Source organism: Mesoplodon densirostris, chromosome 12 (genome assembly GCF_025265405.1).
Source record: "Mesoplodon densirostris isolate mMesDen1 chromosome 12, mMesDen1 primary haplotype, whole genome shotgun sequence".
In the NCBI taxonomy this organism is placed as follows: domain Eukaryota; kingdom Metazoa; phylum Chordata; class Mammalia; order Artiodactyla; family Ziphiidae; genus Mesoplodon; species Mesoplodon densirostris.
In genome coordinates this window covers 83,454,934-83,599,112 of record NC_082672.1, presented here as the reverse complement: position 1 = coordinate 83,599,112, position 144,179 = coordinate 83,454,934, and the positions used below count along the sequence as shown (strand labels likewise).

The 144,179-nt window shown below is 40.5% G+C and overlaps 1 protein-coding gene across 4 annotated transcripts; it reads left to right on the top strand.

Moving 5' to 3' along the window:
• The first annotated feature begins 27,185 nt into the window (after nt 1–27,185).
• On the top strand, nt 27,186–142,595 carry COL12A1 (collagen type XII alpha 1 chain). 4 transcript variants are annotated; one of them, XM_060114359.1, is made up of 66 exons: nt 27,186–27,548; nt 30,480–30,587; nt 37,732–37,848; nt 39,665–39,808; nt 40,239–40,298; nt 42,237–42,500; nt 42,675–42,839; nt 43,700–43,873; nt 45,663–45,953; nt 46,368–46,970; nt 48,140–48,412; nt 51,421–51,693; nt 53,339–53,611; nt 62,185–62,457; nt 68,858–69,124; nt 69,588–69,780; nt 70,861–70,982; nt 72,791–72,940; nt 73,022–73,141; nt 73,242–73,406; nt 73,979–74,125; nt 76,367–76,506; nt 77,022–77,151; nt 78,826–78,968; nt 79,279–79,408; nt 81,229–81,369; nt 82,454–82,579; nt 85,114–85,253; nt 85,505–85,637; nt 85,737–85,763; nt 86,459–86,601; nt 88,949–89,078; nt 89,476–89,615; nt 90,043–90,172; nt 91,379–91,521; nt 92,636–92,765; nt 93,397–93,539; nt 95,413–95,542; nt 97,300–97,419; nt 98,525–98,671; nt 99,900–100,016; nt 100,166–100,312; nt 100,841–100,915; nt 105,556–105,695; nt 107,631–107,754; nt 107,920–108,063; nt 109,814–109,978; nt 112,211–112,249; nt 112,344–112,482; nt 115,675–115,817; nt 116,132–116,241; nt 120,046–120,195; nt 121,609–121,686; nt 123,005–123,091; nt 124,613–124,666; nt 125,700–125,795; nt 126,910–126,963; nt 127,329–127,382; nt 131,777–131,830; nt 133,154–133,225; nt 136,402–136,437; nt 136,547–136,613; nt 137,734–137,922; nt 138,875–138,943; nt 139,933–140,103; nt 142,317–142,595. In XM_060114359.1, exons 2-66 carry the CDS (start codon nt 30,515–30,517, stop codon nt 142,490–142,492), a joined length of 9,363 nt encoding a protein of 3,120 aa, XP_059970342.1. In that variant the 5' UTR covers nt 27,186–27,548; nt 30,480–30,514; the 3' UTR covers nt 142,493–142,595. The 4 variants fall into 4 exon arrangements, with proteins under 4 accessions (XP_059970342.1, XP_059970344.1, XP_059970343.1 ...); XM_060114361.1 differs by lacking the exon at nt 142,317–142,595 and adding an exon at nt 141,144–141,560; XM_060114360.1 differs by lacking the exon at nt 85,737–85,763.
• The last annotated feature ends 1,584 nt before the right edge of the window (nt 142,596–144,179 follow it).

The window sequence follows — 144,179 nt, the reverse complement described above, 5'->3', positions numbered from 1 at the left end:
TACCAATTTACATTTCCAGACACAACCTCGCCAACACTTGCTATTTCTTGCCTTTTTGATGCTAGCCGTTCTGACAGGTGTGGGTGATATTGTAGTTTTGATTTGCATTTCCCTGATGATTAGCGATGTTGAGCATCTTTTCATGTGCCTGTTGGCTGCCTGTATGTCTTCTTTGGAAAAATGCCTATTTAGGTCCTCTGCTTATTTTTTTTTAATTGGATTGCTTTTTTTGATATTGAGTTGTATGAATTTTTAAAAACATATTTTGAATATTAACCCCTTATCAGACATAATGTTTGCAAATATCTTCTCCCATTTAGTAGGTTGCCTTTTCATTTTGTTCATGGTTTCCTTTGCTGTTCAAAAGCTTTTAAATTTGATTAGATCCCCTTTGTTTATTTTTGCTTTTGATTCCCTTGCCTGAGGAGGAGACATGCAAAAAAAATATTGCTGAGACTGATGTCAAAGAGTGTACGGTTAATGTTTTCTTCTATGAGTTTTCTGCTAGCAGAACTTACATTTAAGTCTTTAATCAATGTTGCATTTATTTTTGTATATGGTGTAAGAAAGTGGTCCAGTTTAATTCTTTTGCATGTAGTTGTCTAGTTTTCCCAACACTGTTTATTGAAGAGACTGTCTTTTCCCCATTGTATATTCTTGCCTCCTTATCATAAATTAATTGACCATATAAGCATGGGTTTATTTCTAGGCTCTCTATTCTGTCTGAAATTAGGGAGCATGATATCTCCAGCTTTGTTCTTTTTTCTCAAGAATATTTTGACTATTCAGGGTCTCATGTATTTCTATACACATTTTAAAATTATTTGTTCTGGTTCTATGAATAATGCCATTGGTATTTTGATAGTGATTGCATTATATCTATAGATTGCTTTGGGTAGTATGGACATTATAACAATATTAATTATTACAATCCATTTCTTTGAGCCATTTTCAACTTCTTTCTTTCTGGGAAGTCCAAGACCAAGGTGATGGCCTATTTGCTTCCTGGTGAGAGCTTTGTTCCTGGCTTGCAGATGGTCACCTCACTGCGTCCTCACATGGTCCTTCCACTGTGGTGTGGGGAGAGAGTGCTCTGGTGTCTCTTCTTTTTATAAGTGGCACTGATCTTATTGGATTAAAGCCCAACTCTTATGATCTCATTTAACCTTAATTACTGCCATAAAGACCCCATCTCCAAATACAGTCACCTTGAGGTGACTTCAAATATGAATTTTGAGGGGACACACCTGAAAGAAAATAAGGGTTATTTCTGGTCTTTTGTTCATAAATTTCAAGCAAGGGCTCTGGCCCAGGATCCATCAATGGAAAGGTACCATAAATTGGTCCCCTTTGTTTTGGGGCCAACTCCTTGCCAACCAATGGCTTCTTCTATTTAAGGAGCTAATGCTCTGAAGAATTTCTCACAGATTAAACCCATGATAAACATTGGATTGTAGATTTAATACTGTATGCACTTGATGTGTTCAATCAAGTGCAGGTATGCACTTTAATCAAGGAGGTACGGGCCTCCCTGGTGGCGCAGTGGTTGAGAGTCCGCCTGCCGATGCAGGGGATACGGGTTCGTGCCCCGGTCTGGGAGGATCCCATATGCCGCGGAGCGGCTGGGCCCGTGAGCCATGGCCGCTGGGCCTGCGCGTCCGGAGCCTGTGCTCCGCAACGGGAGAGGCCACAACAGTGAGAGGCCCGCATACAGCAAAAAGAAAAAAAAAAAAAAAAAAAAGGAGGTACACATATTAAGGATATGGTTCTTTTTTTCAAGAGTAACAAATGATGGAAAATATCTTGGTAGAAGAGAAAAACTAGTTAATTCTAGAAATGCGGAATAAATCTTCTGCTCAAGATTTTAGTGCAGGAGAAAGAGAAATTCTGAAATGTATGGGATCTGAAATTTGTCATATTTTGGCATCCAAAGATCCATTGCAGCATTTCTTGACTTTTTGATGGGGCTCTACCGAGGGCAGGAGGAGGTATGATTGGAGAAATTCAGAAGATTTAGGCAATAGGCATTTAAGATGGAGCAGTGTAGAGACAAAATAGCTAGTGAGGAGGATATTATAATAGACTAAGCAAGATTTAAAATACTGAGGGAAGTGAATCGTCACCTTGGGTGAGAGGAAGGTAAGGGTGGCAGGAGGTGTCAGGAAAGATGTTAACAGTAACCTAATGTCTTATGTGTTGTGTGAGAAGCAGAATAACTGCCCTGAAGAGAGCAGAATTAAGAGAAGTACAGGTAAATGTGTAAAGAGGGTCAGCTACATCATTCTTAGCTTTCCACCTTCAATACTCAGAGGGGAAAAAGAAGTTGCCAGAGGAGGTGGTCTAGGACTGGAAGTTATAACTTAACAGTTGCAGTATTTTCCTTCAGGAGGGGACCCACCCTCCAAGGCCCTTGAATGTAAGAATACGGGGAGGGTAGATCAGAGAGGAGCTGCTCGCAGACAGGAGGGGTGATGCTGTGTTACTTACGCTGAAGGTCACACCAGCTTGGGAGCCAGTCGGGGTCACATGTACACTCGTGTCCAGATAACCCCGTTTCTGAGCTCCATGTGCCCACCTGGGGGCTCTGCCACCCTTCAAGGTGTCCTAGTTCATTTCTGTGAGTCATCAGCACATCACATATAGCCAGGAACATGATTTTCCGTGTTCTTCCCTTTTCTCCTTCTTGTCCAGCTGCTGCGCCAACGCCACAGCCAGGCACTGCTCTGCCCGGTGCAGCCCTGTGTTGTATGGAGAAATGGGGAGCGCTTCTCCCATCATGTATTCATTCAACAAACATTGAAATGCCATCTATGCACCTGGCAGGCTTCTAGGCCCTGGGTTATATACCTCCATGAACGAGACAGACAAAATCCCCGCTCTCAGTGAGTTATACCCCGAGCCGCTTCCCCAGCGAGGCCTTGAGTCTGGCAAAATTTCTCGTGATGATGACCGTCCCGGCTTTAGGCTCCTGTTAGCACCTCTCCAACAAAACCCTCACGTGCCACAAAAAGAAGCAACTGTTTTTAGGCACACCCCACCCCACCCATATTTAGAGAGCGATCATTTCTTTCTGTTGATGGAACAAAAGCATTCAAGGCTGTAACTCCGCGTGCCGCACTGACAGCCCTTCCCACGACTCTGGAGCCTCACCCTTGACCTTGAAGAGTCACGTGACCCATCCGGGTCTTCCCAGAAGAAGGTAAGAGCCTGCCCTGAAGGAGTGCCGAAATCCTCACCTCTTCCAAAGCAAAACAGCCTCACTTTTGACACGACAGGAGTTTGGGCTTTTGGTACAGGCCTCAAGATGTCAGTGTTCTCAGGACCCTGTTTCCGTGAGACGAAGGCCCAGGGAAAGAGCGGTGCGCTCCCCGCCCTTGGCCGGCTCCGCGGGGGCCGCTCTCTACAGCGGCCTGCGAGGGGGAATCGGCTCTTCCCTGAAGGCCGCGGAAGGTCAGCTTTTCCCTTTTATATCGTTTTTTGGGCGGCATTGCCTTCTCCCGGGGCACCCTGTGATAAAAGGCTAGGACCCAGGGCTTCCCTGGTGGCGCAGTGGTTGGGAGTCCGCCTGCCAATTCAGGGGACACGGGTTCGTGCCCCGGTCCGGGAGGATCCCACGTGCCGCAGAGCGGCTGGGCCCGTGAGCCATGGCCGCTGAGCCTGTGCGTCCGGAGCCTGTGCTCCGCAACGGGAGAGGCCACAACAGTGAGAGGCCCGCGTATCGCAAAAAACAAACAAACAAACAAAAAACCCGCTAGGACCCAAAGGACAGGATACTTTTATGGTAGGACACGGTTTTCCTGGAAGGGGAAAACAAGGGAAATAAGGGCTTCACTTAAAACGGCTCAACTGGAAACGAATACTCACACATCCATCTAGACTCGGTAGTGATTTGACCCAGCGTTTCCATTGCCTGTTCTGTACCCCGTCGGGGCGTTGGGAGGCGCTGCAAGGGGGCCACGTCACCACTAGGGGGCAGTGTTGTATAGAGACAGAAAAACTTCGCCTCCATCCTATTACCAAAGAATTAAATATGTCAATAAACCTGAATTTAAAATATCAGGCTTTTGCCCGACAGAAGTTATCTCCTCTGAACTCCTGCAGCACTGCTTACACGAACCCCTAACAGCAAGCCTGCTTCGCATTTGTTACTTCCTCCATTCAATTGTAAAGTTCCTTGAAGTCGACTGATGCTTCTTTAGCCTATAATATTTGCTGAATAAGTGAATATTTTATGAGTACCCTCTGAATATATGTTAAGTTTTTAATGGTTGAGGACATTTTTATAAAAATACAATTTCGATGTTTAATGTGGAGTAGAAAGTATTAAATAAGGGAGACAAAACTAAGCCGACATTGGTTTATATAACAACGAACATACGGTTCTTCCTTTGTTAAGTGTTACCACCTCTGTTAGGTCGTTTGATCCTCATAATAACCCTGTGGAGTGAGTTGAATACTGAGTCCAGGTGGCCCCGAGGAACCACAGCCCCCAGAGACTGAGCTTGTTCTTGGATGGGGAGGTCAGGCTGATGACACCCTCGCTCTTCAGTCAGTGTGCATTCCTTCTTTTCCTGAGCACTCTGGCACAGAGGAAGTTCCCAGAGGGAAGACACAGTGTCTCTGGCTACTCAGGCAGGCGGGGGCAGGAGGCCCAAGTTGAAACATTGGTAGAGATATGAAAAAATAATGAATAAGATATCACAATGTTAATGGTGGTTAGTTTTCTCCAGTGGTGAGATTTGGGATGATTTTTTTTTACTTTTCTCTTTATCTCTTTCTGCATTGTCTAATTGTTTTCACACTGACTACTTGTTACTTTGAAAATAAAAATGGCTCTTACCATTTTGAAAAAAAAACATGAATAGAAATGAGACGATATTGGTCCCGAACCGTGTGGAACAGGTGGACAGGTTACAGGTGACGCTGAGGGTGAGGACTGGAGCGAGGGCGCGTGCAGGCCGCCGGGGCCAGCTGCAGTGGAGGGGGTTCTCCTGGACACAGTAAGTTGGACGCAGGTCAGGCCGGAGTCAGGGGAGCGGGGTACACATGGACAGAGGGGTGTCCCAGCCCACGGAGCCCCTCTACTGCTGCCTCTAGTGCTTGACTGTGAGAGTCCGTCCACGTGGACACTAGGAAAGACTTCATAAGTTTCTGTTGGCCACCCGGCTGAAGGGAAGACTCGCCATCATGCCCACACGCCTTATCTGTCCTTAATATCCACGTGTCATCTTGACTGTGCCTTTATCAGGCCTTTTACTGAGGCGTTATTATCTGCTGATAGCGCGCCTCATTGTCACTGCTGACATATCATGCCACGGAGGCCGATTCTGACCGGTTGTCTTATTGAGTTTGGGAGACAGAAACAGTGAAACCAACAGACAGCCCAACACTTTTCACCACTGGTGACCTGGCAGCTCCTAGGACCTTCCAGGCTGCCACACATGAGGGGAGCACTGTTGGCGGAACGGTGTCCAGCCCCGAAAGCTAAGGGCGAGCCAAGATTTCTTGTTTTGTTTTGTTCTGATGACGAGGCCTTAACGTCTGAGGGAGAGCACTTTACTGTACTCGCCAGCTCTTTTTGGAAGTGACAGGTCCCATCTTCTTAGGCCAACTTCAACATGCCTTTCTTCTTATTTTAAGAATTAAAAAACTGGGGGACAGGAATACTATCCATGTATTTAAAAAACTTCTAGTTTGAAAATTTTCAGACACAAAGAAAAATAGAAAAAAGTGCAATCAGTACTTGTATACTTGCCATCTATATCTGACAATTGTTATCTTGCTGCATATACTTCATGTATATATTTTTTACTAAATCATTAAAAATTGTAGAGTATATGAAATTTCACACCAAAATGCTTCACAATATCATGCTACGTAACATAGTAGCAAATTCACTCCTAGTGAATGAAATATTATTTCTTATTATACTGGCTGTGTTCATTTGTCTCAACCCCCAAATGTCTTTTATATCATTTTATATATCACAAAATACAGAAGTATAGATTTTATATAGTTGATGGTAACTGGTGTGTATATATGCTCAATTCTATGTTATCCAAACGAAGCTATTTGTAAGTCTTGTGCTTTGCATTCTCAAATGTACTTGTAAAAATAACTTCCTAGAATTTCCTTCAACGTTTCCTGCTTAAAACAAAGAAAAATAAACAAATGAACAGAGTAATATAAATAATATAATATAATTTAATGTAAATTAAGACTGAATTGACAATATTTGGGTATTGAATAATTTATTTCCACATAGTGGACTCTGTCTTAGTTGGAGCATCGTTGAATTCCTTCCCTTTCCTCCTACCAATATGTGCAAAATATATCAGGTTCTCTTTCTTTCTGAATGGTTGAGCTGTCCCTAGGGATTTTATTTGATTTTTCTTTTTTTTTTGAAAATACATTTTAAAAATTAATTAATTAATTAATTTTTTGGCTGCTTTGGGTCTTCATTGCTGCGCGTGGGATTTCTCTAGTTGTGGTGAGCGGGGGCTACTCTTTGTTGCTGTGCGTGGGCTTCTCATTGTGGTGGCTTCTCTTGTTGCAGATCACAGGCTCTAGGCGTGCAGACTTCAGTAGTTGTGGCACACGGGCTCAGTAGTTGTGGCTCACGGGCTCTAGAGCGCAGGCTCGGTAGTTGTGGTGCACAGGCTTAGTTGCTCTGCGGCATGTGGGATCTTCCCTGACCAGGTCTCAAACCTGTGTCCTCTGCACTGGCAGGCGGATTCTTAACCACTGCACCATCAGGGAAGTCCCTATTTGATTTTTCTTGTGACATTGTTCTGAGGAATACTCATTACTCCAGGCTCTCACTTGAATCTCTTATTCAAGAAAAAGTTGGTCAGCTTGATCAATACTGAGCGAGAGATGTCCAGAGGAGAAAGGGATGAGATTCCAGATGCTTGTCCGCTTTGCTAGGTGGGCAAACCAATATGAAACCAGCCCTCCACCTTCAGAGGGGAGGACAGGCAGGCCCAGAATGGTCCACCAAGTGGACGTTCCTTTCACACTGGGCTGCTTGCCTTTTTTTCTCTGCTCATGTCTGTTGGAGGGATGGACGAACCTGACAGCCAGGTATTCATGGGTTTAGGTGTAGGAGAACCTCTCCCACTGCTAGTTGGCTGTCTTTGCATTTTCTTTTCCTTTGGAGACCACAAAGTGTGAGAGAAAATAAGCCTCCAAGTTTACTAGTTTGAAATTCTGGCTATGAGTGTCTTTGTCTTAGTGGAGTTGATTTTGACCTTGTCAAAAAAATAACCTGGGGTTGACCAGAAGTCCTGGTCCCTTTTCACAAAAACCATGACTTCTCCCTTGAAATAGTCCATGCTGGGGGAAGAGGTACATGACGCTAAAGTGGGATTACTCACAGGGAGAGTAACGGGGGCTGAGGGTCTGGAGGTGACCGTGGAAAGTAGGCTCTGTGGACTCAGGTCAGTTAAGGTGGTTTAATCGAGTAGGTGACAGGAGGGCCAGTCTTGAAGGGGTGTGTGGTGGTCCTTAATTATGCCCACCAGTCCTGTGACACTCCTCCTGTCAAGAGGCAGAATCTCTGTTCCCTCTCCTTGACCTGGAGCAGTCTTGTGGCCGCCTTGAGGAATGCATATAGCTGAAGTGATGCTCTGTGACTTCCCAGGCTGGGGTGGGAAGTCACACAGCATCTGACACTTTCTCTCGGGACACTCGCTCATGGAGCCTCAGCTGCCCTGTAAACGGCTCACCAGAGGTCAGCACGTGGGGGGCCCTCCCAGAGAGGAAGAGAGAGAAGCGTCTAGGGAGCCCCAGCTGTTGGGCTGCTCCAGCCCAGGTGCAGAGATGAGTGGAGAAGCTTCAGGATGACCTCAGCCCAGCCATTGCCCGACTGCAGCCACATAGGGACTACAGTCATGGAGCAAAAGAAATGAATATTATTGTTCTGAGCCATGATTTGGGGTAACTTTTTACACATCAATAGACAATTGGAACACGGTACTAAAACACTGCTGAACACATTGAAAGAATGATGCTGATACACTTAAGTTCCCTCATGAAAATTCCGATGAAATGTGCATTGATTTGCCTCCACTGAAGTGAATGGTGATTCGTTTAAAAGCACTTCAGTTCAGCACGTGTCCATCTCTGCTGTGTATCTGTGTGAAAAGCAATGGAATAAATCCCATCTCCTTTTACCAGGATGGACCTGGGGAGGTTGGGACGGAAGGAGGGGAAAATAACTTTCCCTCCACCCTTCTGAGACCCCTGTAAGAAAAGACAGGTTAACAGAGAAAAACAAGCAGCAGTTTATTAGCGTGTAGACCTCATGTGTGCATGGGAGACCTCTGGGGGAAAATGAGTGACTCCTGGTGGTGGTTTAGAGATCAGGACTAAACACCATCTTACTAGGGAAAGGGGAGGGATGCAGGTCTCTTAGAAGAGGGCAAATGATTCTTAGGGGAGATGAGTGGGCCCTTAGAAGAACAGGTAGTGGTGTGATGGTTGGTGACAAGAGTTTATCTCGATGTGCTATGACTTTCAGTCCCCTTTCCTGTGATAAGCATCAGTCTTCCCAGGTTGAGGAAACTCCCGTGAGGGGATTTAGGGCATTTGAGTTCCTTCTGGAGGATCTATCTTTAGACACACGAGGGGAGTTCACAGAAAGCCTCTTCCTGCATTTGTGATTTTTCAAGTGCCTACGGTTCAAAACAGTCAATATATCAGAGCAGCATATGTTGGGGTGCATGTCCTCAACTCCTACTGTCATGCTTTGGGGTGGCAGATTCTGCTCCCTTCAGAACCATGAGGTAGAAGAGGCTGACTTCTGGGCAAAGCTTTGCTCCCTGATACAAAGGTGCAGGAGGATAAGGGCTTCCCTCCAGCCTCTGGGTGTGACGAGGTGATGCCTGGCGCCTACCTGGCAACGCTGAGGTGACAGGAACCAACTCCTGCCCTGGCGGAGGGGACAGGCAGGAAACCACTGGCTCCTTCTTCACTTGGCTGCTGAATTCACCAGCCTGGAACTGCGGGCCACTGGGCTTCTTGTTAGATAATCAGTGTCCTTAATGCTTAAACCTCTTTTAGCAAGATTTCCAATTATTTGTAGCCAAAACCATAATTGATGCAGTTGACATTTGTGGCTTCTAAGGAATGAGTGATTTAAAAATTGCTTTCTAAATTTAAAATCCTTTAGTGTATCTCCCAAGAGGTCGCCTTGTTCCAAAAGTCACAAAAGAAAACTGAAGGGAGAACTAGCACTTAATAAAAACAGGGCCTATTTTGCTGTTTTTTCCCTCTCAGGATACTGACTCTGCTTTAGCAAGTCAAAGCAAATTAGTAATAAATCTATTTTTGTTCCTTCAGTTTCTGCAGATTTTCTTGTGCAGAAAATAATTTGAAATCCAAAAGTGAAGTGTGAAATGCTATGTCAGATTGTTACTTCTAGGATTTTGTAGTCAAAAGCTGTCAGGGGCTGAAATTAAGTCCTTCCCTGTCTGATTTTAGCATTCGAGGATAGCCAGCTGTTGCACGCTGAATTGTGTCGCCCTCAATTCATATGTTGAAGCTCTAACCCCTGGCTCCTTAGAATGTGACTGTATTTTGGGAATAGAGCCTTCAAGAGCTTATTAAGTTAAAGTGGGGTAGTTAGGGTGAACCCTAATCCAATATGACTGGTGTCCTTATAAGAAGAGGAGATCGGGACACAAACACACACAGAGAATGACCATGTGGCCACACAGTGAGGAGGCAGCCATCTGCAAGCCAGGCAGAGAGGCCTCAGGAGAAATCAGACTTGTCTACGCTTTGATCTCGGGCTTCCAGCCTCTAGAACTGTGAGGAAATAAATTTCTGTTATTTCAGTCACCTAGGCTGTGGTATTTTCTTATGAAAGCCCCAGCAAACTAATACGACTGATAAGTGACATTTGACATATGGTAATTGGGTTATAGTTTCTTTATCCCTTCTTTTCATTACTCATAAAAGGAGGGGTGGAAACATTGCAACTTGAGACATTTCCACATGAGTTAAAACACCATATACCATATACCATATATACCACGGTATATCCAGTGCCACTTGTTTTGAAGGGCATACTTTTTTTATTAATAGGTAATCAGTTTCATCTCACCTGCACTGTATGTCAAATAGATGTCTACAGAGTATGGTTTGAAGGTGGCATCACATTACTAGGCTGCCAGCTTTGCCCACAGGTCTCAATCTAATTTGGGAAAGAATAAGAGACTTGGAAAAGCGGAGAGTGTGCTGAGAGAGGGATTTTTCATGGAAGATTTTGGAGCCACTTCTTGGATAATGAGGTCTTTGTGAAGGAGAAGAGACAATAAAGTCTGAGTCATTGATTTTTCTTTTTTTTTTGGCTGCGTTTGGTCTTTGTTGCTGCACTCGGGCTTTCTCTAGTTGCGGCGAGCAGGGGCTACTCTTCGTTGTGGTGCGCGGGCTTCTCATTGCAGTGGCTTCTCTTTGTTGTGGAGCACGGGCTCTAGGCACGTGGACTTCAGTATTTGTGCCCCTGGGACTCTAAGCACGTGGGCTCAGTAGTTGTGGTGCATGGGGTTAGTTGATCTGTGGCATGTGGTATTTTCCTGGACCAGCGCTTGAACCCGTGTCCCCTGCATTGGCAGGCAGATTCTTAACCACTGCGCCACCAGGGAAGTCCCTGAATCACTGATTTTAGACTGTGCATAGCTGTGAGGCAAAGATGTTAGAAATATTGCTAATGCTTTACATTTACTAGTGAATAAGGAAACACTCAAAAGATTTTATTTTTGCTCTGTGTTCCCAGAAGATAAATTAGTTTCCTAAAGAATATGATCCAAGATCTGTTGGACTGACTCCTTTTTAAGGTTGTTTGGAGGCAAATTTGTTTCCTTTGTATAATAATTCATGTGCTTAGTCTTTGGCCTAATTATACATTCAGTTCTCAAAACAGTTAGTCTTTAAGTAAATGGCAATGCTGTTTTCTATTTAATTTCCTAAAAAAAGAAAAATAATGGAAATGTCCTTGCTAGTTTTTGTTATTACATCGCAATTAATGGAAACATGTAGTTATTCCTCTCCCCCCACCCACCCCCGCGCCAGGTCATTTGATTCTATGGAAATTACCCAGGATGCTTTCTAATAAAATAAAAATAATAGATCAACAATCTTATCTAGGTTTTCTCAGGTCTATCTTGTAAAATTAGCCATCAGGAAATATTTGCCAAAATAGAACATGAGCATATACAACAAAATGTCATTTTTGAGCTTGGTTCCCAGGAAAAGATATACAGAAAGCTGAATATTTTTTGTATTTTCTTGCCCAGTTTTCAGTGACATTCTTGGAAATGAAAGCCTGAATTTATAAGAAGAAAGCCAATTCTCTTTGATATATTTACGTGCAAATTTGGGAAAGGCCTTCAATGGCTACCAGATAACTGGAAAAGGCAACTGTAATTTTTTTTTTTTTGTGGCCCCCTTGCTGTGTTGGGAGTACAGAGTCTCAATCACTGGACCAACAGGGAAGTCCCTCAGTTCTGTTTTGTTACAAAGAATGTAGCCAATTTATTAGCAAATGTGCCTGATTATAATAAATTAATAATTAGAAAATATATATAAGAACTTTTTTTCAAAAAAAGGGAACAAACTGTTTTTAAAAAAATATTTATTTATTTATTATTTATTTATTTAGGCCGCGTGGGTCTTAGTTGCGGCATGCATGCAGAATCTACAGAATCTAGTTCCCTGACCGGGGGTTGAACCCGGGCCCCCTGCACTGGGATCACAGAGTCTTGCCCACTGGACCACCAGGGAAGTCCCAAGAAGAACTTTTTATTTGGAGAGTTTTGGCACTATCTTGTACAGGAATACAAATTTTAACCTTTGCAAATGCAGTAAGAATTCACACACAAAGTTGCAGTTGATAGAGGCAGAACCAGTCAGCTGTATTTGACAACCAACCTGCCATGGAAGCTTTAAGGAAGGCCTATGAGGTGGAATTTAATGGAAAATAAAATATTTTTAAAGGAAAACAGAACTCTGCAAAAGACATTTTTCTCATTTTATAAATACATTTTTAAGTGCTATTTGCTTTTGTGGAGCACTGTTCTACCAAATCCGCCTCTTTTTTTTAACTAGGTTACCAGGACTGTAAGGGAACATCTGCGTGAGGGGTGAGGGAGGGGAGAGGATTAGACTAAATTCTCCCTTTTGTGGCCCTAAGATTCTATGACCTCCTGACGAAGAGACCATGGCTGTAATAGCTAATATTTGTCTAGCACCTACTCTGTGCCAGGCACTGTCCTTAGAGCTTCATAAAGTAATCTGTGAAGCTTCAGGGTAATACTAGGTGAAAAAACATATAGCTCCCAATCAGAGGAAAATTTTGACAATTAAATTGTAGAGTTCATGTTTTAACTAGAAAATGCATTATCTTGAAGACCCCAGTATTCTGAGGGATAAAGGGAATCTCATCTTTGATTCAGGGACTACTGGTTATCCTATACTACCCATCCTTTCCATTACCAGCAGCTGGCTCACGACTTCTTGGAAAAAAGACTACATTTCCCATCATCCCTTCCTGCTAGGCATGGCCATGTGACTAAGTTCTGGCCAGTGGAATAGATATGGAAGTATTGTGGGGTAACATGCAGTAACCTGCTTTGTGAGACTATGTATATGCTTTACTTAGATCATCAGATTGTACTGTGTTTGTTGCCTCTTTGGGAAGGGACTTTGGTACCGTGAAGTAACACACCATGCTAAATGATTCCTGCATGTCCCACAATGATGCAGTATGACAGTCAACCAGATTTTCTGTGCGCTTAACTTTTTTTAAAAGTCAAGCTATTAAATCAACGAACTGAAGTAAACAGGACATGAAGTAGTAAAATAGTAGATATTAGAAATGGAATGATCCATGAAGCCTGTGTTGATCCTTGAGTCACTGAGGAATTGACAGATCACGATGCTAAAGCCAAGGATTCTGGTTCTTACTATGTAACAGCCCTGTTTATTTATGAACTTGGTTTTCTGGATTCTCAAGATCATCTACCACTTCCTTGGAAAGAACAAGTCACGTTTTAATATGTCTCACTGACATGCTCTGCATGTCTCCACCAATGCACTTGTTACTCAGTGTCATGGTTCACTCCCCTCTTTTCTCCATTGATTATAAAGTCGTTAAAGTCATGGACCAGGTCTTTCATCTCTGTATTCCTAGATCCCAGCAAAGTGCATGACTTATGGCAAATATGCAATAAATTCTTTTTTTAAACATATTTTTCTCAGATCTGAGATTCAAAAAATCTCCAACACCCCACCACCATTATGATACAGAACACTTCCTTCACCCCCAAAAAGATCCATTTGCTCCTTTGCAGTCAATCCTCCACCCCTACCCCCAGCCCCTGGAAATCACTGTTCTGATTTCTGTCTCTATAGTTTGCTAGCTATACTGTCATATACATGAAATCATATGTAGTTTGTATCCCTTTGTGTCTGACTTTTTTCCACTGGGTCTAATCTAATGAGTTTGAGATCCATCCATTTTGCCAATTTCAGTAGTTTATTTGTTTTTGTATCTAAGTAATATCCTTTGTATGCATGGTCTAAATGTGTTTATCCACTAGATGATATTATAGTTGTTTTCATTTTTTTACTGTTATGGGTAAGGCTGCTATAAACATTCACACATAGGTCTTTATATGGACATATATTTTCATTTCTCTTGGCTAAATACATAGGATAGGGATTTCTGGGTCATACAGTAAGTGTGTGTTTATAATAATAAAATGCTAACTTTCCCCAAGGCAATTGTACCAATTTACATTTCTACTGGCAGTGTATGCAGTTTTCAGTTCACTAGGGCTTTGAAACTAGATATCATAACCATACTTGTACTAGATTTTCGGTTTTATAGTTGTAAGATACTACTAAGTTATGGGAAAAAAAAAACCCAACAATGTGTCAAAGTAGATGGATAGATGTGCTGAGGTCTAGCTTTTTTGGTTGCCAGAGTAGAAAGAGATTGAATCAGACCGATTCCTCCCCAAATAACTCCTCCACTGTTTTAGTGAGCAATACTTGAAATTCCTTCTTTTCAGCGTCATGTTTCCTGCCAAATTTGTTCGAATTCAGAGTCCTCAGGAAGCTGATCTGACAGGATCTCTCCATCAGGGTTTATCAGGATCATTTTCCAAAGGTCTAGCTAAGAGTGGGGTGGTGAGAGCCCTTCCGAGAATGGAGAGTCTGAGTCCACGGACGAGGGAAAGATGGGAAGTGGGATGCCACCATGAGGGAGAGACAGGACAAACCACCAACAGCCAGGCACGAAGGAGGCTGGGGCAGGAACTGGCAGTAGAACTGGGTTTGAGAACTAGCGGTACCACTTTCTAGTCATGTGGCTTTAAGCAAATCATGTAGCCTGTAGCCTCCTATTTAAACATCAGATTTCTTTGTTTTCATCTGGGGTGCTGAGGAAATAACATTAGCTCCATCTGCACTGAATGACTGTTGCTGTGGACATGGCATGGAGATGCACGGGAACCCTAACCCTAAGTGCACTTTCTGCTCCATGAGTGTCTTTTATTTGGTCAGTTTTTTAAACGGCTTTCCCTCCGTTAATGCTCTTCTGTTGAACCTTCTTTGGACTTTTACCCCCTACCTACCATATCAGTGGTATCTCCTCGCAGATTAATCTCTTTTCCTGCCCCTTTGAAACATCCTACACACTTTATAGTAGGCACCTGGTGGCACTTTCATAAATTTCTCTCCACTCCAGCCCATCTCAGAGCCAGAAAACAAAACCGTGAGGTTTGAGATACCACTGGGCCACGCCCTTCAGTTTCGGGTTCTGTGATCCGTCAGAGAACACTCCAATTACATTTCAATCACCCTGCAGTGGGATGCAGACTGATCTGAGATGCTAGAAGGAGCCTCCTTAATTTCTGAGGGATACAAGCATCCTTCTGTGCCTTTTCTCTTGTCTCTAAGACAAGCACAGCATCTTTTTACAGGAGAAGCTAAGCCATAGTCATTTATAAAATGCCTACATTTTCCTGGAAATTTTCCTATATTCCCTTTCTATTTATAACTGCATTTTGTTTTGCCTTTTTTTTGTGTTCCAGAATAATGTTTGTAAAAACAATGTCATGTAATCCTTTCAATGCCCTCTATGAGAGGAAAGATGAAATGAAGTTTTAATGGAGTAAATGACTCGCTGGGGAAAACACATGTCTGTGCAGTGATGTCACCAGTGATGATTCCATGGCCTCATTGTTCTCTGGAGACCTGCTGTTTCCATAGACTGTCTAGCTCACAGGATGGTTTTGCTTTCAAGTAAAGCCAGTCTCCAAATTATGCTAAGTGTGCGGGCCAGGACTTAGCAGGAGTTAAGGAATTTCTGAAGACAATAGTGCAAAGGGGATTCCTCTGTACTTTGCAGCTAGTTCTCCAGACTGAGTGGCATGAGCCCAAAATTTGAATATGGTCTTGTTAAATCTGGTATCAGTAACCAGGACTTTATGACACCTTGGCTAGGGCTTGGCCTAGCTGACTTATTAGCTCCCAAGTGCCCACTTTCTGTGGACATGGAATGTCCACAGAAAGTGGATGTTTACCACTGGATTGCTGTCTATCAGTAGTCACCCCCCGTTCTCTCCTCTCCTTCTTCTATAATAATAGAACCTTAGAGGTTTTTGTTTGTTTGTTTGTTTGTTTTGTTTTTTTGCGGTACGCGAGCCTCTCACTGTTGTGGCCTCTCCCGTTGCGGAGCACAGGCTCCGGATGCACAGGCTCAGTGGCCATGGCTCACGGGCCCAGCTGCTCCGCGGCATGTGGGATCTTCCCGGACCGGGGCACGAACCCGTGTCCCCTGCATCGGCAGGCGGACTCTCAACCACTGCGCCACCAGGGAAGCCGGAACCTTAGCGTTTTAGATGGGCACCTGGACGGCCAGAATAAGCTACATTGTCAAGCTCCTTTGCAGCTAGATATGACCGCATGACTAAGTTCTGGCCAATGAGATATAATCACAGTCATCAAAGAGCCGCTTGTGGGAAGCTTCCTCAGAAGACCACACAGATCACCATGTGACCAGCCCACACCTTACTTTGCCCTTTGCTTTTTCCTTCTTGCTAAAATTGTATGTCATGTCTTGTAGGTATATACCTTGAAACAGACGACTCATCCGTGGAGCCGTAAGATGGAAAGAGCCCGGGTATCTGAAGAGTTCATGGAGCAAATCCACTGTATCATCTGGGGACTGCCTCCCTCTTGCTTTCATGAGTGTTTTAGTCCCTGCTTTTTCTGTTTTCTGCTGCCAGCAGTGGAGCCCTTCCGATGCAATAGAATGCCAATTGTAAAGAGACTCACAGACATAGAAAACAAACTTATGATTACCAAACGGGAAAGGGGTGTGGAGGAGGGATAAATGAGGAGCTTTGGATTAACATCTACAGACTACTCTACATCAAATATAGACTACTGTATGTAAAATACGGACTACTCTACATCAAATACAGACTACTGTATGTAAAATACGGACTACTCTACGTAAAATACAGACTACTCTACATCAAATACAGACTACTCTACATCAAATAGATAAGCAACAAGGACCTACTGTAGAGCATGGGGAACTATACTCAATATTTTGTAATAATCTATAAGGGAAGAGCGTCTGAAGAATAATATATATATACACACATATATAAAAAGAATCTTTGTACTGTACGCCTGAAGCTAACATGATATTGTAAATCAACCATACATCATTAAAAACTTTTTTAAAAAAAGTGGGTGCAGCAAAGTTCTCATGGGATCCCAGAGGAGAATCTTTCTCAGGAAGAAAGCAGACATTGCCTGTCACAGGACACGAGTCACTCTGCTGGTCTGTATCTTCACCTGCACTCAGAACACTCGCAGGCTGCTCGGGTGCTGCTTTAGTGTCTGCATCAAGGAGGGAGTTACGGCCCCTTCTTTCTCTGGGAGAAGAACTCATGGCCCCGGGCGTCTGGTCTCCTTCTTAGCAGCTCTGTCAGCTGTACTGCTAAGCATTGAGTGGGCCAGGCGCATCTCGTTGCACACGTCACTGCCTATGTGCGGCCAGTTTTGTTTTGCTTTAACTTTAAAGGATTGCAGATGCAGATATGTTGTGATAGGCGGCAGGGAGCCTTCCACTGCTCTAGTCCAGCCCATCCTTGAGACAGTGAGGCGATGAGTCCCAACATGTTTTGCAAAATTAATGACATGCCCAGGAATAGGGTACCCAGAAGAGTGGAAAGAAGACCAACCAGGCAGTTGGCACCCGGCTTCTAGCCCTGGCACCACGGATAAGCTGATACAAACATGACCTTCAGCCAGCTTCGCAGCTGTTCTGCTTCCCAGGTTTTGCAAATGTGAAATGGGGGAGCGGGTTGCATGATTTCTAAGATCCCTTTGCTCCCGTCGTTAGCTGAGGCCCACCCACCATACAGTTTCATGTCTTTCTCTAAAATTATGCAACTAATCTGTTGAGTACAAATATTTACTTCTTTTAAACTGAAGTATAGTTGATTTACAATGTTGTATTAACTTCTGTTGTACAGCAGCGTGACTCAGTTATACATCTATATACATTCTTGTTCATATTCTTTTCCATTATGGTTTATCGCAGGATACTGAATATAGTTCCCTGCGCTATACAGTAGGACTGTGTAGTTTATCCATTCTGTATATAAAAGTTTACATCTGCTAATCCCAGCCTCCCAATCCATCCCTCTCCCACACGCCTCCCTCTTGGCAACCACAAGTCTATTCTCTATGCCCCTGATTCTGTTTCTGTTTCATAGATAGGTTTATTTTGTGCCATATTTTAGATTGTTGAGTACAAATACGGTAAAAAAAACATTACCAGTATTTTCATCAGAAGAAATAAAACAAACATTTCTCACCTTTGGACATCTACTTTAACATCAGCATCAGTAAGAACAAGAGCTAAATAGCATCTTGAATCTTGAGTGTCCTTCGGCAAATGACACTGGACCTTGTTTTTGTCTGATTTAGACTTTTGAGCCACCTGACAGCAGTGAGCCAGGGTTCCTGCAGGTGTGACGTGGAGGTGGGCATTGTGGAGACTTGGGAAGCTGGCGGGGCTGGGTCTCATTCGCTGCTCCACTTGCCAGCTCTGGCCAATACACTTTCCTTCAATTTGCTGGTTTTCTCATAATACTTTTCCTAACTGCTGCGGCCAACACTGAATCCAAATTTAAACATCCCCTTGGACCATGGATTTGGGGACCAGCCCTACGGGTGGTTGGTACTCCTTACCTGCCGGTTCTAGGTGAGGACGCTCCATCTTCCACTGGTAGCTGGGTTCCCAGCATTTCCTTAACACAAAGGGGCTTGGCTTAGACGGGCACTTGTCAACCCTCATTGGCCATCAGAATTATCCAGGCAGCTTCAAAAGCATACAGATGCCCGCGCCAGCCTGGGTCAGGTTTAACTGGTATAAGGACGGTGCTCAGGCATCAGTACAGAAATGGATAGAAATTGGTCAGTCTCGCCAAGTGACTTTTTGTGCCGGCAGGCTTGGGACCTGTTGGCTTAGACCCTCCAGGGCCACCTCAAGCCACATGGTGACCTTGCAGTAGGACAGCAGTGGGAGGAATGTGGCTGAGCCAGGCCCACACGGTGACCACACTGTGAAAGCCCATTATTGATTGGCTGAGACCCTCACCTCAGCTCCAGTGTAAAAATCTGAAACAGTATCAGGCACTGCTGGAAAATGCAATACCAGACGTTGCAACTTCATTTTCATAGGTCATAATCAAAATAGTAAGGGCCTAGGACTTCATTTCGAAAACGTGGTAATAAAAACATAAACGTGATCCGCAATCCTTGGTTTTCTAATTACGTCCCTGTTACAAACACAGCCTTCGGTCTTCCTAACACCAGAGGTCATAATCTTTTATTTTGGGGGCAGTTTGTGGTTTTGTTCCAAAGCTGTTGCTACCAGAAAAACAGCCCGAAAACCGCAAGAAAAGAAGCCATTCAATAAATAAAACCACCCTTTTTTTTTAAAAAAAAAGGAAAAACTAGGCCATGTGCGAGAGTTTGAGGTGATTATTTTTTCAATTTAAGCAATGAATGAGAACGTTATGTACTTTCATCTAGATGAGTCCAACACTCTGGCAGCAGATAGACAGGGGGAGGATGGAGACATTGTTTAAGCATTTTCCAGATGCTTTTGTATCACATGCAGTGTTATGTATTTAGCCGCCCATGAATAAGCTTGCAGGAGGCCAAGGCCAAACAACGCCATCGTTTTCCCTTTGAATAACTGCCTGTCTCAGAGTGCAAATGTGACTCTAGTAGTTTTTCACAGTTTGCAAAATCCTGAAGAAAAGAGACACGAATACACCTCTGTCTTAAAAAAATAAATCCATATTTGAATCTGAGGTCATTTGTAGAGATGTGGATGGACCTAGAGACTGTCATACAGAGTGAAGTAAGTCAGAAAGAGAAAACCAAATATCGTATATTAACGCATATATGTGGAATCTGAAAAAATTGGTATAGACAATCTTATTTACAAAGCAGAAATGGAGACACAGAAGTAGAGAACAAACGTATGGATACCAAAGGGGAAGAGGGGGGTGGGATGAATTGGGAGATTGGGATTGACATATATACACTATTGATGCTATTTATAAAATAGATGACTAATGAGAACCTGCTGTATAGCACAGGGAGCTCTACTCAGTGCTCTGTGGTGACCTAAATGGGAAGGAGATCCAAAAAAGGGGATATATGTACACGTATAGCTGATTCACTTTGCTGTACAGTAGAACCTAACACAACATTGTAAAGCAACTATACTCCAATAAATGTTAAAAAAAATCTGAGATACTATTTTTAATATATTAAAAAAAAATAATAATAATAATTTATTAATATAATAGAAATTATGTAATAGTTATTAATATAATAGAAAGCTACCAATAAACTTTATTAGGAAAAAACCCACAAGGATTTTGATCATATAGAAGGCACATCTAAAGCTGTTGTGTCCTATCCTCTTAAAGCTAGCTTGCCTGCCTCACTTCCCTAATTTCCTCCATGGCATCATCATTCTTCCAGTCACCTGACTTTGCTTGGTCATCTTAAGATATCTTCCCATCCTTACTTCCTACAACCAGTCATCTTCCTCTTTGCCGGCCACTGCTGTGAGCACCTTGACACGGACCGTCTGCATCTTCTACCTGGACTTTGGCATGCCCTCTTCCCCAGTCTCCTGGCTTGAGCCTCTTCCCAGCAAGTTACTATGAGCTCCATTGCCAGATTAGGCTTTTTTATAACAAGATTTTTTAAATCACTCTTTTAACAAGCATTTATTCTAATATAATAGAAAGACCATAGGCTTAGATGTCAGAGAGCTGAATTCAGATCCTGGTTCCAAAATTGACTAGCAAATCACGAGACTCCTCTGAGCCTCAATTTCTCATCTGTAGCACAGAGAGAAAAATCAGATTCCATGAACTAATAAGTAGAAAATGTTTTGTGCAGGGTCTGGAATACACTCTGTAAATGATTATATTTAAAGGATTAAATTCCAGAATCACAGCTACTTCCACGCTCCACTGCTATTCCAGTTGTGTTCACAAACTTTCTGCTAAAACAACTCAGCTTTATTTATTGTCCAAGATATTTCCTGTCCTTTGCTAATTTTTCAGCTTCTCATGTTGAATCTGGTGTCTGGAATGCTTAGTTCTAGTCCTTTCAAGCCTCCCTCCTCCAGAAATGCTTCAGGGACCATCTCGACACCGTGCTTTCTCCCTTCCGTGAACTCACAACAGTTCTTACTGCTGAGACATTTCTCTGTGGGTCTCTCCTGTGTCTGTGTGTCTTTTGAGCAGAACCACAGGCTGTTTTTGTTCCAGATGAGCTCTTCTAGGGTGTTTGTACACTAGCAGCCTTGGAAGAGCAAAGGGCAAGTTTGTTTACTGTCCAATATAACAAATATAATGTCTCTTTTCAAGGCAAAAGTCAAGCAAGCTTACTGCCCTTGTGAAAGACTTGGGTTCCCCATGCTCAGATTTGGGTCCTGTAACACAGCCACTGTGAATGCAAGGTCCCTGGTCCCCTCTTCATCGCCCTGTGCGAATTGGGGCTTAGGGAACTGTGCAAATCACGATACTCTGGCTACTGCTGCTGCTGTGAGTAATATAGTCCTTTGTCTCTGGTTCCTTGGGTTGTCTGCCAGCAGCCATGAAACTGCAGCAGGGTAGCTTGTTAGCCTGCAAGTAGGATAAAATTCCAGACCCTTCACATTTCTTGCTGACTATTATTATCATTGTCATTGTTATTATTTGGTTGCAATAGCTCCTAAATACTTTTTCATAACAATCTACTCTTTCCCTCCTCTTTTGTCATTGGTTTGTGGAAAGATTGGTTTATAGAGAGATTGGTTTGTGCAAAAAAATCTTTTTTCTGGTGGAATGTTCTGAATCGTGGATTGAGCTGATTGCTTCCTGCAATGTCATTACCTTGTTCCTTTATACCATGTTTTTCCACCCAAATTATTATTATTATTGTTGTTGTTGTTGTTTTGCGGTACGCAGGCCTCTCCTTGTTGTGGCCTCTCCCATTGCGGAGCACAGGCTCCGGACGCGCAGGCTCAGCGACCGTGTCTCACGGGCCCAGCCGCTCCGCGGCATGTGGGATCTTCCCGGACCGGGGCACGAACCTGTGTCCCCTGCATCGTCAGGCGGACTCTCAACCACTGCGCCACCAGGGAAGCCACACCCAAATTATTTTTCGTATTGGTTTTTCAGCTTCCAACTACACAGTCTCCAGACCTCTCTTGAAACATTTGACTTTTGCTTATGCTTATTTCTAGTCTCTGTTACTACACTGAAGTTTCTATGGACAGGACTTCTTTTGATTTGTCTTAAGGAAAAAACTCTCCCACCTTTCCTCGTGAACATCATGACTAGAATAACAGCAATTGCTGAATGAAAGCTCAAGGTAAAATGATTAAACCCTGAGTCTGATCAGACAGTGGCCGCCCTTCTCCTCGTCTCCACCAGAGGGCGCATTCCACCTTCAGGAGCAGCCCAAATCTGAGCTCTTGTCTGCTTTGACCACCTGACTGTCTGTGCACCATAAATGTAGCTGAATGAATTAGTAAGTGTATCAAATGCATTGCCAAGTGGAGCCTTGGTCTGGTTACACTTCATCCTACACAGGAGCTCCAACTGAGACCAATGAAACCTCTCTTTTGACTATGATTTCATCATCACTGCGTTTCAGTCTACTATGCTGTGAGTTTGAAGGCCAAGACCAAATCTTGAAGAACGGGTTCCTATGATTTTTCACATTTTCCACCAACCTGAAAGTGTATGTCAAGCACACAACCCCCAGTGTCAGTGTACACAAACCCACTACTGACACACAGCGCAGTGGCCCGGCTAGAAATTCTGGACCTTCTGCTACTTTGATAGTTACAAACTAAATAGATTCCCAGTGCCCTGCAGTGTAAGGATGACTTGAACAGTGTTGAATCTTACGGAGATGAAAGAGGAAGTGGCAGAGAGTTGCTTCCTGAGCTCTTAAGTGAATTTATTTTCTTCTCTCCTTTTCACTTTGCCGAAGGAGTTCAGAGCTAACTGAATAATCCACTCCCAGCAGCACTTGACTTTCGTTAAATCTAAAGGGTTCGTCCTAAGTAGATATTGTATCTGGATGCGCTGTTTTTTGCAGCTTCAAAGCTTCCCATGCAGCCACAACTCTTTGAGGTCATGCGAGGCTGAGTCACCTTGTGTAGTAGGATGAACACGGTGCATTACTGTTTTCTGCTCCAGAGTTGCTCGAACTCTGATAGGGGAGGATGTGTCAGTGCAACTGAGAGGTCTGGCTCACGTGGTACCGAGCCTGCGGGCTTCCCTGAAATAGACCTTTGCGAGGAAGCAGAAGCTTTCAGGAAGGCAGGAGGGCACGGCTTCCCTCTCCCCTCCTTCAGGGATTCCTTTGGTCTCCGATTCCTCAGCTTTGCTAGTGCAGAGCGGGTAGTGGTCTGCTGCTTCTCACTTTTAATGGTAAAAACATTTTGGAGGCAGAATCTCTTGGGAGATTTGAGTGGGCCCAACGTGAAGTTGCTTCAGGTGCCCCAGGTGTTGTGAGATAGAGTTCTGAGGGCGAGGCCTCTGTGTAGTTACCTTTATACCCACCGCCCTGAGCTTGGCTCTGTCCAGACACATGGAAGGTTCCGGTAAGTGTGATTTAACTTGCCTAGAGAACGGGGATCTAAAGAACAGGATACCAGATACCTTGTCCCTCGCTCCTGCTGTCACTGCGTCTCTGCCTCCCTCCTTCACACGTTTATCTCAAAGGGATTGTGAGGGCTTTCTTCACCAAGACCCTGAAAGCTCACTCTGGGGGCGGCCCGCGCGCAGCCCTAGGAGCTGGACCGTCCGTGCTCGCTGAGCCCAGGTTTCTCTTTCCCACAAAGGAGATCAGCAAGAACTTGCGATGGAAACAATACTATCCTGTCGCCAGGAACGCTGGCTGTCCTAACGCCAAGCAAATCAACGAAGAGGCCGCTTTTGCCCTTTGAGAAGTTAAGGGCGGTGCTGTAAGCTGCACTTCTTCCTGAAATTAGCACCTCTTCCTTTGTCTACCCCTAACCAGAGCCTTGCAGCAGCCTTGGGGTAGGCATAGCTACGGGCGGCTCATGGATGGGCACACAGAAAGTTTATGTCACCTCCACACTCGTTCCTCCATCCTGTCGCTTCTCAGTCAATCCTGGGAGTCAGATACATAGATGACACATCTTCCAACAACGCAACCTATATGGAATTAAAAAAAAAATGTCATGAAGAACCTAGGGGTAAAACGGGAATAAAGACACAGACCTACTTGAGAATGGACCTGAGGATATGGGGAGGGGGAAGGGTAAGCTGTGACAAAGCGAAAGAGAGGCATGGACATATATACAGTACCAAACGTAAGGTAGATAGATAGTGGGAAGCAGCCGCATAGCACAGGGAGATCAGCTCGGTGCTTTGTGACCGCCTGGAGGGGTGGGATGGGGAGGGTGGAAGGGAGGGAGATGCATGAGGGAAGGGATGTGGGAACAGATGTATATGTATGACTGATTCACTTTGTTATAAAGCAGAAACTAAAAAAAAAAAAAAAAAACGCAACCTAAACCCGTCAACTTCCAGCGTCTACGTTCTGTAACTTTGACCTCCGACGCCAGGGACCGCGCTGACCGCTAGATGGCACTGTCGGACAAGAAATCCTGAAGCTCCGGACCCGCCGGGAACCCAGGAGTCGGAGGGAGAAGAGGTGGGAGAAGTGGTCCGGGAGAGTGAGGTGAGGGAGATCCCGGGATGGAGCCCGAGGAGTAAAAGCCGCCGAAAAAACCCCAACTGAGTAAGTCCAACCAGCTCTGCCTCAGTCGATAAATACCGTCAATTTGTTGTAAATACTAACGGGTTCCAGGGTCATGAAGAGTTGGACGCTCTACTGAAGGGCACAGATTGGAAGACTGTTTACACTTTTTTTAAAAAAAATCTTTTTTAATGTATTTTTTATACAGCAGGTTCTTATTAGTTATCTATTTTATACATATTAGTGCATTTTTACTCGTTTGTCCGCGTACCAAACTGGGAGCCCAGGGGAAGGGTCCCCGGAGGTCAAACAGTGCAGACCGCACGCTGGGAGGAACCCCGCCCACGCCGGCGCACCTTTGGATACGTTTGAGTTGCACTCGTGTCCCCTGGGATGTGCATGTGTTTGTGGATGTGCGTTTGTGTACTTCCCGACGGCGGTGTCCCCTCCCTTCTCCTCTCGCCATACTCTGGAAGTTTTCCGTCAGATCTTTTTTCCGAGTGAGGGAGTGCTTTGGGGGCCGGTGGTTTAACGTTACCTACACTTCTTCGCAGCAACTGTTTTCAAATGCATTAAATCTAAGCGTGCGGACGAGAATGCTTTGAGCCAAAGAGGCTGGCCAGGCGGGTCCCCGGCCGCCGCGCGGGGTTGGAGAGCGGCGCGGTGCGCGTCCTCTGGGGGCGGACGCCTCTCCCACCCAGTCTCTGCGGCCTCCAGCCTCGGGAAGGGGAAGCCCGCCTCTGCCCTCTGCTCCCCGGAGGGTGGCCGACAGCTGGACTCCCGCCCGGGCTGACAGATGCATTTGCGGCTCTGAATCAAATCAGCAGGGGAGAACTCTTTTTTAAACCAAGAATATCAACACCCCGAGTTAAGTTGCTTCCTAGTCAACACCGCCATCACAATTCTTTTTTTAAGTACATAAAACGCGCGCGCTCACACACACAGACACAGACACACACACACACACACACACACACACACACACACACACACGCCCACCTGGGCGAAATGCAAACTCCAGCCAGCTTGGGCTGACGTGCAAGCAGTTTTCCTTTTCTAGACGGGAGTGTGGATTTCCCTGGGGAGTCCGTATTTCCCAGGGGAGTCCGCGGCGGTTCCAGGCCGCGGCGCAGCACTGCTGGGTGCCCGGACGGCGGCTGCCGGGACTTGTTTGCTGCACCCTCTGTCCCCGAGGCTGCCACCCGCCTACGTGCGTCTATGAGAGGGGAGTGGAGTGAGAGTGCAGGTGGAGGGCTGCTACCCCGGTGATCACCGCGCGCTGGGGTGTGCCCGTCGTGTTGTTCACGCCCGGGGCGCCGGGGGGTGAGTTTGAAGGGGAAAAGGCCTGTGCATCGTGCGTGTGTGGGCTCTTTGTGTGAGTTCCCAGCTAGACTTCGAGTGGGCCGTGTGTACTCGGGGAATGTGCAGAGGTGGCGATTCCCATTTTCCTCCGTTCTCTCCCCCCAGTCTTCTCCCAGGCTTCCTCCGGCTTTCGCTGGAGCAGCCTGTGCGTGGGGCGGAGTGCAGGGGACCGTCGGGCCTGCAAGTTCTTATCATCATTCTAAAGGCAAGTTCGTAGGCTATCGCGCCTGGTGCAGGGAAGGCCAGGTTAGCAGATGTCAGACCAAATGGGGAAAAGAAGTTTACACTGGCCACACGACCTCCTCCTGTGTGGCGGGCGGTGAATTCCAGGGACGCCGCTCCTGCGTTCCCCTCCGGCCCCCTCCTCCACCTCCAGCAGCTTAAACTTGTGGGAGTAACCCCTGGGCTCCAAGAGGCCGAAAGGTGCTGGACTGGTGCTGAGCGCACAGACGTGTGTAATCCGACCCTTTCCTAAAACGCTTTTCTGATGCCACAGTGTAAGATCCCCGCGCTTCCTCCCGTGCAAGTACGATCTGGCAGCCCTCAGTGCCAGGCTCCGCTCTCAGGGCCAAGCGGTGGAGCAGAGCGAGGAGGGGCGGCAGGACCTCGAGAAGGTGCTGGCGGAACGTCAGCCCCGCGTTCGGCCTTCGGCTCCCAGCAGTGCGGGGCGGGGGGAAACTGACGCCCCTTGTTGCCTTGACCCCGGGGCGTTCTAAGGGCAGAGCTTTCCTTCCGAAGCCTCGACTCGCGACCGAGTTTTGCTCTGGCCCAAGTGAGACATTTCTACGGTGGATGTAACTCCTGAGCGGCTTCCAATTCTGAGGATCCCTAGGTTTCCTAGCGTTCCTTGCCCTCTCTCTTGGCTCCAGTTAGCTCCCCAGCTCCGTCCCGAAGCCCCGGGGGAGAAAGACAGGACTGGGAAAGCCATCCCCTCTCTGAGCCCCGCGCAGGCGACCATCCGGGTTTCCAATCGCCGCAGACTGAAAAAGACAGAAGGCGCCGCGTGCGCAGACAGTTACTTAATGGAAACCCTGTAAATGGGTTTTAAGTGCACCCAGGACGGAAGGGGAGGAAGGTGTAGGTGGTGACGGTGGGGGATGGGGCTACGATGGGGGGGGTCCGTCGCATCCCCGCAGTTCTGAAAACGAGAGTCGCATACTTCCCTCCCGTCGTTCTTAATTTAGAAAAATAAATTTATTGAAGAAAATCGCACGGAGAGGGAAACCCGAGCTCCCCCGCCCGCCCCAAGCGGAGGAGTGAGCGGATTCCCTTGGCAGTGAACCCGGCTGCGGCTGTCCCTCTCCCCGCTTCCTCCTCCCCCTTCCCTGCCCCCCTCCCTCCTCCCCGGCGGGGCACCGCTACTACGGCGATCGCCACCTCACGCAGAAGGAATGCTCGAAATATGCACACGTTCCCAAAAGTAGACCTCCTTCACCGCCGGAGGAGCATACATCACCCCGTGGCAGCCGTCCACCTTCTCAGGCGTTTCGTAACCGAGTAAACTGAGAGCTGGGAACAGCCCTCTATTAAGTAGCCCGCGGCGCGGAGCCTCTTCCCACTCGACGAAGGCGAGCCGCCCCAGACGCGTCCGCGCGCAGGCAGCTGCGGTCCCGGGCCGTCTCCGCCTGCCCTGCGGCGCCCGCCTCTCCGCCCGGGATCCTCCTTCTCTTCCTCGTCCGCGCCGGTGGCCCTGCCGCTGCCCACCTCCGGGCAGCCGCCGGGTGCGCCCTGAGCGCAGCGCCGATTGCCGGGGCGCGCGGGGGCCACACCGAGGGCCGGCTTCTAACGACGCCGGGAAGCCGCTATCGCCGCCGCTACCTCGGTCACCACCGCCTCAGGTCGGTCAGGCTTCCGGCCCCGTCACCTCGTCCCTTCCAAAGAGAACTAGGGACACTTGCTTCTAGCCTCTTCCCTGCTCGGTTCTAAGCCACTAAGGAGCCCGAGCGGGGACCGTTTGGGCTTGTGCCTGAGATCTGCCGGGTATGCTGAGCTTTTTGTGATTCGTCTGAGTCATTGAGGGGGAAAGAGCTGTAGGTTTTCTGAAGAGCTGATGCAGGGAGGCTGTGCGCGCGCAAAGCACCCCGTTCGATGTGCCAGAGCGTGCAGGGATTTCGTCTATAGCTGCTTCGCTGAAGTTGACGCAGGGCGCGCCGGGTCCCGGGGCCGCCAGTCCCTCAGGGCCTCGCGGCTGCCGCGGTGCCGCGCGCGCGCAGGGAAGGTGTTTTGGCGACGCAGGGCGCGGAGTTCTCTGCAGGGCCGGCGGAGGGCTCTGCCCCTCGTCGAGGCTGCGTCGGTGTGTGTGGCATCCGGAGACAGACTCCCGGGCGAGTGATCTGGCTCCCTTCTCTGTTTTTCAAAGCATCCCACATGGCGGGTCAGCTCAGCTCTCGGGGACTCAGCTTTGGCCGACTTTATCCAGCTTCTGGAGACAGCTCCCTCCCCCGACCTCTCCCCCTCAGCGCGTAGGTGGACGCCCTACTCAGGGTCGTGGAACCTCTGGGGGAGTTCCCATCCCATATCCAAAGAGGGTAGGGATCAGAGAGTTATTTACGGAGCGGGGACTGTAGCCAGGCAGCAGAAGAGGTACAGCAAAGCAGGCACCCGTAGGGACCCGCCGGTGGTCCTCTCGGGGCTTTCCGGGACCCCTTTCCCCCAACTCACCCCAGAGTATGTGGCCTTCTGAAGTGTGCTGGAACGCTGGGGAGGGACGGGGCAAGAAAGGAAATGAGCGCTAAACTCGGTCCTTGGGTAACGAATGTCAAGGTCGCTGTGGGGGACGCGCAGGGGATCTGGAGGCGCCCCGCGGGGTAGGGGTGAGGGTGTCATTTCCTTTTTTAACTTGACAAGGGAGTTAAAGGAATTGGCCTTTTCCAGCGGAGAGGGGGGAGGGGACGAGCTGGCAGGAGGAGATGAATCCCGTAAGTCTCCTACCCCTTTCCCCATCCCCGCAATTGACTCGTATTCATTCATGTGGGTGAAGTGAGGGAATCGCTGCCACGTAGGGGCGGCCGCTTTCAGATTTTATGTCTGAGAGTGCTCAGTGAAGTGCTGCTAAACATTCATATAAATATTTTGGCTAAAAGGAGAGAAAACTTTTTTTTTTTTTTAACATAGGTGTGGAATGCCTGGCTGACTGGCCGAACTGATTCTATGTTCAGATAACCGCGAGACATGATTCCTTGTGCCGCTGAGTCAGGTAGCCGATAGGTGGCGCTCTAGACCCAGGCAATAGCCCTTCCACTACTCAGGTTTTTGTAGCTAGGGCAGAGGTTAAAAAAAAAAAAAAAAAAAAGCAGCGCACGGTTTTTCGGTGGGTCGACTGTCAGCCTTTAACTTTTCTCGAGCATGACTGCCAACTGAGTTGGAAATTATTATAGCAAAGTTAAGGCCAGATGACGGGACAATGGGCCAGTCTCACCTCTTGCTTTTCACTGATGTAGAAAAGGGTTAGAAATGTCAAACAGTTGTTCATTAGGAGGAAAGAAATTGCTAGAGTTCTTGGATCCCCAGAGCAGCGACAAAAGTTTAATCTTGGCTTCATAAAAAGGAGCTCCGGGCAATTTGGCAGGCCTGTTCATCAGCCATTTAAAATGCAATTTACACTCAGGCCCAGGAAAGCTGCCCTAATACATTGTGCCAATAATTTGGAAAGACATGGTTGGAGGCTGTCAGTTTCTTCTCTCAAAGAGGGCTCGACCTTTGGCTCATTTTTGGATTCCCAAGCATGACTTCTTTTTTCACGGAGGCCTGGTGTGTTACCTTACAATCATTTATGTACCTCAGAATCAATTCTCTTTTTAGGTTTTGCTTCTGGCAGCCCCCCACGTTTAAGTCCGTTGCTAGTAGCTTTTGTCTCTGAATTGGACCTTAGAATATTTTGGAAGATTTCCTTCTACTGACATGGGTTAGGCACCTACTGTGTGCTGGGAACCACAAAAGACGAATAAGACTATTTGTCTTTAAAGAATTAATAACCTAGTTACAGAATCAAGAAAAATCAGTGTAGAATGTATTCTCCTCCTAAGCATATAAGCCTGTAACCTTCTGGAATAAATGAACAGTTAAATGAGAAGATTAATTATTACTGAGAATTTTATTAAAACATGTCCTGGGAAGACAGGAAAGAGTGCGCTGTCTCTTGTATTGCCTTTCCCTTTTTATTATGTATTTTAGAGTTGGTTTTTTCCCTCATCTTGAGTAAAAGATTTATCAGCTGTGAAGACAACATAGCTAGCAGGGGGTCAAGTTTCTCTTGGTCTGTACATATTTCTGTATAATCCATGTCAGACCTTCAAGAGCTGCATATTTGTAGGCAGAACAAAACGAAGAAAAAAAGAGAGTAAAAGAGGTTTATTATACTCTTCCAAATTACCCTGAGACCACTAAAGTACCGTTACCTAAAGAGTTCAGCAGCTAGGAAAAAACGGCTGGCCAAATAAAACCCCCAGCTGGAAGAGGCATTTGGTTGAGTCAGGGAAAAGATGACCTCTGAATTAGCCATCACCCAGGGGGATGGAGTTATGTGGGGCGTGGACCAGCCTCCAGGAAAACAGGACCCTCTTTAAACTTGAACTCCCTTCCGTGATTAAACTGCTGCAGATGAACTTGACTTACACTGCTTCACAATAGGCGCATTATATGCTGGTCTGGGCCCTATGGTTATTAAGGCAGATCTGGTCGGGGCCTGGCCCGGGTCCAGGTTCCAGTTCTAACCTGGCTCCCGGCCTGCCCGGACCCGGTTCTGACGCCGTCACTGCTTCCTCCCGCAGATCCCTTCATGCGGCTGTGAGCCCCGAGGCCGAGCATGCGGACCAGGCTTCCCCCAGCGCTCGCCGCCCTGGGCGCGGCCCTGCTCCTGTCTTCCATTGAGGCAGAAGGTAAAAGGCTCTTCCCTCCTTCTCCCCCGTGACCATGCAGAACTCTAGAAAGGAAGGAAGCAGATAGATCTCTCTTGTCTCTGTTGCTTGCTCTGTTTCTCCCCGCGCTTCGTGTGTTCTCCAGGGGTTTCTCTCCTTCGGAGAAACGCCCCCTTCTCTGAGGTCTGTCCGTTTCCCAGCTCTCAGGTCCCGCTCTTTCGTATTCTGCTTAAGCCGTTCCGTACAGTGCTGTGTGCCCTCCCTGCTCTGGTCTCTGCGGTGTGCTGTCCACACTGCCACCGACACGGCCGCCTTCCGAGAGGACCAGCCGTCCGGGAGGGGGCGACGGCTGCACCCAGCTCTGCGGGACGAACACCTCCGGGGGGGTACCCAGGAGCCCCGGAGCGCGGGCGCGCTCGCTCGTGCGCGTGGCTGGTTAGCACCTGGCTCGGGACTGCGACCTCGGTGACAGCACGCAATAAAAGACTCCGACAGCGCCGGCTCTGCGCGTCTGTGTGTTTTGTGGGGAGTCCGGTCGGCTAGGCGGGCGGTGCAGGCAAATGGGGTAGCAGCCCAACCGCGCAGGGGGCTGGCGGGCCAGCAGAGATCCGGGACGCGGGGTGTGTTCTCGCGGCCCGAGGTCGCCGCTGTCTCTGTTTGGTTCGCTGGGCTACGAGACCCGTAGCCCAAGCCCAGGGCCAGCCCCACGCGAACAGGTTGGGTCTGGGCCAAGGTTCTCAAGCTAGGAAGCTAGCGGGCGCCTGGCAAGCCGGGCACCGCCTACCCCTCCCTCCTTCCCTCAGCTTCAGACCTGAGTGCGGAGTCGGTCAGAGGCTCGGAGATGGGTCTCAGGGCCTCAGGGTCTGCAAAACGGCTCAGTACGCTCCAGCCCTTGGAAAACGAAGGACTTCTGCTAGAGTTTTAACCTTGTTTTAGGCTTGCTGCGGTGTGCACTTGATGCCTTCCTTTCTCAGCATTCGCGGAACAAGCCCTTTCCGTATATTGACCCAAGAGGGGCTTCTGTGTCCTCTCAGTTATCGTTGGAGACCTGATAAACTAGATTCATTGTTCTGCAAGGTAAATGGGGTAATACCATAAAAGACATCTTAAAAAATATATACTTTTTTCCAATGCAGAAATGCCCCCCCCCCATGAAATTAAGGGAGAATAGCAATACTTCTGTGTGGGTCAGTGTGGAAGGGGGGTAGGGCGGGGGGTTTGTGTTTCTTAGAGGCTGTGGGGAAGTAGAGTTGTTTCATGACCACACTGAGCTTTTCAAAAACTTTCTATTGTGTTTGATTCTCTAGTTCGAGACTGCAGGTACAAAAGCCTAAGATTGGGCAAAGCAGAGAGTCTTCAAAATGTATGGCTTGTTCAGAAAAGTGAGGGAAACTTGCTGGCTCTTCTTACCTGATTAATACTTTATGAATGTAGAGGCTTTTCAGAGTGGCCTCTGTGGAGTAATATTCAGATGAGATTGACTTTAATGTTCCTTTCTATGTCGTTGTTAGGAAGGAATTTCACTTGAGGAACTTCTGGAAGCCCTACTAAAGATATTTTTAGATAATTCACTAAAGTGGCATATTTATTGCTCATTAAGAAAATAGTTATTTGAAAATCAGAAAGGGTTGAGAATTCTTAGGACAAGAATTGGGTTGGAAATGATGCAAATGGAAAAAAATCAGTTCTGAATTGGATAATGGCTGGTTAGCAAAGTGCAGTTGAAAAGAACATTTTACTCTACATTACTGATTGTTTCCGTATTTCTCATAATTTATCTTTTAGATTTGTATTTATTTCCACATTATACAGCTCTTTCTTTTGCTTTCTTAAGCTGTTTCTCTTCTTGTCTCTCACCCCCTTAGTCCAGCATTTAATAGTGATCCTTTTGTAAGATTTATTACTTGGAGGGGGCCTTATTCTAGTTTGGCAGTGTCAAATAGAAATAGATTGTGAGCCACAGATGCAAGCCACATATGTAACTTAAAATCTTCTGGTTATGACACTAAAAAAGGAAAAAGAAACAGGAGAAATTAATATTTATAACATATTTCACTTAACCTAATATATCCATAATATTACCATTTTAACATGTAATCAATATAAAAGTTATTAGTAAGATATTTTGCATTCTTTGTAACTCAGTCTGAAATTGGGTATGTATGTTATGCTTGTAGCGCATTTCATCTGGACTGGCCACATTTCAAGTGCTTGATAGCCACGTGTGGTTCGTGGCTCCAGTACTGGACGGCAAAGCTCGGGTGTTAATTACTAAGTGGCCCCAGGAGCCTGGGAAGGGCTAACAAAGTTTGTGGCCAAGGCCTTTCTGGGGACAATGGGCTGCAAACAGAATTTCTCTGAAGTATTTCTGATGGCACATTTCACAAATTCAACTCGCAGCCCTGCTTCTTGATATGTTATTTTGATCTTAGTTCAAAAGTAGCCATTGTGGAGGGTGGGAGGGAGACGCAAGAGGGAGGAGATATGGGGATGTATGTATATGTGTAGCTGATTCACTGTCTTATACAGCAGAAACTAACACACCATTGTAAAGCAATTATACTCCAATAAAGATGTTTAAAAAAAAAGGGTACATTAAAAAAAAAGTAGCCATTGCTACTTTTCTTTCCCTTTTGCAACTCATACTTGTACTCTTGTATTCATACTATTTTCCAGTCAATTTCTACTTACTTTTTTTAATATGTTGAAAGCTCAATACCTTTAATTAAAAGGTTTTGGCCTTCACTTTTTGCATTGCTCCTTTTTGATAGGGGTACCACCTTTGTCATGTTGTTTTCTTCTACCTACTTATACAAGGAACTTTATTTTTCATAATACAGTATTTGTTCCATAGAAATAAGAGTGAAAATGATTTTTTTTGCTTTTAATATTTGTAATTTTTAGCTACAGCATAGACTTTATTAACCTTATAACCTGGCCAGTGGTCTGTAAGATCTAGAATGTGTGACTTATTTTTGGTTCCTGTATCATATAGTATGTAAACTGCCATTTAGAAAATTTAACACTTTACATTTAAAGATTAATGGCCAGTGCTCCCTGAGAATTAGACACCTTTCTAGTTAATCTAGAATTTGAGATGAACATATGTTTTGTAAAAAATAGAGTTGTAATTTTAGTAAGTCTGATTTGTAGTTCATAATATATAATGAACGATTGGATATTTTTAATTCATGAGTGAGTTGAAGTCATAAGCTTTAATTATATTACGTCTAGGTTAAGAGGCTAATTAATGTATATTTCTATAATCCTGTGTCTAACTTATGTTCTAACAGAAATTTCAAACTCGACGGGAACTTATAGATCATCTATTCTAATTGTCTCATTTTCCAAATGAGAAAATGAGGACCAGAGAAGCTGAATAACTCAGTCAACTAACCTGATTGCCTAGGGACAAGGCATAGACAAGACCCAGGTCTTCTAGTCCCAGTTTTGTGCTAGTTTGCCCACACTGTGCTGCTTTCTTGCTTGAAAATGGGTCAACCCAGTCAGTTTCATGAAAGGATGCATTTTGTAATCTGTACAGAATAATTTATTACTTGTCTAAAAGATTAACGTTTCAACTGCTTATTTTTGGTATCTTATAAACACAGATGAAATGAGTATCTGTATCATGGCAGAGATCATTAAATTTATACTAGCTTTGGACGGAAAATTTAAACTAATACATACTGAATATAGTAAAACCACACTTTGTGCACTTCTCAATGTTTCTGCCATTAAGGTAGTACCCTTCTCAGTGTTGCTATCACAAAGATTAGACTAAAGGTCTTACTAGTTCATCAAGATGATATTTTAGTAGTGTGTTCTCAGTTTTCCTTTACCTTTAATACACTTTATACACTTGCCAAATCTTACTAGACTAATCTCCTCCCACCTGTCCGTCCATCCATCCATCCATCCATCCATCCATCCATCCATCTCTGGGTAAACTTTTATGTCTTCCTCTTGGCTGCCATAATTAAAAACAATGTTTTGTAAATAATTATATTTCAAGGTAGATACTTTGGTTTCAAAATTGCTTGAACAAGTTGTAAAGTTAATATACCAAATTCTATCTGTATCTGAATTGGAGATGTCTGAATAGCACATATTTATTGTTGACCAGGCATCAAATAAAGGTTTTTTATAGAGTAGAGGAATACTTATGTATGTTTTAATAGGCAAATACATATCAATATTGGTTTCTAAAGTTAATCTTTCACTCAAATATTTCTTATTTTTTACATTTAAGCCAGTATGGTAGGAAACTGTATGCTCTGGAGTCAGACTATGGGATCAAAGTTTTGCTGCTTATTAGCTGTGTTAACCCTTCCAAAGTTCACTGACTCACCCATTAGTCAGGGATAATTAGGCAACTCTTCTGGGTGACCATGAGAAAAGAAGGAGACAGTCTATAAAGTGACTAGCTCTCTGCCTGTCACAGAAGAGACACTCAGCAAATGCTAGCTATAATTATTCCTAAAAAGTCCTAAATCCTGCCAATTTATCTAAGGAAGATATCAGCAGAATGCAGCTTTCATAGCATAGCTTTTTGATAACAAAAAGCATTATTCATAAATATGAACTTAAACTGCTAGTGTTATGAATACTTAAAATTTTAATTTCTTCACTATCAGTATTCAGTTTTATGAATATATATCTGATTGCTATCTTATTTATTTATAATTTTACTTCTATTTGTCTTCATTCAGATTCTTATTCTACACAACTATGACTCTTTACAATCATAATCCCTATGGAGATAGTTCATCTTAGAAATATTCTGGCATCTGCATAGACGCTGCTTGTAACAATGCAAGGGCAGTTGTGAATTATTTTTATATAAAATAAAAGATTTTCAAAGTTAATGAAAATACATTTCGCATTGATTCAAGTTGACAGGGGTCCACACTCACACCTGCTTTATTATCTTTTTTCATGAAACAAACAAGCAAAATATATAAACAGAACGGCAAGCCTCAAAGGTTTTACAAGTGATAAAAGTGACAAGAAGAAAAGTGGACAGGGCTCTCTGTTGCACACATGCTGGTCGACCATGCTCTCCTACTTTTGATCCCCAAGTACCACATCTGAGTTTCTATAAACACCTTAAAATCCTCTGAAATGTTAAAGACTTTTCCCAACAGTCAATCTTTCAGTTTTTCTGGAATCCTGGGCATTTGGAAATCAACAAGGTGGGCTGCTGCAGCCCATCAGCAGTTTTAACCTAATGTCTGCTGCTTCAGGTCAATTTCCTTGCAAGGTTGGTGGTACTGTTTTTCCATGTACTGATTTTTTTAAAAGCATGCTCAGGCCAGTTGTGTCTGCCTTTGCATTAAATTTGTCCTGAGCCATTGCTACTGGAACAATATTTTATAATGATATTCTTAATACCTATTGTCCTATTAACATCTGTTGCATGCTTGTTATACTAAGTGATGACTACCAGTAAACCTCACAAAATGGTTACAGACAGCAGAATGTTGAATAATTAAACTCTGCATGTAGATTAATAGTCTAATCTCACTGCCTGTGTATGGATAGTAAGAAAATAACATTCATTCCATTACTAGCGTATCCAATAAAAATAAAAAAGCCATCTCCTACAGTTGGAAGCAGCAGTTCATTAAAGCAAACATTTGCTTAATTTGTATAATTTCCATTAAAATGTGCTATTAATATTACATAAATACCTAACCCCAGTTAAATTCTATGACTCATGTCTCAAAGCTACTGCTCTAGTTCAATTGACCTTTAGGAAAACCTAAAAGGAGACTGTAATCTCTCAAAACAGAGACAAAAATTCTGACTCACAAGGAATACTTTCAATCTGAAACACTTTAAGAAGAGTATGGCGGAAAGTCATCTTATTGTGTTGACCTGCTTCAAGAGTAATAATTTTTAATGCATTGACCATGCACTGACAGTGAGTCAGTACAATGCTGCATGATGAGGCATGAACACTGCAGAGAGAATATCATTATAAAATATTTTTGGAATGTCTTTGTGTAATGACTATTGTACATGGAGGCTTTCATTCATTGTGGGAAACTAAAAACAAGTCAACATTTCATTGACACATGCATGATGCTGTACAGTTTTGTATGTAAACTATTGCTTTCTGTACTTTTCAATTATTCCTGTCATTGACTTCTCCAAGATTTACACGCAGTCATGTCTTCAGATTGCTGATCCTTCCTCACTATTTTCTTTAAGTTCTGTAAATAAATGTCCATAAATATACATTGATGTTGTCTTTTCATAATTAACCATTGTTTTGTAAAGGACCATACTGGCATTTTAATTTAAAATGCCACTTCTAGTATGGAGTATACCTGCTGCAAAGGAAAATAACAGGGTTGGTTTACACCTTGCAAACGTACAGCAAATTGGTGTAAACAGGCAGAATGTTTGTTAGTTTTATAAACATCTGTATATCACTCTTTATATACTTATAAATGATTGACATCCCTTATTACTATTTTTGAACATTGGTCTATATGAATACAAATATACATTTAAATGTATATTTCCTTGTGAGACATAACAGTGCTAAATTTCCCATGATTCCTCCTTTTTATTAAAATACATTTTTCATCTCTGCCACAGATTGAGAATTATCAAACAAAAATTAATAACAAGGCAATGATGCAGAGAATGAACCAAAATATCATTGATTCTTTTCCACATTATGGAAAAATGTATTATGTCAGTGTTCTCACTTAACCTCTGTGGTTGTAAGCAGGTTGTGATTTGGCATGCTTATTCAAAATGCACTCAGCATGTATCGAAAGTTCCTTAATTGTTATGTGAATTGTTTGCATATGTGGTTATTATATGTGATTTCATTGTACCTGTATGTACTTGTATCCAAATATGTTTCTATTATGCTTGATTTTGCTGGCCATTCTTGGATGACCAAGCAACTCAAGAATCCAAAGTGTTTTGTGCTGTCTTCTGTAATATGTATACTCTCTGATGTTTTGTCACATCTTGTCAGCTTTTAATTTTATTCTTGTCCAACAAGATATCTTTTATATTTGTTGGAAACAAATTTATGCAAAGACAATTTTCGTAAGCTTTGCTCAACACAATTCTTTATTAATTAAATTGACCGTTTTGTGACATTGGAAAATGTAACTGATATCAACTCTCTCTCTTGCAGTTGACCCACCTTCAGACTTGAATTTTAAAATTATAGATGAAAATACTGTTCATATGTCATGGGCAAGACCACCTGATCCAATTGTGGGTTTCAAAATAACAGTGGACTCCACAACGGGTAAGTTTTGAGATGCTGGGATTTTAGGTCAGAGACATCAAAGGTGATATAATCTGATCTTTTCCCCTCCTTCCATTTCATTATGAGGAAGCCAGGATCTAGAAAACCTGAGGGGTTTACCTAACGTCGCAAGATATTTGGTGGACTCAGATCTCTAGATTTCCACCCCAGGACCCGTTATTATATTTTTATAGTGTTAGCCTTATTAACTTGGTTTCCTGTGCTAAGCTGTTGTTACTAAAAATAGACATTTTCCCCCCCGATCAGAATATTGCTGGTAATCTTTGCTTTTATAAAATAGAATGATCACTTCTTGACATTCTTCTTGAATCACTTAATCTGTCCAGCACTTCAAGTGACAAGTGATGAAGTGAGTTGTTACACCTTGCCCAGTGTCCTGCACACTTCAGTACTCAGGACACAGATTCTGGGATGGTGGTGAACTGCCATGATGGAAGACAACGATTTACTAGATAGATTCTGTAGATCCTAAGGCTAAGAGTCTTTGAAAGAAGAAACTTGTTTTGCTTGTTCTCAAAAGTTTTCTTTAGTATTCATGATGTTGCCCAAGTGTGCAGAACCCATCTCTGTTGATTAACTTTTATTTCTAATGTGGAATGGGAAAATAACCATTTTTACTAGCACTGGCCAAGTGGTAGGAAGAGGTCTGTATTGGCTGACAGAAGCAATAGATGATGTCAACATGACTTAGCACCAGAGCTGTGTTTACATACTTGTGGCCTTTAAAAAATACCACTGATTTTAAATGCTGATTTATCAGGGGATTGAGAAGCTGTGTTTTTCTCCCATATGATCTGAGAACTTAAAAAGTGATCAAGAATTTACTTTTTATTCCTTGAATATTTTCTTCCCAAATATATTTGCCGTTAACTATTTCATTTATTCCAAAGCAGAAAAACAGTTGAAAAAGAGTTCATCTGGTTTCCAGATGTTGGAAATGACTGACTCCTATACTTTAAAAACTGACACTGAGGCCATTCAACCTAGCAGAGCCCTGGTATCTTATTTTCCCATGGGGGCCCTGGTGGGTTCTGCAATGCTCCACATGTAAACCTGGAGCATTTTCTTTTTTGATTATTTATGTTTTGATGAAAATTTAATATGTTTAAGAATATTAAAAGTCACTTAGTCCCTAAGAACTACTGTGTTTCCTGATTGAATTGAGCATTATCATAATCTAGAAGGAAGTATATAATTGTCAATATATAAGGAAACTCTCAGTACACTGTACCTTGAAATGTTTGATACCTAGTTAAGTCAATTCAGAGGACCGTGGTTACCCATTAGAGTATGCTTCCATCCCCTGCTGGAGTATGGAGGATGCACTTCTGTAGAAGAGGATGCTGTTTCCCAGTAGATGTTCCTTTTAGCCTATGGGGCTTGTTGTCTTTGAGTTGATTTTCAGCCCTTCTTTTTCTTTCAGTGCTCTCCTCCAATGCATCATTTAAAATTAAATTATTTTCTGCTTTATCTCTCATTTATAAAAAAATTTGTTATCTACCATTAATATTCAAAAATAATGAGAGATTTCTGTTTGATATTCTGGTATATCTTTAATCTAGAGGAATACTTGAGTCCTCAAACAAATATGGAATATGACTGTAACAAGTAAAGGCAATGCCAGTCCATTTATTGAATTTCTAGAATTCAAAATGTTTGTTTTGGAAGGCAGTAAAAAATAATGTTTGGGTATTCTAAAATAATGTATATTTTGAATTTTCAGATTTTGAGTGTATGTTATGTTATATGTGAAAAAAGTTTTGTTGCATGGATGTTTTTCTTTCTATATTTTCAGATGGGCCCACTAAAGAATTTACTCTTGCAGCTAGTACCACTGAAACTTTATTAACAGAGCTTATACCTGAAATAGAGTATGTGGTGACAATCACTTCATATGATGAAGTAGAAGAAAGTGTACCAGTTATAGGCCAATTAACAAGTAAGCACACATATAAAGTACTTTTATACCTTATATTTTGCAGAAGATTTCTCCAACTTTCAAATTTAAGTTGTTATTATGCAGAGTTAATTTATATCCATATTAACTATTCTTTCAGTGATCCTAGATGTTAGTAGCTGTGAATAATTCATTCCTGATTTATAATCCTGGTCTCTGGAAACAGCAGGAATATTATGAATGAAAACTGTTAAAAACGTTAGGCTTTGCCAGACAACTATGTTAATATCTATCTTGAAATATATCTAAAATATCCCTAAAAATAATTTATTTGCAAGGGAATGCTTATTTGGCTGTATTCTCTGACCAGCTGGGAATGGACCATACATTTGAAAGACAACGTACTTACTTTCTTCTTAGGAAGTGTTTATATGGGTCCATTTCTTTTTGTAATAATCAAGTTTTGATTCAGTTCAAACAGGTGGCCCGATAAAGCCAGGCGAGAAGAAACCTGGAAAAACAGAGATACAAAGTAAGCATTTCCCTTAAGATTTGTGCTTGGCTTTGCAGAATTTATAAATGTAATATAAAGGAGATGTTCCAACTAGGTCCATAGTTTGATCTCACTCCTATATTAATTTCTGTAAGCTTTATCTACAAGAAGTACAGGCAATGTAATAGTAATGTATGACTAAGTGGTTATAACACCTACTTTCTGACTTTCTAACCATTCATTCTATGTACTAAATATTCTTTTTACTGGGAGTGTTTTAAATTTGTGTGTGTCCAAATTCCCCTGCAGGATTTTGGCAGTAGGTGAGAAACAAAGCTCATCACTGGACTTAACTCCTTTCTCAAAGACAAACTATAGAAATAGGTGGTAGCTCAGGGATACATGGGAACTATAAGGCTGGACCACAGGGGAGATGCCCTCACAGTGTTTTCAGCAATTCCATTGCCATGAAAATGTATTTCTAGGTCTCTGTATATGTTATGCTTATTTCTAAAGTGTTTACATGGGCTTAGTTGGTGCAGTTGTAACCGTTTCCAGAGTCTCTGTAAGAACGTCTCTGATAAGTTGATGCATTTGTAATCAAATGAAAGCAATTTTATTGTCTGGTTTTGTGGCTTCTAGCCCCTTTTGGTGTTACACTGCTTTGTGTGACTTGCTGAGATGGAGCCTTGAAGGGTTTCTTGGACTTCTAATTTTGCCACCTTGTAAATTGGACTTATGACTCAGGATAACAATAAAAAGATTGTGAACATGAAGTTCCCTTTATCCTGAATTTTTCCCGCTAGATCACTGTTTATAATCCTTTTTGATGTCTAATCATCTGAAGCGAAGTTTATAGTATGCAGTTACAATGCAAATATTTTCCCTTAATCATCAATATTTATTCTAAATCAAAGCATTATTCTAAATATTGACTTTCAGTAGGCTTAAGTTGGCCCATCAAATAGTATGCAAAAATTATTTAGGCATGCCAGTTGTACTGGCTTGCAAATTTCTCAGGACCTTTCCTCCTCTTCCTAGCCATATACTTCTCTTATTATCTACCAACTGACTGCAGGGACAAAAATATCTTCAGAAAATTCACTCAGCTTTGCCTTATGAATACAGATTTTCATAAAAACCAACCTGTTCCCCCCTCCCCACCTGACCACAGAGAGAGGGAAAAATGTGTTTGGTTATAAAGGCCAATTGTTGCATTTGTAGTGATTTAAGGGTACTACATATATTTTTACTTTTGAATGAAAATGTTTTCCCCCCGTTTTGTTTAGTACAAGAAGGTTTTAATTGTCAAATGTAAATACCTTGATAATTAGGACAAGATATTATGGCTATTTTGCATCATATTTATGCTTGTTGGTACTTCTGTTAAGACCCCATTAACCCTCTAGACTAACCAGCTGCAAACTTTAGACAATTATATTGTAAAATGCAGGAGAATGTTAAAAAAGCTTTGCTCTTTTCTTCAACCCTACCGCATTTGCTTAAATGGTACAGCAATTGTTTTGTATTTATTGATCTCAGAATACCAAGAATGAAAACACTTTGCTTACATTTCTTTTGTATGTCTCCTAGATATTTTATATAGTTTTTACTTGGAGAAAAGAGTGAGGATATAGTTATCAAAATAGACAAATCAATAGCAACAATACTTGGGTCACAGGCTCTTGGAGAATGGGTCATATATGTATCTGGTCTTGTACAATGTCTTATACAACAGTTTAAAGACATATAGTTGCAGAAATGCATGTTCACGAAGGTACTGAAAATGCTTCTATGTGTGCCAATAAAGTTTTACATTCTTTTGTGCATGTCAGTTGTGGTTAAAGAACAAGGTGAAAAGTTCTAATGAACAAAATGATTTTAGGAGCCAACCTTTTTGCCATGTTAGTTTGTATTCCTTAATGCTAGATAGATTTATTAGTGTGTCATTTAAAAAATATATCACATGTATTTCAGAATGCTCTGTCAGTGCCTGGACTGATTTAGTGTTCCTTGTGGATGGCTCATGGAGTGTGGGAAGAAATAATTTCAAGTACATTTTAGATTTCATTGCTGCTCTTGTGTCTGCTTTTGACGTTGGGGAAGAGAAGACAAGGGTTGGAGTTGTTCAGTACAGCTCTGACACCAGGACGGAATTTAACTTAAATCAGTACTATCAACGGGATGAGCTGCTTGCTGCAATTAAAAAAATCCCATACAAAGGTGGCAACACGATGACAGGTATGTTTTTACAAATTGTGGTATCGTTTAAGATAAATGAAATGTCTATTTGGGAAAGAAATGATGGATTGCCCAAATTATCATATGTTAAATAATGTTGAAATTAATCCCATAGCTTTTGATTTTGGTAAAACTGTGTCACAAGGAACTGAACATATTTCTTTTTCATTTCAGGGGAAGCCATTGATTACTTAATCAAAAATACTTTCACGGAATCTGCTGGAGCAAGAGTTGGCTTTCCCAAAGTGGCAATTATTATTACAGATGGCAAATCCCAGGACGAAGTGGAAATTCCAGCAAGAGAGCTTCGAAGTATTGGGGTTGAAGTTTTCTCTTTGGGTAGGTCAAGTTTGGTTAAGTATTTTCATTTTAGAACTACTTTAATACTTAATGGCAGGAAGATGAAGGGTTGATTCCTCAAGGAAGGATTCTTTCTCAAGGAAGGAAAGCAGTTTTTACTGCATTTGATAGTGTAGTGTTAATCCAAACCAATTTTCTTTTTTTTTTTTTTTTTTTTGCGTTACGCGGGCCTCTCACTGCTGTGGCCCCTCCCGTTGCGGAGCACAGGCTCCGGACGCGCAGGCTCAGCGGCCATGGCTCACGGGCCCAGCCGCTCCGCAGCATGTGGGATCTTCCCAGACCGGGCACGAACCCGTGTCCCTTGCATCGGCAGGCGGACTCTCAACCACTGTGCCACCAGGGAAGCCCCAAATCATTTTTGAGTAAAAGTCCTGCTTATCTATTTCTCTCACGTAACTCCTTTAGCATATGCATTAAGTAAGGCACTATTCACATTCTTTGTCAACACTCTGCTTTTCAAAGAATGCTGGGCCAATGATTCTAATAAAGATCCTCCTTGTATTATCATTAAGTGTTTTTTATGTTTCCTCTCTTATGTAACACTTGAAGAATTCAGAGGGTTCCAGCTCATTCAGGACTCTGGAAGAAAAAAAGTCTTATCTTTACAGATGGCAGGGACAAATGATGGCATGGTTGGCATGAGAGCCCACTCTGTTTTACCAACCAGTCCTTTGCCTCTTTGGCCATGTTGCGTGAAATGGGAAAATGCTCTTGTCATTTCAACAGTTGCACGTTCATTAGGATGCAAAACAATTCCAGTTTATGACTGAATAGGACTTGAAAATGTCTTTACTTCCCACATTTCCCTTCCCATATCTTTGTCCTATTTTTTTTTTAAGGCATTAAAGCTGCAGATGCAAAAGAACTCAAACAAATCGCCTCCACACCTTCACTAAATCACGTTTTCAACGTGGCCAACTTCGATGCGATTGTGGATATTCAGAATGAGATCATCTCCCAGGTGTGCTCAGGTGTGGATGACCAGCTTGGGGAATTGGTCAGTGGAGAAGAAGGTGAGTGAATTGTTGGGTGTTCCCATGTGTCCCCCTCTTCCATTACTTGAGAGAAGTTATGGCTTCACAGGCAGAGGGACATTTAGTTTAGCATTCTGTTTCTATTAAATGGTGGAGGAAAAGAGTTTCCATCACCATACTCTGCATAGTGTTTTCAGGGCTCTTAGGAATATTTCAAAGATCAGTCAATTTGATCCTCCCACATTTGGAAAATGCTTCCATTTTATCAGTCATTGCTTTTAAATACATGGGAGAGAGAAAAGACATTTCATAAGCATCCTTTGGAGTATTAAAAAGTCACAGTTTCCATAATTGTTCGCCTCTTAGCCTAAGAATTCACAGCTGATTAAAGATAAGTTCTAAAGAGCTACATCTTCAATCATATAAACTCTTTAATCTACAAACCCCAAGTATTTTGGCAATGTTCATTGGCTCTAATTTGTTTCAGAACTCCTTCTTATTATTTCATGGGCTCTGAATCTCTTTCTTTGTTTTACTGACTAATGTCTGATTTTTTGCCCTGCTTTATTACAAAATCCACCCCCGCCCAGCTTTCCCCTGGTCAACCTCTCTTTACTCAGTCTTTTAAAACATTCAAGTTTTTCACCTTCACTAGGGTGTGTGTGCGAGGTTAGGCCAAAGTTTGGTTGTGCCTCCGTTTGAACTCTCCCTGGAAGGGGTGTGGGCTGCGTTGCAGGCGTTCGCGGTCATTTTTGGGGCCTTCTCTCTGTTGCTGGCGATCTCCTGAGACTTCTGCTCCCCAGCACTGTCTCCGCATCACTCCAGAGCTTTGCCTAAACTTCCAGTTGGCACATCCATTGCTTTCCTCCCACTGCTTCTCACTTCTTTAGGCATCATTTTTATGGACTACATCTGACTGCCTTTTTGAGAAGATAGTGAGTAACCTTGTATATATTTTATCATCCACAGTTGCAGCCTGACTTATAAAAACTTAGAACTATATCTTCTGGGAAACTGATTCCACTGGCAAATCTAAAACTTTGAAGATTTGGTCTGAAATAGCTTAAAATACTTTGTTATCTGCTAAGTATTGGATTGGCTGAAAAGTTCGTTCGGAACATCTTAACGGAAAAACCCGAATGAACTTTTTGGCCAGCCCAATACAAGAATATGTTCTACACTGAGTAAGGATAGAACATTTTTAGATTATCAGTATTTGCTTGTCAATATGCATGTTGTAAACCATTGTTTCACCCCTGTTTGGTGGCATTATGAACAAAGCTGAACTTTTTTTCTTATCTTGAATAAGTGGAAATACAATTGCTTAAGATGATAAGAACCTGTCATTTAAGAACTGCTGAACTCTTTATCTTTCTTGGCATATTATAAAGTATCTTAAATATTACATTATTATGCTTATATTACTATTAAAAGAGAAGAACTTTCTAAAGCATTGAGTAAGTCATTGATTTAACAAATATTCATCAAGTGCCTCCTTTGGTACCTGAATAAGGCAATGAGTGTAATACCAAAACCAGAATGGAAAATCTTGGTCCCAGAGAATGAATTAGGCATCAGATGTCCTATTATTAATTTCTCCAAGGGCTTCTTTTTCCCTAAACTTCTCATCTCCCTGATTAAAATTCAGGCACTGAGTCTCTTTCAGTTTGATGGGTACAGGTGGAAGTGGGGGACTGGGATTGGGGAACTTTTCCTGATGCATTCATGATTAATCCGAATAAGGAAAATTGAGGTGCAAACATGAAGACCTCATTAACAGGGCTGCATCTCACTGTTTTTAATCACTCTTCTGCTCGTTATTTTGTAGTTGTTGAACCTCCTTCAAATTTGATTGCCACGGAAGTCTCATCAAAATACATTAAGCTAAGTTGGAATCCATCTCCTAGCCCAGTGACTGGCTATAAAGTTATCCTTACACCCATGACCACAGGAAGCCGACAGCATGCTCTGAGTGTGGGTCCTCAGACGACCACACTCAATGTTCGTGACCTCTCAGCAGACACAGAATACCAGATCAGCGTTTCTGCCATGAAGGGATTGACATCCAGTGAACCGGTTTCAATAATGGAGAAGACTCAGCCAATGAAAATTCAAGTGGGTGAGTTAATGGGTGTATCACTGAGTTTGGAATACCTGAAGGTCCATTTGATAGTATGCCTTCCTGGTTCAGGTTTAGTTTTAAACAAAATGTTTGCAATAGTTTTCTTTTAAAGAAGGCTGCTTACTAAGAAAACCGGATCCCATAGGCCTTCCACATCTGAGGTTCCGTATCCACAGATTCAACCACTGTGTGGTCTGACGTTGGTTGGATCTGCAGATGCCGAATCCGTGGATCTGGAGGTCTTACTTCCCTGTGCCATTTTATAGAATGGACTTGAGCATCCCTGGAGTTTGGTTTGGGGAAGGAGGTCCTGGAACCAATCCCCCAAGGATGCAGAGGGGCAGCTCTATCTATATTTTATTGATTAATTTGTATTTGTTGAACTCTAATGGGCTTTCTTTCTTTTTACAGAATGCTCACGTGGTGTGGATATAAAAGCCGATATTGTGTTTTTGGTTGATGGTTCCTATAGCATTGGGATTGCAAACTTTGTTAAAGTTAGAGCCTTTTTGGAAGTTCTCGTAAAAAGTTTTGAGATTTCACCAAATAGGGTACAGATAAGTCTTGTCCAGTACAGCCGGGATCCTCATACTGAGTTCACATTGAAAAAATTCACCAAAGTTGAAGATATAATTGAAGCAATAAACACCTTCCCCTACAGAGGAGGATCTACCAACACTGGGAAAGCAATGACTTACGTTAGAGAGAAAATATTCGTGCCGAGCAAGGGTTCAAGAAGCAACGTCCCGAAGGTCATGATTCTAATCACGGATGGAAAATCTTCTGATGCTTTCAGAGACCCAGCTATAAAACTAAGGAATTCAGATGTTGAAATCTTTGCAGTTGGTGTGAAGGATGCTGTTCGCTCAGAATTAGAAGCCATTGCCTCTCCTCCTGCTGAGACCCATGTGTTCACAGTGGAAGATTTTGATGCTTTTCAGAGGATATCTTTTGAACTCACACAGTCTATCTGTCTTAGAATTGAGCAAGAATTGGCAGCTATAAAGAAAAAAGGTCAGTAGACTTTGTAAAGTAAAAGTTACCTCTTCATGAACAAAGCATTTTGTGTTCTAAAATTGTGGATAATATGCTTTGTCAATTCTTTTTATCTATAGGAAAAAGTAACTTTCCTATGTTATTGAAAACTACTGAACTTAGCTCATTTAGCTCTGAGATATGACTTTCTCCTGGGTGTGGGTCAAGTATTTATTGGTGAAAAAGCTGTTTATCCTAAGAGTCATGAGCTGTTTTTGATCTTAGATCCTCAGTCAAGGCAGGGAACCAGCTTTATCAAACCCATTTGTTGCATCCAGTTCAATAACCACGAATTGAATGTCTACCATGTGTTAGATGCTGAGCTAGTTGCTTTGAATCAAAGGTGACTGGAACATAGTCCTGGATCTTTGAACCCTCCTTATGCATTCTCTTTCCTAGACCATTTTTGGGCATCCTTCCTCACATCTGGAATTCCCTACCCTTTTTTCTTCATTTGTCCAAATTCTGTTTTTCAACATTCGATTAAAAGTCCCATCTCTTTCCTCAAGCTTCTTAACTGTTCTAGGGCTATAACACTTATCACTTATCGTCATTTGGCATCCAAATATACTACTTTCTTTTGTTAATAACTTTATACTCTCTTGTCTCTCCAATTTGATTGTATGTCCCCTAAGGATAGTGAGTGTGCCTTAAACATTGTGCCTTCCTATGATTTAGTTTAATAAATATTCTTTCGTTAGGAAAAAAATTTTAAATTATTACTTTGAAATATCTGTCTACCACCAAAGGTTAATATCTGATTGCCCGGGATGAATGGGAACATTTTGATGGTTCATTTTAGGTCTGTTACTGTTTTAAGTATTCCAGTTGTGGGCAGGACAATTCCATTAGTGCTTTGTCTTAAGAAGCTCAAAACTCTAATTCAGTTTTAACTGGTTATTTAAACACATAACTTAGTATTATGAATGGTCAAGACAAATGATCAGGACCTCTTTGAGGGGCTGTGCATGAGAGGCTTTCTCTCAGTGGTTTTGTGTGCAACGTTTACTCAGTGCATTGGTCTCAATGACCACTCTCCCAAATGAATGTAAGCCATTTGAAAAAGTGTGTAGTCATTAGGTCCATTTTTGCTTTATAGATTTAAACATTTTAACTATGTCCTTTTTTTGTTTTTTTTTCCTTAACAGCTTATGTGCCTCCAAAGGATCTTAGTTTTTCTGAGGTCACTTCCTACAGTTTGAAAACCAGTTGGTCTCCTGCTGGAGAAAATGTGTTTTCATACCACATCACCTACAAGGAGGCTACTGGGGATGGTGAGGTGACAGTGGTGGAGCCAGCCTCGAGCACCAGTGTCGTTCTCAGTAACTTGAAGCCAGAGACCCTGTACCTGGTCAACGTGACCGCGGAATACGAGGATGGCTTCAGTACACCCTTAGCTGGAGAGGAGACCACTGCAGAAGGTGTGAGAGGGTTCTCCACTGTTTTCCCCAAACTAACAGTTTATTGTAGAACAAAGTTACTATTTGAAATAACCATCTGCTTTTATAGTCCAACACTGTGAATGCCCTCGTAAGATTCAGTACCTTTAAAACACAGCTACTCATAAATCTTTATTTATTTATTTACTATTTATTTATTTATTTATTTTTGGCTGTGTTGGGTCTTCGTTTCTGTGCGAGGGCTTTCTCTAGTTGCGGCGAGCGGGGGCCACTCTTCATCGCGGTGCGCGGGCCTCACACTGTCGCGGCCTCTCTTGTTGCGGAGCACAGGCTCCAGACGCGCAGTCTCAGTAGTTGTGGCTCACGGGCCTAGTTGCTCCGCGGCATGTGGGATCTTCCCGGACCAGGGCACGAACCCGTGTCCCCTGCATTGGCAGGCAGATTCTCAACCACTGCACCACCAGGGAAGCCCTCATAAATCTTTTTAAAAAGAGAAAGACTCTTAAGTAAAAGACCCTAGATTTATTGTGATGAATTTGAGGTTGAGACACAGAGAACTGTTAATAATTATGGAACTAACTCTGGAAATACTGCTTATCTAGCATTTTCTGTCCCATGTACCAACAGTGTCGTGTTCAGATACTTCTGAAATTACCAAACTTCTGATGACGAATATATATTACCAAAATTTTTTTCTTTTTTAAAATTATGGTAAAATATACATGTCTATACATAAAACCTAAACTTGACCATTTTAACCATTTCAAGTGTACATTTCAGTGTCAATTAATACATTCCGTGGTTGTGGTAACATCACCACATTCATCTCCAGAACTTTTTCATCTTGCAAAACTGAAACTCTCTACCTGTTAAACAATAACTCTCCATTCCTGCTACCCTCTGTCCCCCCGACCATGGCAGCAAACATTCTGCTTTCTGTTTCTATGAATTTAATGACTCTAGGTTTCCATGTGAGTGGAATCATACAGTATTTGTCCTTTGGTGACTGGCTTATTTCACTTAGCCTAGTGTCCTCAGGGTTCATCAGTGTTTGTAGCAAGTGTCAGAATGTTCTTTCTTCTATGGCTGAATGATATTCCGTTGTATGTATATACCAACATCGGTGGACACTTGGTTTGCTTCCACCCTTTAGTTATTGTGGTTAATGCTGCTAAGAACATGGGTGTACAAAGTTTACCAGATATTTTAAGCAGTATTTGTTTAGATGTGTCCACCTTACTGGATAGATTTGAATACTTTCTGATACATTTCTCTACATTTGTCATTTAAAGGATTCCAATGAACCTGGTTAGAAGGCCAGCACCAGACAATTACTCTTGATATATACAGTGAATATTACGAGAGATATCAGTCATTCTCCTCCACTTTTATTCAGTACAGAAGAGGCTGAAATAGCAGCATGAGGAATTTTAGTTACAAAGAAGTACTGGCTGACAGGGAGGGCATATGTTGGTCTACTTGCTGATAAAAGCTAGAGAATCTTTTCTCCGGAAAAATTTTCAAATAAGATTGATTTTTCTTTTGTGCATGGTTTAGGTATATTTCTGCCCGAAGGCTAGTAGATAAACTAAATGGCCTAAGGTGTCTTCTTGCCTTATGATTTTTGTGATAGTATAACCTAGCAGTCCACACTTAGATATTTATGACTTTCTGATGATTTCTCTGTAAAGCCCACACTGTGGCTTCATGAGCCTGGCCCTCTTTCTTCACAACTTTGGGATGGGGATGAAATTATGCCTCAAGAAGAAATTGAAGTCTAAAGGGTTTTTGAATAGAGCCAACTGTATTCATTTACACTCTAGTTTTTGGTCATTGGGCTACTACAGTAGAATTTGGTAATACCTTTCCAATTCTGCTGTCTGTACTGAAATCTGAGATTTAGATTTTCTTTTGTCAATAAGGAAGTGTCTGATTCAATACCTTTATTAGACTAGCAATTATTGAGCTTCTGCCATGTGTCAGGTACTATGATAATTGTTTCCATGGATTGTCTCATTTAACTGCCTCAGTAACCCTACAAATAGTCACATTTTTACTGTTGGGTAATCTGAGACTCAAAATTACACATTAATTAAATTTCAGAGCCAGTATTCAAATCCATCGGTTTTGTTTTGACTAATTTAGTCTTTTTCCTTGCCATATTAAATGAATCATGGATGTAAGTCTGCCACCTGCCATTTCTTTCTTTTCTTGAGATATACAACTCCTTTTTCCCTGGAGTGGTCTATTGATGTGTTGGACATTTAGATAAACTTCTAATTGTATGTGAGGTGCATGCAGATATATTGCACTGTGGTTTTACCCCAGTAGATCTAGTTCATCTCTCCTGACTGTGTTGTCCATTTGAACAATTTGCTTCTTAAACAAAAAAGTCATTAAAACACAAAATCAAATGATGTTCTCATGTGGGCTTAATGAAAATTTCATTTAAGACTGAGTGTGTGGATGTTACTTACATTGCAGTTCAACCTTGGGATTTAGATTCAACTAGCATTCATTAGGTGCCTACAATGTATTTGGTGTAACACATGTATGGTCTAATTATTCTCAAGGCAGATGACTGTGCAGATAAAAAAATGAATTGTGGGACTGATTGGATAAGAGAGTTTGTTCAAGTGGGTAAATGTGGTAGACCTGGGTGTTAGGTATTATTTTCCTACTTTTCTGAGAAAATCTAGTAAGAGTGAAAGCCTTGTTACTTATGTTTGATTGTTTTTATTTTTGAATTTTATGTCAACATTAATTTACAACTTAATAGAGTATTTATGATATTAAAAGTTTACTGTTATATACCTCTTTATTTGATTAAAAAGTTGACAGTACTTCTTTTCTTTCTGGGTGTTGTGAAAGAATCTAGTTAATATCTGGCTAAATGCATGCAGGAACCAGGATGTTTGTCAAAAAACTGCTCATGGATTTGCTGAGAGAAATGCTATAATTTAGTGATAAAAAACTAGTGTTTTATTTTTCACATAAAATCAGTCAACTTATTATTTTTTAAATTTCAGTAAAAGGAGCACCTCGAAATCTAAAGGTGACGGATGAGACTACAGATAGCTTTAAAATTACCTGGACTCAAGCTCCGGGGAGAGTCTTAAGGTATCGAATTATCTATAGACCAGCTGCTGGTGGAGAAAGCAAAGAGGTTACCAGCCCAGCCAATCAGAGGAGGAGAACGCTGGAGAACCTGACTCCAGACACAAAATATGAAGTATCTGTAATTCCTGAATATTTGTCAGGATCTGGCTCTCCGTTGACTGGAAATGCAGCCACTGAAGAAGGTAGAGGAAATATGCTCATCATTTGGTAACAACTGAAATCTTAGACTGTAGGAACAGCTTTGGACAACTATCCAGATGCTATGAGCCATGAGCCACTTTGTCTCAATTATCTGAGTATCTTCGATGGTAGTCCTATTAGACTTGACTTACTCAAATATTTGACTTATTCATGACAGCATTTATTGGTGTCAAAAGAGCCTGAATGCTATGAGATGGTCCAAATATTCTTTTAAAATAATATTATGAAATATTCTCATATAAACTGAAGGGTGACTAGGGATTAAAAATCAAACCATTATGTACCATTGAGAAAGGTGACATATTGTTTCTTCAGAGAGATTTAAGAATATTAACATGTTTTTATTTAAAGGGAATGGTTAGGCTCCTAGGATAGATTCTGATATTAGTTGCAAATTGTTAATATTTAATGTGTGGTTTCATTGAGGAAAATTAAGACACTCAATTTTCATTTTATTCCTTATCTTTAAAGTTTTTTAAAAATAATAATAACTACATATTAGCAAGAATGAAGTTATTAAGCAACTATTTGTATCAGGCTCTGTGCAAAGAGCTTTTCATATATTATCTCATTTAATCCCTGCCTAGAATCTATGAAGTTGTTACTTTTTTATCCCAGTTCTACAAAAAAAATTGAGGCTCAGGGAACTAAATAATAGCTCAGAGTCATGTTGCTCATAAGTGGTGAATCTCAGTTTGTGGACTTTCTTGCCCTTGTGCAGACACTCACGTTCTAGCTGGGCCTGCATCACGACTTCGCTCCTGGTGCAGCCTAGCTAATTAGCCTCTCCGGCAGAGACACTTTCTCTTCCCACCTGCTCTCTTCCTCCTCTCTTCCTTCTGGGAAGTCACTTCTCTTTCACTCTTTCCAGTTGGGGACCTAGGGCTCTTTGTGCCAGGCACCAGAAAAAGACCCAATGACGCTTCATCTTTCTATTTTATGGAGTTAAAGTGGCTGGCGATGTGTGCCTGGTGGGGAGAGTCATAGACTTGGGTGCCTTGAGACCCTTCAGAGACCACATGGCCACTCTACCAGGAAAGGCATGAAAAGCCAAACATAGTTGCAAGGGCAGCCCTTGAGTTTTATCCAAGACTTGACCTCGCTTGGGCTGTTTCCTCTCATATATTTTTTTCTAGGGACAGCATTATTTTTATCATTTATCATTTTTATCACATTGGTGTATTTCATGGCCATCACATTTAGACGTTCATAGCATTATGCTAACAAACCTCTTTTATTGATAATTTCTTAGCAGAGTTAAAATCTCCATTGTGATACTAATCAGCACGTATACATTATATAGTGCTTTGTTCCACTTTTAGAGAAAACATTAAAGTTTTTTACATGAAAGATTCTAACATGAAAGACTTTAGCATGTGTAAATACAGAAGAGGAATTAGATGGCTTTTACTTTGTTTCTACTGACACATAGGGACCAATTTAGAGATGCTTAAACTCTTCTGGCTAGTCAATAGTTACAATAGCCATAATCTCACCTAGGATATAAATATGATTTCATATATATATATATATATATATATATATATATATATAAAGCAACAAAGTGCATTTTAAGTCATTTTATTAATTAATGAGTTTTGATGTTGTTGTTATTTTTTAATGAAGTTAGAGGGAACCCAAGAGATTTAAGAGTTTCTGACCCTACGACATCAACTATGAAATTATCTTGGACTGGGGCACCAGGAAAAGTGAAACAGTATCTCGTCACATACACCCCCGTGGCAGGAGGCGAGACTCAAGAGGTCACTGTGAGGGGAGACACAGCCAATACCGTCCTGAGAGGATTAAGCGAAGGGACACAGTATGCCTTATCTGTGACAGCCTTGTATGCGTCTGGGGCTGGAGATGCCCTTTTTGGAGAAGGGGCAACGCTTGAAGGTAATTACTGTCGTATTTTATAGAAATCCCTGAGCTTGCTTGTGATCGCATTTAGGGAGCTTAAAATGTTTTCAGAGAATGAAATCTGGGAACGTGCGATCCTTTTTCTTAAAAGGAATTTGTATTGAAAAATAAGTAGTCATAAAACTGCCTCTTATTCAGAGACGTAGAATGTAAGTTACTGAAAAAATTAAATTTGATTGGGGAGAAGTGTATTGGAGAGCTGAGTGCAAGGTAAGGCCGTAGAAATGTGTCTGCAATGCCATGGGCTGGTTAAATGGAGAATAGGTGTGTGACACTTGGGTGGAAAGGGGCCTTGGGAAACATTTGCGGAGGAAGAGGGTTTGTATTGCCCAAGGTAACACAGCTGCTGTCATCACCCAGGAGCAGGCAGAAACCTTTTTAGACTCTCAGCCTCTTTTCATGCACCATGCATATAAGCATTCATAATAGCTTGGAAAATGTGAGAATCCAAGCCACTGTTTATTTGTTTTCTAAATGATCTCTAAAATTCAGTTCAGTGTTAGAAGTTCAAAGTTAATGCAGTACTTAGTAAGAACCATCAAGACCGGAGCTGTTTCCTTGGTTCTCTGGAGTTCATTGTCAGAGGGCTTCATATTTCTTAGGATCTTTTGAACTATAATGGCAGCTTAGATTTGACTCACCACAACCACAAAGTAAGTTCTGTGTGAAAGAAAATACAAATTTAACTTAACCACAATGAGAATGGATTGTAGTGTTAAAAAGAATTATCCGTGGTTGGTTACCATGATGACTCAGTTCCATAGTTGGGGGCCTAAAAGGGAGATCAGGCATAGCTTTCCTTTTGCTATCACCATCTTTTCTATGACCTATTTAAAATAATTGTAGGAAGAAAATAAATCCAAAGTATCTTTTGTAATGTGAGATCACAGTGATATTAGGCTAAATATCCAACAAATTTAGTGGATCCAAGAGCTTGGAGGACTGTATATGTTATGATTAACAGGGACGAGGCCTACAAGAGGCAGTTTTTTTTTTTAATTAAAAAAATTTTTTTTATTTTGTGGTACGTGGGCCTCTCACTGCTGTGGCCTCTCCCGTTGCGGAGCACAGGCTCCGGACATGCAGGCTCAGCGGCCATGGCTCATGGGCCCAGCCACTCCACGGCATGTGGGATCTTCCCGGACCAGGGCACGAACCCGTGTCCCCTGCATCGGCAGGCGGACTCTCAACCACTGTGCCACCAGGGAAGCCCAAGAGGCAGTTTTGATTAAAATGTCAAGACTTAGTCAAGAAATAAACACAAATAGACAAAAACATTCTAATCAAAATTCTATCTCTAATAGTCATCAAGAGTTGAAGTCCAATACTTTGTGAGATTTATTATTAGAAGAGGATTTAAACGAAAGATTAAATATCAGTGCGTAAAGTACTGATTATCAGAAGAGTCCTGGTTTGGCTACCTTGCCATGTGACCTTGAAATAATCCCTTAACCCTGCTGAGCCTCAGTTTACCCATCTATAAAGAGGGGAAGGCCACTGTTCCCCCTTCCTCCCAGACTTACTGTGGAGATCAAATGGGAGAATGTAAGTGAAACGCTTTGGGAACTCTAAAATACCCCACGTATATGAAATTCATCAAGGGGAAACAACATTCCCTTTAACTGATATCTAAAAATACAGCTGTTGTAAGTATTTCAAAGATATTGATTGGTTACTCTAAAGTTTTAAAAATAATGAGAGAGATGGAAATTGCCTTAATTACGGAGACATAATCCAAACAACAAAAGCATGTGACCTTCATATCTGGAGCAACATTCAGAATTTCTGAGAAGATTGTCCTTTTCTTTTGACCTTTGAAGTTCTCTTTCTCATGTGCTTTCTACAGGCTTTCAAGGTAGATTATTCATAGGATTTTTTAAGGATCAACTTTTGAGCTTTTATTTTATAGAATAGTTGGAGATTATTTATATTTGTGAACATTTCTCCCTTATAAAGGACATCTTAGAAATAATTTAATAGTTTTACTTCTGCTTGCACCTTTTAACCTGCTGATATTCTTCTGCATTTCTTACTTTAAAAATATATTTATATTCAGTCAAAAATCTTGATTCTAAAGATTAAGGCATCTTTACTAAGAATAATGTATTACCAATTTTTAGAAAATAAAAAGCACATTTTAACTTAACAGCAAACATATACTACTGGGTGATGATTTTTCTAGGCCAGGTGTATAGCTAAATTGTTTATAATTTTATGCCTTTGCACATGTGGTATAGAAAATCCACCAACTTGTATGCATATGTGAGTGTGCACACACATGTAATAATCTCGACAGGAGATACACAGGTAGTAAAAATAAATTTAAAAATTACTGTTTCCCATTCCCTGAGGAGGAAGAAAGCTAGATGATTTGCAAGTTCCCTTTAAAAATATAGTTAATTCATAACTAAATCGTAAGAGTAGATTTTTTTTCCATTGACACCAAAGCTCTTTACTATAGTGAAGGATTAGAGAAATTGCTGCCAGCCTGATTTTATTAACATATTTATCTCATTGCATGATGTGTGGTAAACTTGAGGACTATGTGAAAGCATAGTTGTGACTAAGTGAAAATAATAGAAGATTTTTGCCCCTGGTTATTCTATTTCATTTTATTATATTAACCTAGCCAAATCCACATACCATATACAGGAATAGGATATGATGGTAAATGCAGGGAATGGAAAGCCCAGAAACAGAGCCAGGGAACTGCTTTGGAGGGTTGCTGTTTTTCTAATCTGTTTTTCTCTGGGGAGAGGAGGTGGTTAGAGCAGACCTTGAAGGAATGTTTCTTCCATCCAGTGGCATGGCTCAGCCAGCAAGGGCATTCTGTGGGTTGAAAACTTTATAGATTGACTGAAGTGCATTCTATTCAATTAACAAAGAATTAAAAAAAATAATTAGTGTGGTCCACAACCATCCCTAACTTGAATCTGTTTCCTAGTGCTTTCTTGAAATGTCGCCAATGATCAGAAAATTCCCCTGTCCCTGGAAGAGAGATTTATTAGCATTGGCGTTGGGGAAGTTCATGGTTGGCCCCAGTACTGTATGAAACAGAATCACAAAGGCAGAGTTTCTTACCATTTCAGATCCAAACTTCAGAGGAATCTGAGCACAAACTATTAGGTTTGATTAACGTTGTTTCTTTCTCCTGTTGTTGTTAAAGTGGGCTTAATGTAATTACTAAAACAATGCCGTACATGTAAATGAACTTTAAGTCTTGAAAGAACTTTTGGTTGTCACTGTTAGTGTTTACAGAGCAGAAACCTGCTCTTATAAACCTCGACATGAATAATGCCCATTTTAATTCAGAGATTTACCACAAGTGAATGAAAATTTCAGTTTGGGAATAATACAGTTCTTTTATTTTTAAGTGTGTTCTTTGGCTATGGAAAAGGTGATTTTTTCAGAATTTCCTTTGTTTCAGTTGCCATAGCAACTCTCCAGTGTCCTACACATGAAGAGCTTCCTATACATCAAACCAAGCTAGCTCAGCTGACATTCTGTTACAGTGAGGTTTTTAGCACATCACAGGAATTCTGCAAGAGGTCGAGTGACATGGGGCCCCTCCAAGATGGACTAACTAAGGCCTCTATATTATCCTAGATTTGCTGCTATCTCATAATTTGAAAAATCATACATTCTGGGTAGAACAACTCTGATGTTTCCAGGGAACTTTAGCGCAATCACCAAACAGTAATTCATAGTTTCTTTTCTGCGAATCAATGGCTTATCAGAGAAAAATCTATATTACATCAGAGAGGTGACACTTACAGAAGAAATCTCACCCGGGCTTTGAGGCTGAAGGTCCATTTAATTGTTTAGGCGTTTTATAGAACTATGTGCTGCTTAAAGTAGTTAAGTTAACTGATCAATAGTGAACTTTGTCCTCTGGAACGGTGACTCCAAGTCGTTGGTTGTAAATCAAGTGTGTTTCCACACGAAGGTTATCCAGAGCAGGTCTCCTGTATTCTGCTGTGGAAAGTTGGATGGCTTTGAGCTGAGCTCTAACGGAAAAGACAAATTGATTCAGAAGAGGGTTTACATTACATTTTCAATTTAACTTCTATTTTTGAAAGTGGTATGTGAAACTCAATGAAAGCCGGCTGGAACAATCTATAAGGTGAAAATAGAGTTTCATTTCATAATGACTAATATTTCAGTTATCATCATTGGCTAATTTGTGTATAATTATATTTGAATTGGATGACGATTTGCTTTTTAGAAAGCAAGTGGAAAAGAGCTAAGGAAATGTAGGAAAGTTACTTAAATGAGGCCTTAGTTCTTTGGCCTCATCTGTGGAAAAAATAGAATCAACCCCTTGTGGATGTTCAGATCATGAGAAATGCACCTGTCTAATTACTTGTCCCAGCAGCACAGAGATGCATGCACGCAGGCACCAGAAATGATGCCTTTTGAATATATGTATGTTCTGTAATCAGATCAGAAAGACTGAATATCAAAATTTCAAAAACTGATGAATTTTGTTTGTTTAAATTTATGACAGAAAAGCATTGTTATTCCTTGCATCTATCCTGGTACTATACTGGGCAGAACAGAGTAGAAGGGAGAACTATTGAGAAGGAATCAAAGGAATAGAGATGAAGGCATGCCGTCATTGCAGAAGATGACTTGTTTGAAACGATTGCCGGAAATTCTATTCCCAGAGGTAAAAGTAATATGCAAAGTGCAGGCATATGGTTCAGAACAGCAGAAAACAAGTACCATGAGATTAAATGATTGAAAACAATGTCACTTAGGTAAAAAACATGAACAAACCCAAGTGTCATAGAACATATATTTGTAAGTCTTGGGGCAAAGGGAGAGGAGGGGCTCTAAACGGGGGAGCCTCTGCTGGTGCAGAAGTGGGTCCCCGTTTGGGGAAAGGTTGAGACAAAGTGGCAAAAAGTCTCCTGGAGTTGGTTTCTGCTCACTGCCACTGTTTCTATGTCTTCCCCTTTTGAAGAATGGTAACCTTTGCTGGACAGAGGCTATATACTGGTCTTCTTACATCTTTCTTATTCCTCTCTCTCTTTCCTCTTCCTTCCCAGGTACACTAAAAAGAGACTCCCTCGCAAACCCAATCCAAGCCAACTAATCTCTTTCTGTAGCTACTGGTGTCTGAAGTTCCGTAGTTTGAGGACAAAACCTACAATTCCATATATTAAACCAAAGCAAATGCCTGGCTAGGTAACACTTGGGTCAAACCTCATTCACAGGAAAATGTGATCAACGCTTGAAGAAGAAGCAAGCATTGAGAGCCATTTTCTTTTGACGCAGGATAGAGGGGAGGAGACAGCGATGAACAATCCCACTCACGTTATGGGACGGAAAGGGTGTGATGAGAGACTTCAGTCAACGTCTCCGTTCTCCGAGGGTCAGCCTTGGGCACGTGCCACTACCTAAAGAGTGACTTGTTGTGTGTGGCCATAGACCCATGCGATATAGAAACCATCACACCGTGCCACACAGCGTCCCTGTGTCCGCCAATTTTGACCAGCTTTGCTTTAATCACACTGGCCTTTATTTCACCACACCTGTCTCTCGTTTCAGAGTGAAATCGAGTGTGAGGGTTCCTTCCCACACTGACCAAACAACTTCCAAATAAATGCCCCCAAATGAGAAAAGAGTAGAGAATTGTGGAGGAATTAGGATCACAGAGGAGATTGAAAAGATTTGTAGAAAGCATCAGGGCTCAGGCACATCTCCAGATACTCCAATTTAATTGATCTGGGTATGGCCGACTCTTTAGCTCTCTGGGTGATTCTGTGTATCTGATCAGATCCAGTCCAATTATTGCGTTGCTGAGGGCCCCAGGGCCCCAGGAGTTGATGGCCTGCTCACCAGGTCCCCAGACCAGCTTGGCCATTTGGCAGCCTGCCAGTCATATCACAGGGTGAATTCAACTGCTGCTTTTTTTGTAAGTTAATATTTGGCCAAGCCAAGTCTCCATATTTTAAAACTTCAAGGGTTATAGGTCTGATAAAATAGACTTGTCACGAGTACATCATATTCTCAAGATTCTTGGGTGTAATGCAACAGCTTGAAAACCCAACTCCCCCGCTTTTTGGAGAAAAAAGGTTTTTCAGTGCATTTGACAACAGTATAAACTTAATATTTAGGATTATTTTTATCAAATTGACTGTTTGACATAACAAGAAACCCATTGAAGCAGTTTATCTTTTCAATCTTGGCTTCTGATTTGAGGTGTCTTTTTTTCTTTCTTTGGATTCCTTATTTCTTTGTCATGAACATGCAATGTTGCAGTGCCAGTGCCTGCCAGTAATGCCTTTATGCGCGAGGCAGAAACTATAATTTTTTGAGGATTTTTTTCTGTGATTGAGAATTTACTTAGTGTTCACTTGAATTAGTGTTGTCATGCCATTAACTGGAACTCAGGAATATTTTTCAGCTAATATTTTATTTGAATCTTAAAAAGTGGTTTTACAGATTCTTTCCAGGATGTTGGCAAACCTTGCAAAGGCCTTTACTGAAGTTTTACTAATATTTTGTCCTAGCGTTCCAGGTCTTGAGAGTGTTAACATAGTTGATTGAAATCCATGGGAATACATGTCTCGTGAGCTAGGCCCCTTTTGTTTGTAGCCCAGAAGTATCTTTGTGAATGTATTTTTGCTTCAAGCACAGTTCCCTTCCTATTATTTTCTCACAGTGAAATCATTAGCCTGTGTTTGTGAGATTGATGTCGTGTTGCCATGGAAATAAACAATGTCACAAATTCGGTGCTATAGAAAGTAGGGAGAAAAACAGGCTGAGAAGCATAACCTTTGGGAAAACTAGAAACTAAAATTACTGTTTGTAAATTACTCCAGTGTTAATTTGGAAGATAATTCCCATGTTCTAAGCTAACTTTGTCTTATACTTTTCGGGAATGTTATTAATGCAGCTTGTTAGCTCACTTAATTTCACAATCCCTTTCAAGTACTTTCAAGTATTATTTCACAACAGTTGTTGCTAACTGCAACTTAGGAAATTTAAGTGAAGAGGCACATATGAAAAAAGGATGTAGTGTATATCAAGCAAAGGAAACATGCTGCAGATTTAAAACTTAGAGACCAGTAGTTGGGCTATCGATGATCAAAACAAAAAAAAAAAAAAAAAAAAAAACCAACAACCAAGTCAAACCAAACCAAACCCAACCCAACCAAAGAAACAGTTTGTTTATATTCCTGTAAATAGAGAAGATGTAAAGATGTGTGACCATTTAAGTAGCAAATACAATTAAAGAAGACCTTCAAATAAAGATTAGCCTCAAGTACTGGGGGAAAGAAGTCAGTATGTTCTTGAAAATAAATATTCTAGGTTGCAGTGAAATATGTAACTAATTTCCCTCCAGAGATGAGATGTCCTGTCAGCAGTTGAAGTTATTTATAATGGAGTTAGAATTTTCCATTTTATCTTGGGGTCTGGTAGGATGCCCAGCTCCCACTTTATTTATTTTTCCCTCTGTAATCTACCATATATGATAGGTTTTTGTCCACTAAGATTTCTTTTTCATTTACTGTTATCTTTATGTACTGAAATTTAAATAATTATGAGTATTTTAAAGATATTCATTTTTACTCTGATTCAAGTGAAATAACAGTCTTCAACATTCTTGCAGCAGCATTATATATCATTTTCTTGAATACACAACAATTACTGGTAAAATGTATGCTGTAGAAGCAGATAGTTTTATATTTATGTCATACTGTGGCATAAACCCTAGTAAAGGTAGCCAATATAAAGCGACCTGTATATTTATTGTACATTTAAATTATGGAAAGTTAGGGTTTTATTGGTAGACATCTGTGTCTCCTATTAAGTCAAGGTTGCCGTATTTTTCCATTTGGGTTGTACTTTTTTTTAAAAATGAGAGAGCCAAAATTTAGCAGCAAGCATTTTTGATTGGCTAGAACAAGTGGTGTGTTTTATTTTGATGACTAATTGCTTTTAGATTTTCCAGAAGAATTGGTGGTTTTTAGTTTCCTTAGGGTTAAGCTATAATTGAAATTTTGCATTTCTGCTTTTTTAGCTTTGTGAACAAATAGAATTTCCCCCCCAAAAAAGATTGTTGGAATTAAGATTTGCAAGTGATATGAGATTGTTGGAGTTATTGGAAGTGGTATGTTGAAACTGAGCTTATTTAAATAAGATAAGAGAGGAAAAGATGATGGTGAAGAAATAAAGATTTTTGTGCACAATAAGGAGAACTGAACTGTAAAATTTGAGGATTTAGATGCTTCTTTTCCTTTGGAATTTTTTTTTTAGGCACATACTTCTTCATATTTCGATGCCATTCTTGTCCTGAAGGACATTTCAATCTGATTGGATATATGGGGGTCAGGGTGATAGGCAGGAATCAGGTATAATTCTAAAGGTTAATCCCATCTTCTGTTCCACTGACAGAATAGGACAGACAGCTTAGAAGGAAGAAATGGGCAACATTAGGCAAATTGACTCCAGCAAATCAGGATGTCTACTAGGATGAAGGAGTATTTACATGTATAGTAGACATTAAAAAAATGATCCCCCTTTCATTTCTATTCTAGAGCGTGGTTCACCTCAGGATTTGATTACTAAAGATATCACCGACACATCGATTGGCGCTTACTGGACGTCTGCTCCAGGAATGGTTCGCGGTTACAGGGTCTCTTGGAAATCGCTGTATGATGATATTGAGACTGGAGAGAAGAGTCTTCCTGGAGATGCAATTCATACTGTGATAGAAAATCTGCAGCCAGAGACCAAATACAGAGTTTCAGTATTTGCAACTTACAGTAGCGGAGAAGGAGAACCTTTGAGTGGAGAAGCCACAACTGAATGTAGGTAACAGTCCGAGGGGGTTTGAGTGTGTTGGTGCTACCTAATAGCTATCAGCTCGTGATGACCACTTGCATTTTTTCCTTATATGACAAATGGGGACTAAACAAGTAGGACCTTTAATGAATGTGGTTTAAATTCAGGTTTGTTTTATATCTAAAATTATATCAAAGTCTGAAATATTGAATCCCTTCCAAGTACCTACACAGTTGAGCCTTGAACAATGTGAGGGTTAATCTGAGTATAATTTATAGTCGGCTCTGCTTATCTGAGCTTCCTCTGCATCTCAGGAACAAACCAACCTCAGATCGTTCAGTCCTGTAGCATTTGCTAGTGAAAAAAATCCGTGTATAAGTGGACCCTCGAAGTTCAAACCTTCATTGTTCAAAGGTGAACTGTGTTTGTCTCTCTCTCAGTCTCTCTCTCTCTCTCTCTTTTTTTCTGGTGGAAAGATCAACTAGATAAGAAGCTCAGCTAGTATAAAGATCAGAAGCTATGGAGACAAAGAAAATTCAGGCACATTTATAACTATATTACCTTGGGCAAGTTCTTGAACCTTCTTTGAGCCTCAGTTTCCTAATGTGTAGAATGCAGCCTCAGATTGTCTTGAGGATTAAATGAAATAACAGTGGGCAAAGCACCAAGCATAGTGCCTAGCTACTTAGAGAAGGTTGATGAATGATGTGGCTATTGAGACTATGATTGTTATACACCCAAGACTAATCCTAGATTATTTTTACTATGTTTGGGGAGGCTAAATCAAGTCTACTCAGGTTTCTGGAGGCTAAAATTTACCTTAATCTCATTAATATTCTTTCTTGTGAAAAATTTTGAATCACCCTCTCATCATTTATTATCAGGTGGCTAGTGAGAGGCATGTCGGTATTTCTTAATTGTCTTTCCTAAAAAGTAATTTGTTAAGGATGGGCATTTCTAAGTATTTATAGGAGAGAAGTTTATTCCTATTGTTTGGGAGGATTTTAGGAAAAGGGGAAAGATTGGGGCCCTCCTTCATTTCCTTTTATTAGAAAGAATTGGAGGAAAGGGGTGATTTTTCTGCCAAAGGGAGAGAAAGGGAAACGCCATGAGCAATTTCAATGAAGTCCTGTATCCTGATTTTAGGTTGTCCTTAAATGAAAATCTTTTGGTCTGAGTTCTCTGAGGAATTCATCTTTTTTTTTTTTTAAATCACTGGCAAAATCAGTTGGATATGTTTAAGCTTAAATCTGTGTCAAAATCAACCAGATTAAAAAAATCAAACTCCTTATAGGAGATTTAAATACAAGAAAAGGCATATTTCTCAGATAATCACATGATTGGTTTCCATGGTAGTGACTGAAATTTTGTGTCTGAATATATGGTCTGATATAGTTTAAGAAGCTGGCCCAAATTCATCTCTATTTCTGGTAAATGTTCACATGTAAAGAGAAGCCGTGTTGTAAACTTAGGCCACATATGACACCTCTAGCTAAATTTATTTGTAGGAGTGAAGATACAATTCACGTGGCTGAGAAATTATCAAAATTTATATATTTAGAGGGAAACTTTTTCCAAAGATTCTCCTCCATCATTTCTTCTTGTGAAAAGATTGAATCCTCAGATATTTATTTGGGATTTAAAATCTCCCCAAGGATATGTTTTCGTCCAAAGCAAGTATGTCAGCAGAAATCCTAGATAAACCTTTATCTCTAAGAAGCTGAGCATCTAAGAAATTTTCACTATTTCTTGGCTAACTGATTGATTTAAAGGTGAGTGAACAGAAAAGCCTCTTTTGAACTATGAGCAGACTAGGCAGCAATGAAAGTACATTTTCTAGAGGGTATGCCAGCTGCTCAAACAGCTAGGCAAGTAAGATGGAAGACAGGAACCTTTCTTTGTTCTACTGCCATTTTGTTGTTGTGTTTTGCTTTGCTCTCTTTGTGTAAAGTGAGGTAGTTTAGAAAGTACTTTGAGAAATCTGAGTCAGGCGTAGTATATTCAGGTGGTGGATGAGTCCTAAATGGTGCGGATAACTGGGTCGAGTCACTGGGTCATGCTCTTAGAGTTTCTTATAAACTTCCAAGGAGACATTTTGGAAATATTTTCAGGAAATATTTTCTGTTTTCACCTGACACTCAGAGACATGGTATGCAGACTGTTGATACAATGAAAACCATGAATTGTGGCTAGAAAGCCAGCAGATGGGAAACTTTCTACTGGCCCTGCAATTATGGCAGCTGGTTTAGCAGAGGTACAGTGGGTGTTGGAAAGCATCTTGTGAGAGTTACTAAAACGTGAAAAGAACTTAGAGTGAGAGTATTAACAGCATTTTATAGCATGTGGCATACCTATGAACGGAGTGAAAAATCTTGCTTTTTCCTTATGAGAAGCCAACAAGGATTTTTTTCCCTCCTTAAAATCCAAAGTTTCCCATTAAAGCTAAGATGAGAGAAGTTGGACTTTATTTGGCTTCAATTCCTCTATTTTAAAGAATTAATTAAAAATCAGGAATACAATTGAGATCCTTGAAGCATTTCAAGGTAGGGAGTACAATATTTGACTGTTTTAACATATTTAAATTTGGGAATATTTTAAAGTTTGGGATCCCACTCTTTTGGGGACATAGGTTTCTTTTTAGATCAATACTCATAAGATTTAAATGTCCATTTTTCTCAATTCTGAGTTGTATGAAATTGGTTTGAGAAATCTGTGTAAGGGAGAGATGTCCTTTTCCACTGAACAAAAGTTGAAGAGATGGAAACAAGAGGTCAGAAAACATACTTTAGCAGAACTCTTTCTAGAAAAGTGTTAGACACACATTGATTTATTCAACATTTGTAACAAATAGATTGTTCTGTGTCCTATTCTTTCCCATACTCTTTCCAAAATCCTATGTAAGGTCTTTACATTTTTTGTTTGAAAATATATATATTTTCTTTTAATAGTTCACTTACCTGGAGAATAGTAATGGAGAATTGAGGATTAGCTAAATAAATTTTAATACTTCCAGAAAGTAATGGAATTGGCTGAGAATTCTCTTACTTTCTTTAAACCCTAAAATTAAAAAATTGCAACCAATATACTCTTAGTTGAAATTATACTTGCATCTTTCAGAAAACTAATTTATAACCATATATTGAATTTCTTTACCTATTTTGTCATTCTTACCTTTGCCCTCTGTACATAACATATCTTTTGCTTATATGGCTGCTGTCAAGATTTTCTTTTTATACTGATTTTAAGTAATTTGCTTATGATGTGTGTTGGTGTAGTTTCTTCATGTTTCTTGTGCTTCGGGTTCACTGAGATAGTTGGATCTGTGGGTTTATAGTTTTATAAAATTTGAAAATATTCAGGCCATTATTTCTTCACATATTTTATTTATTGCCCCCCACTTTCTTCAGATACTCTGGTTCTACAGGTACTCGTCTGCTTGAAGTTATCACAAAGCTCACTCCTGTGCTGTTCAGTTTGTCAATCTTTTCTCTTTTCTTGTGTTTCATTTTATTTTTATTTATTTATTTTAAAAAATATTTATTTATTTAATTTACTTATTTGGTTGCACCAGGTCTTAGTTGCAGCACGTGGGCTCCTTAGATGTGGCACGTGAACTCTTAGTTGCGGCATGCATGTGGGATCTAGTTTCCTGACCAGGGATCAAAGCCAGGCCCCCTGCATTGGGAGCGAGGAGTCTTATCCACTGCACCACCAGGGAAGTCCCTTGTGTTTCATTTTAGATAGTTTCTATTATCATGTCATCAAGTTCGCTAATTTTTTCCCTGCAAATTCTAATCTGCTCTTAATACCACCCTGTGCATGTTTCATCTTAGACATTGTATTTTTCACCTCTAGAAGTTTGGTTTGAGTCTTTCTTATTTGTTCTATGTGTTTATGTAACTTGCTTAACATTTCTTCTACCATTATTAGCATATGGAATATAGTTATAATAGCTGTTTTAAGGTCCCTTTTGAATAATTCTGTCATATGCATTATTTGTAGTGCCGTTTCTATGAGCAGAATTTGGTTTCTGGTGAGAGCTCTTTTCCTGGCTTGCAGATGGATATCTTCTATGTCCTCACATGGCCTCAGTCTATGCATATTGCAGGGGCGCAGGGGAGACAGAGAGAGAGAGAGAGAGAGAGAGAGAAGGAAATCGAGCTCTCCGGTGTCTCCTCGTTCTCTTATAAGTATTCCAATTCATCAGGTTAGGGTCCTACCTTTAGAACCTCAGTTAACCCTAATTACCTCCCTAAAGGTCCACATTGGAGGTTAAGGCTTTAACATGTGAATTTTGGGGAGACACAGTCATTCAGTCCATAACATGGGTAATTTATTTTTCTTTCTTTGAATTCCTGGTAATTTTTATTAGAAGCCAGACATTATGAATTTTACTTTGTTGTGTGTCAGATATTTTTATGTTCTTATAAATATCCTTAAGCCTTGCAGCTAACTCACTTGGAAACAGTTTGATATTTTTGAAGCTTTCTTTAAAACTCTGTTAGAGCTAGACCAGAGAAACCTCTAGTTTAGGGCTAATTTTGCTCCACTACTGGGGCAATAACCTCCTTAGTATTCTACATGATGCTCTGAGAATTTTGAGGTTTTTTACTCTGGCGAGGGGGAACATTTCTGGCCCTGCATAAACTTCAGGAATTGTTCCCTCTGCTCTTTTTAGGTGGTTCTTTCTCTGGTTTTGGGTAGTTTCCTCATTCATATGCACTGAGTAGTCCTGGGCTGAAGACTCAAGGAGGAACTTTTGCTGATTTGGGGAGCTTTTTCTCTGTAACACCATTTCTACAGGACTTTGCTCTGCCAGTTCTAAGTGCCTTGGTCTCCCCAGACTCACAAAGCTACCTCCTCAATTAAGGATGCTTCATCTGGGTGCCCCCTTCCTGTACTGGGGCTGGAAAGTCTCTCCAAGCAATAAGTCAGGGCAACGATCGAGCTCCTTCTCATTTGTTTCTCTTCTCTCAGGGACCATGGTCTTGTGCTGCCTGATGTTCAATGTCTGAAAAATGTTGATATATATGTATACATACATATTTTAAAGTTTTTCAGGTTTTTTAAAGTTGTTTCAAGTGGTTCTTGCCTGTTTGAACATGAAAATTTCTTTTGGAATCAAAAACGATTCTTTGCAGTGTTTCCTTCAGCTTAGTCTCTCTCTCTAGAAGATACTTATGACCTTTGAATGCTGAGAATACTGAACTGAATGAAATGATCCTGCTTATAAGCTCAATTATGTAAAGAAGAGGGATGTACTGGCTCTTTGTGGATGTTGGGTGACCTGTTTCTGATACAGTTATTAATAAGATATAATTTAATAAATAACATTTATTGTATATTAATCAAAACCTTCTTACATACAGTACTTTCTAAAGCTACTCAGTGTATACTAATTTATCTCCAGAGCCCCTGAGATTTTTTGTTTTGTTTTGATTTTGTTTTTTGTTTTTTGCGGTACGCGGGCCTCTCACTGTTGTGGCCTCTCCCGTTGCGGAGCACAGGCTCCGGACGCGCAGGCTCAGCGGCCATGGCTCACGGGCACAGCCGCTCCGTGGCATGTGGGATTCTCCCGGACCGGGGCACGAACCCGTGTCCCCTGCATTGGCAGGCGGACTCTCAACCACTGCGCCACCAGGGAAGCCCCCCTGAGATATTTTTCTTTTTTTTTTTTTTTTTTTTTTTTTGCTGTACGCGGGCCTCTCACTGCTGTGGCCTCTCCCGTTGCGGAGCACAGGCTCCGGACACACAGGCTCTGCGGCCATGGCTCGCGGGCCCAGCCGCTCCGCGGCATGTGGGATCTTCCGGGATCGGGGCACGAACCCGTGTCCCCTGCATCGGCAGGCGGACTCTCAACCACTGCGCCACCAGGGAAGCCCCCCCTGAGATATTTTTATGTGTCTGTTTCCTGTTCCTTTGTGCTGATAGTCTTACATGTTCACGGAAGTCACAAAGGGTGGTGTTAACTGCAGTCGCTCTGGCTGGTCACTTATGCATTGTTCTTTCTTCTGAAAAGATTCAAGGAATATTTCTGACCCTGTGTTCATGATTTTTAGTATTCTGCACACTGTAATTTCTATAGGAATTCTTTACAGATGGAAATATAATAAAAATTCTAAAAGCTCATCTCCAGAAATGGGTGTTTTCTTTACTAAAGTCTCTGGAATGCAAATACGAAATCCTTGCAATATGAATTCCCATTTTTTAGTTATTAGCCAGATAAAGAGAAAACATCTCACTGTGACCTCACTGAGATTAGGCTCACACGCCATCTTGAACTTAGGAGAGCTCACAATGCCTAGTAAAGGAATAGTGTACGTATTTAAGAAACCACACATAGCGTCTTGTCACATAAATGGGGAGGCGGACATAAATATTTTCTTTCAACACAGTATACATTGTAATCTTCCTTTCATCTCACAGTATCCGATGATTCGAAAACCTTGAAAGTGGATGAAGAAACAGAAAACACAATGAGGGTTACCTGGAAACCAGCACCTGGGAAAGTTGTCAACTACCGTGTTGTGTATCGCCCCCGTGTGGGCGGGAGACAGATGGTTGCCAAAGTGTCACCCACTGTCACCTCAACAATGTTAAAGCGACTTCAGCCCCAGACCACGTATGACATCACGGTTCTCCCAGTTTACAAGACAGGAGAAGGAAAGCTTAGGCAAGGTTCAGGAACAACAGGTATAAAACCATAATAATTTTTTTTGGGAAAGTGTGTAATATTTTGAAGGGAGATTTTAATACATCTACTTCATTTGTAAATGTCTAAAATGGAGTCTGTAATAAATTATACTATATTAGTTAGGTAGGATGCCTAATTAGCATATGATTTTTACCAGTCTAGTTCCTGGTAAAATGATTCTACATATTAATGTTCTAATGCTAATCTAATCTTCTGAATTGTGAGTACTATTTGTACCTCCACTTGGGTAGCACTCGATTATTCTGATTTTTATTGGGTATTATAGCTTGTGCTTTCTGACTTAATCCTTTTTATAAATGTATATTTTGAAGTATTTTGTTTGTGATGATTGTCATGTATATCACTTAGATATTTTGAATTCAACTTATTATTATAGGGGCTAAAAAAACCCCCCAAAGCCTAGGCTTATGGACAGTATTTTAACATCTATTATCTTTACAGCTTCTCGATTTAAATCACCCAGAAACCTCAAAACATCTGACCCAACCATGTCTAGCTTCCGGGTGACTTGGGAGCCTGCGCCTGGGGAGGTCAAGGGTTACAAGGTTACATTTCACCCCACGGGAGATGACAGAAGACTGGGGGAGTTAGTGGTTGGACCATATGACAACACAGTTGTTTTGGAAGAACTTAGGTAGGAATGAACTCTATTCCATTTTTGTTAACACATTGTACCTTCCACACATGATAACGTATGTGTCTGTTTGCCGGCAGAGTATTTAAAATCAGCCAAAGTTGCTTTCTCACTCTTGGTGCTGCTGAAGTTGAGGTTAGGGTTCAGAGACTCAAATTTAGGCCTGAGCAGTTGTACGCTTTTAATGACTTGCTATTAAGTGATCAGGGATGGTGTTTTTTTCAGTAACACCCTGCTTTTTAAAAATTAACATCCACATGGCACGATTTCACCAAAAGCAGTTTATCACCAGCCAGCCTTATGGAAATGTAGGAGTCCCCATGCCTTCTGGGAAGGCCCAGGTCACTGACACTGAGATGCGAGTGTGCATCCTCTCTCAGGGTGGGCTGCAGGAGTCAGGGGGCAGGGCTTTGCTCTTGGGCTCAGCTGGGAGGATGGGGGAAGGGGGGCTGATGCAAGCTCTTGCTGCAGGCTGTGTGGTGGGAAAGAAGGAGGTTTGAGTTGGAACAGCAGCATTCTTCACAGTAAAAAGAACAGGCTGCTGTGCATTGCCTGGTGGAAAGTTGGTTTGTTTCAAAGATTCATTCAACAATATTGAACTCTGTATAAATGCTTGATATTTACTTTTATCGGGATAGGGAGGATGAAATTTATTGAGCCTCCTATGTGCCAAGCACTGTGCTAGGTGCTTTATGTTCCCTTGCAAGTACAACATTTAAATTGTTTTCTTAAAGCCCATCACTTAGAAGCAATAAGAGTGAAAGCCCAATCTTTCCCTGACTTGCTCAGTGGGAAGGTGGGGATTCTACATCTAATGGAAAGGCGAGGTGGAAACTGGTGCCGTGAACCCCTAGTATTCTCTAGAGTGCTGGTGGGCTAGTTTCCCTTGATACCTTATAGTGTGGGCTTAAACTGGAATGTGATGGAAATTAGTTTCCTTCTTCTGCAATGTTATGTATTATAAGTTCCTCTGAATGAAAGTTTGTAAATCAAGTTGAGTGTTTATAACAAAGCAAAAAAAAAAAAAATGCTACCACTTGCGGTTATTATGCATACAGACTATATATTTTAACATTTCAGGGCAGGTACCACCTATAAAGTAAATGTTTTTGGAATGTTTGATGGAGGAGAAAGTTCACCACTTGTTGGACAAGAAATGACAACTCTCTCTGACACAACTGTAATGCCAGTTTTATCCTCTGGTAAGAAATTGAGTTAAATTCCCCTAGGAAAAGTCAGTATTTTGCAACTTTTTTTTCAAATATGAATTGTTAGGTGAATCATACCATGAAAATTGACTATTAAATATTACACTAAAATTTATTTCAGTAACATATCCTTAAAAAATTCTTCAAAGATCCAGCTAAGCACACCTTTACCAACATTTTTTAAGGATTTCTTGTCAGTATTGCCTTAGTTACATAGTACTGTATTATTTAAAGTTGAGATTTTACAATGATAATATACATTATCTTTAATATTTAATATACATTATCTTTAATCTCTTTCTAATGATTAAAATGCAGTTTTATTTTGTTAAAGTAATCGTAAAAATGATTTGTCTGGGCTGAGCAAGCAGCACTGGGTTCTGTAAATAGGTGGGCAACTAAGACTTGGGAAGCAAAATGGTAACATAAAGCCCTCATACTTTTCTGCTCCTGCCATGACTACAACTTTGATACGCATGAAGCTAGTTTTGAACATTCTTCCAGGTGAGGGTGGTGGGTAGAGTTTGCTTCTAAATATTTTAATCATTTGCTAACAAAGAGTAGGTCTCGGCAGATCAGGAGCAGACTTGTAAAGGCTTAGGTGCTTGGAATAGTACTTGGGAATCCTAACTCCTGATGGAGCGTCCAATACGCAGTGACGCCTTTGTAGTGTGATGGGCGTCACTGAATCTTTCTCAGTGAGGTTTTTTTTTTGTTGTTGTTGTTGTTGTTGTTTTTTGTAATACAAAGATCAGTTGCTAACATGGCAAGAAGTTGAAAAATTTGTAGCTGGTAACATAAGCTTCTGGAAAAGAAAACGTTTGAAAACATGGATGTGGATAAAAGAAGTGAAAGGGTCAACTCTTGCTGTTTTGCATTAATGTTCAATTGTTTCTCTTATGATGATGTTAATTAACTGACTTATATTTTTATTTTGTAGCTTGTGCACAGAGGATATTGGGATAATTCTCTCTTTCCAAAGCACCCTAGCTTTGTATCAGTGTTTGTGCCTGTGGTCTCTGTAGCTCTCAATCTGTATACTTGTTTGTATCTTTTTTCTAGATTGTCTTCCTTCTCTCTTGATTTTTTAAATGTGCAGACCTCACCAGCTGTATCTACCCGATTGTTATACATAGTAGATGATTAAGTTAAATAATTAAAAACTAAATAATAGCTATCAGATTTTTAAACACTATATCTTTACTTCAAAACGTTCTAATTTTAAGAGTTATGTGCCTAATCCTTCATAATATATGTAATACTGGGGGCTTTAATTAATTGAAAAGATATTTATGGCTCACTGAAACTTTTTCTAGCTTACACATTTTAACAGCTCATCTCATACTTGTCTGCTAATGACTGTTGAATATTTAGAAAAACGCAACATCCAATCTAGATCGCGTTAAAAGTTTTATTAAAATTGTTATTGTCTTATCGTTAGGTGGCTGTACATTCCCACTTATATATTTTACCTTTTGGGTTTGTGAGCTCATTCAAATTTACGATGACGGTTTAAGTCTCCATGTTCTACGATTGCGGCCAGAAATATAGTCAAAGATGAAGGAAAGATTTTCCACCGAATTAATTATTGGAGGGATGGATGCTCCCTATGACTCTTATTTGAGGTTAATAAATCGTATGGACATGTTTTCAAAGCCTTCAACTCCAAATTACATCAATGAGCCACAGAACTGAGACAGTTAGGCGACCCTGAGCCCCAGGGGGTGGCAGAGGCACGGCTAGGAGGTAACTGACAAAGAATGTCCTCCTTACTCTGTGCTGTCTCACGATTGCCGTGTCAGGGATGGAGTGTCTCACCAGGGCTGAAGCAGACATCGTGCTGCTGGTGGATGGGTCGTGGAGCATCGGCCGGGCGAATTTTAGAACCGTGAGGAGCTTCATCTCCCGCATTGTGGAAGTCTTTGAGATTGGCCCCAAAAGAGTACAGATCGGTAGGTGTGACAACATTGAAGGCATTTAGACGTCTTCGTCATGCTCTTTTATACATGCTAATGCCAATGGTGTCCTTTTAGCCCTTGCTCAGTATAGCGGGGACCCCAGAACAGAGTGGCAGTTAAATGCTCACAAAGACAAGAAGAGCTTGTTGCAGGCTGTGGCGAACCTGCCTTACAAAGGAGGCAACACCCTCACAGGTGAGTCAGAGATGCTCCAGCGCGCTGTCAGCTCTTGCTTTCGGTCAAAGCTTGTGGCTGAATAACGATGTGACTGATGCTCTTTTAACAATCCCACTAGGCATGGCTTTGAATTTCATTCGCCAACAGAGCTTCAAGACCCAAGCTGGCATGAGGCCTCGAGCTCGAAAAATCGGCGTTCTCATCACTGACGGAAAATCACAAGATGACGTTGAAGCACCTTCAAAAAAACTCAAGGATGAAGGCGTGGAACTGTTTGCTGTTGGTGAGCATTGACGAGAATTGCCCCGCCCCCAGGGGTGACAAATGTGCTGAGGATATTTTTGTAGTTAAAGATATTTTCTGAAGCATGAGAAAACAAACAGACACATTTGCCCTATCACATTATTTATCAAAATAATGTACCAGGAAGTTCATTCATGTTTTTCTTTTCTCCTCGTAATGGGACGAAACGACATGGCTTCTTGGAAGAGAGTAATGAATCAAGAAGACAAATGTACTATTAATAGGATTCAGGAAAATTCTTGTTTGGTTTTCCACAGCACCATGTTTATTTTTGATATCCATTATTTCACTTTCCAGAAAAAACACTGAAGAGACCCTTTTTGGTGGGGAATCAGTGCTAGAAGCATTTAGAAGAAGCTAAACAAAATAGCCTTTAGTTTATATTATTTTTGTTTCTATTTTATATATGTAATCATTTTATTATTCAGGAAAATCATATATACATTCTAGTTAACATTGAATATATAACGGTAGCCCATGCAATATTTGCTTTGTTCCATTAATTTTTTTCTGAGACATGCTTTTAATTTGTGTATATCCATTTCTCCCAAGGTATTAAAAATGCTGATGAGGTTGAGTTAAAGATGATTGCAACAGATCCCGATGATACCCATGCATACAATGTGGCGGATTTTGAGTCCCTCTCCAGGATCGTAGATGACCTCATCGTCAACTTGTGTAACAGCGTCAAAGGTCCAGGTAAGGTTAGCCCAGGGCTCCTCACCCTCAGCACTATTTGTATTTTGGTCCAGATAATTCTTTTTAGGATGGAGGAAGTGGATTCTTTTGTGCATTGTGAGATGTTTAGCAGCATCCCTGGACTCTTCCCGCTGGACACCAGTAGCATCCCCTGAGTCATGACGACTAAAAATATCTTCAGAATTTGCCAAATGTGTGCTGGGGAGAATATTGCCTCCAGCTGAGAATAATTGATTTAGTCCCTGATCTTTTTCTGATGGCATCAAACTGTACATGACTTCTAGCTTATTTGAGGATACAGTTACTTTATATGTGCCTGCACCACACACACATACACACACACACACACACACACACACACAAGTGAGATCGGGGAAGAAAGAGAGATGCTTTCTTTCCTGGTGTATATCTATTCTCTGGTAAAGCATCTTCACTCTACATAACTATTAAATGGATGTTCCCATACTTTTATTTTCTAAAGTTTGCTGCCTTTTGTTTTTGATTAGCAATGGAAGAGGGGTCTTATATATGATTTGCTTTGCCCCAACTACAGATGATCACATTTGATACTTTGCACTTGTAATCTCTAAATATAAAGACAAATTACAATATTAGAATTTGGACTTTTAGAAAGGATATCATCTCTCTTTACCACTGAAGAAACAGATTTAGAGAAGTTCAATTACTTACTCAAGGCGAAATGGGTAAAGACATTTTGAGAGGTCCTTGAAAAAAGGTAGCTATTGATAAGGAATTAAGATTTAGAAATAAAATTATGGAAGTGAATTTTTAGTGACAGAGAGTGGTATAAAGTGATTACTATCTGTGTAAATCATAGGACAAAACATGGTAATCACCAAATTGAAGGTTTTTGGAAAACTACTGATAAAAACTATGGTTCTTATTATATGAGAAAAATTTCTTTTAAATACATGCAGATTCTGGTAAAGATTGTCTTTCACTAATTTATTCTGGTTTTGGAAATTTGGAATGAGTTTAATAAATAAAGTGGTAGAAATGTTTCACATGCTTTGGATACTGAGGATACATTTATTTGAATGTTCCTCCTTGAATTTCTCTCTCCAAAATTTTGCAGATTTTCTTTTTGGATTTTGAACAATAGACTGCCTTTTCCCAGGAGAAACAGACCAGCCAGGAATCCAGAATTTGTAGGCATCTGGCTCTGGATTAGCTGAGAGAGTTGTGGTTTTATTTAGTTGGAGAGAATTTTGAGTAGGAATGAAAACATCTTTTATCTCTTTTTCTTTATTTTTTTTACATCAGCTACGTAATAGTTGCATTCATTTAGTTTCCCAGACAGTAAAATTGCTTGATAATTTTGTAGGCTTGATTATGACCCAAGTACAGTAAAGGTTAGGATACTAAGAATGGAAATTCTTTTTCTCAGCTTTGGCTTACAAAGAAAGTAGAAAGAGTTTATATGAGAATGATTTGCCATGCTCACAGAGTCACTGCATTAGTTCTCATATAATTATTATTTGGAACATCTTTCTAACGGTCCTAATGAACCTAATATTTCTATTTTCATTGACATTTATTCCAAATATTTTTCTATGTCAGTCATTTCACCTATACTTATGAACAGAGAAAACAATCACAGGCAGTAGGATATTCCCAAATTTTAGAAGACTTGGTGGTTTCTCCTGTCTCCTGAGTGAGAAAGTGGTTAGCTTCTCGTACCACTGAATTAGATCTTGTAAAGGAACTAAACATGAATAAGAAGCCAATTCTGTCTTCACAGAGTATAACATAGTTATGGAGATAAGACGTGAATATAAATAGTCAACACGATAATGAGGGCAGTGAACTTGGGTGGTGCCAAGAGTGATAAAGGCAGTGGAGCTGTCAGGACTCACGGTGTCATTTACTGGTATATGTACAAGGTTAGAGACCAGAGCAAGTATCCAAGGCTAAGTCAGAGGTTTTGAGTCTAGGTGACTGATAAACTGTGGTGCTTTCAGGAAGAAGGGGAGCAACTTTTCATGAAAAATAATGAGCTCAGGTTTGAATTTCCTGTGGCTGAAGAACCCTTTGGCCATCCATTCAGAGAGGACTTAGGAGTATTGGGCCTCTAAGCTGATTTACCATAACTTTTTAGTATGTGAAAGAATACATGTAAAAGCTTGAAATATGGAGAGGAATACCATTTCAACCAAATTTAAATGTCATCACCTTGCTATAATAATGAAAAAAGTGTATGTACTTCATTTCCACGTGTAGGTGACTTGGAAGCACCTTCCAACCTAGTTATTTCTGAGCAGACCCATCGTTCTATGAGAGTGAGCTGGACGCCTCCTTCTGACAGTGTGGATAGGTATAAGGTGGAATACTACCCAGTTTCTGGAGGGAAACGGCAAGAAGTGAGTAGACAACCCACTCCTTCCTGGTCCTGAGATTGGGTCCTCCTCCTTAGGGCTCTGAGAGGAATGCTGGGGGGATGTAGGGGGCAGAACTGAGTCCAAGATGGCGCTCTCCATTTCTTGCTAGGCAAGCACTTCCATTTGGGCTTAATTAGAGGGAAAGAGCTTTGCTTAATTTCGTATGGTTTTTTAATTAAGTGTTTTTAATTAAGGATTAAGAGGATGCTTAATTTATCCGTGAGTTTATATTAGAGTCATCGAGTAGGAAGGGAACATTGAAGACCTTCTAGTTTTACCCACTAATTTTACAAATAAGGAAACAACAGCTGGGAGAATAAACTGTATGCATTGTCCAAGATCTCATTGTAATCTGGTGGTTTCCAAAAACAAAAGACAATGGTCTCATTAAAATATAATTTCTAAGCTCATGGTAGTTAACTACTTCACAATTATAGGAGGAAAGAGGGAAGTGATTATAACATAAGTTGTTATTCTTTTTAAAATTTTTCCCCTAGTTTTATGTAAGCCGACTGGAAAGTAGCACAGTACTGAAAGATCTGAAGCCTGAAACTGAGTATGTTGTTAATGTGTATTCTGTGGTAGAAGATGAATACAGTGAGCCTCTGAAGGGCACAGAAAAAACCTGTAAGTCAGATTTAAAAAAAAATCTTATCATTGTTTTATTTTTTAAGATAAAGAGGTGACAGCCCTTGTGGGATTTTTTGTGTGTTCTTTTTTAAAAAATTTTTATCGAAATGTAGTTGATTTACAGTGTTGTGTTAGTTTCAGGTGCACAGCAAAGTGATTCAGTTATGCGTATACATTCTTTTTTAGATTCTTTTCCCTTATAGGTTATTACAAGATATTGAGTAGAGTTCCCTGTGCTATACAGTAGGTCCTTGTTGTTTATCTATATTATATATAGTAGTGTGTATATATGTTAACCCCAAACTCCTAATTTCTCTGTCCCCCCTTCCCCGATCCTCTTTGGTAACCATAAGTTTGTTTTCTATGTCTGTGAGTCTATTTGTGTTTCATAAATAAGTTCATTTGTACCGTGTGGGACTTCTTTCAGCCTTCCAAATCATTCCTTTATTCGATATCCATTCAACACATATTTACTGAATGCACACTTTGTGCAGGTCCTCAATAAATACTCTGTGGTTTTCTGCTTTTACTGGCTGCTCCTGCCATCATGGGACCTGGCTGGGTAGGCATGGTCTGAGATATCTTAGAGGGAAAAGTACCTTTAACAGTTATCCACTTCTTAAGGGAAGATACCATGTGGGGAGTGGGACTCAGATTACCTGGAAGAGCAGCTTGCAGGAGTGGCCAGCTCAGTTCTTCCTGCTGGCAGTGAGAGCTCCCCCCCCCCTTTTTTTTTACTGACTTTTGGACTCTGGCCTTTACTGACTTTTGGAGTCTGGCCTTTACTGACTTTTGGGCTCTGGCCTTTACTGGAGAAGCTCTAATGGCTTTGGCTTTGAGTAGAGCTTTGTGGAACGATGTTCCTCACTCCTATTCCTGGTAGGGTGTCTGAAGCCATATGAAAATACTCTTTCCTTCTCCCATCTTCGTGGCTGGGCTCCAGGAAGAAGGGAGGCCTCTTACAAGAGGCAGGAATGGGCGTCACTGAATCGCCTCTACTTACTGCTCAGTCCCTTAGGTCTTTTCTCTTATTTCCCTTTATTTTAGACCCTCAGAGGTGGGAAATAATGTATTTCATAATGGACAGGATTAATCTGCTAATTCCTTAAAACGTTAAACTCAGTCTTAGGACAAAAAATAGAAAGCTGTGTAGGTGGTAAGTGGAGAGAAGGCAGTAAGCCTTTTACTCTGCCTCATGGGCTAATCTTCTTTCTGAGGAATCCCCTAAGTTCCACTTATTAATAGATGACACTCTCATTTAAAATGTTTTTTTTAAAAAATGAAATGAAATATTATGTTGGCTTTTTATGTATGAAATTTTGTGGTTGAAGAATGAAAATGGTCAACTTACAGATGTTCCAGAAAAAGAGGTTGAAATCTCAGGAAGTTGGTCTCTGTTTTGGCTTCCACATGAACTCACTAGAATGCCATTTTACACTTAAACTTCTTTGCTTTATGAAATAGTTATCACTTGCAGTCCTAGTATGAGGTGGCGATAAACAATGAGATCGGGTTTTCGCGGGGAGAGGAAAGGGTTATATTAACTCTCATTGATTTATCACAGCAACCTGTTTTCTATTTAGCATATACAAATATCAATAAGTAGGAAACGATTGAAAAATGAGTAGACTGACAAGAACTAGACTGGTGTCTTCTTTTACATTCCAACAGTGCCGGTGCCCGTGGTTAGCCTGACCATTTACGACATTGGCCCCACCACCATGCACGTGCAGTGGCAGCCAGTGGGGGGCGCTACTGGCTACGCCTTGTCCTACGAAGCCATCAACGCCACAGAGCCGACCAAACCCAAAGAGGTGGGAAGCGTTTGTTTCTTTATTGTTGGGTCTTCCTGGGACTTCACGGTTGCAGAGTCCCCATTACGGGGCAGTTACTCACGAACTCATTTATAACTACACCCAAAACAGAAAAACACAAGATTAGATTTGTGACCTCTGACGAATCTTAAAAAATCATCAGCATGAGAAAGGAAATGCAGGACAGAGAAATGAAAAATCAAAGTTGTGTGAAAATCTAGCAGTCACAGATTGGTGTAATTGTCCATGCCCTGTTAGTGGAAACGTTTAATTGGAATGTGTTGTCTCCCCTCGGCCTGTCCATCGGCAGATGCGCGTGGAGCCGACAGTGACCGATGTGCAGCTGAGTGACCTCTTCCCCAACACTGAGTACGCGGTCACCGTCCAGGCTGCCCTTCACGACCTCACCAGCGACCCCTTCACTGCGAGGGAGGTCACCTGTAAGACGTCGCCAGTTCTCCTTCTTCCCTTATTGCTGTGAATACAACACGCTCTTTAGGCTTCTTCCTTCACCCAATCGTGCTAACAATAATTTTGATAATTTGTGTGTCAGTTGCAGGGTTCTTACTTATGGCAATCTAATTTGAGAATTAAGTTTATTTCTGGACTTATGGCAGCATCTTAAATTGGTTGTAAGATTCACATTTATTTTCCCATATTTTGAGATGTATCTTACAGTCAATGGTGTCTTACAATTGCTCTTGATGAGGTGTCAATCAGAGAATAGAACATAAAATTACAGTGCATCTTACAATCCATATTGTTGTAGATCCATGAAATATTGTATATGGCATTGGTGAGAAGGGAATATCGGGTGAGTGTAGATTCTAGGTTTAAGATCAAGATATTCTAAGTTCTTGTTGAAGTAGAAACTACGGCACACATGAATAAGTCTGTTTCTGTTAAGTAAATTAACTCAGTCCCCAAACATACTGATCATCTATGATACTCCAGTCCTGTGCTTAGGTGTTGGGAATGTATTGATAAAAATGTAGTTCAGCGTGGAGGACCTGGACTCTTTCGTGGTTTGCACTTCTCTTGTGTGTATTGTTCAGCCCCTTTTGTGTTTCTGGTTTGCTTCACTAGCACTCAGGTGCTTTTTCTTGAAAAGTGACAGTGATGGCTTTTAGGATCCTGGCCTTACCCAGCGGTAGTTTTGTTTCATGCTTCTCCAGGTGGGCATGCTGGGATTCTAAGTATGTCTTGGCTTAAATTTGGTGAGTCTCAGACCACATTTCGGAGGAAATTAAGAAGTTGGAAGAAACGTTCAAGGGGGAACGGTGTTGAGACAGAAGCATGATGAGGCAGAAAAAAGAAACCCCATGAGGTAGAGCAAGATACAGTCACTGACAACAAAGAATCATCTTTCATACGTCGGATCCCGTCTGGAGCTGGTGGTTTGCGGCAGTGGGTTGACGGCAGGTGGAGAGAGTGGGGAGCGGCTGAAAGACGAATGTGGCTATGGATTTGGATGTGGGGCTAGACTGCAGCAGGAGGGGAGGAGAGGGCACAGAGAGGGGCTGAGAGATGAAAACATAAAAGGGATGGAGGTGCAGAAACATGGAAGTGGAGACAGAGATTCAGGAAGAGAGATGTACAGACTTGAAAGGAGAGATAAAGGAAGTTGGTGAAAGAGGCAGCTCGAGAGTGAGATGCGTCTCATATAACAAGAGAAAATCTCTCCATTAGTTATCCTCCTTGTCCTTTGTAAGGTAAAGCTTTGTTTGACTTGGTGAAAATTTATCATTTGGATTCTCTTCTAACTGTTAGGGCTCCTGTGGGTTTTCTTGTAAGCTTATTGGTTGCTTAATTTCGGCTCATCTTCATGCTTCACTCTTGTAACCATTTGTTTTTCTATCACATTCTTCAGGAAGCGTGACTCATTTTGATTTCTATCTTAACCGATTTAAATGTCTGATAAAGACACATGAGCTGTACATTTATGGTGAATTATGATTTATTATAGCTGAGCAACAAGTAAGAGCTTATTTAAATAGAGTGGGAGAAAGTTAACATATAAACGAGAAGTTAGAGTTGTGATAAAAATTTAAATTTATCCTGTTTTTAAAAAGCCTCCTTAAGAAGAATTCAGCTGTACCTGGTAAAATCAAAGTGCTTTTATCATCATAGCCAATTTGCTTAGTTACTTTGCTGCACACCTTTAAGTTTTCTCCAAACAACTTCTTGAAAGCTTATGTGGATGCTTTAGAGCTTTTTGGCTGAGAACCACATCTGGCCCTAATTTCTCATGCATTTCCAGTGCCTTTGCCCAGTCCTCGAGATCTGAAACTCAGAGATGTGACTCACAGCACCATGAACGTCTTATGGGAACCTGCACCTGGAAAAGTGCGTAAATACATTGTTCGCTACAAAACACCAGAAGAGGATGCCAAAGAGGTAGGTTGAGATTAGAAGGGGTTTAGAAATATTTGTTTAGTCCTAGTAGGTTTAACAGAAGAATCTAAACAAGTATAACGTGTTTTGAATACTTGTCACTTTATGAACATAGTGTTGGAAACATTATATATTTATAGAGCACTATTTGAATATTGATAATATATTGGACTGTCTTGCATTTAGTTTGGAAATGTTTTGCTGTGTGATATTAATCCTAAAAGCATCATCCCTTTGTAGATAAAGAGTTATAGAGTCTAGATGGCATTTCGCTCTCCTGCAGATTCTTAATATGGTGCCTGCATTCTACGAATTACTAAAAAATGTCATAATAATGTTTCTAAAAGTGAAAGCTAGCAAGGGGATGCAGGACAGAAGAGGGGGAGTTTGTCAGGGAATGGGAAGATAGGACACTTGAACAGGACAGAGAGAAAGTAGGAATATAATGTCAGAGGATTGTCCCTTTGGCTTTGAGCATTTTTGAGATGATGCTGAGATGGAGAGCTATTTCCATGACAACCTGCTTCAAAGTGGAAGCAAACTGAGGAGCTTCGCCAGCGAATGGGTTTAAAACTTATGTTTGCCTGAAGGGGCATTAATGTGAGAATCTCAGAGGCATTTTTGGAAGCTAGAAATGGTTTCTCTAAGCACCCAGTTACAGACTGTGCTGGTCATTTGGATGGTACACAAGCTAATTTATACCTGTGCACACATTCATTTCATTCTGGGTTTCAATGTCAAAAGCAGTACAATGACCAGTGGGTCTAATCAGCTAATGTACAGGAGAATTTTTCTGAAAGAAATCGCACAGTGATATGAGGGGAGACGGGGAAGTGAGGGAAATGATTAGGTTGTTTGAATTCCTAGGCAGTCATCATTTACCAGACACTAGTGCCAGATACAGCTCAGTACATACATTTTTTCCACTTTGGAAAAATGATCTCCAATTCCTGGACTCTTATGCAAATTGGAAAATACTGCTTTTTTTTGTACCACAATTCTTATGCTCTTGTGCTGAGAGATATAGCCAACAACAGAGGGATGTCAAAATTAAACTTTGTAAAAATAGTTCACTGCTCTATTGTAGGTAGAGGTGGACAGGTCACGGGCCAGCACACCTCTTAAAGACCTCATCTCACAGACCCGGTACACAGTCAGCGTGTCTGCAGTGTATGATGAGGGGGAGTCTCCCCCAGTGACTGCTCAAGAAACCACCCGTGAGTTGTGCTTACGCTTTATTGATAATTGGAAAACAACACTGCATGCACGTGTCACTGAAATAACTGGATTATTTCATTACTTAAAAAAATTTTTTTTATTGCTGTATAGTTGATTTGCAATGTTGTGTTAGTTTCAGGTGTATAGCAAAGTGATTCAGTTATACACACACACGCACATGTATATACGTATTCCTTTTCAGATTCTTTTCCCTTATAGGTTATTACAAAATACTGAGTATAGTTCTCTGTGCATTTCTTAATGTTATTTTTGCCAGAATTTAATAATATTTGGGTTCATAGATTGTTTTTCACTTATTTTCTTCCCATCTTCTATCTCTATGTCCATTCCTTTTATGATAATTTCTTTCCTATTATTCTACCAGCCACTGTCACTAATTCATCTTCCAGATACTTAACCAGGGTGTGTGTGTGTGTGTGTAAGGGGGTGGGGAGAAAGCATATTGGACGTTTTCTCTGGAAAGCATGCATTAGTTATCAATTTTTTTGAGATCTTACTCTATGTTAAGTGCTATCAGGGCTAACAAAATATAAGCATCTTTGCTCTCAGTAGTATTCCATTGTGAAGATAAAAAGTAACAATACATGGGATCATGAAAGGAAGGTGAGTTACATGGCACACAGAGGAAGGGGAGATTCCACAGCGGGAAGGCGGAAGAATACAGGGCACCTGCAGGGGCCCCATCTTCCCTGCTCCATTCTGGGCCACCTCAAGGGATGTTGCTTTCTCTCCTTCTCATGCTGCTTCCATGGTATTTACCCCAATTATTATTGCCTGTTGGTCTTTTCCTATCTATTCTACTTCCCCCTGGCCCCTTCCTCATGAAGGCACAAACATATTTATTTTGCTCAATTTTGAATCTCCAGTTTGTCACTCAGTGCTCAGCACATCATTTCCTAATTAAATGGTGGTTAAGAAATTGAGGTCTAGAGCCAGCAGGGTTCCCAAGAAATATAATGGGAGCCACAGAGGTAACTCAAAATTTTCTAGAAAATAGAAAAGGTAAGGAGAAAAATGAATTTTCATAATGTGTTTTATTCAACCCAGTGTATCTAAAATGTTAGCATTTCAACATTTATCAGTATACTAATTATTTATATTTCACATATGTTTTGGTAGTAATTTTTTGCAATCCAGTGTGTCTTAATTTACACTTTTAGCACATCTCAATTCAGATGCCACATTTCAAATGCCCAATAGCCACATGTGGTTGGTGGCTCCCATGGCGGACAGCACAGGAAGTCTAGAGAATTTAAGTGACTTGCCCAGCCTCGCCCAGGAAACTAGCGGTGAGGGATCAGTGCTATAGTCCAGAACTTTACTTCCTATACAGCAACTCCCTCACCAGAGGCTCAGAAGCTTCTCCTTCAGTGCCCAGCTGTCTATCCATGATCAAGGCATCTTGTCAAATTTCACAGCCTCCTCCTTAACTTCAGACAGTATCCACTTCTGCTCTTTTCTTACCATGTGAAATCTCTTAGCAACTTTAATAACCTTCTTGGCATCAGTTCTTTCCTGGAAGGGTAGTGGCTAGAGATGAAAATTTGTCCATATGAGCAGGCTGACAGATGTTCATAAATACAGCAGGAATTTAAAGGGAAGTAAAGGAATAGTAAAGGGAAGAAAAAGTCAGGAAGAAGGACTAGTCAAAGCCTGTCATTTAATATACTAAATTAATACTTGTTTTTAATCCTTAAGATTTCCTAAGAACTTTTACATACATCCAAAGCCCACCCTTAATGGTTGGTTTGTTTTGCAGTTGTGCTTGTGAAAGTGGTATTATCTCAATGGGCCTTTTCATTGTAACTATTAGAAACAAATTTTTGGTGGCTCTGGCTTTTGTGTAGTTGGCTTTGGTTACCAGGAGATAGAGAAATAATTGACAATGAAAGCTCAGAACTGGTTTCAGATGTTCCAGATTGCTTGTGCTGCAAACCAGCTGCAGTGCCTGGTCAACAGAAGGGCTCTTAGTTGGGGTTGCAGCCATTATCAGCACTGCAGGGCTAGTCCTGTCTCTGAATAGAGTTGATACAGTCAGCATCACATTGTGTGTAAGGTTAGTGATCTGCAGGAAAAGCTTATGCGTGGATTACTTAGATCATAAGATTTCATGGACCATGAAGGTCCATGAACTCTCTGATATTATGGGCTAAAGTTTATGCTTCTGTACTGCTGTGCAAAAGAGTCCAGGGTTTTCCTTAGATTCTCCAAAAGTGGGAGGGACAAAACGATGAAGAGCCACTGTGTTAGAACAGTATGACTAAACGGTACCTTTAAAAAAAAAATCACCATTTTAATAGACGGGAAGTAGTCTGTTATAGCCATAAAATGCTTGCAGTTTTCGGGGCTCTCTCTCATATTTACTTTCAAATGAACTGAATTGGTTAGATACTTGGCTCTAAGCAATGTTGTCAGCCAGTTTTCCCATGTCCATTAAAATAGAACAAGGCAGTTTTATTATATTAAGTTTGGGGATCACATCGAAAACCAGTCCTGCCTTTTCTCATGACAGACACCGTGCCAGCGCCAACAAACCTACAGATAACTCAAGTGACTCCAGAGAGTTTCAGAGGGACCTGGGATCACGGAGCTTCTGATGTGTCTCTCTACAGAATCACCTGGGCACCTTCTGGAAGCACAGATAAGATGGAGGTAGTGTTAACTCTTTTTCTCTCTCTCTCTTTTTTTAAATCGCTTTTCATTATAGGGACTCTTGCTTGAAATGTGCATTACCTCTGTTGCCTGAAAAGCATCCTTTCCTACTAGTGACTTTAGAGCTCATGGCGTGCCTCAAAGCAGGAGGAATATCTGGCTAAATGATGTCAACCAACTGCCATGGAGTGCATGATGTAGCTGGTGACTTAACCTTGTGTGGGTTTGTTGTTTCTTCCTCTTTCCCTAAGACCATCCTAAATGGAGATGAGAATACTTTGGTGTTTGAAAACCTGAACCCGAACACTCTCTATGAAGTTTCTGTTACGGCCATCTATCCTGATGAGTCAGAAAGCGACGACCTGAGTGGCAGCGAGCGCACATGTAGGTGTTCAACCTTCCATACGACATTGTTATCTTAATATGAATAGAATAGAGCTATGCCTATATTCGTAATATATCCCCATATTCTGTTTTTTGTAGTGCGTTTGATACCCTTAACAACACAAGGTAAGAATTTAATTTGCTGATTGTACGGATGACCAAATAATGAATGAATGAATGAAAAATAACACAAAATCCATTGCAAACAGGCCTTCTGCTTTTAAATCGTAAGGTGTTGATTGGGGCCTCTTTTAAACAGGTCTTTCTCGAAAATCTTTGCTCTTTGCTACTATTTGTTGAGGAGTCATTTGAGAGTCAATGACCATCATTTACCATCGGGTCAAATTTAGTTCTAAACCTAGGGGCAAGACGGGAATAAAGACACAGACCTACTAGAGAATGGACTTGAGGATATGGGGAGGGGGAAGGGGAAGCTGGGACAAAGTGAGAGAGAGGCATGGACATATATACACTACCAAATGTAAAATAGATAGCTAGTGGGAAGCAGCCGCATAGCACAGGGAGATCAGCTCTGTGCTTTGTGACCACCTAGAGGGGTGGGATAGGGAGGGTGGGAGGGAGGGAGACGCAAGAGGGAGGAGATATGGGGATATATGTATACATATAGCTGATTCACTTTGTTATACAGCAGAAACTAACACACCACTGTAAAGCAATTATACTCCAATAAAGATGTTAAAAAAAATTTAGTTCTAAGCCTAGAAGTATACAGCTCTCTTGATTTCCTTGGGAACAGTGCATATTTGTGGGAGAGGCATTCTCCAGTTTGTTTACTCTGTTTCTCAACAATCCTTTTTCAGCTCCAAAAAGTGGCCCACGGAACCTTCAGGTGTACAATGCAACTTCTAACAGCTTGACTGTTAAGTGGGATCCTGCTAGCGGTCGTGTGCAGAAGTACAGAATCACCTATCAGCCTTCAACAGGGGAAGGCAATGAACAAACGGTAATTCATTTTGAAAAAACGTGACTTGGATGAATTCTACCCTCTCCCCCTCAGACCCCTCTCACTCCCAGCGTTTAGTTAGTCACACTTACTGTTTTCAGAGTTGCAAGATTTACTGTATTGGATGGAATTTTTTGGCTTCATCCCTGATGGAGCCTCACAGCATCAGGCATGTGCCTCAATGCATTCATGTTTTCCTTAAAAACTATTAGGGATGGGTTATCCATGAAGATAGCTAGATTTCTGACTCTATTTTTATTTTCATTTCTTACATCTCTAACTTGATCAAGCGTTGAGAGTTTGCTAAACTTCCATTATTCTAATTTTTCTGTTTTTTTCCATGTCATAAGGTATCTTCTAGATCTGATGTTTCTAGATCTGGGTATCTGTTCAACCTAACTTACACTATTTATCACTTTTATATTTTTCCAAATGGAGCTTCCTGAGAAGGACTGTAGGACTGTAAACTCGGCCTTCATCTTCTTTTTCTTCCCAGCCTTCCCGTATTTAACAAGAGCCCTGTCCATTTACCTTGCTTACTTTAGTTGTCTGTCTTTGAACCTTCTTCAGCTTTGTTTTATGAAATGTGTGACCAGAACTGCACACATTACCCTGGGTCAGGAATCAGCATGATTTTTACACAGATAGGGTGATGCTTTCTGATTTATTTCAAATCCCTCTTTTGGTGAGGTCTAGCATTCTGTTGACTGTTGGGGGCTGTGATTTTTCCTCATGTTGCCTTAGAGAGAGTGAGTTATTAACTTTTAATTGTCTGACTCTCTGAGCTCCAGCAAATGGGTCATACCTCTTCCCAGTTTAGAGGTGTTAGCAGAGGTAGATGCTGGCAGTGGTTAAAGGTCTCTGAACCTGCGCAGGAAGTGGGTTTAGCTGAACTAGTGCTCTTGTGAGCTGCTCTGTTGAGGTTTCCATAGATCTAGACTTAGTGTGATACATTTGGATTAAGAATTTCTTATAGTTTATCAATAGTAAACTAAATACAAGTGTCATCAACTGGCTTTTATATAAAATAAGACACATTTGATGGACTGATATTTTAATGGCAGAAACAGAACTTTCATCTGTGCCAGGCCAGATTTAGGCAAAGCTTGTCCTTAGCATTTCTGTTCTTGGTGATACTGACCATCCAACTGCTGCCCTGGGTCTCTCTTTCCTGTCTCTCAGCTGTTTGTTATAATTAGAAGGAGTCTCATAAACTGATCCTCTGTACAGTATTAGCTGATAGTCCCTTAAGGTCTGTTATTCTTAAGGATATTTGCATTTTAACGCTAGTCTATGAAATAAAGTAATGAATCACTGATGCTGGCATATTTTGGAGAGCTGGATGGGAGAAGCAGGCACACACCATTCTGCTTCATCCTGAGGCTAGTTCTACTAAGTGGATGCTTTCAGATTTGTTAAGTATCAAATACATTGATACTTGGTTCTCATAACCTCAAATACTAAATTTGTTTGAATTAGCCACTGTGGTTCAATTTGCCCATATTGAGGAAGAATACAGTGCTTCACTGAGGTTTCCTCTGAAAGGCAGACTGCTTGAGTGGATGCGTGCTAAGTGGGAAACATCTGGACCAACCATCCACATGTGGATCCGTGGGCAGCATGCCATTTTCATGCGATTTTAATTAGTATGGCATAAACATCTGAATTTGGTAGACCGTTAACAAATCATACAAATTTCCTTTCAGTAAGATAACTAGGCGGCCTTAAGCAATGAATAAAACCCTTCAAACTCTGTAATCAGAGGATATTGAAAAAGCTTCATACCACAAGGCTGGAATCCTGAGTGTGGCCTGGCAGAGTGTCCCGTCACGTAGTTTACACAGCTCATGCTGTTAGAGGGGCAGTTTTTGAGGGGGAAAACCAAAAGCTTTAGATCTTTTGCTGAATCATTTTAATATGTTTCTAAAGCAAATAAAAAACATCTGTAAAAAGGTAAGAATAATACTTAATGGTGCAGAGCCTCTACTATTGTGCAATTCTTTGCTATCTTAAAGTTCCTTTGCAGCTCACTTATGATAAATGCCTTTTTGGGGAAGAGATCTGTGAAATGTGTCTTGGATGAAATTTCACAGTGCTGGCGGCTAGCAAGTTGAAATAGCTTTTTAAGGTCACCAGTTTAAGGCTTAAAATCCCTTCCTTTTTATGATTGAAAGTGCATATTTTACATTTAACATTGTACCCTAAGATATATTTTCAGCTTTCACTGTGGGACCTGCTTCCAGATCTTGGCAAAGGTCTCAAGCAGCTCCCCTGTAGAAAGAGCTTTTTCTAACAGATTAGTGAGATGGAGAGAGCAAGGCTCACACTTCTCCCTGTTTTACTCAAGACCATGGTAGGAGGCCGGCAAAACAGTGTGCTCCTACAGAAGCTGAAGCCTGACACGCCTTACACAATCACTGTGTCCTCCCTGTATCCAGATGGTGAAGGCGGTCGCATGACAGGAAGGGGCAAGACCAGTAAGTGAACCCAGACTCCTACGGCTTTTTAAATATCGTTCATGGGGATGGAATCACATCTTTCTCTGGAAACCCTGGGGTGACCCAGCCTTTTGCTAATCTTTTAAAATGCATGTTAATAATGATCTTAATTGTTTTGAATATCCTTACTTGGAGTCATCTGTCTCTGTTCAAGGAGAAAGACGTCTATTGCTTTCTAGGATAAAACAAACAAAAACCGCTCAGGGGCCAAAATCTCTCCGGAGAGATGAGACATGTGTCAGATGATCACAGACATTCTTTCACTTCTTCGGGACTTCAACAAATATTTGTGGGGTGGGGAAACATCAGTGAGCCTGTGTTTTGTGAGCGCTGGGTTGTCAGGACCACACTGTGAGGTGCTTTCCGTGTATTTCAGAACCTTTGAATACCGTGAGGAACCTCAGAGTGTACGACCCTTCCACCAGCACTTTGAACGTTCGCTGGGACCACGCAGAGGGCAATCCTCGCCAGTACAAGCTCTTCTACGCACCCACAGCAGGCGGTCCGGAGGAACTGGTACTTATTTCCTGTAGGGAAAAAAGCATGTTTGTTTTAGCTGTAGCTGAATGATTGCAAAGTGGAGCTAAAGGGTTAACCAACTTACCTTAGTGCTGAAGAAGTTCATATGCATCTAGTAGGACTTGACAGAGGGTGGTTGGTTGGTGTCTTGTGCCTGGGTGATCAGAGAGTTTTTGCGGGGGATTGGGGCTAGGGGAAATAATCATTCCAGGGAGTTCTGAGAGGGAGCCTGGGGTGAGCGTAGAGAAGTCTTCAGAAACTCTTATAACAGTTCGTCTGGGGGCACATCATTACATCCCAATGTTATAGAACTTGCTTCTTGACTTGGTCTTGAGTTAATATTTTGAGTATTCTATTATTCAAAGTATTATTTCTTTTACAAGTTTTTCAACTCAGATACTTTACATTTTATTAAAATCTTTAGGTACCAATCCCTGGGAATACCAATTATGCCATTCTTAGGAATCTGCAGCCAGATACCGCATACACTGTTACAGTAGTTCCCGTTTATTCTGAAGGTGATGGAGGACGCACATCAGATACTGGAAGGACATGTAAGTAAGAAGGCCGAAAAATATAGCTTTTTCACGATACCTTTTGCTTTTCCGTGTAAAGGCCATATAGGCCCATTGAAGAACATTTGGAAAATTCATGATAGAACAAAAACATAAAAATTACCCATAGTTTACCATCCAAACACCACCAACTGTTAATATTTTAGTGTATGAAATAAAAAGTTATAATGGCATTCTTCTTCTGAAATGATAATTTCAGGATTTATAAATGTGTAGGTAATCACCAGTATTGTTTCACTCACGAAAGTTCGTGAGCTTTGCTTTGTGCCTTATACATTTGTGTGAAGCAGTGTTTTGTAATTGGCTTTCGTAGTGTCAATTGTTGAAATCTGTTCGTCACATTACTTGATCGCACATTTCTCTGCTTTGCTGATGAAGTGCTTTTTGGCGCTGAAAATCTGTGTGCTTTCATTTGCCATCAACATCTTGAGAAATCAGCGTATAGTGGTTTTACAATTCTTTCTTGTACTGCTTAAAGGCTTTGGGGCATACCTATAAATATTTCTTTGGCTTTAAAAATACACTTGCTGTTGGCTAAAAGAGAGCAAATGCAGACGACTTCTTTTGGCAAAAGATTAGTGATCTGGAAAGATGATGTTATTGGCTAAACTAGAGTTTGGGGTTAATACATGGATTTAATTTGCATGTTTTCTAAGTCCCTATTGGGGCAGTTAACTGAGAACTGAGTGTATCTTTTCTCCCTCCTTTTGCCTTTTCTTTCAATCACAGAAGACATTCAGTATCTATTTGTTGAATGGGAAGGAATGAATGGGTGAATGTAGCTGATGGAATTAGATGGCTTCATCGGTGTTGTCGGTTTTCACCTAGAAGGCAGAGCTATAAAATCCTGTTCTCTATCTCTCCATTACCTGTGTTGGAAAACTGAAGCTTCTTGTCTCTTGCCCCTTGTTCTTTTATGGCCAACCCAGTGCTATTATTGTACTTTTACTAGCTTGTTTTTATTGGCAACAACTTTGCTTCCATATAGACCAAGGACATAGTTGGCTAATTTTGACTACATTTGGATTTGGAGAATTTTAATCTGCTTTTGTGTGTAGATAATTAGAAGTTTAAGGGGGACAGTATTTTATCCTGTTACAGAGTAGAAGTTTTGGAGAAGTGATAGCAAAAGCTTGACATATATAAACAGATGTAAGAAATATGTGTTGGCTTTTCTTTCCTTAGTGGTGAGAGGGCTGGCAAGAAACGTCCAAGTGTACAATCCAACGCCAAACAGCCTGGACGTTCGCTGGGGCTCGGCGCCGGGGCCGGTGCAGCAGTACCGCGTCGTGTATTCGCCCCTGGATGGCTCGAGACCCTCGGAATCTGTAAGTCATGCTGTCGTCGTAGAGCTTGACAGAAGAATGCTGTAGATTTTACTGTGCCTCCTGCTCTAGTTGCTGGCCCGGAGCAATAAGTCAGTTGGTGTGGTACCAGGTCTCCTGGAAACTTCCTTTCCTGATGAGCTTAGTCTCAAGTTTGTGTCCTGTTTGGTTGCCTGTGAGGATGCAAGCCACGGGCATGCCCATGTGTAATGCTTAAATGATTGCTTTTGATGAATTAAAGTAGGTGTATTAACTATAGGGTTAGTTAGCAAAAATGGATTTTGGAAAAATGCAAATTAGCTATATAAGTTAAAAGCCCCAGCAGTGAATGCAAATCACTGCTAGACCTTGTCAGTATGGGCTTTTGTTGTAACATACACATCTTTGTTATGAAAATACCTTAAAGTTTGCCTTCTTGGGCTCTTAACAAGTTGCCCAATCTATCTTCAATCCATAGGACTATGCAGTTTTCTAAGTAGATTAATAATTTTGAGATCGGAAATTACTGATTTGACAAGGGATAGAACACCTATGGGAAAGTAAATTTATAGACTAATTTAATTTACAAGTCTTTACCAAAATAAACAATGACGATGAACAAAGGTAAACAAATGAGGAGCGATAGATGTGTTCCGTAAGAACATTGATTTGTATGTCCCTGTGTATGATAGGACACATTCAGACAGTACTGCCCTTATCCATTGCATGGAGTAGCTCTCTATTTTACCAGTGTGTGTGTGTGTGTGTGTGTGTGTGTGTGTGTGTGTGTGTGTGTGTGTGGTCCCTTTTCTTATGTGTATCTAACATCTGGGATCCTTTTGGGTAACTATCATGAGCCCTGGATGTTGTATTTGAGAACCTGTATCATGAACACAAATGGGAGATAGTTGAAGTTACTAAGGGTCAAGTATGAACTAACTTTTCTGGAGAGGAAATTTCTGAGGATAAATTGCCCTTAACAGTGTGGCTTGGACAGATCTCATGAGGTAGCACAGAAGGTGGTTTCTGCTGTGCTGGGCTCAGCCTTTTACTGTAAACATTATGATGCTGACTAATAAAAGACTCGGTAAGCATTTGGGCTGTGGTCAAGCAGAATCTGGCGTGTCCTCTCCTCCAGATCGTGGTGCCTGGAAATACCCGCACGGTGCACTTGGAGCGGCTGATTCCGGACACACCCTATTCCGTGGACATCGTTGCCCTCTACTCGGATGCAGAGGGGACTCCCAGCCCCGCCCAGGGCCGCACGTGTGAGGCGGAAATCCTTTCTCCACCGGGTTCCCTTGTGACTTGGGGCGGGAGGCCTGGTGGGGCGGGGTGACTGAGGAGTGTGGGGAATCGCCTCTACCTTGTGCAGGTGAGGGCAGCGCTGGGTTGCCCACAGTCACGTTCAGCCTGGAGCCTTGGGCCCATGACTGCCCTCCCAGCTGAGTCATGTTGTTTGGCCGTTTTCTCATCTGGACCCCAGTAAAGGAGGGGTTTCTTCCCTTCTTCTGCCTGCGGTGGGTCTTCTCACCAACTGGGCACTTTGGAAGTGTTAGGGCGTGGCCTCTCTGTTTCATTAAACAGGAGGTGCTTATAGCAGTTAAAACAATCCCTTTCTCTCCCAGTCTGTACTTTCACGTTCAGACCTAGCTCTCTGTCACTGGAAGTTCAGCATGTAATCGTAGCTCTGAATGCAGTACTTTCTACTGGTTATGGTTTCACATTAGAGCTGTAGATGTGTATTTCGTCATAAGGGAGTAAGCAACCCAGAGAGTCGTGAGGTACCGGGGTACAGTTACTCTGCCCTGGGTTCTGTTCTTTCGTGCCCCTCCCTCCACCCCAGTGTCCACTATGGTCACAGACAGGAAACTAACCCTGTTGTATTTATTTATTTAGTACCACGAAGTGGACCAAGAAATCTGAGAGTCTTTGGGGAGACAACCAACAGCCTCTCGGTAGCCTGGGACCACGCTGATGGGCCGGTTCAGCAATACAGGATCATTTATTCTCCCACCGTTGGTGACCCAATTGATGAATATGTGAGTCTGTTACTCATTCATTTGAGCATCTTGTAATCTCTTACCTGGTTGGAGGCTGAAAGGAAGCTTTCTTCTTTAGGAAGTGCTGTGATTACAGTTGAGTCTTTCTCTGATGTGATATTGGGGCCACCTGCACGATCAGTATCTTTGGGCTCATTTCTCTTCTAAACACATGTTGAAAAATTATCTTATCTCATAAAAATGTGTATTTCTAACTATCTAATTATACCATAGGAACTGAGTTGGTGAAACATGATACCTATTATTCTGAGCTACCTAACTTAATGTTGAATTATGTGACTCTCTAAATCTTAACCTTTCTTGAAATCTAATTCCTCCGCAAGGTCTCCCTTCAATACTCCAGGGCTAATCAAGCTCTCTTTTCTCTGAATTTAACATTTTTGGGTACACTTTGGTTTTGGAGTATACATGCTCTCACATTAGCTTTAAACTTTTTGAGTGTCATATTTTGTCACTCCAGAACCAGATTCACATTTCTTCTAACTTCCTCCTAGCCCTCAGTATGTATATCCATCCATTATGGATGCAAGAACTCACTACTTTCTTGAAATTCTAGTGATTAATTGATGTGATAGTTTAGTAGACTCTTACACAGAATGTTGATTGTAAGGCACTGAGGTCTGTGGTTTGCAGCCATCTTGCCACATACATCCTCTCTGATGGTTCTCCCTTCATTATCCCCATGTTATAAAATATGACATCTACTTGAATTTGATATATTAGGCTTTAATTCAAGCTCCTATTTTTATTAATCAGAAACCCATGTAACTGCCATTTAAGAGTTTCTGATCAAGATGGGGTAGCGGTATGACCACACTTAGTTTGCCAAAGCAGAGAAGCTCCTGCTTTAGTGTTTATTCAGCCTTGCCATGGACAAATACGCAATTTCCCGTCACTTTCTGAAAACATTAAAAATGTAATTTCCCTCCCAATTCACCATTTGGAATTAGGGGACTCCGCGCTGGAATTCATGGTTTAAGTGATCCCTGCTTTTTGTAGAAGCAAAGCATAGAGTTGGAAGAGAGACTGAGAGGTCTGCCTGGTTCATTTGCGCTTTGTGGGGGCAGCTGAATGTATTTTCCATTTCCTCTTTTTCCCCTAATTAATATTAGCAAAACTGATACTTTTTTAAATATAAATTTATTTATTTTATGTCTGGCTGCTCTGGGTCTTCGTTGCTGCACGCGGGCTTTCTCTAGTTGCAGTGAGCGGGGACTACTCTTCGTTGCAGTGTGCGGGCTTCTCATTGTGGTGACTTCTCGTTGTGGAACGCAGGCCCAGTAGTTGTGGCACACGGGCTTAGCTGCTCCGCGGCATGTGGGTCCTGGACCAGGGCTCGAACTTGTGTCCCCTGCATTGGCAGGCGGATTCTTAACCACTGCACCACCAGGGAAGCCAAAACTGATGCTCTTGAGGACAGAAACTGAGTCTGCTTTTGCTCCCCAGTGGGCTCCCAGCAGCTGGTACCACACCTGGCCCACGGTGGGCACAGGGTGCATATTTGTGGAAGGATCACCACGAAACTGACACACATGGAGGAGTGGGGAAGGAGGGGTGCACAGGGGTGCTCAGTCACGTGTGTGGAGGTGCTGTAGGAGATACTGCCTTTCATCCTCTGAGATGTTGAGCCACAAGACTGGGAGGTGACTGATGCGGGATTTGAGCTGAGACCTGCCCGACTCTAAACCCATTTCCCTTGCTGCACAGTGGTAGACAGTTTGCCTCGCCCTGAGCACTGTGCAAGAAAAGGAATCCATGAAGAAAACACTACTGCTTATGGCAATACATACAAAAGTATTGATCTGGAAGTCCTCTAGCTGATGATAACTTCATAATTTAACTTCCCTTGCAGACCACTGTCCCAGGCAGAAGAAACAATGTAATGCTACAGCCCCTGCAATCTGATACCCCATATAAAATTACTGTTATTGCTGTTTATGAAGATGGAGATGGTACCCATTTGACAGGAAATGGAAGAACTGGTAAATGTCTTAAACCTTTTATAATCTTTAAATTTGATAGTATTTGAGTATATACATCTCAGACACTCCATTAATACTGCATTAATATTTGTATTAGATATTGAATTTTGTCAGAATGCTATGACATTACTATTAACTTTTTAAAGGTCCACTGAAAGAAGGAAAATGAGACACAAATCTGCATATTTTGCTTTTCTTGAGAGAATTTTATTCTTTGGAAAACCACTGCTTAGTCACTGAATAATGTTTTAGTTTGGGTGGTATCAGTTAAGGCTGTAGCTGTTAACTCAGTCAATTAAGTGTCAGCAAAAAAGACCCCATCACCATAGAATCTTAAGTCATGAAAAAGAAGCAAGATGATTGGTAATCATCTTCTGTCCTTACAAATTTAGCTTTTTAAAAAAAAATATTTTTGCTATTGTACTAATGGATTACCAGGGTTCAGGCCCCTTTTCTATCCTGCGTGGGTGGCAGTTTCTTATGGTTTAGATCAAAAGTTCTCTAATTTGGTTGCTGGAATCATCTGAGGACCTTTAAAAAGGCTTACGCCTGGACGCCACCCCAAGAGATACTGATGTTAATGGTCTAGAAGTGGTCCAGACCTGCCAAAGTTCTAGTGCGCAGCCGAAGTTGAGAGTACCTGGCTGAGCGTGAAGGTGGGCTGGGCCATGGGTCCACTGGGTTCTGTTACTGGGAGACATGGGTAAGACACTTTTCCACTTCGTTCAGCAAAAATCCACTTAAGTGACATGATTTCAGGCTCCTTGCTACACTTAGTTGTCCAAACTCTTTTTCTACTTAAATGATCTTGACAACATTACAGGATTTGGGAGAGGTAACATTTGAAAACTCCTGAGAGAAAAGCAGGACCAGAGTGTTTCAGCTCAGTCTTTGGAGGCCAGGAATTTGTATATTTATTGACACCTGTTGTCTACAGGACTGAGTCAACACAGACTCCATCTAGCAACTCAAGATGATTTTAATTTAACAGCCTCCCATTTTCACTCTTCCCTTAGGTTTCAGAATATATTTTGGTATTTTTCTGGAGGAAATGCTGTATTTCAGAATTCTATGCTTAATCAAGAACATTCAAAAATCTCTACTAGATCTTTAGTTTTCTAGGAAGAGCCAAAGCCACTTCTGACTTCTCTTGTAAAAGAGTGTTTGAAGTTAAGTCCTTATTTGTGTAATGCTGTGAATAATAACTCAGTGGCTGACTAACAGGCTACCTCACAGCATTGATCTAACAGGGGATAGAGTTGGGTAGTACTCTGGAGGTGTGAGGATTTACTCTAGGTTATGTTGGTAGAGGTTATAGTGGTGCTGGGGAAGAACCTCGTTTTGGTCACTAGCTAGCTGTGTGGTCTTGGGCAAATCATATCTTATTTTTGTGGTAAGATGGTTGGATTAAATAGTCTGTAAATCATTTTTTTTTGGCTCTAACAATCTGTGATCTATAACATTCAAAAAAATGGTATGAGATCTCTTTTACTTTTTATAATTCTGAATCCAGTTCTAGAAATCACCAGTTCCTGAGTCCATTTGATTTGCTGTTTGCATTTGGAAAACTACTAAGCTTTCTGGTGAACATTTCAATACCTTTTAATTGTTTTCTGGAGTGGGACAATATGGGATATTATTAATTTGCTCTCATGAGGCTGCACTGTCAATATTCATGGTCAATACTCATAAAGTTCTGTGCCCTCTCCTCGTTTGTCAATAAAAGGTCAGTAATGTGTGCCAATATTTGTTTTCAGTGGGATTACTTCCTCCTCAGAACATACACATCTCAGATGAATGGTATACGAGATTCAGAGTGTCCTGGGATCCTTCACCATCTCCCGTTCTTGGATATAAAATTGTGTATAAGCCAGTGGGTAAGGAAGCACCTTTATCATCTTAGAAATGCATTGGAGGGTTATTTGTGCATGAGGGTGTTCTTTGTTGCATCCCCCATGATTAGATTCTCCTGATATCTCAGTTATCACATCAAGTCCTCTCCTACCAGAGGTAACGTTTCTGGAAATAGTATTTAAGCCAATGGTCTAAAGTATCATTGTTGCTATGGGTTTAGATGCAACTCCCATTAATCTGAATGACTAAAACATCTGATCTGGTTCATAAAATTGCACAAATTGAAGGTGTGTTCAGACAACCTATATGTTATTATGATTGTGAAATAATGAGTACTTAATTAGTATAAACTTGTGTATTTTTCCCATTAGGTCAAGATATTATTCCATTTGGGGCATGTGCATCTTAGTTTATTCACGACAGGCTTTCTTTTGGCTTCCCACTGACACTTTCACCTAAATGGATATTCCCTCTATTAAATTATTCGCCATCTATGTTTCCATCTTCTGTCTATATGTTTAGCAAAATGGAAGCAAAATACTTTTATAGTAAATTTGCTGGGGTATCTTCCATGCACCCAGGAAGGATGTGAACTAGAAAAAAAATAAAGGAGAGAAGGCAAGTGTAAGGATATGTGAGCCTGTGTAAGAAATGGAGAGGGAACTTCAAGGTGGAGGACTTTCAGTAACCACACTGCATGGAATGGAGTGGGAGATAGACGTTCTTAAATCATCTCTACAACAGAAAAATGTTAATTGAGCACCCAGTATGTACAAAGCACTATGTTGGCAAACTGGAGCTTAAAGAAGAGGCTTGAGAGTCTATAGAGTAGTTGATGGTGTGATGATTTATTCGTTAAAAGAACATTAATTACACACATGCTACATTCATTAGTACACATGCTAGCTACTGTGCTATGCTTTGAGAATAACAAGGAAAAGGATTCGGTCTCTGCTCACAGTTTTGTATTCACCATGTAATTCAGCGTGTGTTACGGGGAGCACGTGCATAAGGGATATGGAATTAATGGTGTTCATACTATCATTTGAGTATAAGTTATTTGATTTTAAGAAAAATTTGAGACTAGGGATGGCATATTTCTATGTATTTTTGTGATTGTTATTAAAGGTTCCAATGAGCCCATGGAGGTCTTTGTTGGAGAAATGACATCATACACATTACACAATCTCAACCCCAGCACCACCTATGACGTGAATGTTTATGCTCAGTATGATTCTGGACTCAGTGTCCCTCTGACGGACCAAGGAACTACATGTGAGTCACGTAGCTTTTTGTGGTTGTAAGAAAAAGTGTAGTATAAATGACCAGGTCAGTCTATTTTAATTTTCTTTCTTTCTTTTTCTTACGCATGTTTCCTCAGCATTGAGTAGGTAACTCTTTTGTGTCCAGCTAAACAAATACTTACATCATATAATCAAGTATACAAAATGTATAATGATGAGATATGTTTGTTTCATAGAAAATACATTTTGAATTTTAAAAGATAAAAATTATAAAAATTATGATTTTATCCACGTGGGATACTATGTGGTTTTTCCTGACATTCGATGTTAAACATATATTACCTAAATGTATTGATCTAATTGAAAGTTTTCACATAAATGCCATGATGACTGATTCAGCTTGCAGATAGATTTTGTTGTCATCACGTGCTTTAATGGCCATTTGAGGACTTAGCAGATAGCGTTTCAGAAAACTTTTTTTATTATGTTTCATGAGGTGTCGTTGACATTCATTGTATTGAGAGGGGCTATAGGCAGACCTCGTTTCATTGCACTTGGCTTTATTGTGTTTGGAAGATGCTGTGTTTTTTTATAAATTGAAGGTTTGAGGCAACCTGGCATGGAGCAAGTCTACTGGTGCCATTTTTTCCATCAGTATTTGCTCACTTCATGTCTCTGTGTCACATTTGGTAGTTCTTGCAATATTTCAAACTTTTTCATTGTTATTATGTTTGTTGTGGTGATCAGAGATCAGTAATCTTTGATGCTACTATTGCAAAAAGATTACAGTTCGTTGGAGGCTCAAATGATGGTTAACATTTTTTAGCAATAAAGTGTTTTTAATGAAGGTATGAACATTATTTTTTTAGACATAACACTATTGCACACTTAGTAAACTATGGTATAGTGTAAACATAACTTTTATGCACTGGGAAATCAAAATATTTGTGTCACTCGCTTTATTGCACCAATATTTGCTTTATTCTGGTGATCTGAAACTGAACCTGCAGTATCTCAGAGGTACGCCTGAATGTGGATTTTCCTTCCCTTGAAAATCAGTCATAGAAAGGGAGGTAGGTTTTGACAATACCATGTTTTCGTGTTTGTTTCATGTATGTTTCTTATGAAGAAACAATGTGAGACTTTAGACATTTTTTTCAGCCACAGTGGAAGTTTTAAAATTGTGTTGTGATGAAAAGTATGCTTTTTTTGCCTTTATTTATGAAGTAAATCTATTTCTTTCTGTCCTTCTTTTGTAGTATATTTGAATGTGACAGATCTGAAAACTTACCAGGTCGGGTGGGATACATTCTGTGTTAGATGGTCAGCTCACCGGGCAGCCACTTCCTACAGGCTAAAACTAAGCCCTGCAGATGGTACGTGTGCAAAAAAATGACCTGGAGCACATAGTAGCCACATTTAAAACTTCAGTAAAGGTGTCATTCTATTTATAAAATGATGTATCAAATGTCTTTAAATAGAATTACTGGTGACACTGGCATTTTTCCTCTGTTGTCCTAATCAGGAACAAGAGGACAGGAAATTACAGTGCGTGGATCAGAAACCAGTCACTGTTTCACCGGCCTGTCACCAGACGATGATTACGGCGTCACTGTCTTTGTGCAGACACCAAATCTTGAGGGACCAGGTGTCTCTGTCAATGAACATACTAGTAAGTGTTTGAGTAATCTGGGGAGTCTCTGTAAGGCTTCAGAGTAGGATGCTCTGGGTGTGGGAGACATAAGTGACTCCTGTGTGACACTTCTTACGAGCAGCAGTAGTGACATGATGGCAGGTCCTTGAAGTGGCATCTACAGCTGGTTCAGCACCTTTATCTGCAGCAGATCCGTGCTGCCCTGTTAGAGTTGGTGTAATTGTAAGGAAAGACCTAAAGGAGGGAGAGCTGGCTCTAGCTGACAGTGAGAAGGTGAACACGTATCTGTGTTAGTGACCTTTGCTCATCTGACTGTATCTGAAGGTCTTACATTCTCCCTTTGCATCTGGGCTTCACTTCGTGCTATTGTAGTCAATGTTGAGTGACTACCAATGGTACCAATTTTGGATAAGATAGGATTCCCAGTATGTCGGTGCCCATGACACTTGATTTGTTATCGAGGACTTAAATGGCTCTTAAAATTTACTTTCTGAGATATGAAATGTACACATGTTACATTTTTCTAATTATTATTTTTAATTCTAGCTGTAAAACCAACAGAAGCTCCTACAGAGCCGCCTACACCTCCTCCCCCTCCCACGATTCCGCCAGCCCGGGAAGGTAAGTACAGCTCTTAGGCAATGCATTCAGCTGATCGGGATTGATGGCCTTCTTACTTATGCGGTTGATATAGAACATTTCTGACCTCTTATTCCTGCTAAAGAGTTTTTCAATTTCAGGCAAAGATTACCAGTCATTTGCTCTTCTGCTCCAGGCCCATTTTAGTGTGAATAAAACCAGTCATAGGGCTTCCCTGGTGGCGCGGTGGTTGAGAGTCTGCCTGCCGATTCAGGGGACACGGGTTCGAGCCCTGGTCTGGGAGGATCCCACATGCCGCGGAGCAACTAGGCCTGTGAGCCACGACTACTGAGCCTGCGCGTCTGGAGCCTGTGCTCCGCAACAAGAGAGGCTGCCACAGTGAGAGGCCCGTGCACCGCGATGAAGAGTGGCCCCCACTTGCCGCAACTAGACAAAGCCCTCATGCAGAAACGAAGACCCAACACAGCCAAAAATAAATAAATAAACAAACCAATGAACCGACATTAAAAAAAAAGAAAAAGTAACATCCCTGAAAATCTCAATCTAAAAAAACCAGTCATAAACCAGTCTGCCTCTTCAGCTGGAGCTCTGTTTCCTCGATTTTGCAGATGAAGGTCCAGGGGTGCCTTAAATAATCCATTGTCACATGGCGGGCATTTCCTTCTTGTGGCTGCTGGCATCAACAGGCACTGGGAACCTTTTGGGCTAAATTTGCAGTGTAACCCCTTTGGCTTTGGAATTCCTGGCTTCTGACCTGAGAAGGGCCCTGAATTACACAAAGCTAAAAAATTTCCATTCACCAAAGTTGGAGACATAATTGTCCCTTGTAGTGAACTGGTAAAAAGACATAGACTGAACTATTAAGATTGGTCTCTCAGTAATTTGGGGCAATGCTCAGTGCTTCATCAAATTAAATTTTAGCTAATTAACTACTGATTTATTCTTTTCCCACATTCTGTTTCCAACATTTAATTGAAAGTATTTTTCTTTTCTCTTAGAAGGCTCTAGAATGTTATGGCTTTATTAAACCTATTAAAGAAGTAAAATTAAAAATTAAAAGTGTATTATTATAGGATAAAATAGTAATGTATTTCTCTAGACTGTTGAAAGGAATTCAGTAAATATTTTTGGCTTAAAGACATGTTAAGCAAGACGAAAAGACAACCCTCAGAATAGGAGAAAATATTTGCAAACGAAGCAACTGACAAAGGATTAATCTCCAAAATATACAAGCAGCTCATGCAGCTCAATATCAAAAAAAAAACAAACAACCCAATCCAAAACTGGGCAGAAGACCTAAATAGACATTTCTCCAAAGAAGACATGCAGATGGCCAAGAGGCACATGAAAAGATGCTCAACATCACTAATTATTAGAGAAATGCAATTCAAAACTACAATGAGGTATCACCTCACACCGGTCAGAATGGCCATCATCCAAAAATCTACAAACAGTAAATGCTGGAGAGGGTGTGGAGAAAAGAGAACCTTCCTACACTGTTGGTGGGAATGTAAATTGATATAGCCACTATGGAGAACAGTATGGAGGTTCCTTAAAAAACTAAAAATAGAACTACCATATGACCCAGCAATGCCACTCCTGGGCATATACCCAGAGGAAACCATAATTCCAAAAGAGACGTACCACAATGTTCATTGCAGCATTATTTACAATAGCCAGGAGATGGAAGCAACCTAAGTGTCCATCAACAGAGGAATGGATAAAGAAGATGTGGTACGTAAACACAATGGAATGTTACTCAGCCATAAAAAGGAAATTGTGCCATTTGCAGAGGCGTGGATGGACCTAGAGACTGTCATACAGAGTGAAGTAAGTCAGAAAGAGAAAAACAAATATCATATATTAATGCATCTATGTGGAATCTACAAAAATAGTACAGATGAACCTATTTACAAAGCAGAAATTGAGACACAGACGTAGAGAACAAACATGTGGACACCAAGGCGGGGAAAGGGAGTGGGATAAATTGGGAGATTGGGATTCAACATATATACACTACTATGTATACAATAGATAGCTAATTGAGAACCTACTGTATAACACAGGGGAAAAAAAAGAAGGTACAATCTGTTTGTAGGGCATATATTAAGTTTACCTTAAAAATGCATTCCACTATACAGTAGGTGCAGACAAATACTGTTTGATTCCACTTAAATGAAGTACCTAGAACAGTCAAATCCGTAGAGTCAGAAAGTACATTGGTAGATGCCAGGGGCAGGAGGGCATTGGGGGGTGGGGAGGGGGAATGGGGAGTTAGTGTTTAGTGGGGATGGAGTTTCAGTTGAGGAAGCTAAACAATTAGGGAGATGGAGGATGGTGAGAGTTGCACAGCAATGTGAAGGTATTTAGTGCCACTGAACTGTATAGGTAAATGTGGTTAAAATAGTATGTTTTATATTATGTGGCTTTTACCACAATAAAAAAAAAACATTTTAAAAAATGGATCATAAACCCACATATAATAATTAATCTACAAACCTTTGTGTCTTTGTGACCTGAAATTAGGCCAAGATTTCTTTAATATCACACCAAAAATGTGAGCAAAGAAATCATTGATAAATTGTACTTCATCAAAATTAAGAACTTCTCTTTGAACAACATTGTTAAGAGAATGAGAAGACAAGTCACAGATGAGGAGAAAATATTTACCAATCACATAATCTGCTAAAATACTTATATCCATATTACATAAATAATTCTCAAATCACAGTAATAAAAATAAACAACCCAATTTTAATAAGTGAGGAAAAAATTTGAAAAGACATTTTACCAAAGAAGATATATGAATGCTCAGTATCAGTCATTAGAGAGAGACATGCAAGCCAAAACCACAATGAGATACCACTAAACCTATTAGAATGTCTAAAATTAAAATGACCATGTGTGGGCTTCCCTGGTGGCGCAGTGGTTGAGAGTCCGCCTGCCGATGCAGGGGATACGGGTTCGTGCCCCGGTCTGGGAAGATCCCACATGCCGCGGAGAGGCTGGGCCCGTGAGCCATGGCCACTGGGCCTGTGCGTCCGGAGCCTGTGCTCCGCAATGGGGGAGGCCACAACAGTGAGAGGCCCGCGTACAGCAAAAAAAAAAAAAAAAAAAAAAAAAAAAAATGACCATGTGTTGGCAAAGATGTAGAGTAACTAGAACCATCATACACTGTTGGTGGGAATGTAAAATGTATAGCTACACTGGAAACAGCTTGGCAGTTTCTTAAAGTTGAACATAAACCTATGGTACCACTCAGTCATTTCATTACAAGGTGCTAAACCAAGAGAAATGAAAGCGTATGTTCACACAAAGACTTCTACATGAATATTCATAGCAGTTTTATTTGTAAGAAAAAAAAACAGGTAATTGGAAAAAAACAGGAAATGACCCAAATGTTCATCAAAAAGTGAAATAATAAGCAATAATGGAATAAATGGAGTTCTCAGCAAGAGAAAGGAACAAGCTATTGTTAAACGCAACAGCATAGATGAATCTCCAAATCATGATGCTGGGTGCAAGATGCCTGAGGAAAAAAAAAGATACTGTCTGATTCCATTTATATAAAATTCTGGAAAACGCAAATTAATGTATCATGTTAAAAGGAGATCAGTGATTTTCTGGGGATGGGAAGGGGTGTGGAGAGGACTGACAGGGAGAGACTATTATAAAAGGACACCAGTGAACTTTTGGGGGTGATGGATATGTTCATTACCTTTTCGGTGGTAATGACTTACTTCTCTGGTGTATTTGTATTCCACAACATATAAGATTGTGAATTTTGAAAAAAAAAAAGACATGTTAAGGTTTTTTTCTTAATAGGCTTTATTTTTTAGAGCAGTTTTAGGTTCACAGCAAATTTGAGCTGAAAGTACACAGAAGTTCTGACATGCACAGCCTCCCTCCACTCTCAACATCCCCCCTGCCAACCTGGAGTGGGACGTTTGATACATCCTATGTTCACAGGATGGCACATCCTATATTGGCACATCTTTATCACCCAAAGTCCATATTTACATTAGGGTTCATTCTTGGTGTTATACATTCTACACGGTAAGTTTTTATCACTAAAATGTTAAATTTTTATTTTCAGAATTTTTAGCTTTCAAGTCTGAAGATTCTGATTAAAGGTGTTTATTTTATTCCATCCCTTCCCTCCCTCCATATGATTCTAGTGGCCTAATTTAAAATGAAAAGACACCTTATCTACACCAAGTCTTTGATAATCATATACAAAAATCTCCAAACCCACCGAGGGCTCTTCTTAAGTTCTGAGCATGGTTGTTTTTTCACTTGATTTCCTCCTTAATTATTGTTTGAAGTTCCTTGAAGAATCCCATGAGGTGGGAGCATATGTTTGCAGAAGGACCAGATGGAGTAACTCCAGAGCAGAAATTGAGGGCCAGTTAGACTAGCGCTTTTCAGACTTCACTGTGCACGTGAATCATCCGGCACCTTGCTACGGTTGATTCGGATGCAGGAAGTCTGGGGGTGGGCCCCAGGACTCTACATTTCAATCAGGCTCCCAGGCGAGGCCGTTGCTGTTGAACCACACTTGGAGGAGTAGCAGGGTGTTAGATTACATTTCTCAGTTGTGTAACTTCACTTAAATGAAAGAATTCATGAGATTTGGGGCTTCTTCTGTGTTTTTCCCCCAGTGTGCAAAGGGGCCAAGGCAGATATTGTATTCTTGACTGATGCCTCCTGGAGTATCGGGGATGATAATTTTAACAAAGTTGTAAAATTCATCTTCAATACTGTGGGAGCCTTTGATGAAATCAACCCTGCTGGAATTCAGGTGGGTGTTGTTTCAAAGGTTATTCATCTGTAATGTCTTGCTATTTCCTTCAAACTTTTAAGTAGAAAGACTTTTCAGTATAAACTCCAGTTTGACTTTGTTATTTTCTCTTTCCTTTACACATAGACTTCTGGGAAGGACTTGGGTGCAAATGATAAATAAGTAGAAAAATAAATATTCCTCTAGGTATTCTCTTGGCTAGATGATATTCCTGTTGCAGAATTTAGGGGAGTCTAACTCTAACTTCCTGCTTACATCTTTTGACAATGATACATTTTCCTAAAAGGTCATTTTAGGTTCTGGAAGTTAAATGCATTGTGATTGTTGTACCCCGTTAAGTCAGGAGATTCCATGATGGATAGTAACTGGAGGGTGTGTGTGGAACCCTCCTGCCCTCTCTATCATGACATTGCAGATATTACCTGAACCAGAAGAAGAAAGGCCATTGTTAACTCAAAGGGAAATTAATTTGTTTTCCTACAGTGATAACTACCAATTATCTTGCTTTGGAATCACTCCAAATTTATTGCTTTTACTAGAGTGGGAACTTAGAAAAATTAATCCTTCCATGACACACCTCGAAGAATAATTCCTCACTTAGCTCTGACCTACCAGTAAAGCTGAGAATCTCCTCCACTCCCAACATACCCCTGGACTCAGGGCCAGTGGCTCTGTTACTTACTACCTGAATTCTGCAACCTTGAAGACCCACTTCAATTCCACCCTTTCTGGAGAGGCTTCCTTGATAGTTTTAGGCATTTCAGACTCCTGAAGGGTTTTGTCTATGTTGCTGTTATGGCACGTATCTCTTTATATTGTCATAATTTGTGTGATTCTCTTCTGTCTAAATCATTGACTCCTTAAGGCAAGAGACTGTATTGTATGACTATTTTTCTGAATTCTCTTTCCCTTCCCATTTCTCTTGGTGAATTTTCTTCTTTATTTAGGCAGGTACATCTTAGAGATGTGATGAAAATAAGAGATTTTTACATAAACCACAAATAATTTGATAAACAAATCATGTCTTCTTTTATGCAGTGCTTTGTGGAATTTCATAAACAAATCATGTCTTCTTTTATAATGCTTTGTGGAATATATTAAATTTTAAATCCCCAAATAATTCTGTAGATGTTATTCCAACCGAAGAAGAGTAACATGTCAGGCTAGTTACAGTCTTAATTTAAAGGGTGAGCAAGTAAGCCTTTTTTGAATTTTAGAAATTAAGATTTCTGATAAAAAAATAAGAAAAAAAGCTGCCATATTTTATTAACTTCTATGTGCCAGCTACTTTGTATACATGATTCTCATTCCTTAAACTGGCCATAGAAGTAAGTATAATTATCTCCATTTTACTGATAAAAAACGAAGGCCCAGAGATGTTGGGGACCTACCCAAAGTCACAAAGCTATTAACTGGCAGCACTAGGATTTGAGCCCATTGAATCCTGACTATAAAGCTTTTATTCTTTCCACTAAATCACACTGTCACTGAATTTGTGATGAGTGCCGATTATTATCACACACGTGCCATTTTTATTTTACCATGAAGAATAGACGTGGTCAGTGCGAAGGGTCAGTTGTCTGAGAAGCAATTGCTTAGCCAATATTTGAGCTCAAGATGGTATGTTCTCATTTTTAATCTTGGAATCTCACTGCTCTCCAGTTTTACCCATCCTTTCTTACATACTAGAGAATAAATACAGTGCATGTACATTGTTAATATCAATTACTGACCCTTTCACTGAAGATCAGAAATTAGAGAATTTAGTGAGACAACGGTAGTCAGTGTTATAATATTAGCTATAAAGAGCATATACCATATTCCGTCAGGTCCAATGCACTTCTTTTTCCCATTATGCAGCTAGAAGAATCACTTGACAATTGAAACATTAAAAGAGGTGACTTACCCTCACCACCAAACCGCCTTTCCTTTCAGGTCTCATTTGTGCAGTACAGCGATGAGGTCAAGTCTGAGTTTAAGCTGAACACATACAACGACAAGGCCCTGGCCCTCGGGGCCCTCCAGAATATCCGGTACAGAGGAGGAAACACAAGAACAGGTACAGTTCATCAGCGTGTACATAGACCTTTACCCTCCAAAGCCTTTGGAGTGATAGGCGGAGTGTAACTCTAACATTCAATTGCTTCTCAGTTGGGCGTGGCTAAGGGCACTTGGATAGTTTTCACTGAGATGACACTAAAGTGTTCCATGCCACATTCTATAGGCAAAGCTCTCACGTTTATCAAGGAGAAGGTCTTGACCTGGGAGAGTGGTATGAGGAAGAATGTCCCCAAGGTGCTGGTTGTGGTCACAGACGGTCGGTCACAGGACGAGGTCAAGAAGGCGGCTTTGGTCATCCAGCAGTCAGGTAAGCACAAACATACATTAAAAAAATTTTTTTTATTAGAGTATAGTTGATTTACAATGTTGTGTTAGTTTCAGGTGTACAGCAAAGTGATTCAGTTATACATATACATATATCCACTCTTTTTTAGACTCTTTTCCCATATAGGCCATTACTGAGTATTGAGTAGAGTTCCCTGTGCTATACAGCAGGTTCTTATTAGTTATCTGTTTTATATATAGTAGTGTGTATATGTCAATCCCAATCTCTCAGTTTGTCCATCCCCTCCTTACCCCCTGGTAACCGTAAGTTAGTTTTCCACATAGCGCAAGCATAAGTTTGATGCCTAGTGATTGCACTCATTATTTTCACAGTTTCAAACATTCAGGAATGATTGCAAAAGACCCAAATTAGTGATTTTACTTTAGTTTCTGTTTTACTCTGCATTCCGTACCCTTCTAATGTTAGTTTACATTTCATCATGGAATGGTTTGATAATTGCTCAGAAATGACATGGTGTGTTCTTTGTATAAGACATGCCTCAGGGTCTGTCCCCCATGGTGGCTGGAAGCCTACACAACAGCAGCAATAGGATGATCCTCGAGCAGGCTTCCTGCCATAGCATAAATGAATCTTGATGCTGGTTCAGTCCTATGCGAGGAGAGACATAGGTTTAGCATGTCCTGGCAGATGCAGACCCCAAACAGATTGCTGGAAGGTTCACCACAAGGAGCAGAGAGACCTCAGGGAGATATTGCTGGTGTAGATCTTGTCAATCAAACATGCTGAAAGCCTCCTTGTTACATTGCCCTTTGGATTAGTTATTCAGGATGATTAGAGACGAAACTAAGTCTTTATAGTTGCATTAACACCCCAATCCTTCAGGCAGCGTCCAAGGTGGATATATTTTAGAGAGAATTCTACGTTATGCGTGATTTATTGTGGTGTAAATTGTAAAGTACTTTGTTACATGGAATTTGTCATCTGCACATACATGGGTCTTGGACTAAAAGTATGAGTCGTGATTAGTGCTAAGTCATACTGTCTTCTTACAACAGAGATTGTTCTATGTACTGATTTTTTATAAGTTGTTGCCATTATGTTATGTACTTTGAGCAGATTCCTGTATATTTTAGGCTCCTTTGTGATTTAACTTTGGGGTTATGAATGTTTGCTTCTCAAGTTACCTTATTTATATCTAATTATGTAACTAATTCTACTGTTGAATTAAGCTTTGGAGGGAAAACTTTGTTTATTTGTATTAGCCTAAATAAGTGAAAGCTTATTGCTAGTGGGAGTTGCAGATTCCATTTTGAAAGTGGTCAAAGTGCTGACTTTGAGCCTGAGTTTATTGAGTAAATCAGTTTCAGGAATTCAGAGTTTAAAATGAGCCCATTGTTGGTTTCTGAGGCACATGAGCTTGAAATGTTAATGTTGCCTAAGACAGCTGCAGAATTAATGGGTATATTAGGACTGTGGATGTGTGGAAGGAAATGAGTACCACGTTAAGTCATTCTGCTATTAAAATGTTCATCTTTTAATTGTTAAGACTTTATTTTAGGAAATCCACTTAATTGAATTTTATAAGCCAGAAAATAGGAAGACCTGGAAAAAGTACATATTCATTAAAGAGAGTTTATGTCAATTAAAAGAACTTGTTGCATTAGCTGAGAAAATATGGCATCATTTCTGATAAGATTTTATTTTGAATTGTTTAAACCATAAAGGATGGAAAAACGGATATGTAATTCTCTCTGTAAACACTGCTCTGCAGGGTTCAGTGTCTTTGTAGTTGGCGTGGCTGACGTCGACTACAATGAACTTGCCAACATAGCCAGCAAACCAAGCGAACGGCACGTGTTCATTGTGGATGACTTTGAATCTTTTGAGAAGATAGAGGACAACCTCATCACATTTGTCTGTGAAACTGCCACTTCAAGTAAGTCATGGTCCACATGGATCCATAGTCTCAGTTGTTTTGAAAAAGTAACTACTGAGTAGACCAGGGGTCCCCAACCCCTGGGCCGCGGACTGGTACTGGTCCGCAACCTGTTAGGAACCGGACCGCACAGCAGGAGGTGAGTGGCGGGTGAGGGAGCAAAGCTTCGTCTGTATTTACAGCCGCTCTGCATCGCTCGCATCACCACCTGAACCGCCACCGCCCGCCATCCGTGGAAAAATTGTCTTTCACAAAACCCATCCCTGGTACCAAAAAGGTTGGGGACCACTGGAGTAGACCATTCCCTATCCTATACGAGATCAAGTCCGTGCATAAACAAATCCTGGGAAACCACTTGAGAGCCTGATGAATCACTGTTCCTACTGAGATCATGCTAACTGTTTGCTTGTCAGAGGTCCATTTTTAGCCTTGAAGATGTAATGTTCCTTGTATGGAAATAAAGTGTTTGAATATATCCTTTTCCCACCATCCCAATGCCTGTGACATTTGAGAAAATTAATCTTCAACTTAGAAATGCATTTATAGAAGCATTCCGTGGGATGAAGGTTTTTCCCTGTTAGTAATCAATTGGTATTTGTTCCGTCAACATCCGTTCTTCAAGAGAGCCACGAGAAAACTGACCTGTGTGAGTGTGCACTGTAGAAAGTCACTTGGTTCCCACTTGTTTACTTGGGTGTAGATTTTTCATATTATACCGAGACCTCAAGCTCAACTCTTAAAATACAGTGAAGGACAAAAGATGGATGATTTAAGTTGGTTTGTTCCTCTTCATCCATGAACTCTGATTCTTGGGGTCTTAGATTATGGAGACAGTTGCGTGGCTGGTCTAGACCCCTGATCCCAGGCAGGGTTATGCTTTTTAAGTGTTATGTTTTCCCCTAGTAAACATTATATTGAGATCTCAGAGCTCGGGTTAGAGGCGGCAGTAATAAACAAACGTCAGTGGTTTACTGTAAAACTTACGCTGAAGCTCAGAATGGAGTCTCACTAGCGCAAGTGAGCAGGGAGCACCAGCTGCCCCTTGCATTCCACGAGGTCCTGGATGCAGCCCTGTGCTGCCCCAGCTCCAGGGCCCAGGGTGAGACCCACTTCACACCTGCCACTGTGAGGTTTGGTGGCCAGCGTGAGCCTCCATGGCTTGGCAGAGAAGAGGACTGGGTGGCGACAAACTCCTCCTGCCCTTGCACAAATCTGAAGTTTCCTGGGAGAAAAGTTCTTTTTTTTTTTTTTTTAGATTTCTTTTTTATTTTCACAACTCACACACACACTATATTTTATTTTTACAAGAGATAAATAAACTGACACCAAGCATTGTAAATGGATGACCACAACAAAAGCAACAATGATTGCAATTACCAAACACGAAACACACTCATACTATGTCGTAATATTGACATTCGGTCCAGGAATCCTTCACTGTAACAGCTCCTTTACTCTGCAGTGAAAATTGATTTGTATATTTTTTGCCTCTGAGTCCTTGTGGGATATTTTTTTAATTCAAACAGAAAGTCACAAAAATTATAATCATCCTCATCAGTAAAAGTTCTTTAATCTATTGTAAAACATCTATAAATTTCCCCCCTTTAATTCAATCTTACCATTCTTTTTTTATTTTAATTTATTTCTAGCTGCGGTGGGTCTTTGTTGCTGCACGCAGGCTTTCTCTAGTTGCGGCGAGCTGGGGCCACTCCTCTTTGCGGTGCGCGGCTTCTCATTGCGGTGGCTTCTCTTGTTGCGGAGCACGGGCTCTAGGGCGCATGGGCTTCGGTAGTTGTAGCACGCGAGTTCAGCAGCTGTGGCTCGCAGGCTGCAGAGCGCAGGCTCAGCAGTTGTGGCGCACGGGCCCAGTTGCTCCGTGGCATGTGGGATCCTCCCAGACCAGGGCTCGAACTTGTGTCCCCCACATTGGCAGGTGGATTCTTAACCACTGCGCCACCAGGGAAGCCCCAATCTTACCATTCTTAAGAACATTGTAAAATTACAGCTGGACTGGAGAATGTCCAGGAAGCATGGTCACACTTGTCAGTAGTATAATTTCATGTACACGTGGAAAGTCTACACAAAATAACTTAGAAAATGTGAGATTGATATGTTTTATAAATGAATGAACAGGTTTGTTACCTGATGTATGTATGCAGGTGCTTTCTGTGCATGTATAATGTTTGTATACCTTGTTGGTGAATCGTACTTAAAGAACACTGTACTTTGCAGGTTGTCCTCTCATTTATTTGGATGGCTACACCTCACCAGGTAAGTGTTCATACTCGGGCTAATTTATTTCAGGATTTAAGCAATAAGATAATTAAAATGAACTCATTTCAATATTTTTTTTTCTGATGTAAAGGTTTTAAGATGCTTGAAGCATACAACCTGACAGAAAAGAATTTTGCTTTTGTGCAAGGAGTCTCTTTGGAGTCAGGGTCTTTTCCCAGCTACTCATCTTACAGGCTTCAGAAGAACGCCTTTGTGAATCAGCCTACAGCGTGAGTGTGACAACAGGAGTTCTCTTTCTTACCACGGGCCAGATGCTTTTTTGAGGCTTGGAATCTTTGCTGATGTCTTAGAACCCTGGTATTTTAAAATTGAGTCCTATGGATGACCTGGTTTAGTTTCCTTAAGTACAGTTGGGTTAACTGTGTTCCATTGGGTCACATGGGAGACTAGGACTCAAGCTTGCTACTCTGAGACCCAAGAATCTCATCCTGTGTCCGCCATACGATGGATTACTGATCCTTTTGAATTTAAATCTAGGATTATAGTTATGCTTCTAAGAGAGGTCGTTTAAACAGGGAGGCAACTTCTTCTTTTGAACATTTCTCCCTTGGTGCAGAGGGACTGCATGGAATCAACGCAGAATGAGAAGAGGCATTCTCCCCAGTGTTTCCGACTCCACAAGATGAAAGACTGCAGTGGCCTTGCTTGTCCATGATCTGTGATCTGACAGGCAGCAATTAGTTTTTTTTTTTTATTCTTTTCTTTTTGTGGTACACGGGCTTCACACTGCTGTGGCCTCTCCCGTTGCGGAGCACAGGCTCCGGACGCGCAGACTCAGTGGCCATGGCTCACGGGCCCAGTTGCTCCGCGGCATGTGGGATCTTCCCGGACCGGGGCATGAACCCGTGTCCCCTGCATTGGCAGGCGGACTCTCAACCACTGCGCCACCAGGGAAGCCCTTGACAGATCTCTTTTTTAAAAGGCTGAGCAAAAGAAGCTAAACACAAAATAGTATATTCCGTGGTTCCTACTATATAAAGTTCAAAATCAGGCAAACTAACCTACGGTGTTAGAAGTCAGGATAGTATAGTTACACTTTGCAGGGAATGGGGGAAGCTGGACAAGGGTACATGGGAAGCTACTAGGCTAATACAACAGGTTATGTCCTATTTCTTAATCTGGATGCTGGTTAGATGGGTTTTTTTTTTTTTTTTTTTTTTTTTTTTTTTTTTTTTTTGCGTTACGCGGGCCTCTCACTGCTGTGGCCTCTCCCGTTGCGGAGCACAGGCTCCGGACGTGCAGGCTCAGCGGCCATGGCTCATGGGCCCAGCCGCTCCGCGGCATGTGGGATCTTCCCGGACCGGGGCACGAACCCGCGTCCCCTGCATTGGCAGGTGGACTCTCAACTGCTGCGCCACCAGGGAAGCCCAACAGTTTTTATTGGCTGGTGCTCTGGCAGTCTGTTGGGTAGCTCTAGATGTTGGTTATTTTACTTGATGAAAGTTTGTACCTGGGTCCAATAACCAAAATATGTACTTTTTATTTACTAGAATGAAAACACTTGAATGTCAAAAAATATGTGTTTGGCATCTTATGGAGGAAAAGAACAAGAAGAAGTAAAGTTTTCCAAAACTTAGGACAGGGTCAGACAGTGAGGCCTGAAATTTGAAATGCTCTGAGAAAGCTGATGGAAAATTCAGAGTAAAACCAAAGCTCAATTCTTTAAGGAAGCACAGATTGTATTGTTGTAGTGTGGCCACACTGTGAGTTCCTAACTCTTTTATGGTTGACCACGCTGTTTCGCAGTTTTAGGTTTATCAGTGAACCTAAGTACCCAGCATTTAACTCTGTCACCTCAAGATATGATTCGTACATTTTAACTTAGGACAGCCCACTGTCCTCTTAAGATTCAGAACTTGTGGCTGAAAGAGGCATAAATGCAATTAAAGAATTTTTTTCCTAATCACTCATTAACTAAAAAAGGAGAAAAATGGGCTAGGTGAGAAATGAATTAATATGGAGAAATTATTTTTAATGTGGAATATTATGAAGATGGTCAGTTTATGGACATACAAATGACATCGTGTCAGCTTGCCCAGAACATATGCTTTAAGAAATAGGGCATTACAGAGTATTGAGTAGAGTTTCCTGTGCTATACATATGGGAAAAGGATCTAAAAAAGAGTGGATATGTATATGTATAACTGATTCACTTTGCTGTACAGCAGAAAGTAGCACAACATTGTAAATCAACTACAATAAAAATTAAAAAAAAAAGTAGGGCAGCGTTATATTCCAGAAGTACTAGCAGTGTGGTACTAGGACACGAAACCTCAAGAGACAGTCTGTGCCCTCTGTCAAAATCCACGGAGGAGTTGCTTCTCTTCTGTCCAAGAGCTGATTTTTGTTTTAAAAACCATTGCTTTACAATGGTGTGTTAGTTTCTGCTGTATAACAAAGTGAATCAGCTATATGTATGCATATATCCCCATATCCCCTCCCTCTTGTGTCTCCCTCCCACCCTCCCTATCCCACCCCTCTAGGTGGTCACAAAGCACAGAGCTGATCTCCCCACGCAATGTGGCTGCTTCCCACTAGCTATCTATTTTACATTTGGTAGTATATATAAGTCCATGCCACTCTCTCACTTCGTGCCAGCTTACCCTTCCCCCTCCCTGTGTCCTCTAGTCCATTCCAAGAGCTGATTATTAAGCCCCTTTTCCTACCTTCAGGAAGATAGTGCTATTAAATGGTCTCAGACAGAAAACCATTAATTCTGCTTTAGAGATTCCCCCAGAACAATGACTGACTCAATTCTAGAAGGACACATGGGGCCACATTTTACTTGTAACAGCCTTAGAGCCAAGAAACATTTCCTTTTAATTGAATCACAATGTACGTGGCCGTAAAATCTATTATTGGTTTTGTTTCGGGGAACATGTGACCTTCTGGAGATTATTTGATTTACTTGATTTTAAGGGAGGACTAGGGAAGTGTAAAAACTATTAGATCTAGGGAGGGCGCAATTAAAGCCTTAAGCCATCTTGCTTATGGTCTCATACCCCTGATGTTGGAAATTAAATATATTTAGTAAGATTTACTCTCTTTAAATTACATCCCTAGATACAAGTTTTATCACCCTAAAATCATTATATAGTTTTATAATTATCTATGTGCTTAGAAAAAATGATTTATTAACAGTAGGATGAAAGACCATTTGGCAATTTCCCAGACTTTTGTAACTTTATCAGATTATAAATCATCTATTACTGCTTACATAATGGGTCTTTAGTGTTTGCTATTTTGAGGTCATTCTTAAATGTTTCCCCTTCTAATATGTAGCCACATTATTATAAACGACTTCTAATACTACTCATGATGAGATTCTAGCCCAAAGTAAAATATCCTCTATTTCTGGTGAGAAATCCTTATTAATGAATTAATTTTGTTTCATCCAACAGAGATCTACATCCCAATGGCCTCCCCACTTCGTATACGATTATATTACTATTCAGACTTCTCCCAGAAACTCCCAGTGACCCTTTTGCAATTTGGCAGATCACAGACAGAGACTACAAACCACAAGTTGGGGTGATTGCAGATCGTAAGGATTATAATTTATCTTATTTTAAGGCACATGCATGCATATTTTTGATTATGGTTTTCCTTTTCTCTTTCTTTGAGAACTTTCTGGATATATATATATATATATATATATATATATATATATATATTTACTTGATTATGCTTTTATGTTTAATGTTTAAAAAATATATCAGTAAATATTTGAATTACATTTTACCTTAACTGAAATTATTAATTTATTTTAGAGAATTCTCCAACAAGAATTACTTGTTAATACTTTCAATACAGAGTGTCCATGCATTTGATTTAATAACAATTATGTGTTGATTACAGCTTCCAGCAAGACATTATCATTCTTTAACAAGGATACAGGGGGTGAGGTGCAAACTGTTACGTTTGACACAGATGAAGTGAAGACATTATTCTATGGAAGTTTTCATAAGGTAAAAATGTAAGATTATAGAAAAATAAATATTTATAGAAAAAAGTTATTTGTAGAAAAAAGTATATGACTTAAAATTTAAACTAATTTATTTTATAATTTATTATTATGTCATGTTAAACTGGTAGAAACATAGCCATGTCTTTTAAAAACAATACCTTATTTCAAAGAATTTGATTAATTCAAAGAAGGAAATTTAAAACAATAATTCTACTAACCATGAGATAGCTACTATTAACATTTCAATGTATTTTCAATGCTAATGTCTTTTCAAAATATGAGTCGTGTAGTATATACAATATTGTATGCCCATTTTTCTGCCTACCATTTCATTTTGAACCTTTATGTCATTTTGTTTCAAAAGCTTAATTTTTGTGGATTGTATTTAATTGATCAAATTATTTATTCTTTGATAGAGAATAGTAAGCTGCTTCTGCCTGCTTGTTTATTGAAAAGTTACAAACATGCCAGTCCAAAAGTTATCATTAACTATCAAAATAATTAAGATAACTGTTTACTAAATTAACTTCTGCATGAACACACTTACAACTTCTCTAAAAAAATCTTATTAAAAGTTCTAAGATAAATTCTTAGGGGATTATTTATTCTTGATGATCTTATTTTTTTTTTTATATCAACATCGAGGATAAATAGAAACTTGCTGTCAGGACAATTAACTTACAGATAAGAGTGCTGAAGTTGGCAGCATTAGAAATGAAAAGAACCGTCTAGGTTAGGAGTGGACTTTTTAATGGAATTTCTTCATCCACTGGATCAAGTTAACAGGAGGAAGGCTACTTGTCGTGCAAGTGGTCTAAAATTTCCCCAGTATAGCGCTCAGAAAGTTAGTCCCCATACTCAGAAGACAAATATTTCTAGTTCAATGTGATTCTCAAGTGAAAATTGAAGAACTACCCTGTACTTGGGTAGATTTAGCTGAATTTCTTGCTGATTCTATTCCTGAGAATCTTGGCTTCTTTCTAGAATGTTTTTCTTATTCATGAATCAGATTCTTGGTGAGGATGGCAAGGGACTGTCTTCATGAGGCTTGGAGAGGCCTCAGCATGCACATTAGTGAGAAGCAAAAATAATGATGGAAAAACAGAGATCTCTGAGAATGAACGCATATTTGCTTAACAGTTTACAAACTTTCCTGGTAAAGTGCAGCAAAATAAATGCCTTATTGGGAAAGCAGATTCTAGACAAATATTACTGGCTTCAACTTCTCCTTGTCCAATAATAGATGTTGAATCTGGCAAAGTTCTTATGAACTTTTTTTGGGCTCATTTATACACCTATTAAACTTACACTTGAGTAACTTGCCCAAAAAGACTATTTTATTTTTCTTCCATACCCACTGAAGATATTAGAAATTCAGCCCTCTATTAACCAACTGATAACCATTTAGGAACTATTATTAATAATATAACTATTATTAATTTCCAACTTTCATTGAATGCTTCATTTTACTGAGCAAAATAAGACAATATTTGAAGAGGTCAAGAGTGACAGTCATTAATTTTTGCAAATCAAGATAATTATTTTTTGACATTCCCTTCTTAATTTGGCTTTATAGAGAGAGGTATTTGTATTCTTAGGTTTTACATAATGCCTCTTCTTTCCTGTTCTCACAAGCGTTCTTTTCTCCTCAAATTCTCTACCTTCTTTTTTCATAATGTCTTTCTTTGTTTTTAGTTCCTTCTCTACTTTTTCATCATGCTGTTTTCCCTCCTTCATTCCCCCACACCGTTCTTCTAACCTACTCTCATTTATCCTATCTATTCAAGTACCAAGTGCGATCACTATTGGCTACTTACGTTCCACTGATCCAAGGATTCGAACACTCTTCTCTCATTTTCCATGTAATTCGGGAACTGAAGTTCTTCAGTCCTTGAGATAAGAACAAGTAGTTCTCTGATAGCAGCAAATTAGTGAGAATAATATACAGGGGGCTCTTGGGAGAGAGGGGATAGCTTAAGTAAGGAATGGCAGACAACTACTGCTTCTGGAGAATTCTCTTGAAGCGTTTTCTATGTCTTCATCCTGTTGTAACAGATGACATAGATTCAAGAGAGAGATTTCTAATGAGACAAAGAAGTGGAATAGATGACAAATAAGGCTTTAGGGAATGGGAGACCTTGGGGAGGGTGATGAGTTTACAAGGGTGTTCCTATTTCTTTCTACTGGTCTGTGACCAACAATGCTTCCCAGTTGGGAAAGAGTCCCTAAATACTTGGGACAATGGTCTCCAGATAAAAGCCACTATGAAATGTAATCATGCATGTGTTTAAAATGCAATGAAACACACTGAAGAGAGTGTAGCAAAATATATTTTTAGCATGTGTTTCTTTCTGGTTAGCACTGAATGACAAGTGTATTTGGAATCATTTTGTTTCAAAAATTGAAAGTTTTGATTTTGAAATAATTTCTCTGGATACTATGATTTTTCAAATAGTTTGTGAATGTTTGCTTCTGAGATTGTTCGTATAAGAGCCAACAAATAAGTTTTAGTTCTTATTAGATAATAAATATCTTGGGAATGTTTGTATGGTGTTCTTCTTGAATTCAGTATTAGATGATTGCCCTAGGGGTATTTAAAATTATTTTTAGTAAGCCATATATCACTTTTATATAAAAGCAATATATAATTCATACTTAACACTTATAGATGCACTAAATTAGTGTTTCGGTGGTGATTCTATGTGGCAAAAATATTTACTGCTTAAAAAAATCTCTAGAGATTGTCCTTATTCTTATTTACTCAAAACATTTAAGGGAATTTCTGTTCCTTAACTTGGAGCCAAACTTTTCAAAGTAATCATCATGGGCTTACTTGAGTATTTGGGCTGTGATAAGTGGAAACTATGAGCATAACTATAAAGTCAAAGATTACCCGCAGCCATTCTTTACATGACTGAAATACAGATGTTTTCTTAATTATCTGTACTAATAGATTTTTTTTAAAGATTCTGAGTGTCTTCAATATCTGATAAAAAGTAAATCAACAAGATTATTTTCTTATAAGGAAATTGAATCTTGAATCTATTGATTTCCAGAGCTCAATCTCTATAAAAGACACGTGCTAGCTCTTTCCTATGTTAGGTATCTACATGGTGTGTAAGATCTTTTTGGCAGGGATTAGGGACAAACAAATTAAAATTTGAATTTAGCAAAATCAGTGGAAGACATTTGAGGCTCCTTTGTCCTGAGTATAATAATATATTAATGATTTATTAACTTATATTTGAATAGTTCATTTTTTGTAATTTATTCTTAAATACTTACTATAAAATATTGGCTCTGTTCCCTGTGTTGTACAATATATCCTTGTAGCTTATTTTAAACATAATAGTTTATACCTCTTAGTCCCCTACCCCTATTTTGCTGTATCCCTCCCTGCCCCTCTGCTTCCCTCTCCCCACTGGTAACCACTAGTTTGTTCTCTATATCTGTGAGTCTGCTTCTTTTCTGAAAAGCTCTTTATAGTTTACAGAAGCATCTCATCTGCTACAATATCTCTGGCCATCTCAGGAAGAGTACAGAGTGGGGAAAATAAGAAATTATGCAAGTGTATAATAGCTGAAGGAAACTGAGACCCAGAAAGGTTAAGTGGTTCATTTAATTTGATGCTGTTAATAAGTGACATTGACACGGCAACCCAGTGCTTGGATTTTTAGTCCAAGCCTCTTGATTTGGGACGAGAATAGCTTTAAGAACACATTTTTTTAAAACTGTGATCTGAAATATGTAGGAGCCAGATTGTTCTGGGTAGAAATTTTGTAATGGAAACAAATGATCTTTTTAGGTTCATATCGTAGTGACCTCAAAAAGTGTTAAGATTTACATTGACTGCTATGAAATTATAGAGAAGGACATCAAGGAAGCTGGAAATATCACAACTGATGGTTATGAAATTCTTGGAAAACTACTTAAAGGGGAGAGGAAATCAGCCACAGTAAGTAACACATTTTTATTTTTCTTAGTATCTTGTATTAAGATTGAAATGAGATTTTTAAAAGTAATCAGTGAGGTTTTTTTCCTCAGTGAGTTTTAAATTGTTTTATTTCTTGGTTAGATTGAAACGCTGGAAAAGCTACACTGAGAAAATATGCTACTGACAAAACATGATAATGTGCTTTACTGCTAGAAACAAATTAAGTTGTCAAGGCACCAGAGAACATCATGTAGTCGACTTGAAACTGAATCAAACTGGAGAGTACAACACAAATAGTTGCCAGGATAATCAGTGGAATCTAAACTAATTCATTTTTTATTCTTCAAAGGTAGTAACTGTTAATAAAAATTTGTGCACTCAGGACACTACGCATTTGTGGACACTGGCTGTGACCGTCACAGACTTGCTCTCCCCTCACTGGGGGGTCACATCCGCCTCAGAAGGAAGATGAGTGTAGTCGGTCAGCCACCCCTCACTCACAAGTGTCACTGGCTCAAGTTGGAGGCGGGGGCTTGCCAACCCTTTTACAACACTATTTAGTAGTAAAATTTTAAACCTAATGTTTTCACTGTACCAGGCTAATTAAGTTCATATTAAATGTTGACACATAATAACATTGTTCTAAAAGCAAGACTAATATCCTTGGCTTCTATTATCTTTAAAATTGCATTTACTGAATGTAGCTTTCTTCCACGGACAGGATTTTCTTCTTCTTGATTCAAAAGTGAAATTTTTATTCCACAATATAGAACCAAAGAGTGCAAGTTTAATATAATTGCGATTAAAATCATTTATTGAATGTTGGATTTGATATTTAAATAGAACAATTACATTAGGTTTATAAAAGAATGGCTGTAGCTAAACAATCTTTATCAAAAGAGCTCTATTTTTTTAATGTAGAAAGATAGAAAATATATATTATATTGAAATAGTTGAGCTGAAGGTAATCATAAAATTATCAGTTAGCCCCTAGGTAAGAATTTATGAAAAGAGGGGCATCAATTTTAGAATAAGTGAGGAATATTTTTTTAATGTTACTTTTCTGCAAGGGTGGACTTTTAAAAGTTGATTTAAATGTGTGTAGTCTTCAAATTCAGAATTAAATACATTCTTAATTTTTAAGTAAATCAAGAAATTAATGTTTTCTTAAAAAAACCCGAAACTCAATCAAACATTTCATTTTAGCCAAGGAAGTGGATCAGAAGTGGGAATATCACGTATGCATTTTGCTTTACTATCGCTTTCTCTCAGGCATAGGTTTTTCTGTTCTTATGAAGTAAGGATCACATTGCTTTCATTGCCTGTTCCCTCAAGAGAGTCTCTGTGAGAAGTTGGCAGAGGTTAAAATGTGGAAATGTTAATATGAAATGTTTTCACGCATCTTTAGCTCATGTTGCTGTTGGTTGTTTGCAGTTCCAAATCCAGAATTTTGATATTGTCTGCAGTCCAGTGTGGACCAGTAGAGACAGATGCTGTGATATTCCTTCCAGGGTAAGTAAAACAGAATGGAATTCTGTGGCGGTGTTAATAGTCCCCGAGGAAGAAGGGATGTGGGTGTGGATGGCTGGGGAGAGGAAGTAGCCCTCTGCAGCTGCATCTCCGGGATGGAGCCAGGGACACGCAAGGTGTGCGTGCTCATCAGCGACCACAGCTCAGGCTGGGGACCCCTCCCTCGAAAGTCAAGGATGTAGAGAACCACATCTGGAAATCCTCCCTGCCAGCCAAGGTGGTTATGCATAGTCAGAAAAGTCCAGCTTAATCAGTGTGTTTGATAAACCCACTTATTGCAGAATCCTTCTTATTGCTTGTAAAATACCAGCATTTTACAGGATAAGCCATCACCTCTCTGGATATCTAAGTAGAAATCACCATATTTCTTTTCAAGATGATGGCTTTCACCCATAGTATCTGTGTAGGTTGTAATAATTACAAAGGTGAATGCTGATGATGGATTTGAAGCTTTAGGCGAACAGTGAGCTACACGTACCCACGGGATGAGTATGCGTTATTTATTCAACAGATACTTACTGAGCACCTGTTGTAAGCCAGGCACTATCCTATGTGCCGGGGTTACAGCAGTGAAAGGGAATATTCTAGTGAAAGGCAGGGGGAGAGGAGGAATGAACAAGTAGGTATACACTACGTTATAGAGTGAAAAGTCCTTGCGTGAAAACACACCAGGGTACAGGGAGAGATAGCCAGGTGAGTACCCTCAGCCGTCAGTGATAAAGGGAGATTTAAGCAGAGACCTGAGTGAAGTGAGAGGACAAACAATGTGGATAACGGAGAGAGAGAGAGACTTCCAGCCAGAGGGGACTGTAAGTGCAAAGGCCCTGAGGCGGCAAGGTGCCCTAAACATCTGAGAAGCATGAAGTGGATGAGGGGGCGCGGGGGCAGAGTGGAGGGCAGGGGGAGGGGCAAGGTGGTGTGCTGCTGCTCGGCAGCACATGTAAGCCCCTGGAGGCCTGGAAAGGATTTCAGATTTTGTTCTGAAGGAAGTGGACCTCCATATCTGAGATACTCAGCCTTTCTCTAACACCAGACTAGAGAAAATTGGATTAAATTACCAATGGTCTTGATGATAGTTTTGTAAACATATTTTTGTTGTTTGAGGTTTCCTAAAGCAGAACATAAAATAAAGACGGGATCAAAGCAAGATTCCACATAAGACTGTTTGTAATCATAGCTAAAGATTATTTCTTCAAGTTGGGAAATAGATTCCCTTGTGTATATAAGATTAGTGGGCATGGGAGATGGCAAGCTGTTTTTACCATCAATTCATAGATAAATATTCTTTTCAAAATTTCAGAGAGATGAAGCAAAATGCCCCAGTCTTCCAAATGCTTGCACATGTACGCAGGACAGCATTGGAGCTCCAGGACCACCAGGCCCTGCGGTAAGGAAACAAATAGTTTCTCTAGTTTTTCCTGTTAAATCTGGGGCATGATCACCCTTTGGCCGGTGTGTCATGCATAAGAAGCTTCCAGCCACTGGTGTGTTCTAGAACAGAACAAGCTGCATTGCACACCATTTTTGTAGCATGTTTTGAGATCTGAAGCGGAGTAAATCAAGAAGAAAATTTGAACTCATTTGAACACATTTCTCTAGCCACACAAGAATGAATGATATCGGCTAGCATTCAAGAGCTTTTCTCTTAAAGATATGAATTTGGGTTTCTCTCTGTAATCACTTGATTTTGAAAATTCCTTTGTTTCCTGACACTTCTCGTACATATGTTATGGAGCCATGGTTGAGAGGCGGGCCCAACAGCAACTTGTTTAGAACCTAGGATATGTGTGTGTTATTAGCAAACATATCATAGAATAACATAGAGGCTAAGTTACATTTGTGATGATATCATAAAGTCTGGGTGAAAGTGTTGGTGTTAGGAATAACTTGAGTGAGAAGACTGACCAGGTCTATTCACGGGTGGAGGGGAGACCAAGAAAATGCCATGCAAAACACTGAAGACTACACTGATATGTACATTAATCAATGTGGACTCCCCGATTTAGTCAATCTAACATCTGACTTGGGCTGGTTTTTCAGAATGGAAGTGATATCTTTAAGCTCTATTGAACTCTTTTAAGAAAATGGTTAATTAACATATGAACAGTTCAGAGAGCCTCAGAACACCAGATTTTACTATACATGGGTCATGGCAAATAATGTAAATTGATTTTAAGTTAATTACAAACTAGCTCCTCATATACGGAATCAAAATGTCTCTGGAATTACCAGTGGTCCTGATGATTTTGTAAACATATTTTTGTGATGTGGGTTTTCCTAAAGCAAAACATAAAATAAAGATATTAAAAAGCAAAGCAAGATTCAACATAAGACTATTTACCTGATTTATATTTGTAATCATAAAATTATATGCTGGATGTGACTCAGATGTTCTTGAGAAGTAGGGATTTTTTTCCCTCTAATTGTATGATAACATTGTTGGATATCACTATCACGTTTATTTTGTCTTTGTTCAGTGGTCTCTGAATTCCTCTTACTAAACTACATGTTCTGAGATTTTGAGAGATTCTTCTTTTTGCATATTATTTTCCCTGAAGAATACATTCATATAATTCCAAAACAGATTTTTCTCCTTAAAAAGACTTAACTATAGTATTTAAGTAATGCTTGTTTTTTTTCCCAGTAAACCTCAAATTTTCAAATAAACTTCAAAATTTGCTAACAATTAAGAAAAGTTCAGAATGTAAAACTGAGTTCCTTAGAATGTACAAAGTTTCGAACTTCTCTTTCCCCACACATTTGTAGGATATAAAGTATTTACTTCCATATTTTATAAATAACTGTATTGTCTGGAGAATGCACTGCTTCTTGAAGCAATTTTTATATATCAACTTCTTCCTACTTTCCTGTGTTCACTCTAAAATGTCCTCTTACTATGTTTTTTTAGGGAGGACCTGGTTCTAAAGGTCCCAGAGGTGAAAGAGGTATCAGTGGGGCAATTGTAAGTATATTTTAGAGTGTATTTTTATTTTCACCTGTATGTTAAAGTCTGGTTATTCAAATTTCCACTAACGGGGTATGTGACCTTGAGCAAGTTGATTCAAGTTTAGTGTGCCTTAGGCAATATAATTATCTCTGTCTTATCTCTGGGTGTCAAAATGATGGATTAGGTTAGCCAGATAAAGAATGTACCGGGCATCTTACTGATGTAGGAATCGCACATGGGAAATCTGCAGAAGCACCTAAGGGCTCTGCTGTCACATGGGGAAGCAGAGGGGGTGACCTGGCCATCAGTTGGAAGACCCCACAGGGAGCAGAGTCCTGCTGGGGACGGTTCACCTGTCTCAGAGAAATAGCTGAGCAGCCACATGTGTGTTCATGGCAGGTCACCAGCCCCTTCTACCGGTTCCATACTGGTGTCCATAAGACAACTGAAGCTTCTTAGGGGAATATATTATGAAGATGATGTGTGGTTTTTGTCACACTATCACTAATGATAAGCTAACCCAGTTAGGAAAGTGAGGCTGGGGTGCGGACCCAGGTCTGTCTGACTCCAAGTTTGTGCCTTTTTCACTGAGACACACTGCAAAGATGTTCCAGCTTAGAGTGAACCTATCTGCTCTTTCCTTGCTTGATTTATACATACGTTAGTCCCGGAAATAAGCCCAAGTCTAAGAGAAATCAGGACGAGCTTAAAAGAAATCAAATCCAGTGAATTTTGAGCTTTGATCTCTGAATGAATCTAGGACTATAAATATATGAATATATTATATTCAATGTATTTTACTTCTTTTAGAAACCTACTTTTAATAGGAATTTTGGAAATATAAGTGCTCTTGTGAATTTATTGTACCTTCCAGTTGTTCTTTTAATGAGTAGCAAAGGGAAGAAAGGAATGGCATTAAGTGTTTTTATAGATGGATAGATTTGTAAAATGTTTGCAAAGATTATATGATCGGTGTCTTAGAGTTATGTAGACAGGCACTGGAAGGGCATTCCATGACTCTGTGCTTGTTTCTCTCCTGTGTATTTAGGGTCCCCCTGGTCCTCGTGGAGATACAGGTCCTCCTGGCCCCCAGGGTCCTCCAGGCCCCCAGGGACCCAACGGCCTCTCTATTCCAGGAGAACAAGTAAGCACAAAGACTTTCTGTATGAAATGAGGATGGTGGATTAACGTTGAGTTTACCTGGAACATTTTTTTTTTTTTTTTTTTTTTTTTGTGGTATGTGGGCCTCTCACTGTTGTGGCCTCTCCCGTTGCGGAGCACAGGCTCCGGACGCACAGGCTCAGCGGCCATGGCTCACGGGCCCAGCTGCTCTGCGGCATGTGGGATCTTTCCACATCGGGGCACGAACCCGCGTCCCCTGCATCGGCAGGCGGACTCTCAATCACTGAGCCACCAGGGAAGCCCTAAAAAAATTTTAATAAAATGTTTACCTTTTGTTCCAAATGCTAATCTGAACTTATAAAGAGGTGTTTTATCTTTAAAGGTTCATATTTTATTTAACTACTTTTTTCTATACTTTAAAACATACAGTAAATGAATAAGAATACAGATAATTTCATAGTTTTAAGTTTAGTTCTAAACTCCTTTTTAAAGATGCCATAATAGAAGACACATACACTTTTTTTGGCATTTAGAGGAAAAACAATCTGTATCAGATATCACTAGAAATGAAACATTTGAAGGACTAGGACTTTTTCACTCAGAAGGGTTGAATGCATCTACTTTTAGCTTCTTATGTCCAAAAGGGAGTTTTAGGGGCTTTTACCTTTTCTTATTATTACTACTAAATGAAGTTTATCAGCTTTAATTAATTCAGATTTGCCTGTGTAACAGGTGTCTTCTAGCATGTAGTTATAAAGACCAAAATTATGTTACAATGTTTCACTGAATATCTATTAAAATTAGCACCAAATTAAATATATTAAATAAAAAACAGTTTTCCCTTCAACTTTTATTTCTATGAAAATCCCTATGTTAAATTAAGTTCTTTCAAAAGAGACATATTATCCCATGATTATATAAAATTATCCCATAACATGCTAAGTGGAAATTATAACAGCATTTGTAGTTTAAAAAGTGAACATCAGTCCCCAAAATGATTTATTCACCTCCCTTTACAAATATGCTTCACTGGATTTATGAAGTGACAGAGATTTCAGGAATGGCTCACGTCTTTCCTTTTCACTTAGTTTCTGTAAAACACCTGAGACCTGTTTTCCCGCTGCTTTTTGCTCCAGGGTCGCCAGGGCATGAAGGGTGATGCTGGAGAGCCGGGACTTCCAGGCCGGACGGTGAGTTGTTCTTCACGCTGTCTTTTCTTTTCTGGTCAAGTGTTATTTGCATAGTTGCCCTTGTAGTGCCTCAAATGGTGAACCAAGGTTAAGCAGCAAAGCAGAAGCCTGGCCGTGTGCTGTACATCCTTTCCATTCCATTGCCTGGTCTTAGTCTTCAAGCTTGTGCTGTTCAGTCAGGTCTGGGCTTGATGCCTGAGTGAGCATCTTCCTCTTGGGCTGGCACTGGGCTTGCTTCTGAGTGTCTGTTTCCTTTCAGAGCCCCCTGCATTTTTTTCCCCAAACGTCTTAGAGAATAACACAAATTCCTTTTCTCACACAAGAAGTTAATTACAGTGTTTCATTTGTTTTTTCCTTTTGTGTAGGGAACCCCAGGATTACCTGGCCCACCAGGACCAATGGGCCCTCCAGGAGATAGAGTAAGTTTTCTTGGGCAGGTTGTAATGATGTTGGAAATGATATCACATTGTTGCCTATTAATTAAGAACCCCCCATAATTCAATTTGTATGGCTGGAAATGCAGAGTTCACACATCTCATGGGAGGCAGAAAAGCTAATATCAGTGGACCAACCGATACCAGGTCAATCTCAAGTTCTATGAAACAAAATGGTGAGACTTCAAATGAGTTGTCAGAATTTTAATTTTGGAAAAATTTTTTATTTTCTCATATTTGGAAAAACAAGTCCCTAAAAGGAATTTTGGTTCATTGGAAAGGGATTCAAGAATCCTAGCAAATTGCTTTGAATCCTAAAATTAAAATCTTTGTTATGAGGCATCTTTTACGTAACTCTAAGAATAATAGTCTTGATTTCCGTGGCACTTTCTATTGCAGTCAGGGACATCTTTTTTACACCTTTAGAACTCAGATACCCCCTGTAGGCCTCTGTGATGGAAAGCCGACTGGAATTTAGTAGGGATTTTGCTCATTTGTGGCAGATTTCAGTTTTGCTCTTGACTTATGATGAAATCAGTGCAGGAGACCCAATTTTTTCTAGGACAAGTAAATGAGAAGCACAGTGAACATGGCTTCTGTGCTCTAATCCAATGTTATAGAAAATCTGCTTTCATAGGAGACGATGAATGCTTTAATAAAATATTTTAGAGTTGCTCAGAACCAAGGCACTGATGGCTTTTCAGCATCCTCTGGTTCAGACAACAGTCTGAGAGTTGTCTGGATTCTGACTAATCAAGTTAAAACATAGGACTAACAGCAGGGTCTCAGAGGGCCAGGGCTATAATAGCTGTCACTAAAGGCATTGATTTGTTACCCTTAACACCCCCAAGACATCATGGGGCAGGAGAGTTGGGTCAGTCAGATGGAGCAAAGATGTGATGTGCCCAGATAATACCAAATTTGGATGATTTGCCAGTGAAAGTTATTTGCTCCAATGCCTACTCTTGAGTTTATGAGAGAGTGAGGTCAAAGAGAAAACTGTATTCTCTGGGAGTCTGGGACCCAGTGGTACTTATATATACTTATTCTTCTGACTCTTTTGAGACTGGCACTTTAGTTTTTTGGAATTCTTATTTTACAATAAAGGACAATAGTGAGATTGCAAAGGTGACAAGTCAGTCTATTCAGTTAAGTCAACAAAACCAAAAATACCGCAATCAGGAAGTAATGATGCATATTGAATATAGTTCAATATCCTGTGATAAACCATAATGGGAAAGAATATGAAAAAGAATATATATATATGTGTGTGTGTGTGTGTGTGTGTGTGTGTGTGTGTGTGTATGTATAAATGAGTCACTGTGCTATACAGCAGAAATTAAACATAATGTTGTAAATCAACGATAGTCCAATTAAAAAAAAATGATGGGCCGCCTCTCTTGCTGCCGCTGCTACTGAAGCCCTGTTGGGCCCATCACACTCATGCAGTGCAGGCTTTGTGCAGACTTGCTGGGTGGCCAGTGCCATCCCATCAACACGTTCCTCCTGAACTGGCAGTCAGGCAGCCACTGCTGCCATCGCTGTGTCCCTGAAAATTGAGAGAGTGGAAAGGACTGCGTTCTTCTAGCTCTAACCTGTGAATCCAGTCCTGGTGAGGCCACCCAGGACTCTCGTGTTGAGGCTGAGGAAAATGTTCAGGAAATCATTTGTCTTTTTCCATCACAGTCTTGTACACTGACCTACCACTTAGTTTCCTACTGCTAGTGCTGAGAGTAGAAGTCATAGCTGAGGGAACATAAACAGTTTTGGAAAGTTAGACTTTGGGTGCAGCCATCTCCACTGAAAAATAAAAGAAAGAAAGAAAGTTGAACGCTGTGGTAGAAGAGAAGAGAAGACAGCTCAGGAGAACAAGCCCAAGGACCATGGTGAGGAAGACGTGTTACCAAGGTGGAGGTGGTAGGAACAGCAGGCATGGGTTGCCTTCAGCACAGATGATTTTCAAATGAGGCACAGCTCTGGGGACTGTCAGAAAGTAGCAAGAGAGCCACAGGTGCAGGCATGACATGCAGTGTATCTGTGAAAGCAGCCATAGGTCCTCTCAGCCACCCTCCCATGGAGGGAAGCAGCAATAACTGCTACAGTTTTGAAAATGGAGAATAAAAAAAATTACAGTACAAAGTGCTACAGATGGCTCAGTGGTAGCCCTTCTGAGGCCATCAGAATAAAATCCGCTTCACCCCAACTTAGATATGTATTTCTTCTAAAAGAAGATCGTTGGTTACAACAAAGTGTCCATCCATGGATGAATGGATTAAAAAATGTGAGATATATATATATGTATATAATGGAATATTACTCTGTCTTAAAGAAGAGGGAAATCCTGTCATTTGCAATGAACTTGGAGGACATGCCAGCTGAAATAAGCCAAGCACAGAAAGATAAATACTGCATGATCTCACTTAATGTATGGAATCCTTAAAAAGTTGAGCTCATGGAAACAGAGTACAGTGGTGGTTGCCAGGGGCAGGGGAAGATGGAGAAATGGGGAGATATTAGACAAAGGATACAAAGTTTCATGGAGATCAGACATATATACACTACTGATACTATGTATAAAATAGAAAACTAATGAGAACCTACTGTATAGCACAGGGAACTCTACTCAGTACTCTGCAGTGACCTAAATGGGAAGGAAATCCAAAAATGAGGGGATATATGTATGTGTATAGCAGATACATTTTGCTGTACGGTAGAAACTAACACAACATTGTAAAGCAACTACACCCCAATAAAATTTTTTTTAAAAAGGATACAAAGTTTCAGTTATGCAAGATAAGTTCTGGAGATCTAATGTACAGTGTAATGACTATAGTTAATACCATATTGTGTATTTGAAATTTGCTAATAGAGTACATCTTAAATATTCTCCTACATAAGAAAATGAGAACTATGTGAGGTGATACATGTGTTAATTATCTTGATTGTGGTAATCATTTCACAATGTATACATATATCAAAACACCACAGGTACGCCATAATTACATACAACTTTTATTTGTCAATTATACCCCAATAAAGCTAGAAAAAAAAAGAAAATGGTTGATCAGGAAGTTCTTAGGATGACTGAAGGAGGATTATTCAGAGATACGATACTTACCTAAAAAAAGTGGAAAAAAAAGTGTATCTTCTACGGCAGCTGGAGGAAATTTAGATGGTAGAAATGTCATTTGAACTGTCCAAGCAATCCTCCGAGCATTTCTGCTTCTTAAGTGGCTCTCAGAAGCAGTGTTGATGTTACATGAAATGAACTTGTAGTCTGTTTTTTGTTAAGCAGACCTAGATCTTCCAGAAAACAGTCTGAAATGTTTATAAGTTTCTGAAAAAAAAATTTTTTTTGCAGGGGGTGGAATATTTCTAACACAATTTTAAAGAAATAATTTAAACTTCCTCTTTTGTAAAATCAATGGGAGTGTAGATACTTAATGGAGGTATTGATCCAAATATTCTTGATTTGTGCTAGAATCCAAATATATGCATAAAATTAACATTTATTCTCAAAGGAGACAAAAATCTCCTTTGACAGAGGAATGCAGCAACACAAAAAACGACCTGACTCAGAAATCCTTGGCTGGATTTCAGAGGTCTGTACTTGGGATGAATGCTAACTGGGCAGCGAGTGACTCATTCCAGGCAGAGGTCACTTGGCACCATGCAAGCTGCGCAGAGATGCCCGGTGCTTCTGTACAGATCTCTTCTCCCAGTGCAACCCTGACTGGGTCTGGCCTTTCTGTGAGATGAGGAGAGACGGACCGATAAAAAAATTGAGTGAGGATTGAGGATTTCCTTTCTTTTGAGTGGAGGAGTTAAGATAGTTTTGCCTCTTTCTTGGAGGAGAGGAGAGAAATCCCTGAGGAGTGAAGCATCAGTGGCCCTGCCCTGGCTGTCTGGTGTTGCTTAGGAAACAAGGAAGGGAGTTTTCTAACCAGGTGGTTGGCCCCTCCCGCATCTTCTGTGATGTAACACCCCCTTCATCTTACTTTGATCCTTCCTGGGCCAGTTAGTCGACATTGACTTTTTGGTAGAAAGGGCTAGTCTTCCTTTAGACTTCTTTACACTCTTATAAAAGTAAAAGTGAGTATCTTCATAAAAGGAATCTGCTTTCTTCGGAGAAGACTGGATTGATTCTTAAAATGATTTTATTTATAACTATATAAGTGACTAAGTATAGAAATGAATTATTCAATAAAAAGCATAACTTAAATGGAAAACATTTTTTGGCATATTTGTCTTTATATTGAAAGGTTACCTGCAGTTGGGTTAAATCCCTCACCTGTCACTCTTATCAACCTATCTAGTGTCTTTCCATTTTACTTGGTCATTATTTTACTAATCTATAATTAATTTCATTTTTACAATAGGGCTTTACTGGAAAAGATGGAGCAATGGGACCTAGGGGCCCCCCTGGGCCACCGGTAAGAATGGAATAGGTGACACTCTTATCTCCCCAGCCTAAACCCCTAGCCCCACTTGCTAGGGAAGAGCCTGGTAACCTGACCTTTGAGGCATGTTCCATCTGTGCTGGGGGGCACACAGTCGAGGGAGCTACTTGTTTTTATTCTCCTAAATCAAAATGGACTAGAGAAAACAGAGGTGTTAAAATAGAGAGTCTTTCTGTTTAATCAAGTTATAGTTGAAAAACAACAACAACAAAAATATCCCTAACCAACCAGTTCCTTCCATGCCCACATTAAGTGGTAGGTTTTATGATCTTACTGGTTACTTCCTGTTCTAGAATTTTAAGAGTCTGTAGCCTATGATATTTGAATTTTAAGGATGTTAATTACTGAACAGCTTTAAGTCATTCAGAGGAAGTAAGTTTTACCCGAGTAGGTTTTCTAATTAAGATCTTTGGGGAAAATACTGAAGCCAATGATTTTGAAAGAAGCATCTGTATACCTGCATCCAGGTGAGATCACAGTTACATTGTTTGAGGTGATGGATGCTCTTCATGGCTTCTGGCTGTATATGAAGACAGGAGAGCATATGTTAAAATAATTTTATTATTTATGTTTAATATATGTGTTCTCAAGTAGAGTTGAAAATGTATAATAAACTTTGATTTAAAGTATTTACTCCAGAGATTAAAATTTACATAATTGACGAATAAAGGATTGTTTTACAAAAATCTGATGATTCTATTTTAAGGATATTTTAGCTTTAGACATAATGTATTGACTAGCGATATTATAAATATTTTACTAAAAATGTTGCTAAAATGTCTTAAAGCTGTGCTAGAAGGAACGGGGAGAAATTCTTATGGTTTTGATGGGATAGAGGATGCTGATATGTTAGAAGAGGAGGCACCCTTTATTTGAATGCACCAAAGAAAAAGTGAGTTTCTAGGCTGAGATACAACTCCCAAGAGATAAGGGGAAACTCCACCATGTGGTGCCCAGTTACCTTCTCAATATTTTCCCCAGCCAGAGTTCACTCCCGTCTTTTGATGAGTTTTCTGGTTTGGTAATAGAAACAAACTAATAGGAATTGCTTTCTGCAAATTTACTTAGCAGCCAATTTACTAGGATCACAGTCTGTGAATAGTGAAGCTGATTAAATATAGTCCATAAAGACTGAATGGGAATTTTCAAGATGTTTTTCCTCCATGTTATCTTAAAATTTGATTTTGCTCTTCCTTAGTATGTGATTATGTGCTAAAAGCTTTTAAAACCAGCCATGCTCTGTTAGTTTACTTTAGATGACATTCTTCTTTGACGGTAAGCTTCCCTGTGTTGTAGGGAAGCCCAGGCTCTCCAGGAGTCACAGGACCGAGTGGGAAACCAGGAAAACCCGGAGACCACGGCAGACCAGTAAGTGGACGGCTTGCATGCCTAGTCATTCCACTGTGGCCATGAATGAGGAGACTGCAAGGCTGTGGCATATTTATGTTATCTCTGCTGTAATGTGTGTGAAGCATTTGCTGAAGCTATGCTAAATCCATGGATTTCACTTGGTACTAGTTCTAAAAATTTTCTCTCTAAGTTATAACACTCTGGGATGAAAACTGTGGTCATAGGGTTTCTTTAAAAGGAGAATGGGATTATCAGCCAAGACACATATTTCTGCACTGAATAAACACTCAGAGCTGGGTCAGCAAAATCATCCTTTTTATTTAGGAGCGGTATGCAGCTTAAGATAGAAAAATACATGACGGTGCGTGGCGCCTCCGTGGGTGCTCTTTAGAAGTTAACCCTTTGTCACTATCTTGTAGCCACACTGCTGGCTCTTTGCTCTTGCGCTGAGGTTGCTAGAGCATTAGTCCCAGAATTAAAAGGATTTATCTCACCCACCACTATACTTTTGTATACTGCCCTGCTCCAATTTACATGCAGTTTAATTTTCTTTTCATCAGATGTTTTGATTAAAATAATAGTTGAGATGGTATAAGGCATATCTTCTGTTTTCAAATCAGTACGTCCAAAACTGAATTCATAGCTTCTAAAATATCCAGAAGTATCTGTAATGACTGTTGGGCTCCATATTCTTCGTTACAAGCTCTTCCTTCTTTGTATGTATGAGGAATGAATTTAGTTTAAGCAGTTTTTTTTTGTCTGAATAGAATTCTGAAATATAAAAATGTATCTCAAAGATCAGCAAGTCCAATTACTAGTAATGACACATCTATCAGGGATGTTCTCTGAACAGAACTTCTCTCTTCTGAAGTATTGTCCAAAGTTATATAAACCCAAGCTTAAAATTTTTTTTTAATGTCAAACTAACTTAGAATCTTTATGTGATATGGCCTGCCTTCTATGTTTACATAAAATTAAGCAAGCAGCATAAAGATGAAAGGACTCCTGGTGTACTTCTTACTCTGTGTGTACTCTAGCATATGACTTTATTACTTTCTTTTCCTCAATGAATCATGACAGAAACTTCACAAGAGCACTAAAAAGTACATGGAACTTGTTAACCCTTTCAGAATTCTATTTCATTTTACTATGACTGAAAGAGAGTCTAACGTAAGAACATCACTGATGTAATTGATGGCCGAAGTTAGAAACCTGAAAGAAACTTCTACTTCCTTTACTTGAAATGAGAGCTCTAGATACTGACAATAAAGATGAGTTCTAAATCATATATCCTAGAATAATCTGAGTGGGAGTAAACAAAAAAATAACACATGGGAACAAAGTAGCAGTAAATGTAACAAATAATTTCCTGAAATTTACAAAAGGCTCCAAACGAAATAATGTTTCCTTAAGAGTCCAGTACTTTTAGCAAAGGGCAGTCAAACTCCAGTTTTTCTTATGACTATAATTTGGTACCATTTATCTGGACCTTATCTACCCCCTTTCCCCCTTTATCTTCCTCATCCTCCTAAGGTAGCAAATTACCTCTCCTTTTCTTCTCTCTTCTCTCTTACCTTTAGTTTCTAAAACCAAAACTAGCAGATGGGAGTATAAAGGTCTTAGGAGAGACCTTAGCCAAGTCACTGTTAGCTTATGTCCTTAGCTCTTGGAACCAGTGGTGTCTTCTTGCTAACGTGTAACACCTGATGTTGTGTAGTGGATGTTTCCAGGAGCTGCTGATGGAATATTTTTATTCATTTACTCAACACCCATTTGTTTGGTGCCTAAATGTGCTTGTCGGTGTTCTAAGGTCTGGGGATATAAACGTACACAAGTCAAAGTCCTTGCCCTCATGGAGATTCTAGTGGAGGATATAGACCCCAAAATGTAAATAAACAATATGGTTTCTGGTGATGATGAGTGATAACAAAGCAAAGAAACACAGAGTAAGGGATTAGGGGGTAATTGTGGTGGTGGAAGGGGGCTATTTCAGATACAGCAGCCAGGGAGTCTGTCTGAGGAGGTGGAATGAAGCAAGGGAGCAGGTGGTGGGAACAGCATTCCAGGCAGTGGGGACAGCATGAACAAAGGCCGAGGGAGGATGAAGGTGGCACGTGGAAGGAAGAGCAGAGAGGCCCGGGCACCGGAAGGAAAGGGAGTGAGGGGAGAGGGATGAAAGATGAGGCCAGCTGGCTGGGCGCAGTGAGCATGCGGACCACCCAGCCCACGGTGAGGATCTCTTATCTTATTCTTAGTGTGATGGGAAGCCCTTGGAGCCAAAGAGTGACGTGGGCCAATTTTCTTTTTAAAAATATCAGTCTGGCTTCTCTGTGGAGAACAGACTCAAAAGGGGCCAAAAGGGATGCAGGAGGAGCAGTTAGGAGGATATTGGAGCCGTTCAGGCAAGAGTCTTGGAGACCGTAAGAGGCAGTTTGGTTTGGGATGTTATCTGATCATCAGATTTGTCAATGGTTTGGGCGTTCCTTTCAGCTGGCAGCCTGCAGATATATTGAAAGACAAAAACTTCTTGCACTAGAAGGAAGACTTTTTCCAAGATCCTCTCATGGCCAGTGAGAGGGCTGACAGAACAGGGACGAATGTTCTGTGGTTGTGTTTGGATGTGGGAACCACCATTTGGATCGAGCCCCTTAATAAGGGAGTCACGTGGTTCCTTTCAGGCCCAGTGCACAAAAAATCACTGGAAGAAGTTACAGATATATATTTAGTTAGGGAATTGACAGAAAGCTCTTACTAGAACAGGTTCTTATGGGTTCTAACTAAACCAAGATTAACCTCATGCACAACCTAAAATAACCACCTGAGCTCCCCAGCCATGGTGATGTAAAGGAAAGTAGAATGGTAGCAAGGGCAATTTTACATGTGTTTCAGTTCCAGACCTATATTGTGAATGGCACCATAAAATGTACGCACAGTACATAACTTCTAAATTGGTGATCATAAAATTCACATCTCAGCACTATATTGGAGGACACGTGCTTCTGAGAGAGGGAGAGAGAGAGACAGGGAGACAGATTAGATTCCTTTCGACAGACAAGCAAAATGCGAGTAACATGGATGCAAATGTGATGTGTCATTTTGCTAATTTGTTAGAAAGCAGAGCTCATCCTGTCCATTCATGAGTCATTTTAGACCAGGTCTGTCAGTTTCTAATATCTGAAATTCCTATATTTCAGGGTCCATCGGGATTGAAAGGAGAGAAAGGTGATAGAGTATGTATTTCTTAAAATTTGACTTACAAATTTATACCGTGTGTTAAACATTGAGCTCTGAAACTATGGAAATAACATGCTGATCCTACTTATTGATTTAATTAACTAGGGAGACATTGCTTCCCAGAACATGATGCGAGCAGTTGCAAGACAAGTCTGTGAACAACTGATAAGTGGTAAAATTTCTTTTCCTTTTAATGTATGAGTGTGTGTGTTGTTTTTAGTTAATTGCAGGAAAATGCAGTTTGTGTCATAAACTTTCAAAGATATATGTTTCTATTTCATTTTCATGAACTCTTATTTTTGTACAGTGTCAGTCTTGTATCCTGTTAGATAAAGCCAATGATATTTTAATGACTATCATTAAGGTAAAACAATAAACCAAGGTAAAATAATAGCTTGTTATCCTTACAGTCAGTCTGATACAAAATTGTATTTTAAAAGGGCCTTTCAGTTTCAGTATTAGGATTTTTAGTGATCTTCACTCATTGTACACTGAAGCAGCAAACATTGGCTCTTTTAAGTTATGACTTTTGAGTTTTTCTGGACTCTAAGGAAGGAGGACCACTGAGATTAATTTGATCCTACAAAGTCCCTGTTGATGGGGAACTTTTTCTTGCCTCGTTATTTTCCACAGACTCTTTCTCCTTATTCCATGAGACCTATTAAGCGATAAGGCTCAGTGCCTGCAAACTGACTGTGGCCTCCAAATCAGGGCCGCCCTTTTTGGAAATCTTAGTCCAGGTGTCTCCCAGTGTGGTCCTGAGGATCACCTGCGTTAGACTCACCTATGCTGCGTGTGAGAAATGATACTCCTGGGCCACGCCCTAAACCTGGTGACTCGCTGTCTTTGGGGATGAGGCCCAGAAATTTGTAGCTTTCAATGTATCCCACAGGTGATTCCAGTTTACACTAAAGCCTCATTATCACTGCCATAGGCACACACGCGAAAATGCTATAATTTATTAATTTAAAAAAGGTTCTCTTTCGAGTGGTATCATTGGGTAAACCTCGGGGCTTTATATCAGAGCCCTGTTAAACTTTCACAACTCCTTTATGTTTATAGTAATGCTGATGGCTTACTGGTCAGTATTTTGTGGAGACGGTTGTTTATCAGGGATCATTTTGTCCAGGATGACTGGAGTGTTTTATTTCAGTTTTAGGTTTCCAATTAGAATGTTTGCTGGAGGGTGCAGGACAGAGATGGATTTCGCCAGACACTAAGAGAAAACCATTTCATCCTCTCATCCCTCCCTTAGTGGGTTTCTTACTAATAAGTCTTATTTATTTTTTTAGGTCAGATGAGCAGATTCAATCAGATGCTGAATCAGATTCCAAACGACTACCACTCTAGTCGTAACCAACCAGGCCCGCCGGGTCCTCCAGGGCCCCCTGGCAGCGCGGGAGCCAGAGGAGAACCAGGACCTGGGGGGCGGCCAGGCTTCCCGGGCACACCAGGGATGCAGGGACCCCCAGGTGAACGAGGTAGGCATTCCTGACTGCTGCATAGGGATAAAGGCAGGAATCTGCAAGTGTAGGAGCTGGGTCCGGTTGAAAAGCATGTAGAAGACTGGACTTAGCAAACTACACTGGTCTTGTTTGGACAGCCCCAGAAGAGCCATGCATCCATGAACCTGTCTTTCTTTTTAGGCAGCGGCAGGCTGTAGAGATCCCTGTCTTAGAAAACAGGAAAATTTTGTCATGAGAGCTCAGTAAAGACAATGCTATTTTCTGATTGCTGTTGTCGTTAATGGGAAAAACTGTATCCTGGCAAACTGAATCAGGCATAAAATCTTAGTAATTGTTTTGACTGGCAAGAGCTGGGCAGCAACTGAATGCAAGCAGCCCTAAGATTTTAGATCTAAATTCTTCTGGTTCCTTTATTCAGGGCCGGGAGACAGGTCTTATGTGTTTCTTTGGCTTTAATTTCATGGTAGATAAGTGTAACTGAAGGAAAAGAAGAAAAACAGGATTATCTGATTCCAGATGTTTCAGGATGCTGGGTACTCACTTTTGTCAAAGTGATGGCTAACATTCTGCGGAAAACTTAGATATGTCTGTAATTCTGATTATTTAGATGTGGTACTGATAGGGCTACTAAAGATAAGATACCTTTAAGACGTCTTCAGTGAGTTGTAACTATTTATTCAAGATTTCTGTTCTTAATTACTGTTTCTAAAATAATATATTAGATGTGTTTGTTTTCTTCAAGTAATTTTTCCCCTGACTTGTAGCCAGATTTGTTTCTTGGCCATGAATCTGGAATTACACAAATGTCTAGAAAGATTTGGCTTAAAGCGTGGACTTCTGTGAAAAATTGGGTTCTGCTTTCACTAAGGGAAATGAATTACTTGAATCAAGTACTATCAGTTCCGATGAAGACTACATATTTCCGGATAATTTTCCCTCTGTGTTTTCCCATTTTGTGCTTGCTTAGGTTTGCCAGGAGAGAAAGGCGAAAGGGGTATTGGATCTCCAGGACCTCGAGGGCTGCCTGGCCCCTCAGGTAGGTTTGCTAGTACATCAAACAAGTGAAAATACCATTACTGAGAGAGCATACGACCCCACGAGACGCACAAACTCATCCTGTTAGCTTCAGGCATACTGACCGTCACGGAATATATTTTAGCAAGGAGTCCCACTTGTATAACCTCCTCATTTTTATGTTCTCTTGTTCAAAAATGTTTCAGTGCGTTCTATTTAAGCATTTACTCTAACTTTAATATATGAGGGTTTGAGTTTTAGTGACACAGAGGGTTGCTGGTTTCTTTTTATGGGATTCCTATTTGTTTTGTTTGGCCTCATAGCCTTTAAGGATGGTGTCATTTCCTGTTCCTTCTGGTATTCTTTAAGATGTCACTAGTAGACTGAGGAAATATACTCTCATCAGAAATCCTGACACGTTGCAAGATTTCATTCACAGTTTCTTTATTGATGTTTTGGAAGGAAATAATAGTTGTTCTGTGCATTTTGTTTACTGGATTGAAAATGAATTTTTTTCTTCGTTAAAAGGTCTGTGAGACCCTTGCAACCATGGTCAGTCCTGGAGGTTAAATCTTTACATTTATGTTAACCATGAGTAAGTGTCACTTGATCCAGAAATAACACTGCTTCACATAGTCTGGAGGCGTGGAGCAGGCAACCCATGACTGTCTGCCTTGGCTACCACAGCCATTTCCTGCAGTGAGTCTTATCTCTAAGACAGTGGGAGCAAACCAGAGAACTCACTGATATCTTTAGTTTGGCTCAATTCTTGCTAAGTCAGTTTTCTTTGAATAAAATCATTAACATAGTTGGATTTTTGGCATTAATTCTTGAATCACTGGTAAGAAAGTTCTACACTGGGTCATACTGGTGATTTCTTAAGGAAATATTTTCTTACCATACACTAGTGAATTGTCTAGTCTTGAAGTAGTGGAGGTGCCAAAGTATTGTTGACTGCCTCAGGAGATGTGTTTGACAAGAGGGGAAATATTTCTTTTAAACCCATAATAGGTCCACAAGGAGAATCCAGAACAGGTCCACCAGGGTCCACAGGTTCAAGAGGTCCTCCAGGTCCCCCTGGTCGTCCTGGAAACTCAGGTATCCGAGGCCCCCCAGGTCCTCCTGGATACTGTGACTCTTCCCAGTGTGCCAGCATCCCATACAATGGACAAGGCTATCCAGGTATGTTGTTGCCATGATAGGGGCCCAAATTCACCTGAATTAAAAAACCTTAATGGAAATGAAGGTCCCTAGGATTGAAGGAAAGTTGATTTGAGGATTTCTTGAAGATACCAACTCTTTCAGTTGTATGCTTTGTTATTCTCTCTCAAAAGAATTACTGTTAATTTTATAACATTATTTCACATTATAACATTATTTCACAAATTTATTTCACATAAATTTCATTTAATTATTTTCTCCTCCTTTCTATACTTCTGCACTTACCAAATCACATCATAAACCTCTCTTTATTTCTCTTGGGAGTTCAAAGAATGCTACCAATTGACTTTTTTTTTTTTAACCCTAAAGGCTGGGAAGAGGGATTTGTTGAATACAAGAATATATCTAAAAAATTGTTTTGAGACTCTAATGTGTAGGCAGACTATTTGATAACATGGTGCAGACAACTGAAAATATTTCACTATTTCACATTGTCCATGGAATTAATATTTATAAACTCTGGGACTTAATGTTTTTAGAGTCAGTCATGAAATTCTAGTACTTGACAATTACAGGAGGCAGAAGTCTCTTAAGCCTGATTTTGGGGACTGTGGGGATAAAGGCGATATGCTGATCTGAAAATAAATATATTAATGCTGTGGGCAGCGGTCAGTGGTGACCTTTTCATCAGCACACCCTCAAGCATCTTGCAAGTTTTAAAAATGATACTGCTGTTTGATATGGTTGGCTACTAGCAAGTAGTGCATGAGTAGTTGAATATCTAAATATCTATATATCTATATATTTATGTGCATACTTACGTATGACCAAAAGTAATCACAAATCGTAAATTTCTCAAGCAACCCATTCGCAAAATTACAATTTTACTCTTTATAAAAGAAATTTAAATTACCTCTGCCTTCTGGTATGTGTGAATAACTTGAAATATATGGATATATACATATATACTTTAACCATTACATACTTAGATGAATGTGTATAGATGTTTTTTTTGCATAGTAATTCAACTTTTAAAAACTATCATCTTTGACCTGTTTCAGGTTCCGGCTAACAAATTTTCTAAGTCGCCAGTGCTGCTTACAGTTTGAATACATGAAAATCCTGTTTCTGAGATGTTTGCGCACGTGCTTATTAGGAAATGCGTCTGTATGGAAATCTCACCACAGATATGGTTAATGAACTGGGTCATAATGGAGGGTGGAGACTCTTTATACTAACTTGAATGAGACAAAAGCAGTGGTGTTAGTTTATAAGCCTGATGCATTTCAGTAATAATGTAGAAAAATATTATTAAAAAAAAAAATTCAAACACACAGCTCATGAGGAGCCTCAGCTTTGAAAGAGGCGCATAATAAAACTACTAACCGCAGAGATGATGCCATTTTGTGAAAAACAATTAACCTGGTTAAAGAGAAATATCTTATGTAAATAATAAACTAATTATGGCTTGTAAATGATTTGTATGTGATCCTGTCCACTAAAATCACTTAACAGTCCTGTACAATCAGCTTCTGCCTGCTGCTTGCTCTCTGCCGGAATAACACCAAGTAGAATCTCCTCATCTCTCGCTTGTTAGCGATGTGTCTGATTCAGGGCATGTGTCTTACTATGATTACCTTTTGTACATGTACTTTCATTTGGATTTTGTAATCGCAATTTTCAAACCAAAGTTTTAGAGTCACTTCTCTTCCTGTTTCGCTGTAGTCACTGGTGGTCCTCACCCACCAGCTGTAACTCAGGCCGTGGGAGAGACAGCCACAGAAAATGTCATGTACTGTATGTTACCTGGTGATAGTTGATTTTCACCTCCAGAGCTGTTTCTAGGAGCCAATGTAACTTCCCCTCACCTCCTCATCTTTCCAAATGGTTCTTTGAATTGAGGAGTGTGAAGTCATGAACAGTTACTTGGGGATTTGCAAATACCCTGCCTAGGTTGGTTGACAGTTCTCCTTGGCCCAGTCTCTGACCCTTCCCAGGTATTTGTGCAATGATTGTACTTACTGCTGGATCTTTGAAGGTTAAAAACAAGTGCCATTTCATTATTGATCACCAAATTCTCTCTGCAAATGGAAGCAATCAGAACATTGTAATTTATCTGTTTATAGTTATGAGATTAAGACTGGAGTGCCATCCCCTTGGGTGATGATTTAGCTTTTGCTGTGTGTGTGTGTGCCTTCCAAATCATGCCATAACTGTAATGTTGAATCGGACAGAGCCCTACGTGCCCGAGGGCGGGGCCTACCTGCCTGAGCGCGAGCCCTTCATCGTGCCGGTGGAGCCCGAGCGGACGGCGGACGAGTACGAGGACTATGGCGCCGACGAGCCCGCCGAGGAGCGTCCTCCGCATGCGCGCTGGCGGCGCGCCCTGCTCCGCGGCCCCCGGCAGTGAACCTGACACCGCGCGCGCGCGCAGCTCGGCCAGGCTGGGGGGAGGTGTTGGGATTCTCATTTACAGGTCAGATGGAGCAGTGCACGTGTTATCTGTCACGTTTCCTCCGGCGTTGCTTCATCCGAGAGTACCCTTTCTGGCTGCAGAGAACCTTGTTCCTGCAGGAAGCCTAGCTCGCGGCACGCAGTCTGTAGAAGTCTTTGTCTTTGCCCTTGAAGTGCTTGCAAAATACTTTGTTCCCAAAAGCTGCAGGGAGAGAACGCGCCTTGTGCCTTTAGGTAGCACAGCGGGAAGCCTCAGTGAAACTCTTAGGTTAAGCAGTTAAGTCCTGGACTCCAGAACGACTGTGTATTTCGAGAGGGCAGTTTATCTTTTCCAACGCTTATTTGCAGTTCAATGACATCCCGATCCAAGCAGTTCCCCTCCTAAAACCAAAAAAGAGAGAAAAGTCAACTCTGTTGCAACTATTTATCTTCCGCTTCTATCTTCTGTTATACATTAGGGCATAGTATGCTCTCATACATCTCCTTTAACAACCACAAACCTTAAGCCATGTAGCTGAAATTATTGTATCAACTGGATACAGTTCCATATTGCCTTAAACCTCCTTGTTTTAGACACGCTAACATTTATACCAAATTGCAGATTATTCTGCAGAGATGGAATTGCATGTTTGTGTTGTACATTTAGTATGAACTTTTTTTTTCCCAGAACATAATGTTTCTTAGTTATCAAAAGCAGTTGGAAAATGTTTGCAAGACTATGAACATAGAATTGCTGCTTTTATATTTTAACTGCAGATTGTGAATTTCACTGCCTTATATTATTTATTTCTGAAACAAAAGAGGCATTTTTCAATAAAACTACTGAAAATTTGACATGGTATGTTTTTTCTTTAATGGCCTTTTGGACTGTCCAGGCGGTTGTTAAAACAAACAAGTGCATTTCCTTGGATACAGTTACAAATCTTGCTAATACTATTAAATTATGCTAAATAACTTTAGATTTTTAATGATGTGGTGAAGTCATAGAAGGAGAGTCGTGAGAGAGCCTTAAAAAGCTCAGCAGATTCCAAAGGCTTTATTAGGAATGTAGAGGAAGTGTGGGTTGGTGGAAAAACAACTAAGTATCCTAGGAGACCCCAAACAACCAAACAACCTTTAACAAGCCACAAGATTTCGTATGCATTCAGTCACTTTCCTATACCATACTTTTTACCCAATAGTATGTTTAACTGCAAAAAGGATAATCCTTAATGGAAATGTTTACATTTAGTGATACCTTCTTTTTTTTTATTTTTATGAATGCAATAACATCATTTTAAATATCAAAGAAAACAATGTAAACATTTGTTTGAAAGAACTGACATCAGTTGAAGAGAGAAGTACTGAAAGAACATTTTCCACAGAGCAAAACATCTTGAGTTAAATGCTTCCTGGAGACCACGATCAAAAGGACTAGATAATAAATGTATTGTGATCAAGAGGTTTCAAGCAGATTGCCGAATTCATAGCATTCATCTGTAATTTCTGTAATTTCAACTAACAGTGGTTTAAACAAGCAGAAATTTATTTTTCATGTTTACGAAGTCAAAGCCCAGGCCCCTTCTGTTTTTCTGCTCTGCTTTTTGTGGCTTCTGTGGCCAAGTTACACTTCTAGACCAAGACGGTTAGTAGACCTCTAGTTA

What these genes read in the sequence shown, in the direction of transcription:
- COL12A1 (XM_060114359.1), top strand. Translation starts at nt 30,515, where the DNA reads ATGCGGACCAGGCTTCCCCCAGCGCTCGCCGCCCTGGGCGCGGCCCTG. An exon ending in AGGAGGCAACACCCTCACAG is followed by an intron (nt 73,142 to 73,241) that starts GTGAGTCAGAGA and finishes CAATCCCACTAG; the next exon opens with GCATGGCTTTGAATTTCATT. An exon ending in CTGGAGGGAAACGGCAAGAA is followed by an intron (nt 76,507 to 77,021) that starts GTGAGTAGACAA and finishes TTTTTCCCCTAG; the next exon opens with TTTTATGTAAGCCGACTGGA.